At 47.3% G+C, this 121,896-nt stretch overlaps 1 protein-coding gene across 5 annotated transcripts; it reads right to left on the bottom strand.

Moving 5' to 3' along the window:
• Window positions 1–628: 628 nt before the first annotated feature.
• Window positions 629–88,874, bottom strand: LOC141097067 (general transcription factor IIH subunit 2). 5 transcript variants are annotated; one of them, XM_073584035.1, is made up of 16 exons: window positions 88,824–88,874; window positions 71,345–71,430; window positions 70,100–70,177; window positions 69,046–69,082; window positions 68,865–68,951; window positions 60,900–60,950; window positions 59,150–59,204; window positions 50,329–50,434; window positions 48,035–48,125; window positions 47,765–47,852; window positions 46,536–46,643; window positions 45,367–45,430; window positions 44,605–44,708; window positions 40,884–40,986; window positions 13,774–13,813; window positions 629–1,362 (listed from the first exon to the last, which is right to left on the bottom strand). In XM_073584035.1, exons 2-16 carry the CDS (start codon window positions 71,398–71,400, stop codon window positions 1,243–1,245), a joined length of 1,188 nt encoding a protein of 395 aa, XP_073440136.1. In that variant the 5' UTR covers window positions 71,401–71,430; window positions 88,824–88,874; the 3' UTR covers window positions 629–1,242. The 5 variants fall into 5 exon arrangements, with proteins under 5 accessions (XP_073440136.1, XP_073440135.1, XP_073440137.1 ...); XM_073584034.1 differs by lacking the exon at window positions 88,824–88,874 and adding an exon at window positions 88,567–88,634; XM_073584036.1 differs by lacking the exon at window positions 88,824–88,874 and adding an exon at window positions 85,220–85,340.
• Window positions 88,875–121,896: the final 33,022 nt, after the last annotated feature.

The raw sequence follows: 121,896 nt of genomic DNA, 5'->3' as shown, positions 1-121,896 counted from the left end.
CATCTACAGAGTGGAGGCTTGTTTCCCGCTCTGCTTTGTCGGCGGGGAGGGACTTCTGACATCATACTGATTGACAGCTGGATCCTCGTTGCCTAACTGGGGGAGCCGACTGTCAGTCAGAATGACGAAGGAAGTCACGGCCCGTTGCATCAGCGGAGGCACCTGAATCCCTGGTAGGAGGTCTGTGACCGCTCTGTGCCGGGGAAGAAGAGGGCAGGAAAGTTACAATTTCCTGCTTGTTATTGTTTAGGCACTTTTTTTGTTTTTCCATAAAGTCCCAGATATACCCTTTAATAGGAAAAATGTTTTTCCTATTTTCTGCTCTCTCAACCTCAGGTGCATTTTAAGGCAAGGTGCACCTAATATTTTTAAAAATATGGTAATTTGTTTTCTGCCCATCGCCACGTGCTACAGAAGCGATGCTTCTAGACTGTTGCTCTTCATCACCACCACAATCAATTGGCTGCAGCTATTACATGCGCTGTAGTTAACTAGTTATGACAACACTACTGCCAGAAAAGATCCGTTGAAGTGCCTGAGAAGCATAATCGGACCTGTAAAGGTGGATTTTGATTCTATTATTTTTCACACGCAGATAAGATGGGCAAAAAGAATAAACAAAGTCCGATTAACAGAATAAGCAGAATACACTCTAATCAGTAAAATGTTTGAACATAATTTAAAAATGTGCTAAACAGTAGTTCATTTTTATAGAAGCTCGCCTAAGAACTTAGACACATTATAAAGTGATAGGTGGTGATATTCATCAGTTACAGACTGGTCTTTGTCAAGACCATCATTAACAGGAATGAAAATTATAGAGACCCGCAAATACTCTGCAAAGTAGCATGAGAACATGTGAGCCTCCTCATTGGCACAGGGGCCAGGCTGATCCTAGGATCCACTTAACTGGCAGAGGATCGGACATTTATGGCATTAACTGATCTTCAGTGGAACATCTCATTTAATGTAATGTAATAAAATGCATTTAGCACAATCACTTGTTTGGTCCCATTGGCTGAATAATCAAACATTGCAGGTTATGTAATGGATGGATAGCTCCACATCTTCATTACTGTTTTCTGCTTCCATCTTATGAGCCAGTTCTTTGCCAGTGTCAGTCAATGGACAGACATAGCAGCTGCTGATTTCACAGAATTCATATTGGCTTGTGCATATCTGATAGATTCATCAGTTATGTGTTTTTCATTGATGAGACAGATCTAGTCACCAGAGTGGTCATCATGACACCAATGTGTCTGGCTGTGCATGAACACATCCAGGACAGCAATGTAGAGAATCGTGGATGAACAAGTCACACTCCACACAGAAGACGCAGTCACATACAGCACATACATAGACCTGCAAGAGAAAGCAAAAGACATATTATACTAAACATTAAACTGGAACATTGAGTAACTAGTCTTAAAGGAATGCCATCATCAGAAAACGACCTATTCTTTAAATCAGGTTTTTGGGATATGCAAAGCAAAATTCGTAATTCCTGTCCTTTGAGGAAGAGTTTACAGGTAACACCCACTATACATTGCTGATAACTCAGAATCCACCAATCACAATAGATGTCACAGCTCCCCTGCTCCCCCTCACTTCACAATGACCTTTGTACATGCTCATTGGATGCTTCAATACAAAACATGGGGTCGGGGGTCTGTTTATTGTGACTAATGTCCAGGTGTTGTTTCCTAAAACAAAAGGAAATAGGAGTCCCTGTGGCCAGTGTGAGAAAAGCAAGATGTCTTTTTTTTCTTTTTTTTTTTTCTTTTTCACATTGTGATATGGAAAAAATAAATACAGTTAATGCAAAATAATATATTTAACTAATAGGTCATTTTCTGATGAAAGCCTCCCTGTAAAGAAATGCTAAATCTAAAAATGAATAGTACACATAAACTGGCGCTAAATTAGTACAAATGGTTAGTTGATAAAAAATTTTTCAAGAGCTTGAATCAAACAATCCTTACAAAATCCTGCAGAAGGACAAATGTTAGTTTCCTGCAGATCTGTACTAATTTTGGCTGGTTGCTCGATCGGGTGTGGGGTGGGGGGCTTTACATTTGTTGTGCCTTACACTGCAGGAGCGGAACATGCCTAGTTTAGTGGAATTCACACAGAATACTTCTGTTTTTTATATTTCATAATCTCAATTGCGATATGAAGCAAAATAGGAAAAAAGGAGAAGTTTAAGGGAGCAACTGCTGATATTTGGCATTTTTACAATTGCCTGATATTCCCAGGCACAAAAAAAATATGAGTCAATAGAGATTAGGGCCGAGCAGGTAATCTTCCCAATTTGCAGATTCCCAGTAAACCAATCAAAAGGGTTCGACAGTCAGGCACCCCGGATGGTGCCACTTTCAAGGGGACCTGAGCTGTTGGTCAGCATCAGGATGTTATTTGTGGGGAGGGCCGCCACACAAACATGACAACTTTATGTGCTGCTTTGGACCTCTTCTTCACTTTTCCTCAATGTCTCCGGAGAGCTGGAAGTTAAGTCTTCAGTAAGAGAAACGCAATGGTTGAAGTGGTAAACCTAACATGATGTTTGAGCAGGGCGCTAAGAGGAGGCAGAAGAATCTGGCGATACCAGTCTGCAGTTGGCCTTCTGTATACCCACGGTAGATACACTGAGAAAGGAGAGGTCATGGAGCTTCTGAAGCGGCTACTTGTCTGTGTAATGAGCTGACAGCTGCTTTAGTGTAATACATTTTTCTTTATCACTTCATTGGGGGACACAGATAACCATGGGTGTATGCTGCTGACACTATGCAAAAGGAAAAAATAGCTCCTCCCTAGAAGAATACACCCACCGACAGGCACTAGGCTACTCAGTGTAAGCTTAGTGTCTGTAGGAGGCGGACCTGGATCTGATACCAGATCCGCATTTCTTTCCTTTTCAGATACATTCTTGTTTTTTATTAATGTCTCTCCTTTGTTTTTCACATTCCTCAGCATCAGGGTAACAGGGTGTAATATCTCACCCTGTTTTCCCTTACTCGTGCGACAGAGAGCAGTGTGGTGTCACCCACATCGCCCACTCTCAGATCCACAGGCAGGACCTTATCCCCTGTCACCTTTCATGGGTGTCTCAGGGTGATTTACGGTGGCCAGTCCATTGCCTTTCCACCTCCTCATCCCTCTCCTCGGAGAGGGCTGAGAGGAAGATGGTGGTCACCAGTGGTGGCCTCCCCCCTTTTTGTAAGGGGTTGATGCCATCTTCTGCACCATCAGAAGCAGTGCAGGGAGGAGGATCCCTGTTTACAGTAATCCTCCACTATACGAGGGTCCCTGACAAGATCTCATCCAAGAGGATCCTGGACATCACCACGGGGCTGGTATGTATGTCCTCCTCCTTGTTCCCCCGCTCCCCCCAGGCAAACTACAAACCACAGACAGCAGACCGCAGCAGCAGGCTATTTTTCCTTTTAAAAAAAAACGCCGGCTCAGCAGTCCAGTGCGGTTCAACGTTTATATTTGGCGCCATTTTTCTCTGCCACGCGCCATCTCCTTCTTCCTCCATGTCACGGAGCTCTTTGCGGTGGCACGCCCCCCCAGAAGGCCCTCAAATCGCAGAGGCACCTTCCCCCGTCCGGCCATCACATTTCCCGGGCTTGGCACGCCTCCAGCGGGTCAAGCCACTCATCTCCTTGCTTTCATTTTCATCAGCCGTCTCGTCCCCCCGGCCACGCCCCACTGTTTGCGCGTCGCCCATTAGCCTCTCAGGTCTCCATTTCAGGCAGGGTCATGCCTCCCGCCGTCAAATACGGCGCGCCAGCCAATTATAATCAGCCCTTCGCTTTCTCCCTGTAACGTGGCCACGCCCATCATCGTATCGTGGTCCACGGCCATCTTATCTCCTGAGCTTCTCCACTGCATCTCCTGCACCACACAGACGGTACACTGCAGTCGTCTGAAAGGGGGACACTGTTATCCATCGGTCTTCAGCTGCATCGTCACTGGCATCGGGTAGGGTCTGCCTAGCTCCCCTTCCCTGTTCCTCTTACGCTATAACTCTCCTCAGCAGTATAGCTCTAGCATTCTTTTCAAGCATAACTCTCATCAGCAGTATCACCAAACTCAACTTATGCCCAACTCTGCAGGGGCTTCTGGTCCTCCCTCTAAGCCCACTGTAAATCATTACGCCTGCGCTTGCTGTAAGAGAAAGTGGTCCTCAGGTCAGACATCCCCCCTCTGCCTGTCCTGCAGTCCTTCAACCATGTCTGCTCCGCAGGAGCACCCCGATACCCAAGATGAGAGCACCCCCCCCCCCCCTCTGGAGTGGGCTGTTGCCATGTCTCAGTCAGTCTCGGACCTGACAAAAATATCACAGTCCCTCGTCCAGGCCCTAGAACGTCTTCCGAATCTATCTGCTCCTAATGCCTCGCAGGGTGATTTGCACGCACTTGACTACGACGTTCGCAGGGACAGATCCGGAAAAGAATCTAGGAAGCGGACTCTCCCTAGCTCCTCATCCAGTTCCCCGGGCCACCTCTACTCTTTCTAGAGTGCCCCTTTCTCCCCATTCCCCCGCCTTGGAGGAGGCGTCTGGGTCTGAACTGGATTCCCAGTCTGGGTCTGACTCTGATTCAGACCAGACTTCCAAAATACAAGACATGGTTGATAGCCTTATTCTAGCTATCACTCAAACCCTTAAGCTAAAAGAGGACGAGGTCCCCACTCCAGATCATTCAGTCTCTTTCAAACAGGTAAAACGTCCTCCCCGTACCTTTCCAAATCACAAGGAGTTTGAGGCAACCATGGCCAGACATTTGGAGCACTCCAAAAAGCGCTTCCCTGGAAGGAGACAGTATACCTTCAGCCCTGACCTTACAGGTAAATGTGCAAAACAGAAGCCGCGGAGACACCATCACGTGTTTCTCAACGCAAGCAATGACCAGCCAGGTCTTTGTCCGGGAAGGAACAACCACGGGAAGGGCAGTCTCCAATGAAGGAAACCACCTATGCCAAAACATGGTATCCATCCACATACAGCTGTTTCGGGGTATTGCCCCTCATCAGTGTGGAGTAGGAAACTGGCTGGTAGGAGCAATGCCTAGTAAAAAGACTATGAAGAGGAGGATGAATGAACTCATGGAGATCAACATCCGACACTGCGGAGACACCATCACGTGTTTCTCAACGCAGTGATTCTAGAGCACTGCCCCCATCCCTTATGGGAAATATGCAAAACATGCAAAACAGAAGCCGCGGAGACACCATCACGTGTTTCTCAACGCAAGCAATGACCAGCCAGGTCTTTGTCCGGGAAGGAACAACCACGGGAAGGGCAGTCTCCAATGAAGGAAACCACCTATGCCAAAACATGGTATCCATCCACATACAGCTGTTTCGGGGTATTGCCCCTCATCAGTGTGGAGTAGGAAACTGGCTGGTAGGAGCAATGCCTAGTAAAAAGACTATGAAGAGGAGGATGAATGAACTCATGGAGATCAACATCCGACACTGCGGAGACACCATCACGTGTTTCTCAACGCAGTGATTCTAGAGCACTGCCCCCATCCCTTATGGGAAATATGCAAAACATGCAAAACAGAAGCCGCGGAGACACCATCACGTGTTTCTCAACGCAAGCAATGACCAGCCAGGTCTTTGTCCGGGAAGGAACAACCACGGGAAGGGCAGTCTCCAATGAAGGAAACCACCTATGCCAAAACATGGTATCCATCCACATACAGCTGTTTCGGGGTATTGCCCCTCATCAGTGTGGAGTAGGAAACTGGCTGGTAGGAGCAATGCCTAGTAAAAAGACTATGAAGAGGAGGATGAATGAACTCATGGAGATCAACATCCGACACTGCGGAGACACCATCACGTGTTTCTCAACGCAGTGATTCTAGAGCACTGCCCCCATCCCTTATGGGAAATATGCAAAACATGCAAAACAGAAGCCGCGGAGACACCATCACGTGTTTCTCAACGCAAGCAATGACCAGCCAGGTCTTTGTCCGGGAAGGAACAACCACGGGAAGGTCAGTCTCCAATGAAGGAAACCACCTATGCCAAAACATGGTATCCATCCACATACAGCTGTTTCGGGGTATTGCCCCTCATCAGTGTGGAGTAGGAAACTGGCTGGTAGGAGCAATGCCTAGTAAAAAGACTATGAAGAGGAGGATGAATGAACTCATGGAGATCAACATCCGACACTGCGGAGACACCATCACGTGTTTCTCAACGCAGTGATTCTAGAGCACTGCCCCCATCCCTTATGGGAAATATGCAAAACATGCAAAACAGAAGCCGCGGAGACACCATCACGTGTTTCTCAACGCAAGCAATGACCAGCCAGGTCTTTGTCCGGGAAGGAACAACCACGGGAAGGGCAGTCTCCAATGAAGGAAACCACCTATGCCAAAACATGGTATCCATCCACATACAGCTGTTTCGGGGTATTGCCCCTCATCAGTTTGCATGTTTTGCATATTTCCCATAAGGGATGGGGGCAGTGCTCTAGAATCACTGCGTTGAGAAACACGTGATGGTGTCTCCGCAGTGTCGGATGTTGATCTCCATGAGTTCATTCATCCTCCTCTTCATAGTCTTTTTACTAGGCATTGCTCCTACCAGCCAGTTTCCTACTCCACACTGATGAGGGGCAATACCCCGAAACAGCTGTATGTGGATGGATACCATGTTTTGGCATAGGTGGTTTCCTTCATTGGAGACTGCCCTTCCCGTGGTTGTTCCTTCCCGGACAAAGACCTGGCTGGTCATTGCTTGCGTTGAGAAACACGTGATGGTGTCTCCGCGGCTTCTGTTTTGCATGTTTTGCATATTTCCCATAAGGGATGGGGGCAGTGCTCTAGAATCACTGCGTTGAGAAACACGTGATGGTGTCTCCGCAGTGTCGGATGTTGATCTCCATGAGTTCATTCATCCTCCTCTTCATAGTCTTTTTACTAGGCATTGCTCCTACCAGCCAGTTTCCTACTCCACACTGATGAGGGGCAATACCCCGAAACAGCTGTATGTGGATGGATACCATGTTTTGGCATAGGTGGTTTCCTTCATTGGAGACTGCCCTTCCCGTGGTTGTTCCTTCCCGGACAAAGACCTGGCTGGTCATTGCTTGCGTTGAGAAACACGTGATGGTGTCTCCGCGGCTTCTGTTTTGCATGTTTTGCATATTTCCCATAAGGGATGGGGGCAGTGCTCTAGAATCACTGCGTTGAGAAACACGTGATGGTGTCTCCGCAGTGTCGGATGTTGATCTCCATGAGTTCATTCATCCTCCTCTTCATAGTCTTTTTACTAGGCATTGCTCCTACCAGCCAGTTTCCTACTCCACACTGATGAGGGGCAATACCCCGAAACAGCTGTATGTGGATGGATACCATGTTTTGGCATAGGTGGTTTCCTTCATTGGAGACTGCCCTTCCCGTGGTTGTTCCTTCCCGGACAAAGACCTGGCTGGTCATTGCTTGCGTTGAGAAACACGTGATGGTGTCTCCGCGGCTTCTGTTTTGCATGTTTTGCATATTTCCCATAAGGGATGGGGGCAGTGCTCTAGAATCACTGCGTTGAGAAACACGTGATGGTGTCTCCGCAGTGTCGGATGTTGATCTCCATGAGTTCATTCATCCTCCTCTTCATAGTCTTTTTACTAGGCATTGCTCCTACCAGCCAGCTTCCTACTCCACACTGATGAGGGGCAATACCCCGAAACAGCTGTATGTGGATGGATACCATGTTTTGGCATAGGTGGTTTCCTTCATTGGAGACTGCCCTTCCCGTGGTTGTTCCTTCCCGGACAAAGACCTGGCTGGTCATTGCTTGCGTTGAGAAACACGTGATGGTGTCTCCGCGGCTTCTGTTTTGCATGTTTTGCATATTTCCCATAAGGGATGGGGGCAGTGCTCTAGAATCACTGCGTTGAGAAACACGTGATGGTGTCTCCGCAGTGTCGGATGTTGATCTCCATGAGTTCATTCATCCTCCTCTTCATAGTCTTTTTACTAGGCATTGCTCCTACCAGCCAGTTTCCTACTCCACACTGATGAGGGGCAATACCCCGAAACAGCTGTATGTGGATGGATACCATGTTTTGGCATAGGTGGTTTCCTTCATTGGAGACTGCCCTTCCCGTGGTTGTTCCTTCCCGGACAAAGACCTGGCTGGTCATTGCTTGCGTTGAGAAACACGTGATGGTGTCTCCGCGGCTTCTGTTTTGCATGTTTTGCATATTTCCCATAAGGGATGGGGGCAGTGCTCTAGAATCACTGCGTTGAGAAACACGTGATGGTGTCTCCGCAGTGTCGGATGTTGATCTCCATGAGTTCATTCATCCTCCTCTTCATAGTCTTACAGGTAAATGGGCAGAGTCTCCAAAGGTGGACCCTCCGGTCTCTCGCCTGGCCTCAAAGACAGTTCTGTCCCATCCAAATAGTGCATCTCTCAAGGACGCCACGGACAGGCAGTTTGAATCTTTAGCCAAATCTGCCTTTGAGGAGACTGGTGCTTCCCTCTACCCCAGCTTCGCTTCCACCTAGGTGGCAAAGTCTTTTTCTGCCTGGGATAAGATCCTCCGCCAGGGCATTGTAGCTGCAGCTCCTCCGGAAGAACTCGCAGATTTGGCGGATCAGATAGCTCACGCCGGTAAAATATCTTCTTGCCGCTTCTTTGGACGCGGCCGGCTGTTCCGCCAGAACAAGCAGCAATATCATTGCCATACGCCGTATCCTCTGGTTAAAGGCGTGAAATGCAGATCCTACCTCTAAAAAATCTCTCACAAGCCTGGTATTTAATAGGTCCAGGCTCTTCGGGTCCAAATTTGACCAAATAATTTCAGACGCCACCGGGGGGAAAAGTACTTCCCTTCCTCAGTCTAAGCTCAAACGTTCCTTCAATAGGAAAGGGCCCCAGACCTTCCGCTCCTTTCGACCTCTCTCTTCTTCGGGGACTTCCTCCCAACAAGACTCCCTCTGTCCTTCCCAAGGGAAAGGAGAAAACCATCCTTCAAACCGGCTCCTCACTGGAGACGAAAGGGACGTCCCTCAAGGCCCTCTGAATCCTGCTCTCGCAGGTTTTCCTCTAAATGACGGGTCACCCCCACCTGGAAATTTTTCCAGGGTGGGAGCACGCCTTCTTTTCAGGGACAAATGGTTGTCAGTGGTCAGTGACGCCTGAGTCAGAGATAGTCACGTCGGGTTACAAGATCAACTTTTCTTCCCCCCAGGAAAACGCTTCTTTCTCTCGCGGCCATCAGGGCCAAGCTCCAGGGGTTCTTCAGGCAGTCTCTTCCCTTCTACACTCAGGCGTAATCATGTCCGTTCCTCCAAACAAGCGGTTTTCGGGGTTTTACCCCAATCTGTTCGTAGTCCCGATAAAAGACGGGTCCCAATTCTGCACCTCAAGCGGTTGAATCGCCACGTTCGGACCCACCAATTCAGGATGGAATCCTTAAGTTCAGTGATCGCCTCCATGGAACTGGAGGAGTTTCTTTGCTCTGTGGACATTCAGGATGCTTATCTGCACATTCCTGTTTGTGTGCAGCATCAGAGGTTCCTTCGGTTCACGATCCAGGAGGATCACTATCAGTTCACGGCTCTTCCTTTCGGCCTGGCGTCTGCCTCTAGGGTCTTCACGAAGGTGATGGCAGCGGTCATGGCCATCCTTCGCTCCAAACGGATTCTTATAATCCCTTACCTGGACGATCTCCTGATCAAAGGACCGTCACGCCAGGACTTCGACCACAGCCTTCAGATCACTCTGGACACTCTGGCCTGCCTAGGCTGGATTGTCAACAAGGAGAAATCCTCCCTTCTTCCAGCTCCTGGTGTTTCTGGGTATGGAGTTTGATACGGCTCATGTCCGTGTATTCCTCCCGAAGAAAAAGTGTGCGTCTCTACTTCAGGGAATTCATTCTCTAAGGAAACCATTCCCTCTCACCTTATGGTCTTGCATGAGGGTACTGGGGAAGATGGTTGTCGCTATGGAAGCCGTCCCTTATGCCCAGTTTCGCACCCGTCCTCTTCAGCAGGCTCTCTTGTCTGCTTGGGAAAAGACAACTGTATCCCTGGACTGAACGGTTCTTCTGCCTCCTGCCTCTCAAGGTGAGGCAATCTCAAACTTGGTGGATGCTATCCACCTCTTCTGCACAGGAGGTCCTTTCTCCCTCTCTGGTGGCAGGTCATCACCACTGATGCCAGTCTCCTCGGTTGGGGAGCAGTCTTCCTTCATTACACAGTGCAGGGTCGCTGGAACGCTCAGGAAACCCTTCTCCCCATCAATCTCCTAGAGATCAGGGCAATCCTTCTTGCCCTTCTCCTCTGGCAGTCTCTGATTGCGGGCAACCCGGTCCCCGCATTCAGTCGGACAACGCCACGGCCGTGGCGTACATAAACCACCAAGGCGGGACTCGCAGCAAACAGGCCATGTCAGAGGTGACAAAGATTCTGTGATGGGCGGAATGTCACGTCCCTGCCATATCAGCAGTTCCAATTCCGGGGGGTGGAAAATTGGGAGGCAGATTTTCTGAGCCGTCAAGGCTTCATGTCAGGCGAGTGGTCTCTCAACCCCGCTGTCTTCAACCAAATATGTCAGAGATGGGGCACCCGGGACGTCGACCTCATGGCGTCCCGAGCGAACCACAAAGTTCCTCTGCTCGTAGTCAGGTCCCAGGATCCGAGGGCCTTAGGCGGCGACACCCTGGTGATCCCGTGGTCTCAGTTTCAGCTCCCCTATCTCTTTCCGCCTCTCCCCTTGATTCCGAGAGTCATAAAAAAGATAAAGGCAGAAGGGGTTCCAGTTATTCTCATCGCTCCAGACTGGACGAGACAGGCCTGGTATGCGGAGCTCGTGAACATGCTCGTGGACGTTCCCTGGAAGCTTCCAGACCGTCCAGATCTTCTCTCGCAAGGCCCCCTCTTCCACCCGAGTTCTCGGTCGCTGAGTTTAACGGCATGGCCATTGAGGCCGCAGTTTTAAAAGAAGCTGGTTTCTCTACCAGGGTCATCCAGACCATGATTAAGGCAAGGAAACCAGCATCCTCACGCATCTACCACAGATGTTGGAAAGCCTTCTTTCGGTGGTGCGAGGAATACAGCTCGTCTCCGATGTCCTTTTCCCTTCCGTCCATCCTCGGCTTCCTTCAACCGGGCCTTGATTCACACTTATCGCTCAATACCCTTAAAGGTCCGGTATCCGCTGTCAGTCCTCTTCCAGAGAGATTTGGCTTCCTTTCCTCAGGTGGAGACTTTCATTCAGGGGGTCGCCCACTTGGAGCCACCTTACCGTCCTCCGGTAGATCCATGGGATCTTAATCTCGTTCTCGACGTTCTTTAGTGTGCTCCCTTTGAGCCCATCCAAGATATTTTGTTTTCTCTCATGTCTTGGAAAGTGGCCTTCCTCATCGCCATCACATCTATCAGAATAGTTTCTGAGCTAGTGGCACTGTCATGTCATTCTCCTTTCCTGGTTCTGCACCAGGACAAGGTAGTCCTCCGTCCTGTTTCTTCCTTTTTGCCCAAGGTGGTTTCTGCCTTTCACATCAATGAAGACATCGTCCTTCCCTCTCTATGTCCTTCTGTTCATCCACTGGAAAAATCCCTCCACAAACTGGATTTGGTCAGAGCATTTCGAGTCTACCTTTCTAGGACTGCTTCCTTTCGTCAGTCAGATTCTCTACTCGTCATCCCTGAAGGTCATCGAAAGGGGCTCCAGGCCTCTAAGTCCACGATTGCCCGTTGGATTCATTCGGGGATACTGGAAGCATACCGTGTTCCGGGCAAACAGCATTCTCTGGGGGTAAAGGCTCACTCCACCCGGGTGGTGGGAGCTTCCTGGGCCGTTCGTCACCAGGCTTCGGCTTTGCAGATCTGCGAGGCCGCAACCTGGTCATCTTTGCAATCCTTTGCTAGGTTCTACAAGGTTAATACACAACCCTCGGCTGATGCAGGCCTGGGTAGGAAGGTTCTGCAGGCGGCAGTTTCCCACCGGCCGACCTAGGTTCCTTTCTCTTGGGACTGCTTTTGGACGTCCCATGGTTATCTGTGTCCCCCAATGAAGCAATAAAGAGGGATTTTTGGCACTTACCATAAAATCTCCTTCTTGGAGCCTTCACTTGGGGGACACAGCACCCTCCCTGACTGTTTGTACAGTTGTTGGCCTACGTGCTGTTGTTTTGAGTTGTTACATATGTTGAGCTTCTACTTGCTTCTCCTACTGCTTTGACACCAACTGAGTAGCCTAGTGCCTGTCGGTGGGTGTATACCAGGGCTGTGGAGTAGGAGTCGGAGTCGTGGAGTCGGTGCTCATTTTGGTGGAGTCGGAGTTGGAGTCGGTATAAAATGGACCGACTCCGACTCCTAAAATATATAATAAATTGGGTACAGTAATTCAATGCAGGATGTGCTGAATATTTTTTTATAGGAGTTTGGGAAAGTTATGAAATGTCCTATAAATGACTGTTCTATTCCTGATCTAAGGCTACATTCACGCACAGCGTTTTTCCTGTGTTTTTTGAGGATACGTTTTTCAGCTGCAAAAGCTGATCATCTTTTTAAAAAACTGCATCACCTGAAAGGTTTTTGAGCTCATAGATAATGTTTTCAATAGCAAAAGCAGATTAGAAATCTGCTCTATCTATATATCCATTTATCCATATCTGTCTATCCATATCGTATCTGTACCAAAAAGAATGAAAACCGGGTAGTACACCAATATATATTCTGTTCTATCTAAATATCTTGATTATGGGATCATAAAAATGATTAAATGTCTGAGGTTCACTTTGTACTACAATAAATTTTTCACTTAAATATAAGCAATATGTGTGGGAGTCGGAGTCGGAGTTGGAGTCGGAGTCGGTGTAAGGGAAATTGAGGAGTCGGAGTCGCAGGTTTGGCTTACCGACTCCACAGCCCTGGTGTATACTGCTGGGGAGGAGTCATTTTTTCCTTTTGCATAGTGTCAGCGCCTCAGCATACACCCATGGTTATCTGTGTCTCCCAATGAAGGCTCCAAGAAAGAAATTTTACGGTAAGTACCAAAAATCCCTCTTTTTTCTTTTCTCTCTGCAACAGACTATGCCAAGAGATGAAGTCTGCCCTTCAAGAAATCCACTGCCGGATAAACTTTGTGCACCTGTCTCTCCCATGCTGAGCTCCACATACACATCTTGTTAGAAGGTAAGAAGCTTGAGATTGAAAGTCTGGTATTGGCTGAAAAGCAGCAGTAGGCAGCACCGAGATGTCCAAGTAACATTTTTGGGTGAGGTCATGCTATAGTCAGCACATTAATTTTATACACACACCTCTGCATAGTTTAGTTTACACATACGGGGTTGGGGGTGGCAAAGGTTTTGGGGCTAGCAGTCAAGTGTGAAAACTTTGTTTCAGGGCAGGTGAGGTTTGTGCACCAGGGCTGCTTTTTACGAAAACTAATGTGCAGAGGAATCAGAGCTCCTGCTTACAGGAATTAGTCAGATGTCATCTTTTATTACTTTCAAAGCTGGTTTTAAAATAATAGCTGATTATATTGTAAGGAACAGGACAATGTCATGATAACTTTCCATATTTTGTGCTCCGGTGGTTAGGCTTAAGACATCACAAGGACATTGTATGGCTCCAAATCACATTCCACTTCATTTAGGACATAGACATTGATTTTATGGCAATTTCAATTCCCGCAATGATGACAAGTAATTTTTTATATAATATTTTTATAAAGTCATGTACATGCCACATACCACTTCTAGAACTCCTAGTTGACCATATTTCAAAATAATATGCTTACTTGTTGATCCTTCAGTTCGCCATCACAGCCCCGACAATACCTTAGAAAATGGAAATTAGAATAAGTGATAAAAAACTTACTAAAAGTATTAAAAAGATAAACCACCTTCTTCATTGATATTTAACCCCTTAAGGACCAAGCCACTTTGTAGGTTAATGACGAGGCCTTAATTTTGAAATCTGACCACTGTCATTTTATGTTGTTATAACTCTGGAACACTTCAACGGATCCCATTGATTCTGAGACTGTTTTTCATGACATATTATACTTCATGTTAGTGGTAAAATTTCTTCGATATAACTTGCATTTATTTATGAAAAAACAGAAATATTACGAAAATGTCTAATATTTTGCAATTTTCAAACTTTTAATTTTTATGCCGCTAAATCAGAGAGATATGTCACACAAAATGCTTAATAAATAACATTTCCCATATGTCTACTATACATCAGCACAATTTTGGAAACAAAAATTTTTTTGTTAGGAAGTTATAAGGGTTAAAATTTGACCAGCGATTTCTAATTTTCTCAACAAAATTTACAAAACCCTTTTTTAGGGTCCACCTCACAAAGTCACTTTGAGGAGTCAATATGACAAAAAATACCCAAAAGTGACACCATTCTAAAAACTGCACCCCTCAAGGTGCTCAAAACCACAAAAAAAACAGTTTATTAACCCTTCAGGTGCTTCACAAGAATTGAAGTAATGTGGAAAGAAAAAATGAACATTTAACTTTTTTTCCCAAAAATTTTACTTCGGACACAATTTTTTTTATTTTATCGAGGGTATCAAGAGAAAATGAACCTCAATATTTGTTGTGCAATTTCTCCCGAGTACACCAATACCCCATGTAAGGAGGAAGACCACTCTTTAGGCGCATAGCAAAGCTAGGAAACGAAGGAGCGCCGTTTGATGTTTTCAACGCAACATTGGCTGGAATTGAGATCATACGCCATGTCGCGTTTGGAGAGCCCCTCATGTGCCTATACAGTGGAAACCCCCCACAAGTGACACCATTTTGGAAATCAGACCCCCCGAGGAACTAATCTAGATGTGTGGTGAGCACTTTGAACCCCCAAGTGCTTCACAGAAGTTTATAACATGAAAATAAAAAAAAATCATATTTTCCATAAAAATGATCTTTTTGCCCCCAATTTTTTTAATTTTCCCAAGGGTAACAGGAAAAATTGGACTCCAAAAGTTGTTGTGCAATTTGTCCTGAGTATGCTGATACCCAATATGTGAGGGGAACCACTGTTTGGGCGCATGGCAGAGCTCAGAAGGGAAGGAGCGCCGTTTGACTTTTCAATGCAAAATTGGCTGGAATTGAGATCAGACGCCATGTCATGTTTGGAGAGCCCCTGATGTGCCTAAACAGTGGAAACCCCCAATTCTAACTCCAACACACCCCCAACCCTAACCACAAACCTAACCCTAACACACCCCTAACCCTAACTCCAACCCTAATCCTAACTTTAGTCCCAACCCTAACTTTAGCCTCAACGCTAACCCAAACTTTAGCCCCAACGCTAACCCTAGCCCTAACTGGAAAATGGAAATAAATACATTTTTCTTTATTTTATTATTTTTCCCTAAATAAAGGGGTGATAAAGGGGGGTTTGATTTACTATTTATAGCTGGTTTTCATGTTTGGCAGCTGTCACACACTAAAAGACACGTTTTTTGCAAGAAGTTTTTGCACTGCTGTATTTTGAGAGCTATAATTTTTCCATATTTCGGCCGACAGTCATGTGAGGGCTTATTTTTTGCGGGAAAAGCTGACGTTTTTATTGGTACCATTTTCGGGGACATGAGGTTTTTTGATCGCTCTCAATTCTGATTTTTGTGGAGGCAGAATGAACAAAAATCAGCAATTCAGGAATTTTTTTGTTCTCAGTTTCGTGTGTGGTAAAATTGGTAAGGCAGCTTTATTCTTCGGGTGACTATGATTACAGTGATATCTCAGTTATATAGTTTTCTTAAGTTTTGGTGTTTTTACACAATAAAAACTTTTTTAGAAAAAATAGTTATTTTAGCATTGCTTTATTCTTAGAGCTATAACTTTTTTTATTTTTCCGCTGATGGAGTTGTTTGGCGGCTTGGCTTGTTTTTTGCGGAACGAGATGGCTCAGTGATACTATTTTTATTACCATTTGTTTTTTTTATCGCGTTTTATTACACTTTTTCCAAGCGGTATGATGATACCGCTTAAAAAAAGTATAATTTGTTACTTTTTTGTGTTTTTTTACGGCGTTCACTGAAGGGGTTAACTAGTGTGACACTTTTATAGATGTGATTTTTACGGACGCGGCGATACCAAACGTAGTTTTTTTGTTTAATTTTTTTACATAAAAATGTGTATTTATTAGTGGAATTTTTTATTATTTTTAAATATATTCTTTTACATATTTTTTTTTTTACATTTTTCTTTTTTTACCTAGTCCCTTTATGAGACTTTCACTTTTTTCACTTTGACTGCAGGTATAATGCATTGCAATTGCATTGCAAAACCGATCTGAAGGCAGAGGGAGCTCCCGTCCCTCTGTCTCCCCCTGAACACTGCGTTCATGCTCCATCACAGCAATTAGGGGGTTAACAGCCAGGGGCAGCGAGGACACCGCTCCTTTCTGTTAGTGCAGAAGCTCAGCCACTGCAGCGCTGAGCTCCTGCACTAACCGGGTGGGAGATGCTGATATTTCAGCATCTCCTGCGCGGACATGCTGTGATCGGTCAGTCAGATTGACTGACCGATCACAGCGATCAGGGTGCAGGGACCGATGACATGGGTCCCTGCACCCGTTGCCGTGCCTCTCAGCTGTCATAGACAGCTGTCGGCACTGAACTACCACTGCATGTTTACACGCAGTGGTAGTTTAAATGTATGACGGACACAGTCCATCATTGTGCGGGAACTTACAACCGGCCATGACAGATTATGTCAGTCAATGGACGTTAAGGGGTTAATACGATAATGCATATGCAGAACTTATGCTCTCTCTTTCCAAAATAAAGGTCCACAGAATGCATAAACTAAAGATATGGAAATAAGGCACTTCATCAATGTCCTAGTAAAAATGAATAACTCTGCAGCATTGGATCTGCAATACAAGCAGAGCCTGCGGTGTCAGAGCACCGAGTGTGCAGAAATATGGCCGGCAATATCTGCAAAGGACTATCAGTTATATCTAGAGAAGTTGCATAACAGGAGTAATGTACAATCTCACATAACCCGAGCCTTTTAGGCCCTTGTGCAAATCATATGAAGGAACTCAAAGAAATAAACTTTTACAAGTTTATTTCAAAATTGCAAAGTAAGATATGAAAAATGCACAACATTGTAATTACCGTATATACTCGTGTATAAGCCGAGATTTTCAGCCCATTTTTGGGGGCTGAAAGTCCCCCTCTCGGCTTATACACGAGTCATATACCGGGGGGATCAGCAGGGGAGGGGGAGCAGGGGTGTCAGATCATACTCACCCTTCTCTGCAGCTCCCCTGCTTGTTCTATTTTGTCGGCGCTGCTCTCTTCCTGCTTCAGCTGTCAAATGGTACCCGCTCATTAAATATCCGCATATTTAATGAGCGGGTACCACGTGACCGCTGAACCAGGAAGAGAGCAGCGCCGACAACATGGAACAACAAGCAGGGGAGCTGCAGAGACAAGCGCCAGGACCCGGTGAGTATGAACGCGGGGGGTTGGGAGGCATAGTCACCTGTCCCTGCGCTCTGCTGTCTTGCGTCCTCTGCAGTGACATTCAGGTCAGAAGGCGCTATCGCTCTCTGCCTGCACAGTCACTGCAGAGCGCAACGCTGATGAGCAGGGGGCAGCGACTGAGGTGAGCATACAGGTTTTTGGGTTTTTTTGCAAGGGAGGCAGCGGCAGCAGCAACATGATGGGGCCACTCACTGTGCAGAAAAGCTGGGGCCACTCACAGTGCAGCAAAGCTGGGGCCACTCACTGTGCAGCAAATCTGGGGCCACTCACTGTGCAGCAAAGCTGGGGCCACTCACTGTGCAGCAAAGCTGGGGCCACTCACTGTGCAGCAAAGCTGGGGCCACTCACTGTGCAGCAAAGCTGGGGCCACTCACTGTGCAGCAAAGCTGGGGCCACTCACTGTGCAGAAAAGCTGGGGCCACTCACTGTGCAGAAAAGCTGGGGCCACTCACTGTGCAGAAAAGCTGGGGCCACTCACTGTGCAGAAAAGCTGGGGCCACTCACTGTGCAGAAAAGCTGGGGCCACTCACTGTGCAGAAAAGCTGGGGCCACTCACTGTGCAGCAAAAGCTGGGGCCACTCACTGTGCAGCAAAAGCTGGGGCCACTCACTGTGCAGCAAAAGCTGGGGCCACTCACTGTGCAGCAAAAGCTGGGGCCACTCACTGTGCAGAAAAAGCTGGGGCCACTCACTGTGCAGAAAAAGCTGGGGCCACTCACTGTGCAGAAAAAGCTGGGGCCACTCACTGTGCAGCAAAGCTGGGGCCACTCACTGTGCAGCAAAAGCTGGGGCCACTCACTGTGCAGCAAAAGCTGGGGCCACTCACTGTGCAGAAAAAGCTGGGGCCACTCAAGGTGCAGAAAAAGCTGGGGCCACTCAAGGTGCAGAAAAAGCTGGGGCCACTCACTGTGCAGAAAAGCTGGGGCCACTCACTGTGCAGAAAAGCTGGGGCCACTCACTGTGCAGATAACTGGGGCCACTCACTGTGCAGCAAAGCTGGGGCCACTCACTGAGCATAACTGGGGCCACTCACTGTGCATAACTGGGGCCACTCACTGTGCAGAAAAACTGGGGCCACTCACTGTGCATCATAACTGGGGCCACTCACTGAGCATCATAACTGGGGCCACACACTGCAGATAACTGAGGCCACTCACTGTGCACCCTCGGCTTATACACGAGTCAATAAGTTTTCCCAGTTTTTTGTGGCAAAAATAGGGGGGTCGGCTTATACTCGGATCGGCTTATACTCGAGTATATACGGTATAATTATTTGCAAACCCACCTAGTATTATAAATTAATAAAGTAAATAAAGAGCCAACTGGCTATCAGGGTGGGTGCTGTGTCCCCCAATGAGCGTCTCGGAGAAAAGGATTATACGGTGAGTTTATCACAAAAATCCATGTTTCTTCTTCCCCTCATTGGGGGACACAGGTACTGTGGGACGTCCTAAAGCAGTCCCTGGGTGGGAAGTTGACTCACCGATCCAAGCTACATGCACCTCCTGTCTTAGAGGTGCTCCACCGCTGCTTGGAGAATCCTTCTACCCAGACTCGTATCTGCTGAAGCCTGAGTATGGATATTGTAGTGCTTTGCAAATGTGTGCAAGCTGGACCAGGTTGCAGCCTTGCAAACCTGTTCTGCCGATGCCTGGTGCCGAAAAGCCCAAGAGGCGCCCACTGCCCGAGTAGAGTGGGCTCTGATCCTTGCTAGAACTGGTGTGCCTCTAATGCGGTAAGACTCCTGAATAGTCAAGCAAATCCACCTGGCTATGGTCGTTTTCGAGGCAGCGAGTCCCTTCCTGCGCCCCTCGGGAAGCACGAACAGCGTGTCCGTCTGGCGAAAGGGTGCCATCCACGACACGTATCTCCTAAGAGCTCTCACCAGGTCCAACGTATGTATGGCCTTTTCCATACGGTGTATCGGTGCTGGACAAAAAGAGGGCAAGATAAGATCCTCATTAATGTGAAACGAGTAAACGACCTTCTGCAGAAAGGGAGGGGCTGGTCTGAGAACCACCTTATCCTTGTGGAAGACCAGAAACGGAGCTCGGCAGGATAGAGCTGCCAGCTCTGAGACCCGCCTGACTGACGTTATCACCACAAGAAATACTACCTTCCAGGAAAGGTAGGCTAAAGAGACCTCCTGTAATGGTTCAAATGGTGCCTCCTGTAGAACACTTAGGACCAGGTTAAGGTCCCAAGCTCAAGGGGCGCCTTATAAGGAGGTACCAAGTGAGCGACTCCCTGAATGAAAGTCTTTACCTGTAGATTGGTAGAAATCCTGCGCTGGAACAGAACGGATAAGGCCGATATTTGTCTCCTGAGGGAACTTGGGGCCAAGCCTGAGTCTAGGTCAGACTGGAGAAAAGCCAAGATGTTCGGAATAGAAAACCTCAGTGGAGGACAACCATGGTTCCGACACCATGTGAAAAAGACCTTCCAGGTGTGATGATAAATACGTGCTGAGGCCGGCTTCTGGGCGCTAACCATTGTAGCAACCACATTGCGGCCGAACCCAGCCTGGGCTAGAATCCAAGATTCAATGGCCAAGCCGTCAAACACAGGGCCTCTGAGTTCGGGTGGTAGATCAGGCCCTGGAATAGTAGGTCTGGGAGCTCTGGCAGGCGCCAAGGAACGTCGGCGACTAGCTGTACCAGATCTGCGTACCACGCTCGACGAGGCCAATCTTGGGCCAGCAGAATCACTGGAACCCCTTCTACCTTGATCTTCTTGATGACTCTCAGCAGTAGTGGCAGTGGGGGAAATAGGTATGGGAGGCGAAACTGGTTCCATGGCAGAACCAACGCATCTACAGCAATTACCTGTGGGTCCCGGGATCGAGCGACAAACGCTGGTACCTTGGCGTTCACTCTGGAAGCCATCAGGTCCACATCCGGCGTCCCCCTTCGTTGGCAAATCTGCCAGAAAATCTCGGGGTGTAGTGACCATTCCCCGGATGCGAGACCCTGCCGGCTGAGGAAGTCTGCTGCCCAGTTCTCTACGCCCGGGATGTGGACTGCCGATATCGCCGAGTGGTTTCTCTCGGCCCAATGAAGCACATGCCCTACCTCGCGCATGACTGCCCTGCTGCGGGTGCCCCCCTGATGATTTATGTAAGCCACAGCCGTGACTGTTGTGAGTTCATTCTCAGATTCCCCTTCTGAACTCCCTCTGGTGGTGTGGCTAGTTTGATCGGTGGAGATCTGCCACCTGAGGATGGGAATGATGATTGGATCTCGGGATTCTCAGATTGGATTTAAGACAGCCGACGCCCTATTCAGTTGCTGGTGATTCCTTCTGGCTTGTCAGCTTTTAGTTTTCAGCTCTGTTCCAGTCATCTAAAGCTAAGTTTTTCTGCTAATGTTCACACTTGATTTTGTTGGTCTATTCAGTTTTTTGTGTGGTCTGCCAGCCCCGGCTGGGGGCTGAGCTGAATTTCCACTCTTATTTATCAGTATTTTGCAAATTGGCTTTTTGTCCCTTACTAGTTCGGTCTCTTTTTGCTCTGTCTCAGAATATTCCAGAGTGCTGATATAGTGGGAGAAGTCTAGTGACTTCAGGGTTAATTTTGCTATCAGAAGTGTTAGACATTATTTTTGTAGGGTTTTTTGCAGGTTGCAGACAGTGACTTGCCTTTCCTTTCCTGTCTACAGTCATGGCCAAAAGTTTTGAGAATGACACAAATATTAATTTTTACAAAGTCTACTGCTTCATTTTTTCTAATGGCAATTTGCATATACTCCAGAATGTTATAAAGAGTGATCAGCTTAACAGCAATTACTTGCAAAGTCAATATTTGCCTAGAAAATGAACTTTATCCCCCAAAACACATTTCAACATCATTGCAGCCCTGCCTTACAAGGACCAGCTAACATCGTTTCAGTGATTGCTCCATTAACACAGGTGTGGGTGTTGATGAGGACAGGGCTGGAGACCAATCTGTCATGATTAAGTAAGAATGACACCACTGGACACTTTAAAAGGAGGCTGGTGCTTGGCATCATTGTTTCTCTTCTGTTAACAATGGTTATCTCTAAAGAAACACGTGCAGTCATCATTGCACTGCACAAAAATGGCCTAACAGGGAAGAGTATCACAGCTAGAAAGATTGCACCTCAGTCAACAATCTATTGCATCATCAAGAACTTCAAGGAGAGAGGTTCCCTTGTTGCCAAAAAGGCTCCAGGGCGCCCAAGAAAGACCAGCAAGCGCCAGGACCGTCTCTTAAAAGTGTTTCAACTGTGGGATCGGCTACCAGCAGTGCAGAGCTTGCTCAGGAATGGCAGCAGGCAGGTGTGAGTGCATCTGCACGCACTGTGTGGTGGAAACTCTTGGAGCAAGGCCTGGTCTCAAGGAGGGCAGCAAAGAAGCCACTTCTCTCCAGGAAAAACATCATGGACAGACTGATATTCTGCAAGAGGTACAGGGAGTGGACTGCTGAGGACTGGGGTAAGTCATTTTCTCTGATGAATCCACTTTTCGATTGTTTGGGACATCTGGAAAACGGCTTATTCGGAGAAGACCAGGTGAGCGCTACCACCAGTCTTGTCTCATGCCAACTGTCAAGCATCCTGAAACCATTCATGTGTGGGGTTGCTTCTCAGCCAGGGGAATGGGCTCTCTCTCAGTCTTGCCTAAAAACACAACCATGAATAAAGAATGGTATCAGAATGTCCTCCAAGAGTAACTTCTCCCAACCGTCCAAGAGCAGTTTGGCGATCAACAATGCCTTTTTCAACATGATGGAGCACCTTGCCATAAAGCAAAGGTGATAACTAAATGGCTCAGGGAACAAAACATAGAGATTTTGGGACCATGGCCTGGAAACTCCCCAGATCTTAATCCCATTGAGAACTTGTGGTCAATCATCAAGAGACGGGTGGATAAACAAAAACCTTCAAATTCAGACAAAATAAAAGCATTGATTTTGCAAGAATCGACTGCCATCAGTCAGGATTTGATCCAGAAGTTGATTGAGAGCATGCCAGGGAGAATTGCTGAGGTCCTGAAGAAGAAGAGTCAACACTGCAAATATTGACTTGCTGCATTAACTCATTCTAATTGTCAATATAACCTTTTGTTACTCATAATATGATTGCAATTATATTTCTGTATGTGATAAAAACATCTGACAAACACACATAAAAACCAGAGGCCAGCAGATCATGTGAAAATATAATATGTGTGTCATTCTCAAAACTTTTGGCCATGACAGTAGTTAGTTAGGGCCCCATCATTTGCTCAGCCTATTTTCCTGCCTGTGTTTGTGCCTTCATCTTGTTTCACCGTCAATACATGTGTGGGGGCTATCTATTCCTTTGTGGTCTGCTCTGGGGCAATTAGTTTTCCCTTTTCTTGCTTTAGGCTTATGTAGTCCTCCGGCCGTGACGAGGCGTCTAGGAGCATCGTAGGCACGCTCCACGGCTACTGCTAGTTGTGTGGTAAGATCAGGGATCTGCAATCTGCATAGTTACCAACTTCTCTGGTTTTCTGTGGCTTAGCTTGTCTTGTTTTTTTTCTCCTCGGTGACCCATTCATAACAGAATCACCAGCCATACCGCAGATTCTAGGGTACTCAAAAGCAGGAGAGAATTGTAAAAAAAAAAAAAAAATGTCAGAATTATATATATATATATATATATATATATATATATATATATATATATACACATACACACATATATACACACACTCACTGGCCACTTTATTAGGTACACCATGCTAGTAAGGGGTTGGACCCCCTTTTGCCTTCAGAACTGCCTCAATTCTTCGTGGCAGAGATTCAACAAGGTGCTGGAAGCATTCCTCAGAGATTTTGGACCATATTGACATGATGGCATCACACAGTTGGCGCAGATTTGTCGGCTGCACATCCCTGATGCGAATCTCCCGTTCCACCACATCCCAAAGATGCTCTATTGGATTGAGATCTGGTGACTGAGGAGGCCATTTGAGTACAGTAAACTCATTGTCATGTTCAAGAAACCAATCTGAGATGATTCGAGCTTTATGACATGGCGCATTATCCTGCTGAAAGTAGCCATCAGATGTTGGGTACATTGTGGTCATAAAGGGATGGACATGGTCAGCAACAATACTCAGGTAGGCTGTGGCGTTGCAACGATGCTCAATTGGTACCAAGGGGCCCAAAGAGTGCCCAGAAAAAATTCCCCACACCATGACACCACCACCACCAGCCTGAACCGTTGATACAAGGCAGGATGGATCCATGCTTTCATGTTGTTTACGCCAAATTCTGACCCTACCATCCGAATGTCGCAGCAGAAATCGAGACTCATCAGACCAGGCAACGTTTTTCCAATCTTCTACTGTCCAATTTCGATGAGCTTGTGCAAATTGTAGCCTCAGTTTCCTGTTCTTAGCTGAGAGGAGTGGTACCCAGTGTGGTCTTCTGCTGCTGTAGCCCATCTGCCTCAAAGTTCGACGCACTGTGCGTTCAGAGATGCTCTTCTGCCTACCTTGGTTGTAACGGGTGGCAATTTGAGTCACTGTTGCCTTTCTATCAGCTCGAACCAGTCTGCCCATTCTCCTCTGACCTCTGGCATCAACATGGCATTTCCGGCCACAGAACTGCCGCTCACTGGATTTTTTTTCTTTTTCGGACCATTCTCTGTAAACCCTAGAGATGGTTGTGCGTGAAAATCCCAGTAGATCAGCAGTTTCTGAAATTCTCAGACCAGCCCTTCTGGCACCAACAATCATGCCACGTTCAAAGGCACTCAAATCACCTTTCTTCCCCATACTGATGCTCGGTTTGAACTGCAGGAGATTGTCTTGACCATGTCTACATGCCTAAATGCACTGAGTTGCCGCCATGTGATTGGCTGATTAGAAATTAAGTCTTAACACACAGTTGGACAGGTGTACCTAATAAAGTGGCCAGTGAGTGTGTATATATATTTTCCTATTTTTCTCTGGGGCTGTAGGAGGATTTTTTTTTTTCTTCTTCTTAATGGAGATTAAGCAATGGTCTGATCGTGTGGAGCAGCCCACTGCTGAAGTGCGGGGAATTTCCGCCTATCTCGCTCATTCACATGCTGCTGAACCAAAGATCCCTACTCCTGATGTGTTTTTTGGGAATCGGTCTAAATTTTTGAATTTTAAGAATTGTAAATTATTTCTTGCCTTGAAGTCTAATTCATCGGGGAGCTCTGCGCAGGTTAAAATTGTCATCTCTTTGCTGCGTGGCGATCCCCAGGATTCGGCGTTTTCTTTGAAACCTGAAGATCCTATTCTGACTAATGTGGACGCATTTTTTCAAGCCTTGGGGTTGTTGTATGATGAACCTAATGCTATTGATCAAGATGAGAAAGCCCTATTGTCATTGAACCAGGGTCAGGATTTTGCAGAGTTATACTGTCAAAAATTCTGAAAGTGGGCGGTCCTTACTACCTGGAATGATGGTGCCTTGGCAGCTCTCTTTCGGAAGGATTTGTCAGAAACCGTAAAAGATACTATGGTGGGATTCCCTGTTCCCTCTGGTCTTGACGATGCTATGTCATTAGCCATTCAAATTGATCAGCGTTTACGTGAACGCAAAACTTCACGAGAGGCGCTGCCACCTTTTGGACAAATGTCTGAACCTATGCAATGTGATAGAGTTTTGTCTAGGGCGCAACGTCAGGAGTTTAGAAGGCGTAATAAGCTGGTTTTTCTGTGGAGACGTCTCTCATACTATTTTTGTCTGTCCAAAACGAGAGAAACGTTTTGCACACACATTTGCTGTGGGCAGTATACAACCTAAGTTTCTTTTGGCAATTACTCTAATCTGCTCCTTATCCACATTTTCCACGAAGGCTTTTGTGGATTCAGGAGCAGCATTGAATCGGATGGATTTGGACTTTGCTAAACGTTGTGGTTTTTCCATGACGCTTCTGCGGACGCCTATTCCTTTGAGGGGTATTGATGCTACTCCTCTGGCGGAGAATAAACATCAGTTTTGGACCCAGGTGACGATGCGGGTTGCCCCAGACCACCAAGAAAATTGTAAATTTCTGGTGCTGCATAATTTGCATGATACTATTGTTCTGGGTTTTCCTTGGCTGCAAACTCATAATCCAGTTTTGGATTGGAAATCAGGGTCTGTGGTGAGTTGGGGTTGTCAGTGTGTTCTTAGGGACGCTCCTGTTTTCTCCACCTCTCCTCAGTCTCATGATATTCCTGATTATCTATCTGATTTTTCTGATGTATTTAGTGAGAGCAAGTCTGCGTCTTTGTCTCCTCATAGAAGTTATGACTGTGCAATTGAGTTGATACCTGGGTGTAAATTTCCCAAGGGTCGGCTTTTCAACTTATCAGTACCCGAACATGATGCTATGCGATCCTATATTAAGGAGTCATTGGAGAAGGGTCATATTAGACCATACTCGTCACCTTTAGGTGCTGGGTTTTTTTTTGTGGCAAGAAAGACTGTTCATTAAGACCGTGTATTGATTATCGTTCCCTTAACAAGATGACGGTTAAATATCAGTACCCGTTACCTCTGATGCCTGATTTATTCTCCAGAGTTAAGAGTGCCCCTGCTGGTTTACGAAGCTTGACCTCAGGGGGGCGTATAATCTTATTCGCATCAAGCACGGGGATGAATGGAAGACAGCGTTTAATACTCCAGAGGAACATTTTGAGTACCTGGTGATGCCTTTTGGGCTCACTAATGCCCCTTCTGTCTTCCAGTCCTTTATGAACGATATTTTCCGTGACTTTGTGGATAAGTTTTTGATCATCTATCTGGATGATATTTTGATCTTTTCTAGTGATTAGGATTCTCATGTGGAACACGTCCGGACTGTGTTCCGCATTTTGAGGGAGAATTCCCTGTTTGTTAAGGGATCGAAATGCATCTTTGGTGTACAGAGGATTTCATTTTTGGGATTTATCTTATCTCCATCGACTATTGAAATGGACCCGGCCAAGGTACAGGCCATTTATGATTGTGTTCAGCCTACTTCTTTGAAGGCCCTCCAGAAGTTTTTGGGTTTTGCTAATTTCTATCGTAAATTTATAGGTAATTTTTCTGGTATTGTCAAACCATTGACTGATCTGACCAAGAAGGGTGCTGATGTGTTGAACTGGTCTCCTGAGGCTATCTCAGCATTTCAGGAGCTTAAGCAGAGATTTACTTCAGCTCCAGTTTTACGGCAACCTGATGTCTCACTTCCATTTCAGGTGGAGGTAGATGCTTCTGAGATTGGTGCAGGAGCTGTTTTGTCCCAAAAAGACCCTGTGACTTCTAAGATGAATCCCTGGGCCTTATTTTCTCGAAAGTTCTCCCCATCTGAACGCAACTATGACGTGGGGAATTGGGAATTGTTGGCCATGAAGTGGGCATTTGAGGAGTGGAGACATTGGTTGGAGGGAGCTAGACATCAAGTTGTGGTCCTCACCGATCACAAGAATTTGATTTATTTGGAGTCGGCCAAACGCTTGAATCCTAGACAGGGCCTTGTTTTTCACGCGTTTTAATTTTGTGGTCTCTTTTCTTCCGGGCACTAAGAATGTTAAGGCAGACGCCCTTTCTAGGAGTTTCTTTGCCGATTCTCTTAGTGTGACTGAGCCTACTACTATCCTAGGTGAGGGGGTAGTTCTTTCTGCCATTTCGCCCGATTTGAGACGTGCCATGGAGGAATTTCAGGAGGATAAACCTGAGCGATGCCCTATGGGAAAATTGTATGTTCCTGACCAGTGGAGAAAGAGAGTGATGTCTGAAATTCATTGCTCCGCATTGGCTGGTCATCCAGGTATTTTTGGTACCAGAGATTTGGTGAGTCGGTCCTTTTGGTGGCCTGCCTTATCTCGTGACGTCAAGAATTTTGTACAGTCCTGTGGGACTTGTTCTCGAGCTAAACCCTGTTCTCATTCTAGTGGGTTGCTGATGCCCTTGCTGGTGCCCAAGAGGCCATGGACCCATATCTCAATGGACTTTATTTTTGATCTTCCTGTCTCTCAGAGAATGACTTATCTGGGTGATTTGTGATAGATTTTCGAAGATGGTCCATCTTGTACCACTCCCAAAGTTGCCATCTTCCGCTGAGTTGGTGCCCTTGTTTTTACAACAGGTGGTTTGGTTACATGGGATTCCTGAGAACATTGTGTCCGACAGAGGAGTCCAGTTTGTTTCCAGATTCTGGAAAGCCTTTTGTTCCAATTTGGGTATTCAGTTATCCTTCTCCTCCGTGTTTCATCCCCAGACCAATGGACAGACTGAGCGAACAAACCAGACCTTGGAGTCTTATTTGAGATGTTTTATATCTGCTGATCAGGATGATTGGGTCTCATTTTTGCCCTTGGCCGAATTCGCACTGAACAATAGAGCTAGTTCTGCCACTTTGATGTCACCCTATTTCTGTAATTTTGGGTTTCATCCTCGATTCTCTTCAGGGCAAGTGGAACCTTCGTCCTGCCCAGGTGTGGACACTGTGGTTGAGAGAATGCAGCAGATATGGGACCAAGTGGTGGATAAGTTGTCACTCTCTCAGGAAAAGGCCCAGCGATTTTCCAACCGGCATAGGACCATTGGTCCCCGGTTTAAAGTGGGTGATATGGTTTGGTTGTCGTCTAAGAATATTCCTATGAAGGTTGCATCTCCTAAATTTAAGCCAAGATTTATTGGTCCTTATAAGATTTTGGAAATTCTTAATCCTGTTTCGTTTCGATTGGCTCTTCCAGTTACGTTCAAGATCCATAACGTATTTCACAAATCTCTGTTGAAGAGGTTTGTTGAGCCAGTGGTTCCTATGGCGGCACCTCCTGACCCTGTGTTGGTCGAAGGCAATGTGGAATATGAGGTAGAGAAAATATTGGATTCTCGTTTGGTTAGACGGAGACTCCAGTATTTGGTCAAATGGAAGGGTTATGGTCAGGAGGATAATTCTTGGGTCTCTGCCTCCGATATTCATGCCAATAGATTGGTTCGTGCTTTTCACCGGGCCCATCCTGATCGGCCTGGTGGCGTGGATGAGGGTTCGGTGACCCCTCCTCAAGAGGGGGGTACTGTTGTGAGTTAATTCTCAGGTTCCCCTTCTGAACTCCCTCTGGTGGTGTCGGGAGGTGGTGTGGCTGGTTTGATCGGTGGAGATCTGCCACCTGAGGATGGAGATGATGATTGGATCTCGGGATTCTCAGATTGGATTTAAGACAGCCGACGCCCTATTCAGTTGCTGGTGGTTCCATCTGGCTTGTCAGCTCTTGGTTTTCAGCTCTGTTCCAGTCATCTAAAGCTAAGTTTTTCTGCTAATGTTCACACTTGATTTTGTTGGTCTATTCAGTTTTTTGTGTGGTCTGCCAGCCCCGGCTGGGGGCTGAGCTGAATTTCCACTCTTATTTATCAGTATTTTGCCAATTGGCTTTTTGTCCCTTACTAGTTCGGTCTCTTTTTGCTCTGTCTCAGAATATTCCAGAGTGCTGATATAGTGGGAGAAGTCTAGTGACTTCAGGGTTAATTTTGCTATCAGAAGTGTTAGACATTATTTTTGTAGGGTGTTTTTGCAGGTTGCAGACAGTGACTTGCCTTTCCTGTCTAGTTAGTTTGGGCTCCATCATTTGCTCAGCCTATTTTCCTGCCTGTGTTTGTGCCTTATCTTGTTTCACCGTCAATACATGTGTGGGAGCTATCTATTCCTTTGGGGTCTCTGCTCTGCTCTGGGGCAGTTAGTTTTCCCTTTTCTTGCTTTAGGCTTATGTAGTCCTCCGGCCGTGACGAGGCGTCTACGAACATCGTAGGCACGCTCCACGGCTACTGCTAGTTGTGTGGTAAGATCAGGGATATGCAATCTGCATAGTTACAACCTCTCTGGTTTTCTGTGGCTTAGATTGTTTTGTTTTTTGTTTTTCTCCTCGGTGACCCATTCATAACACGTGACGTTGTCTGACTGAATCCGAACGGGCCGGCCTGCCAGAAGGTGATGAAACTGTCGCAGAGCTAGCCAGATTGCCCGTATTTTCAACAAGTTGATAGGGAGGTGTGCCTCCTGCGGCGACCACCGTCCCTGGGTCGTGTGGTGGCGAAAAACCGCTCCCCAGCCGGAGGCTGGCGTCTGTTGTGGCCACCAGCCACTGGTCTGGGGGAAAGGGCTTGCCCTGGAGAAGTGAGGCACTGGCTGTCCACCACCTGAGTACCTGTCTGACCCGCGTGGACAACCGGCACCGGCAATCGAGAGAGGATGGGCTTTTGTCCCAGGCTGATAAGAGGGCATGCTGCAGGGGTCGAAGATGGAGCTGGGCAAATGGAATTGCCTCCATTACTGCCACCATCTTTCCTAGGATCCTCATGCAGAAACGGATGGTATGAGGGACTGGTTGGCGCAGTTTCCGGACTCCCTGCCGGAGAGCTAGGGCCTTGTCCCGAGGGAGAATTACCAATCCTCGGGAAGTGTCGAAGATCATTCCCAAGAAGAAAATCCTCTGAGCTGGAACAGGGGATGACTTTTTCAGATTGACCAACCATTGTAAGCGGGAAAGAGTATCTAGCGTGATGCTGACACTCTTCTCGCATGCCCGAAATGAAGGGCCCTTGACCAAGAGGTCGTCTAAATAAGGAAAGACAACTATGCCCCGGAAGTGCAGGGAGGCCATGACGACCGCCATGACTTTTGTGAATACCCTGGGAGCGGTTGCCAACCCGAAGGGCAGTGCTGCAAACTGAAAATGTAGGCCGTTGATGGCGAAGCACAGAAACCTTTGGTGCGGGGGAAAAATGGGGATGTGTAAGTAGGCGTCTTGGATGTCGATAAAGGCCAAGTATTCTCCTCGCCCCATGCCAGATATGACTGAACGGAGAGACTCCATCCAGAAATGCCTGAACCTGATAAACTTGTTCAGGAGCTTTACGTCCAGAATGGGCCTGACGGCCCCATCTTTTTTGGGCACCGTGAACAGGTTGGAGTAGAACCCGATATTTTTCATTCTCCGGTACGGGGACAATGACTCCGTTGTGCTGGAGTAAATTTATGGCCTCGAGTAAGGCCCTTGCTCGGGCAATTACTTTGGAAGAACGGGAAAGAAAATCCATCTTGGGGGGTATTTGATGAATTCTATCTTGTACCCCGAGGACACCTTTTACCCATGTGTCGTGTGTGACAGAGCCAGGCGTGGCGAAACCAAAGCAGGTGGCTGCCTACCTTGCCGCAGTCGCCTTGAAATTGCCTCGAGTCATTTGGCTGAAAATCTCTGGGACCTAGGTCCTCTTGATCTAGGCTGGTGGGTACGCATTCTCCCCAACGGGTTGGTTTTATATGAAACCTGCCGAACCCTGTCTTGGCTGGGACGACCTGAAGCGGCGGGATTGGTCGCTGCAGCCCACCCGCGGTTGCGTAAGGACCAAAACTGTGTCTGAGGTTGGTGACGAAACGGCTGTTTGACCCTTTGCTGAGGGAGAAAATAGGTATTAGACTTACCGGTAATGATGTTTCCAGGAGTCCATCCTGACAGCACCATGAAGGATGTCCTCCTCCTCCTTACAGGGACAGGAAAGCACACGAGAGGTTAAAAGGTCCCGTCCCACCCCATTTCCCTCGGTGATTTAACAAGTAACACAGCGTGGATAATGCAAGTAACACTTTAATGATACAATCATATTACAGCATATGATATAACATAAACAGGGAGGGAACTACCCATGCTGTCAGGATGGACTCCTGGAAACATCATTACTGGTAGGTCTAATACCTATTTTCCAGGACGTCCACCTGACAGCACCATGGAGAGTACCAAAGCACCTCCTCAGGATGGGATTACCGCCTGGAGAACCTCTCCCCCAAATGCGGTCTGTTGACCAGATAGCACATCAAGCTTGTAGTCCTTGCAGAATGTATTAAGTCTGGCCCAGGTTGCTGCTCTACAGATTTGATCAACCGAGGCGCCCGCCCATTCGGCCCACGAGGCCGATACTGCCCTTGTCGAGTGGGCCTTTAAAGTATCTGGCGGGTTGGCGCCTTCTGCTTGGTAGGCATCTGAGATTACTGAAGTAATCCATCTTGCGATGGATGCTTTAGAGGCTTTTTTTCCCCTTATTTTTACCCCCAAAAAGGACAAACAGGTTTGGGTCAATACGCTAACTGCTGGTGGCCTCTAAATAGTCTATAACCACGCGTCTCACATCCAGTAAATGAAGACGCTGTTCCTTTCCATTACGGGGATTGTCACAGAAGGATGGTAACACTATCTCCTGATTTATATTTTGGCAAGAGGCTACTTTTGGAATAAATGCCGGATCTAATCTCAAGATTATACGATCTTCTCTGATCTGGAGATATGGTTCTCTGGTGGACAGGGCCTGGATTTCCCCTATTCTCTTGGCATTGGTAATGGCTACAAGGAAGGCCGTTCTGCGAGTGAGAGTTGAGATAGTCATCTCTTTACTGGGGACGTAGGGATCCCTACATAGAAATATGATCACCAGGCCAAGGTCCCAAGGCGGGGTGAGCTGCCTAATTGTGGGGCGAAGACGTTGCGTGGCCCTTACGAATCTTACTACCCAGGGATGAGAAGCTAATGGGTAATCAAAGAAGGAGCTCAAGGCCGAAATCTGGACCTTTAAAGTGCTGGGCTTAAGGCCTTTATTAAATCCTGACTGTAGAAAATTTAGGATACTAGGGAGGTCAGGGATACCCGCCACAAGATCGGACCTGCCACCGTCCAGACAGAATCTCTTCCATACTTTCCGGTAGATTGCAGACGTCACCGGTTTCCTGCTGGCCTGTAGGGTAGATATGACCTGATCTGATAAGCCTTTTGCCTTCAGGATGTCCCTTTCAGGATCCACGCCGAGAGGTGGAGTCTTGCTGGATTCGGATGGTGGATCGGGTCCTGGTGGATGACGTCTTTCTTCCGAGGTAACTCACCTGGGTTTTCCACTGCCATGGCTCCTAGTAGGGGAAACCAGCTTCTCCATGGCCAGTATGGAACGACCATTATCACCTTTGCGCGGTCCTCGCGGATCTGCCTGAGTACCGCCGGTATGCGCGCCAGTGGTGGGAACGCGTAAGAGAGGGGTTCTTCCCAGGCCTGGCTCAGGGCATCTACGCCTTCGGGGGGGTCTGCCGGGTTCAGGGAGTAGAATCTGGAGACCATTGGGTTCTTTAGGCTTGCGAACAGGTCTATACTGGGGGTCCCCCAACGATGACACAGTTGACAGAAAATCTCCTTGTCCAGTTCCCACTCCATCAGGCAGACCTGCTGTCTGCTTAGGTAATCTGCTACCACGTTCTGGGAACCTTGTAGGTGGATTGCCGTTACTGAGAGGACTGTTCCTTCTGCCCAGGCAAATATTCTTCCTGCTAGGGCTTGGAGTGGTCGGTGCCTGGGGTCTCCCTGGTGCTTCAGGAATGACACCGCAGTTACGTTGTCTGATAATATTCGGACATGTCGATTCTTGAGCACCAACCGGTTCCGCAGCATGGCCTCCCAGACCGCATAGAGTTCCCTAAAGTTGGAGGATCTGCTTCTGATGTCTACTGGCCATCTTCCCTGGAAGATCTTCCCTTTTACATGGGCTCCCCATCCCAACGAACTGGCATCCGTAGTGACTACCACGTATGGAGAGGTTGTCCATAGTACGCCCACCTGGAGGTTTCTGGGCTGTGTCCACCACCATAGTGACTTTTTCACCAGTCCTGGCAGCCTTATGGGTCTGTCGAGTGAAGCCTGACTTCTGTCCCATCTTGCGAGGATCTCCCTTTGTAATGGTCTCGAATGGAACTGGGCCCATCTGATGCACGGAATGCAAGCGGTCATCAGGCCCAGGACCTCCATTGCCCCTCTTATGGAGGAGCGATGCTTCAACAGGTCTCTGACTCTGTCCCAAATAGTCTTCTGCTTTTCTTTTGGTAGCAGGGATATTCTGTCCCCTGAGTCTAGGAGAACTCCGAGGAAGACCTTTCTGGACTCTGGTATGAGGTCTGACTTCTGCCAGTTGATCACCCAGCCGAGGAACTCCAATACTGTAATTGCTCGGTTCCTGTGTCGCATGAGCGTTTCTTCAGATCCTGCCACCAGGAGGAAATCGTCTAAGTATGGTATGATCACGATACCCTGACCTCTCAGGTAGGCCACTACTTCCGCCACCAGCTTTGTGAAGATTCGGGGGGCTGAAGCCAGCCCGAATGGAAGCCATTGGAACTGGAAGTGGCAGGTCCGAGTTGGTAATTTGACCGCAAATCTTAACAGACTCTGGGATGAAGGATGGATAGGGACCTGATAGTAAGCACTCTTCAGGTCGAGGGTGCACATGACCGCGTCCCTGTCTATTAGATGTATTGCGGACCGAATTGATTCCATCTGGAACCTCTTGTACCTGACCCAGGCATTTAGAGGTTTTAAGTTTATAATAGTTTGGGCCTCACCGGATGGTTTTGCAATAGAGAACAGGGAGGAGTAGTGTCCCTTTCCCCTTTCTGTCAGAGGAACCGGTACTATAACCTCTGAACTGATCATTTCCTGTAGGTCCGTCCACATGGCGGAGTCCGCTGGGACTACGGTGGGGGCAATATATCTGTCGGGGGGAGTGGAGTAAAGCTCTATGCTGTAACCCTCCGCAATGGTTCTGAGGACCCACTGATTGTGGGTAACTCAGGCCCAATTCACTGAGAAGTGGCGGAGTCTCCCCCCGATACCTATGACGTCATTGCCTTATAGATCTGGGGGTTGACGCAAAAAGGGAGCTTTTGCTTCTCCCATCTTGGATGTGGGAGCTCCTGTAGGAGACTCTGTTGGGCCTGGCTTGGCTCCTAAAGTCGGCCTGTCTCCTAGAGAAGAGGCCTCTCCGAAAGGACTGAGGCCGCTTAGGTTTTTCTTCTGGGAACCCTTTTTGTCGGACACTAGCTCTAAAATGTTATCTAGAGCCGGACCGAACACCCTTAGGCCTGAGAAGGGAATGGAGCATAACCTCGCCTTAGAAGCGTCATCCCCTGACCAGTATTTAAGCCAGACCGCTACACGAGCCGCATTAGACAGGGAGCTGTTTCTGGCTGCGAACCTTACTGATTCGGCTGACGTGTCCGACAGGAACACCGTGGCCGATTTCATGAGTGCAAGGGATGCCAGGATCTCGGATCTAGGGGTCTTGTTGGTTAGGTGTTCTTCCAACTGCCCTATTCACAGAAACATAGACCTGGCCACCGAGGTGGCTGCTATGTTAGCCCTAATGAGGGCCGCCGAAGTCTCCCATGTCCTTTTTAATAGAACGTCCGCCTTCCTGTCCATCGGGTCCCGGAGACTTGAGTCCTCGAACGGGATGACGGTTTTCTTGGTGACCTTGGCTACTGGAACATCGATTTTGGGGACTTCTTCCCATGCTCGTGTTTCCTCGGGGTCAAAAGGCAGACGACTTTTCAAGTCCTGGGATAGTACAAGCAAACGTTCTGCCTCTTTCCACTCCTCATGGACCATTGTCTTAATGTGTTCACTTACGGGGAACACCGTTTGTCTCCGGGCCACCAGACCTCCGAACATCAAGTCCTGTCTGGATTGTGGTTTAGGAACTTCCTCGATCTGCATAGTGTTCCTGACAGCCTGGACTAACTCGTCAGTGTCCTCCAGCCTGAACAGGAATTTCCTGCCTGGATCCGGTCTGTCCGCCAGGATCTCTCCTTCCTCCTCCGGATCCCGGTAGTCTGACTCCTCAATCGAGCTTGCTTCGGAAACTGGGTCTGCCTCCCACCTCGGATGCTTGCGGCTCGGCCCTGGACTGGGGAACTGCTGTCGTGCGAGGCTGGCTTTGGAGGCTTGGACTTTCTCCCGTATCAAGGATCTCATCTCGGAGAGGAGGGATGGCTGTTCGTCTCTTATGACCCTTGATGTGCAGGGTCCACAGAGGGTTTTGCTATGGATGTCTGGCAGCTTTACCCTGCATACAGGGCATCGGACCGACTTGGATGTGGCCTTGGCAGGTTCCTTAGTCACTGACGGGGGGCTGCTAGGGTTCCCTTATCCTATCAACATAAGATGTCAGTCGTCCTGGGCTGCGGGGATGGGTGTGGGGCGGGTGATCTGCACCAGGCGCACTTACCCCACCATTCTCCGGAGCCTCTGCATCCATCCTGCAGTGATCTGTGCTGTGCTTCCACAGAGACGGTCAGCCCCTGGAGCACGCGCTGCGATTCACACCGGCGTGTGACGTCACCGGCAGTGACGCGCCTGCTCTTGCGATAGGCCGGGTCCTGTAGCTTCCGCTTCTTCCCGGACTCTAGCCCCTCCTGCGCCTCTGACGGCGCTTTCCTCGTGACACCGGCACCCGCCCGGCCAGCTGCCTGCGGGGGACCGACCTTCGCCTGCCATGGCGGCCACCGACTGGAGCCAAGGGTCTCCCATCGGGAGGAGCGGCTCCCTCCAGGAGCGTCGTCCTGCTCCTGGGCCTTTGGGGCAGATGGACTCCCCCACAGGGAAGTTTCAGCCCAGGCGTCTTGACAGGGGGAAGGTTTGGACTGGCCGCCCGATCCCCCTGGGCCCCCCAGTAAGCTCTGCAGCTCCTCTCGCGTGTCCCTCCATGCAAGGACAGAAAAAACACTGAGGGAAATGGGGTGGGACGGGACCTTTTAACCTCTCGTGTGCTTTCCTGTCCCTGTAAGGAGGAGGACGACGTCCTCCATGGTGCTGTCAGGTGGACGTCCTGGAAAACTGCTCTTTCCACCCGTGGAATCAGAAATAAGATGATCCAACTTCTCCCTGAACAGACGCCTGCTCTGAAAAGGCAAGGAAGTCAGGGATTTCTTGGAAGTTGTGTCTGCCCGCCATGTACTCAACTATAAAGCCCTCCTAATGGCGATAGCATTTGTCGCGAGTGCCGCGCAGCTGGCCGCATCCAAAGATGCTTTGATTAGGTAGTCCCCGGCCAAAGTGATTTGATTTGCGATCTCTGATACCTCTCTGCTGGTAGGTCCATACCCTGCAGGGCTCTGTTCAATGATTCTGACCAAGCCATCATGGCCTTCGCTACCCAAGTTGCGATAGCAAACGAGGGGGAGAGTGCTGAACCTGATGCCTCAAACACTGAGCGAGCCAGGCTCTCTAGGAGACGGTCAGTGGGATCCTTGATAGAGGACCCACTAGGTATGGATAACAGGGTTTTAGAGGCCAAGTGTGACACGGGTGGATCTAACGTTGGGGACTCTGCCCATTTCTTGCGGAGATCAGGGGCGAATGGATACCTAGCCTCGAGTGCCTTTTGCCCTGAGAAACGCTTGTCGGGCCGCTCCCTGTGCTGTTGCACTATGCCCTCAAACTCGGGGTGAGAGCCAAATACTCTATGTAGCCGCTTTGCTCACATAAATGAGACCTTGTGACCAGAGGCCAAGGTGGAATCATCTTCAATCCCAAGGGTCTGGTTGACTGCCTCAAGAGACTGTCAATTGTTTCCCGGTACTCTGGAGTACCCGAATCAAGTGGCTCATCCAAGTCGTAATCTGAGCTCCCGTTAACGACCCTTGGTGAACGTGAGCGAGAAGCCGAGCTTATGGATGCCGAAGCACAGGATGGACCAGGAGACGCTGTGTGGGTTAGTTTCCCCCGCGTCTGCCTAGAGTGAGAGCGGCCCCTGCAGGCCGGAGACTCCTGTGAGGTGGAGGACCCCTCTAACACAGGCGAGCCGCAATCCCTGCCCCTATCTGGGGCTCGAAGGGACTCGATTGCTCTCGTAAGCGATGCCATGGACTGCGACAGAGACAGAGCCCATTCCGTGGGGCTCGGTACACTGGGCTCGGTCGCAGGGGAGGGCTCCTGGGCACGTTCGGAATCGCAGGCTTCACAAATCTGTTTGGTTTGCGCATGTGGGAAGGCGGACTGACAGGAGGTGCACCCAACGTACAAGAACGTGTGTGCCTTAGCTTTTCTGGACATGATGGCTGCTAAGTGATACGCCAAGGGCAAAAAGCTGCTTAGCCTCTGGAAAACACAGAGGGTGGCCTTCCTCCAGGGGTAGCACTTACCCCAGTCCTGTGTCCCCCGTCCTGGATCCTGTCAGGCGTCCAGCCAGCCGCTCTTTTTTTAAAATAAATAAATAAATAAAGCGCACCTCGGCGTGTGGGCGGGCCTTCGGACGAAGAGGCAGCCGCCGGGACGTCATGGGGCGGAACTTCCGTCTGCGGCCTAGCTCTGGCAGAAGCCGGGGACTAAATTTTTGACGTCCGCCTGAGGCCCCGGGGGCGGGTCCGCCGGAAGTGGCCGAGTCACAAGGGGCAGGACTTCCGCCCGCGGCCTAGCTCCGGCAAAAGCCGGGGGCTAAATTTTCGGGGTGTGCCCGAACCCGGGGCGGGACCGCCAGAAACCGGGCCTGGACAGGAAAAACATGAGCCGATGGCTACCACGCTATGTGGTGCACTCCAAGGAAGCCCAGGGATGTCTGAAAACGGCGCCACTCCTTCCAGCCCACCTCCTTCCATGCCTCACCCCACCCCTAGACGTCCATCTTGATCCTCAGGTTAGGGGGGATGCAAAAAAGCTTAAGGAAGGTGCAGGCACCCTAACTCCATCTTCCCTATAGGGGATCAGGAGAGGGACCGTCCACCACCTTCCATCACCGCTGTCTGGCATTGGTGATGCAGTGGGGGCCGCACGGAATGTTAGTAGGCCTCTGTACAGCCTAGGGTTTCACTACCTTAGGGTGGTCAGGACTCAGTCCGGCAACATGTCCCACGTAGCGGGAAAGGATACGTGGAGGCGACACTCGCACGTACTCGCCCGTTGTTGGTTTGGGGAAATCGGACCCTTTCAATAGGGTCCGTTGCCCCTGTCTTATCTTCATGGGAAAAATGACAGAGTCTGGAAAAAAAAAAAACAGACGTGTGCCTCCAATGGACACTAAGCAAGAACTGGTTTCGCCTGCAACCGAGGCGAGGGTGTATACTGCGGAGGAGGCGCTAACCTTTTTTTGTCATTCACTTAGTGTCAGCCTCCAGGCGGAAGTAGCATACACCCACAGTACCTGTGTCCCCCAGTGAGGTGAAGGAGAAAAGTAAGGATACGCATTCTAGGGTTAATGGGTCGTATATGGTATAATCACACAGTGTGAGGTAGCGCTGTCATTTACTTGGGGAATTCTTGCTTGGCAACGAACAAAACACATCCCGCACGGGTTTTCCATCAAACATAGCAGTCCATGCGGTTTATTATGCAGCATAAACCGATAGAAGCAATCAACAAAACTTCACATAAACAGCAGAGCGTCCATTATAGCTTCCCTCTGTAAACCCAGTGTTCACACAGATTGCTCAATGTCCAGCACACAGGCTCTCTTAGCCTCATTTATCTCACCCACGTCAGGGTTTCCATATGGTTCCGTCACTCATGCTTCAGACGTCCATATCCCTCCAGGGAACTTTCAGGCTCTGGCAGCCATTACACACAGCCACCCACAGGCTGTTCGCCAGGAGACAATCCTGCGCACGGGATCTTCCGCTCTGGACCAACCAGGCCCCTGCATTCACCACATGTGACCTACCCTGGCCACACTATATGGTCTATAGCCAAGCCCACCGGGTCACGTGACTATGACCTCATCACAGGTCCTTCACACACTCACATAGCCTTTTACTACAGGCATTTTCAGACACACCCCTGGGTGGGTTTGTAGGTAACCAGAACCCGCCCATCTCTCTAGTTACCTGAAGACTTCTCCCTTACACTTAGAAACAACAACTCAGCAATGATATTGCTGATCACACATACACAAGTCTCCATCTCAAAGCCACCTACTTTGAGATACATAACCATCCTTCAGAATTCTGCCACTCATCCGTTCTCTTGGGACATCCACACAGCGCCCCCTAGTGGCCACAGTGGTTACTACACCACAACAGTTATCATGTGTCCCCTGGTGCCATGTGGCTGTATTAGGGTAGCAGTGACAAGACATCTACCAGGCTATTTAGATGAGCCCAACCACGCAATATCCTTCACTTTTCTAGTACATAATTCTGTCTGCTCTGGGAAAAAAGCATGCTCTTATTATCTAGTATAAAAATTACTATGTTAAATACAGATGACAGGATTTAAAGCAGGGGTGGTGAACCTCTGGCCCCAGGGCAGATTCCAGGGGACCGCAGTGCTCAGGCCAGCAGTGTTTTGACGAATGATATCTATATCACAGCCCCATGTCTCCTGTGAGGTCTATATCGCAGCCCCATGTCTCCTGTGAGGTCTATATCGCAGCCCCATGTCTCCTGTGAGGTCTATATCGCAGTCCCATGTCTCCTGTGATGTCTATATCGCAGCCCCATGTCTCCTGTGATGTCTATATCGCAGCCCCATGTCTCCTGTGATGTCTATATCGCAGCCCCATGTCTCCTGTGATGTCTATATCGCAGCCCCATGTCTCCTGTGATGTCTATATCGCAGTCCCATGTCTCCTGTGATGTCTATATCGCAGCCCCATGTCTCCTGTGATGTCTATATCGCAGCCCCATGTCTCCTGTGATGTCTATGTCGCAGCCCCATGTCTCCTGTGATGTATATACCGCGGCTTCATGTCCACTGTAATGTCTATATCGCAGCCCCATGTCTCCTGTGATGTCTATATCGCAGTCCCATGTCTCCTGTGATGTCTATATCGCAGCCCCATGTCTCCTGTGAGGTCTATATCGCAGCCCCATGTCTCCTGTGATGTCTATATCGCAGCCCCATGTCTCCTGTGATGTCTATATCGCAGCCCCATGTCTCCTGTGATGTCTATATCGCAGCCCCATGTCTCCTGTGATGTCTATATCGCAGTCCCATGTCTCCTGTGATGTCTATATCGCAGCCCCATGTCTCCTGTGAGGTCTATATCGCAGCCCCATGTCTCCTGTGATGTCTATGTCGCAGCCCCATGTCTCCTGTGATGTATATACCGCGGCTTCATGTCCACTGTAATGTCTATACCAGCCGTCACATTAGGGTCGAGTTAATGAAATGTTTGACCAACTATAACAAGGTCAGTTTAAAGTTGATATTTTTATTCGTCCCGCATCGATAGTATAAATATCCAAATTATCCTTATGCAGTAAAAAGGTTCCCCACCTGATTTGAAGGGTTGTCCTGGATTAAAAAACAAAAATGTCCAAGAACTATAAATGTAGTAACATAATAAAATATTACCTAGTTAATACCCCACCCATGGTTGTCATGAACCATACATGCAAATTAATGTCCAAGTGATTGGCTATAGTTGTCATATGAATGATGGATGCGACATCGTCGCTGCAGGTGCAGGATCAGTGGGAACCAGCAGAGAACCGCTGGTGGGAGATTGAATAGGCAAGTTATGTTATGGTTATTTTATTATGTCATCACATTTACACCTTTAAGACATAATGATTTCCGCTGTTGTAAAGCTGTACCACCAGCTTCCCTTTAATAAATAACAAACATAGATGACCTTGCTGATTAAAAAAATAAAAAAATTACCTCTCCCCTTCATATTCTGTAAGAGCCATTTCTTTAAAGGCATCTAAAGGAAACAAGTGATGGTAGGAACGAGCTAAATGAGGAGCAGACACTAACGTAAGGCCTACAAAAAGAAAAATGCAATAAAATAAATTAAAATCCACAGTCCTATTTGCTTAAAATGAAGACGCTAGGCAGAAAATACAATAAAAATCAAAGCTAATTCCAAGAAAATACTGCTACAATTAATTTACCTCTGGAATGCATTTATTGCGAGATTTCAAACTCAAACTTTACCTACCACTTTCTTTGCCTCCTTATTTACTATGAGTTGCAGTAAGGTGCAATGAGAACATAAATGAAGGAACGAGAAAAGATCTGTATAGCACGCCGCCAATAGAGAAACAGGACTAAATAAATAGGAAGATAAACCTAGTACTCCCTGTATTAAAGAGGCTGTCCACTACTTTAGCATTGATGACCTATCCTCACGATAGGTCATCAATGTCTGATCGTTCAGGGTCCAACACCCGGCACCCCGGCCGATTATATCAGTGTCAGCCGCCGGAAGTACTCACTTATGGAGAGGGCTGTCTTCTGATAGTGGCAGAGGCTTGATACTACACATCCGCATCCTATTCAAATCAATAGGAGGCGGATGTGCAGTACCCAGCCGCGGCCACTATGAGAAGACAAGCAGCTCCGCAAGTGAGTACTTCCGGCCGGCGGGAAGAACGGCTCATTGGCGGGGGTGCCGGGTGTCTTACCCCGACTGATTAGATATTGATAACCTATCCCAAGGATGTCATCAATGCTAAAGTAGTGGACAGCCTCTTTAAATATATGTTAATGATGGAGGACTGCTCATGATATAGTTAGGGGCCATCTGTTAAAAAGGATTTTCAGAGTGGCTTGTGCAGCAAAAGTTCATAGCAAAGACCAGTACAACATACTTGTATGGTATGAGGTTTTTCGAAACCCCCTTATTATTATTATTATATTATTATTATTATGCATTTATATAGAGCCATTTATTCTATGGCGCTTTACATGTGAAAAGGGGAAATATAGACAAGTATAATAAACATGTGTTAGACAAGGGACACACAAGTACATAAGGAGAGAGGACCCTGCCCGCGAGGGCTCACAGTCTACAGGGATGGGTGAGGATACACTAGGAGAGGGTAGAGCAGGTCGTGTGGTTGTTCAGTAGACCGAGGATCATTGCAGGCTGTAGGCTTGTCGGAACAGGTGGGTCTTCAGGTTCTTCTTGAAGGTTTCCGTTGATGGTGAGAGTCTGATGTGTTGTGGCAGAGAGTTCCAGAGAATGCGGTTGTGGGAAGAAGAGATAAGGGGGGAGTAGAGAAGATCTTGAGATGATTGAAGGTTGCGTGCGGGTAGGTACCTAGAGACCATGTCACAGATGTATGGAGAAGACAGGTTGTGGATGGCTTTGTATGTCATGGTTAGGGTTTTGTATTGGAGCCACTGGGAAATCGGAAGCCAGTGAAGGGCCTGGCATAGGGGGGAGGCTGGGGAATAGCGGGGAGACAGGTGGATTAGTAGGGCAGCAGAGTGTAGGATGGACTGGAGCGGTGCCAGAGTGCTAGAGGGGAGGCCAGAGAGTAGGAGGTTGCAGTAGTCGAGGCGGGAGATGATAAGAGCATGCACTAGTGTTTTTGTGGTTTCGTGATTGAGGAATGAGCGGATCCCGGAAATATTTTTGAGTTTGAGGCGGCAGGGGGAGGCTGTCATGGTTTGAATAGGGTTCTTGCCTTGCACTCACAGGGTTAAGTGTACGTGGCCTCTTTCTGGATCTGGGAGAGGTATTTATACTCACTCTTTACCAGGGTTCTCTGTCAGCTATACTGTTGTTCTGGCTGTGTGTCTGACCCCCCTGGTGTGCGTGTATACTGCATTGCTTGTTTGCTTCCCATGTATGACCCGGTCTGTCCCCTCACTCTGTACTCCGTCTCTCGTTTTGGTACTATTGTCTTCTCCGGTTCTGACCTCCTGGCTTGGCTATCGTTACTCCGTTACAGTTTGTCCCTATTGTACCGTCTATTGCCCTTTCTGGTTTCTGATCTATTGCTACGTCCTGACTATCCATTCTGTCTAACCCTTTGGTACTGTCGTGCTTTGACCTCGGCTTGATCTGGTTTCTGTCTCTGTCTGTGCCCCTTGGTAACACTGTCCAGTAGTTACCCTTTTATTAGTTTACCTCAGCTCCTAGCTCTCTGGAGTTTAGACCACGCCCTCAGCAGTCACATGCTTCAGGTCCTGTGAGCCTGGAGCATGCATCGTCACCACTGCTGCCCCGCTCCACAGGTATCTTTGTGCACAGTTTTTGTACTCAGGACAGACGCACTGGCTCAGTGAGCAAGTGCAGTGCGGTGTTCCTGACAGAGGCGAGGGCTTGGATATGTAGTTTGAAAGAGAGCGCAAAGTCGAGGATCACCCCAAGGCACTGAGCGTGCGGGACTGGGGATAGAGAGCAGCCATTGACATTAATGGATAGGTCTGGTGGAGGGGTAGAGTGAGATGGGGGAAAGATGATGAATTCTGTTTTGTCCATGTTCAGTTTGAGAAGCGAGCAGAGAAGAAGGCTGAGATAGCACAGACATTGTGGGATTTCAGTCAGTAAGGAGGCGAGGTTGGGTCCAAATAGGTAGATCTGCGTGTCATCGGCATAGAGGTGATACTGCAAACCGTGGGATTCTATGAGCTGTCCCAAGCCGAAGGTGTAGATGGAGAATAGTAGGGGTCCTAGGACAGAGCCTTGAGGAACACCGACAGACAGGGGGCGAGGTGAGGAGGTGGTGTGTGAGAGGGAGACACTAAATGTTCGGTCTGTTAGGTATGATGAGATCCAGGATAGGGCCAAGTCTGTGATGCCAAGAGATGACAGAGTCTGTAGCAGGAGGGAATGGTCTACGGTGTCGAAGGCAGAGGACAGGTCCAGGAGAAGGAGGACAGAGTAGTGTCGCTTGCTCTTAGCGGTTAGTAAGTCGTTAGTGACTTTAGTTAGGGCAGTTTCACATTCACATGTATCAGATTTTTCCACTACTGATTTGCAGCAACAGCAGAAAAGTTTCCACCAATTCTGAACTTACATTTAGATGGAATCGGATTAATGCTGACCAAACAATGGGCTGCATGAATCAAGAGCGCTTCAGAGAAAAATATACCTGGCTGCAATTGTCTCTCAAGCTCTGGCACTGGAGAGAAAATATAGTCTGAAGAGCCCGGGACAGATCCTGGTGATTGCTATGTCTCTCCCATGTATATTCTTCTTATTGAGAGATTTGTAAGTCATCTAAAGCGGCGCTGGGAGAAGCTGGACTAGTCCTTCAAACTCTCAATCTTCAAACTATATTTTCTCTGAAACAACAGAGCGTTTTGGAGAAATATATACCTGGGTTCAATAATGCAGCTGAGCTTTGACTCCTACAGCTTTTGGTTTGGGCGGTATGAGTTGTGTGACAGGCTCCCTTTAAAGTGTAGTTATTAGAGATCTGTGTTGCAATGTGCCATGCAGCCTGTCCATCATATGACCAGGTCAGATTTCCAGCCTTTGGACGTAAACCATGTAGGTTCCTATTAAATAATTAATGTATACCTCCTTACCGTCCAAGGAAGTCAAATCAAGCATGTAAAATAATTAAACGGATACAGGTCGCTCTTGGTTTGTGTCTCCCCTCTGACAGAAGTACAATAAGAATTATGAAAAATATATACTCACGGCAAACTTTGCATTCCACAGGCAGTTCTGAGTATTTCGCTTTGCATTGTGGACAGAAATAGCCACCAAGCATAAGGCCTGGTTCACTGTTACTATCCAAGTGCCTAAAATAAAAAAAACAATCAAAAATTAAAATGAATGCAGATGACAAATACCAAACATCAAAAATACATTGTACACAGGTTTTGGCAATCCTTAATCTAACTATAAGAAACATTTTCAGGCTTTGGCTCAACTCTCAAAAAAAAAAAAAAGCCCACAAACCACTTAGCTGACAGAAATAAAAAGGTTGTGGGTCTCACAATATAATGACCAGATAATATTAAAAAAAGGTATTTATTGTGCAAAAGTAATAAATAACAACTTATTTGTATCACCAGCCATGTTATACTACAGCTTGAATGCCCTAACAGCAGCAATAATAAAAACAAAAAAAAACACAAATGTTACTTTTTCAAATCCCACATTACAAAATGTTAATGGAAGTTTAGTTAGGTGTACATCAAAATAGTAGAGGCTAAAAAATAAATTTCACTCTGCAATAAAATATACCCTAATATAGGTACATAGATAAGAAAAAGAAAAGTCCCCAATTTGCCAAGTAAACAACACATGTTATGGCGTGCTCATATAAACTGCTTGTGTTGGGTTTTGGCCACTCGGACATAGGTTACATGCTTCGTAAAAATTCTTTGCACACATTGTAGGTGTTAAACACTGAAAAACATCAATTTCCCTTAAATTGTTTTGCTAAATACTTACGCCATGCTAAATGATGGTTTTGCATCTTGGTCAGAGATTGAACCCATTGTATGCTGAGGAAAGCCTGATATGGAAATTGAAGGATAAAAAATAATGATGCATGGTCAGGATTGTTTAGTATTAAAGCCTCACCCCACACATCAGATAGCTGTCAGATGAACGACTCCCCCACATACAAGGACACGTGTTTTATATGAGCGATTCGCTGCCACAATCCTACAGCAGCAGCTTTTCTCCTGGATGAACAAAAGGATCGTCTGTTCACATTCAACAGGTTGAATTCTCCTTTTCCCCCTCAACATCGATGGAGAGTGGGGAAGCCCTCATACACATTAGATGGTAAGCTGAGCAGCGGATTTGGACAACTTTTATATAATGTATATGGGAGCCTGTAAGGAACCAGTGCAGGGGTAAACTAAGGAGAGACACAGAAGGCATAAAGCTAGGACTGACCATCGTTACCTCCAAAGACTAGAATGCAGTGATGCTAGGAAAGCACAGTGCCACTTCGCCTCATAATATATATCTGTTGGGGATGGTTGGCTATTCACTACAACAGGGCGACCATGGGGCCTCCAGAGAAAGCCAAAGACCACCAAAAGTGGATAAGCCAGCACTGCAGCCTTGAAGATCGGACACTGATGGCAAATCCTAATAAGCCATCAATACCGGTCCTAAAACAACATGTAAACTTACCATGAGAATTGCTTGGTGTATGTGTCAGATTGTAAGTCCCAACATAATGCCACTGAATATGGATACAGTAGCATATGTTATCCATTGACTGGCATGCGATAAAACAAAAATTACCAAGCAGCCCATTTTTTCTTAATGGAGGCCTCTGCATAGAAAAGCATTGACTACAATATTCTACACCGTAAGACAAAAGATATATCAAAGTGTATCAACCCAATGGAGACCAAAAGGCCTTTGCTTAGGTTTGCCATATATGCTGGTAGCTATTCCTAGTGTGTATACCAAACATAGAGTTCGGACATGATGTGAACAGGGCCTTAGCTGTAAAGAACGTATGTGTCTTGATGCTTACCATAAGTGTAAAAGTCAATACTCTTTATGGGCTGAAGGGCGAATAAGTTGAATGCTGGTTTATTTCATGAGCGATTTCACGTCACCGATTTATTACAATGGAAGCATTAGTAGACACATACCCATGCGTATAAGAGAGCACTCAGAACTGGTACTTGCTGGAGGAGGACAGACATGGTGCAGCAGGAGTTCTTTATAGTGACTCTCATCCAAAATGACATGATAGGCTCCTGGTAAACAAACCATAAAAAAAAACCTTATAAAAGGTGCAGATCACCCCTAATATTATCCACAGTGTAAGCACTGTAAGGGCACCTGTACACATTCAGTATTTGGTAAATTTTTTACCTCAGTATTTGTAAGCCAAAACCAGGAGTGGGTGATAAATCCAGAAGTGGTGACGTGTTTCTATTATACTTTTCCTTTGACCGTTCCACTCCTGGTTTTGGCTTATAAATACTGAGGTAAAAAATTCACCAAATACTCAATGTGTGCATGTGGCCTAAAAAATTATATCACATCACTACAAATTGTAAGAAAAAAAGTTAAAAAATGTAATTTTATTATGGCGCACAAATTTCAACAGTCCTCCCTATGCTTCGTTAATTATGGTACCCCTTATTCCCTCTTGGTTCCATATGATCTCTTGCTTTATGAATAGGTTTCATGAATACATCTATTGCTCATTTGGTACTATGTGCCTGACTGTTCATAGTTCTATGCTGTACAAGTCTTATCTAGTTTCATATTGACCCCCTTAAAAATTGTTTTATTTTTTTTTTCTGTGTGTTTCTTCCTTTTTTCTACTATACATTTATAGGTCACAGTCTAAGCGACCACGGTTATATTAGTTATAATTTGATAATGGTGGGGGTTGGGTTGTGTATAAGAGGTATGTCTTAAATCTGTATGTTAAAACTGTGTGTGCCTTGTCTCAATTTTGTAAGTTAAAACTGTTTAATAAAAATAATCTGATTTAAAAAACAAATTTCAACAGTCCAGTACAATTCTCACATGTCTAATATATGACAATTTCCGATTAAGTCAGTTCTGCAAGGGAATTAACTGAGAACCTGGTTGTCCGGTATCTGTACAAAATAACTTTTTGGGAACTTATGCAGATAATAACTGATGAATCAACTATGGTGATTTTCACTCTGGCTAAAATACACTGTCGGTTCTCTCAGGATTGGCATGTGGTGTGGGTAGCCTAAACAAACCCTTGCTTATGCTTTTAGTTTTTGCTTACATTATTGGCATATCTTAATATATACTAGACCAGTTCCAAAAATAACTTCAAGAATAAAGTCCATAACAATAAGAAAAAAAAAAAAGAAAAATCATCTCTCACCTCCCGTTTCCCGAGTGAGCACTGTACAGACCCGCACCTCTGCAGAAAGCCCTATTACAGACACCCTGATTTTGCTAGCTTTCAGGGACTGCCAGGAAAAAAAAAAAATGTAAAATTTGACTTGCATTGTATCTAACGATCTCTTTTGCTCTAGAAATTATCAAAATTAAAAATTGGTCACCATTTCTTTGTGGTTTCCAAAGCAGAATTAAGTAGATTGTATTAAGCATAGAACACAAATATCATTATGATACAACTCACATCACTTACCTTTATAAGATCATATATATTGGAGGGGTCACACGTTGTCAGACTGCTAAAAATCACCAAGATTTCACGGCTCGTGTGTCCCGGCATGTGTCTGCATAAGGATATTTTTCAGAATTATCACCATTGAATATTTCTACTTGTGTACAACTTCAATAGTTATCACCATAGGCATGAAATGTAACACAAAATCAGTTTTAGCCTCCAATAGTCAATTTATCCAGTTCATATATTTAAAAAACAACATTTGCTTCCTTTTTTCATGACACATTGAGCCAAATTTTTATGTTGTTAAATACTTTTTTCTTTTTCCTCATATTGGGGGAATATGTAAAGAAGAAAAAAAAAAAGAAATCTGTCTATTTTACATATCTGATTTTTTTTTTTTTTAAAGCGAACCTGTCATTTGTTTTGGCCACTGCCTTTCAGTGCTTATCTACAGTATTCTATAATGCTGTAGATAGGCCCCCGGTCCGACCTGCAAGATAAGAAAAATAAGTTTTATTATACTCACCCCTGGGGGGCGGTCCGATGCGGTCCAGTCCGATGGGTGTCACAGGTCTGGGTCCGGCACCTCCCATCTTCTTGCGACGCCGTCCTCCTGCTTGCTTCATCGCTCCTGCATCGCACTTCTGCGCAGACGTACTTCTCTGACCTGTTGAGGGCAGAGCAAAGTACTGAAGTGCGCAGGGCCTCTCTGACCTTTCCCGGCGCCTGCGCACTGCAGTACTTTGCTCTGCCCTCAAAAGGGCAGAGAAGTACGTCTGCGCAGAAATGCGATGCTGGGAGCAAAGAAGCAAGCCGAAGGGCAGTGCCGCAAGAAGATGGGAGGCACCAGACCCGGACCTGCGACACCCATCGGATCGGACTGATTATGTAGATAAGCCCTGAAATGGGATGGCCACATCTTATAACGGCCAAAACAGGTGAGAGGTTCCCTTTAACAACCACCAGAGAAACATTTTAAATTGCGTTCTCTTTTCTGTGAGAAGTATTGGACATACGTTTTATTGCACAGAGGGCAGAGCAAAAAACAATCATTCAGACTGTAAGTAGCTTTTTTTTTTATTGATTTCTTTTTTCATTAATTTCAGATATTAGGCCACCATTAAGTCATAAAAAACATTTAGGAACCATTTCAACATTTAACTTAATTGTTATATTGACGATTTCCCCCATGACTGGGGCGGATACATTAGCCCCAGTTACAGAGCCAATTCAGCTTCCTGGCTGCACAGTAGAGCTGATCTGGGTCTGTGAGTAACCAGCAGCTCCTGCGTCTTACAGACACCCAGTAATCATACGATCGTTAAGGGCCTGTCACACTAAGCGATATCGCTAGCAATATCGCTATAACGTCACTGGTTTTTGTGACGTAGCAGCGATATTGCTAGCGATATCGCTATGTGTGACACTTACCTCCGAGCGCTCCCCCGCTGGTTATCGCTGATCGTGCGAGAACGTCCTGGACCGTTTCTCGTCGTCAACTTCCTGCTGGGCTTCCTGCTGTGACGACGAGCGACGCGTGGAAGCGGGCGGGAAGACATCAGGATCGCCTCGTCTGACAGGTAAGTAGCGACCCCCGTCCCCTGTGATGTCGCTAGTGAGATCTGCCTGTGTGGCAGCTCACTAGTGACCACTTAGCGATGTACCAGCGATCCTGACCGCGTCATATCGTTGGTCGGGATCGCTGGTACATCGCTAAGTGTGACAGTACCTTTAGGAAGGGAGAAGTGCTATCAGGGCTTCTCATATTGTTTACATAGTGCTTATTCAGCGTTGTGTATACAGTGATCAAAAAGGCAGATATGGTAAACTCGCTCTGAAATCTCTAAGGGGAGTCTGGCTGTGGCTGACAGCCGGCTCCCCACTTCTGTATGTGTATGATCTTGTGATGCTTCTTACTTTGCAGTGTTGTTTTACAGTAATGCGTGGTTAAAATAAGATGCGTGAGTATATACCATTGTAGTTCAGTGCGCTCAGTTTTTAATTTGTTTTATTTACTATATTATGAAAAGAAGATATCAGACAATGAAAACCACAGACAGGACTAAACAAAAAAGTCTAATAAAAACATTTAACTGACCATTTTTGCTATAATTGAACTTATAATAGTCTCTTGAACCCAATAAAGTTCATCTACCTGCGGTGGACTATTTCATATAGAAGTATAGCTCCAATGAAAAAAGTTTGGCAGTAAGGAACATTAGATTGTCAACGTAAAGAATTATTCCTACAGATTTGTTGCTGATGTTACAGTACGTAAACGCAAAACTGATCCCCAAACAGGTACTGACTTTAGTGTCTGCAGCGCAAGGTTGAGAGAATTGTAGAGAGAAGGCTCTCCACTGCAGGTCATGTCTACTGCCTTTTTCAACGCCGTTATGTGCTGCCTAGGGTTACCTGGAGAAATAAAAAGATTATTATTATGAAGTGCTTTCAGTAAGTCCACTGTCTGAATATAATCTGCAAGTGTAAAGTGCGGATAATAGGGGGAAGATAACAACTCATAGTTACAGCAATGAGAAAATGTCCATCCAGTTCGGTCTTTAATCCTACTGTCCTCTAATGTTGATTCCAAAAGGTACAATAAAAACCCTATGAATCAAAATTCAATTTTCCTCATCTTAGGACAAAAAAAAAAAAAAACTCTTCCAAACTCCATAAATGGCAATGAGAATAAATCTCTGGAACAACCAGCTACAGCCAATAATCTAGCAACTTAAATATATATAAAAAAAAGCCTTGAACTCTTACAGAATTTGCCAAAGAACCCCCTCTATGTTGTTGTAGAAATTATACTCTTTATTCTCATCCATCTCAAGGTAACCACCCTTCAGACTTCGTCAGACGCCTGCAAGGTCACCACTTTTGTGGCCTTACACGTTTGTGGGGACACTGGCACTCCACTGTGACAATAGCCATTGGGGATTGTTGACAAAAATGGCATCTGAAGTGAGGTATACTACTGGGAGTGCACTGTGTGTCCTCACTCAATAAGGTGGAGGACACCAAAAATAAAGCAAAAAATGGAAAAACTGTGCAGAAGACCTGATATAGGTCGTGTTTGCCTCCTATGGACACTAGGCTAAAACGGAGTTGCCTTGTGTCTGAAAAAAGGACATAAACCACCAGGCAGAGCTAATAGGTTTGCTCTACCTAGTGTCGAGCCTCTTAGTGGCAGGGCATATATATATTTATGTCCCCTAATGCTACTAAGTTGTTGAGACACCCCATCTGTAATGTGCATTGAAACTTGGCTGCAAGTGTTTACAGTAGCTGCAGCGAGTGTGTAGCCAGTTGTCAATTTAATCATTAATTTTCGTTTCTGTTGAATTTCTTTTCATTACTTTTTCTAACATAAAATGATAAGACATACAGTAGGGTAATGTAGTAGTTACATACAGTAGGGTACTGTAGCAGTTACATCAAGTACAAACATGTAGTTCAAGGGCTACTACTGGCCAACCTGTGCTAAATCAGTACAGAACAGCAGCACCAACAGTGCAGGAATGGTGCAGCTGGAGGAGGTGTTTAGTAACTGTTTTTATTGTATATGGGGGTCTGAAGTGATTAAGCAAGGGTCATCCAGTAGGGGACAACCCTTTAAACCTGCTATTCACAGAGTGCTTATTATAGGAGGTGAAATGAAAATTACTGTCAATTATATAGCGATTTTTGTGTACTCACCGTAAAATCCTTTTCTCCAAGCCAATCATTGGGGGACACAGAGACCGTGGGTGTTATGCTGCTGGCCACTAGGAGGACACTAAGTAAACCAGAAAAAAATTAGCTCCTACCCTGCGGTATACACCCTCTCGCTGGCTGAGATTCTCCAGTTCGGTGAAAAAAGCAGTAGGAGCATAAACAGTTAACAATAACATAACAATATCAACACCTAAGAATGCTACAGTGAGCCAATAGGCTAAAAAGGGTGGGTGCTGTGTCCCCCAATGATTGGCTCAGAGAAAAGGATTTTACGGTGAGTACACAAAAATCCCTATTTCTCCTACGCCTCATTGGGGGACACAGAGACCGTGAGATGTCCTAAAGCAGTCCCTGGGTGGGGAGCATACATATGCTAATACCCCATGTACCACTGAGTGAATACCGTGGTACTGCCAATTGCAGGCAGCGTCTGCTGAGAGCTGCATCCGCAGAAGCCTGAGAATGAATAAGGCAATGTTTGTAAAGGTACGTAACCTGGACCAAGTCGCAGCCTTGTGGAGAGGTCTGAGAATGAATTTGGTAACCTTTTGGAAAAGTATGCAGACTGGACAAAGTCGCAGCCTTGCAGACCTGTTCTGCCGAGGCCTGGTGCCAAAAGATCGAAGAGGTTCTCACTGACCGGGTAGAGCACGCCTTAATCCCCGCTGGGACAGGCGCGTTCCTGACACGGTAGGATACCTGAATCAACCTGGCTAGAGCCTTCCTATGTCCGTCTGGAGGTATGAACAGGGCATCTGACTTGTGGAAAAGAGCCATCTGCGAGATGTACCGTCTCAGCGCCCTAACCACATCCAGGGTGTGGAGGGCCTTCTCAATGTGATGGACTGGCGCCGGAACAAAGGGAAGGCAAAACAATTTCCCCGTTGAGATGGCAAGAGGAGAGGACCTTGTCCAGGAAGGAGTGGAGCGTCCTGAGAACTACCTTTTCCTGATGAAAATTCAGAAACGGAGAACGGCAGGAAAGGGCTGCCAATTCCGAAACTCGTCTGATTGACGTAGAGAGAGACCACCTTCCAAGAGAGGATGGTCAGTGACACGTCCTGCAGCAGTTCGAAAAGGAACTGAAAGGCCCCGAGAACCGGGTTAAGGCTCCATGAGTCAAATGGTCTTCTATAAGGAGACGCCACATGGGAAACTCCCTGAATGAACGTCTTGAGCTGAAGCTTGGTGGTAATTTGTGTTGGAAAAACACTGACAAGGCCGAAATTTTGCCGTTGAGCAAGCTAAGCGCAAGGCCTGATATTAATCCGGATTGAAGGATTTCCAATATGGCCAGAATGGAAAATACTAGAGGTGATCGACCATGAACCTTGCACCACAAATAAAGGAAGATTGTCTAGGTGCAGTGATAGATGCACATGGTCACAGGCTTCCTGGTACTAATCATGGTGGAAATCACATCGTGAGGGAAACCAGCCTGAGCTAAAAACCAGGATTCAATGGCCACGCCGTCAAAGACAGGACCCCGGAGTTCTGGTGGTAAATCGGGCCCTGTGAGACTAGATCCATATGATATGAAAATCGCCAGGAGACGTCGGCGACTAGTTGTATTAGTTCTGCATACCATGCTCGGCGTGGCCAGTCTGGCGCGACTAGGATCACTGGCACTACCTCCGCTCTGATCCTCTTGATGACCCTCGGAAACAAGGGAAGAGGGGGGGGGGGGGGGGGGAGATGTACAGGAGCCGGAACCGGAGCTATGGCGGAACTAGAGAGTCCGCTTCAACAACCTTGTTGTTTAGTCTTGAGGCCATGAGATCCACATCCGGAGTCCTCCAACGATGACAAATCTGCTGAAAGAGTTCCGGATGAAGAGACCACCTCCCTGAGGCAATGCCTTGGTGACCGAGAAAATCTATCTTCCAATTTTCCAAGCCCGGGATGTGGCTTGCTGAGATGGACGAATGGTTGGTCTTGCCCCGAAAACCTCCCTGACGGTTGATATACGCTACAGCCGTTGCGTTGTTGGATTGAGACCTGATGGGGAGACCTGCGAAGAGATGGTGGAAACTCCTTAGAGCTAATCTGATTGTTCTTATCTCCCAAAGTTAATGGGGAGATGTGACTCTCGGGTTGACCAATGACCTTGTGCCGTGAGGTGACGAGGGACCGCACCCCAACTGAGGAGACTTGTGTCGGAGGTTACTACCAACCATCTTACTGTGGGTAAAGACCTCCCTTGATTCAGGGAGGACCACGGTGTCTACTCCCTGAGGGCTTGCCGACGGTCCAGGGAAATCGGGTTCTCGTCCCAAGCTAACAGCAATGCATGTTGTAAGGGACGGAGGTGGAACTGTGCAAATAGAACTGCTTCCATTGCTGCCACCATCCTTCCGAGAACTCTCATGCTGAAACGAATGGAGAGAGAAACTGGTCGAGAAAGAGGCCGCTCTGCTTGTTGTAAGGCTTGGGTCTCTCCAGGAGGGAGAGTGGTGAATCCGCGGGAAGTGTGAGCCGGTCCTGGGAGAAACTTTTCGCAGTCTATCTTCCGCCCTAGGCGGGAAAGAGTATTTACTATTATCCACAGATTCCATGCAGACTGGAAGGGACGGACCCTTGATGAGCAGGTCGTCCAGGTACGGTAACAGTACCACTCCCCGAGGGTGAAGAATGGGCATGACAGCCGCCATGACCTTGGAAAAGACCCTGGGAGCAGTGGCGAGTCTGAAGGGCAAGGCCACGACCTGGAAGTGTTCCTCATGAGTTGCAAAACGCATGAACTACTGGAGGGACGGGCAGATCGGAATGTGAAGGCAAGCGTTCTTGACATCGATGGATGCTAGGAACTGTCCCTTTTCCATGGAAGCGACAACCGATTGGAGAGTTTCCATTTGGAATTGCGTACCGTGACAAGGTGATTAACAATTGAGATTCAGAGATGGGTCGCATGGACCTGTCCTCTTTTAGAACCACAAAAGAAGGACTGAATAAAATCTCCTGAACCCTTCGTGAAGGGGAACCGGAATGATGACTCCGTCCCTTAGAAGAGCCTGAACAACCCGAAGGAAGGCTTGTCTTTCTCTTGGAGGAAGAGGAAAGGAAAACTCAAGTTGGAGGGGGGGGGGGGGGGGGGGGGGTGAAGAAATTGTATATTATATCCGAAGAATACCAGCTTCCTGACCCATTTGTCGTCATTAGGTAGATCTATGAGATCTGGCTCCCCTAGATCCAGAAGCCCTAGGCCTGGGTTTCCAAGAACGGTTAGATCTGTATGAGATCTGGGAGCCTCTGTCTCCGCGCGGGGACAGACCTGATCCGAAAGAGAAGGTAGAGGAGGACCAACTGGAATTGTTGCGAGAAAATCGAAACATGTCGGCTGTTGGAGCGAAAACGGCTGAACAGCCCTTTGTTGAGGAAGAAATTCACTTGTCTTCTCCCCCGGTAGTATCAGAAATGAGCTGGTCCAATCTCTCTCCAAAAAGAAGACCCGCTTGAAAAGGGGGGAGAAGTCAACAAACTTTTAGATGTGGCATCCGCCCACCAGCCGCGGAGCCCTGGGGCTCTTCTAATGGAGATCGCATTAGCGGCAGTATGAGCCGTGCAATTGGCGGCCTGAAAAGAAGTGTCTACTACAAAGTTCGCTGCGTGAATCATCTGGCTGGCGACAGAGGTTGTCTCTGGAGGAGGATTGGTGCCCTGGAAGGCAGTGATCAGGACTTCTGCCCAAGCGACCATGCCTTAGGCTAGTTTCACACTTGCTTTTTTTTGCAGCGCGTTTTTCCCGCAAAAAAACGCATTGAAAAAACGCATACAAAAGCATACAACTGCTGCGTTTTTTTCAAGCATTTTTATGAGCATGCATGAAAAAAACGCAGCGTTTTTATGCGTTTGTAGTGCGTTTTTACCGCGTTTGCGTTTTTTTCCAACATAAGGGTGGCCCCTCACACTAACCCAAACCATGACTTTACTAACCCTAACCCTGACCCTAACCCTAACCCTGACCCTAACCCTTAACCAAATCATACTTAACCCTAACCCAAACCCTAACTAACCCTAACCCTGACCCTAACCCTAACCCTAACCCTGACCCTGACCCTAACCCTAAACCCCCTTAACTAACCCTAACTCTAACCCAAACCCCTAAATTCCATGGTTAAAAAAAAAAAAACGCTGGTGCAAAAAAACGCATACATAAGCATGCCAATGCGCACATATGCGCACCCATAGGCTATAATGGCCATTTTTAGCGCAAAACGTGCGCATATGTGCGCATGCGCTTTTTTGCAGGGCCAAAAAATGCAACATGCTGCGTCTGGAAAATACCAACGCATACCCCAAAAAAACGCAGCGCATGAAAATCGCATACATGCGCATGGCAGCGCGCAGGTATGCGCACCCATGTTAAATATAGGGGAAAAAACGCATGCGCAGGTTAGCGTTTTTTTCCAGCGCTAAAAAACGCAAATGTGAAACCAGCCTTAGTGACCTAAACTGTGGCGAAGGATGGAACAAACGCCGCTCCTGAAGCTTCCAAAAAATTGAACAGGCAAGGTAGTCAATTAGATGATCGGAGGGGTTTCTGACCGAGGAACCCTCAGAAACAGATAGGAGCGTTGTGAAAGCAAGACGCGGTACAGGAGGGTCCACCGGAGGGACTCTGTAATCGATCCTTCATTAGGTCTGGATCAAAAGGGTATTTAACCAGAGTAAACTTTTGCCTAGTGAACCACTTATGGCTGATCCCTATGATACTGGACGGCTGGTAAATAACCAGCGCACACGCTTATCCCTTAAATGAGGAGTGCTGGAGCGGGAATATTTTCCTCATTCAACCTCAGAATCCTGTTGGCTGATTCTATAAGAGAATCAAGTGACTCTTGATCAGTTGGGGGATTCTGAGGGGCTAACGTGACAGATACAAAATCAGAGTTATGCTCGCTGTGAACCTCAGGAGAGGGCGAGCGAGACACAGGAGTCGCTGAGGCACGAACGAGACTAGGGGACGTGCCATGAGCCCGCTTTGGCAGAGACAGTCCTCCCGGAGGGGGAAAATAGCCTTGGTCAGAGACTCCACCGACTGTGACAGGGGTGCAGCCCACTTGGGGGTACCAGACGCAGGAGGCCCGTCAGCAGCGGCTGCGAGGGGCGTTGGAGCGCAGGTCGGGGCGCGGTTCGGGCGCAGGCCAGGTTGCGGTCCGTGCATAACGGATTAGCTTGAGCACTGGCGCTGTGGTAAGGCTGACTTGCAGGTAGTACACATGGTAGAAAAGCGCAGTGTGCTTCTTAACGGCCCGTTTAGGCTCCTGTGAGTGAGGCATAGCGCTCCAGAAAGGGTTAACAGCAGAGTCTGACTGCAGCTGCAGGGAATGTGCCGGGAAGGGGTTAAGCTTTAATCTGAGGGCAGATGCAGCTTACCCACGGTCCTGTGTTATGTCCCCGGGAGGAAAACTGTGGCGTCACCCGGAATTCGGCTGCTTCTGAAAGGGATAACTGCAGCAGAGGTAACAGACATGGCCCCTGAGATTAGAATTGAGCGTCTCGTTTGGAATGAGAGGCGCCAAGAGGAGGGAGCGGTGACGATAGCGCGGGCGGCGCTATTCAAATTGCGGCCTAGTAGGCCGGAAAAGCCGGGGACTAAATTTTTGGCCTACCCGCGGTAGGCGCCGCTATTTAAATTGTGGCCTAGCAGGCCGAAAAAGCCGCGGGCTAAATTTCTGGCCTCCCCGCGGTAAGCGCCGGGCGGGGGGGGCCGCGACCGGGCGCCAGTGTACCGCCGCTGACGCTAAGTCAGCGCTTCTCCCGGGGACAAGGACCCGACCCCATACCTCCACTCCTGTGCTCAGTCAGCTCGTTGCTGTTCAGGGTCTTTCAGTCTCATTCTCCAGGCAATGTAGCAGAGCTGGAGGAGGTTTTACAGGGGGGCATTGCTCAATCGATCCACCCTCTGGGTAGGGGGACGGAGAGCTCTGGGGCTGATTCAGGGCATCTGAAAAAGCGCTGTTCATGCTCCATGCACTCCTGTGCTACGTCCTGTTGCGCTTGCCCTGGTATCCGTGGACTACCGACCATAAGGGAACCATTGTCAGAAGAATCAGCCCCATTCGTAGCAGGAAAGTGTACGTGAAGGGTTACTCCACATGCTTGCCTGTTGTTGGTTCGGGGGAGAGCGGGCCGTAGAAAGGAACAGTCGCCCCCTTCACTCCGTTAATTAAAAAATAAAAATTTACAGAAAATTCAAAAATAAAATAAAAACGGTGGGGTCTGAAACCAGACTCAAGTGCCTCCTATAGACACGAAGTAAGAACTGGAGAATCTCAGCCAGCGAGAGGGTGTATACTGCAGGGGAGGAGCTAACTTTTTTTCTGGTTTACTTAGTGTCCTCCTAGTGGCCAGCAGCATAACACCCACTGTCTGTGTCCACCAATGAGGCGTAGGAGAAAATTACATTTATAATAATAATAATAATAATAATAATAATAATAATAAGGGACTCCAAGTACAGGACATCTGACGTGAAGATTATAGATAACATAACGTTCTACTGAAGGGAAAACTGTACACCTGTACATGGGTGCGAGTAGGGTGGGATCAGTAGGAGGGTGGGTAGATGACTATCACCATTTAGAATAAAGTAGAAATGAAATGTTGTAGATGTAAAAGGCATAAAGATCACATCAGCAGAAGAAGTGGCTGCTGTTGATGTTCAATTCTCCATTTCTTCAGGAAGGGAAACTTTGCTGTCATGAGAAGATGAGTGGGCTCTTGAAGTGCAGAGTCGAGCGATAATGGCAACTGGCTTGTTTGATAATCACTGGTGGAGCCTGATCTTCTAAAGAGCCAAGGGCTCCAAATGTGCAGGTGCTTATTATGTGATCTCTGTTTCCAATGGGACAGCTCTGGAGAGCTGATCTACTATACTGATCCAGTGGTGAAATGAAAGAAATGTTTCAAAATTTGCAATGCAGCAGAATTTGGGAACATTCAGCACCATGACGTGGTAGCAGGATCACAACAAGTTGGTTCAAAGTATTGAAGGGAACTAGCAAGCAGGGCTGTGGAGTCTGTAAGCCAAACCTCCGACTCCACAAATATGACTCGGACTTCACAGCACTGCCTCACCACTGAGCATGTACATAAAGAGCAGCACAGATTCATCTCCACTAAAACCGAGATCCTTAGATCAGGAGCAGAACAGACGTTTATAGGACATTTCATACCTTTCCCAAATTCTTACAGCACATCCATCATTGTACTACCGTACTCATTTTATTATATATATTTTAGGAGTCGGTCCACTTTATACCGACTCCACCAAAATGGACACCGACTCAGACTCCACAGCCCTGCTAGCAAGAGAGAGGGCCTTTTGGGGTAAGCAGAGGAGTGTTGAGCTAACAGGCATAACAAAACGCATTCTAATAATCCAACAGGATAAAACACAGATCTTACCAGCAAGCTCTGTCAGCTTCTCAGCCCTTTTATTTCTTGTGATAAGGAGCCCAATCTAAATTAAAGTGTAAAAAGATAAAACACAACTTAATGTGCATACAGCTCACACAGCTTTTACCACATATTACTTTCCATTTTCATCGTGGATTAAGCTGGCTGTCATAGAACCATTGTTAATATCAATTAATAAATTAAAAAAAGTGAAGTATTGACCTGTAACAAAATGCTGGATGAAAGACAATACTGAATAGAAAACATCATAGTAAATATGATATTGGAGACAAGATCCACAAGCATAATACAAGAGAAAGGTAAAGCACACAGAAAATGCAGAAGACTGCTCTGCTGTACCAGCAAATTAAAAAAGCACTCCTCCCATCAAAGTTTTTATCCTCTAAATATATTACATCATATTGTAAAGAACTGTGTACTTACAATTGCTCATTTTGCCTTTCTACCCAGTAAATTCTTCTTTTCTTTGTTCTATGTGGATACAAAGTGTCTTGTCCCTGCAAAAATCATTCCTCTCTTCACCTCCTGACTCAGCTGCTCAGCCCCTCCACCTACAATTGACCTTTGCAGAGACACGTGACTCAAACAGGGAAAATGGACCTTCTGTTTCTACATAGAGCTTAGAAGGATTCAGCTACTCAGTTTTTCAATCATGTGAGGTCATAGACTTAATAGAAAAAAAGAATTAGCTGGGTAGAAGGGCAAAATGAGCAATTGTGAGTACACAGTGCTATATAATACGATGATTGCAATATATTAAGAGGATACAAATTTTCATGGTAGGGAGAGTGCTTCTTTAATGAGGGATTCTCAAGTTCTCTCGAGCAGCTCACGACACTGTAGTCTCCTTGCTTCCTGATTTCTGGCAGGGCGGGTTCTCTTCCTTGAGCGACAGCTCTGGTAACTAGCAGAGCTATAGAATTAGTATACCTATAAAGCACACAATTCAAGACAGCAAGAGCCGATCCGTAATGCTGGAAGTCGAGGAATTTGGATGGGCTGTGAGATTCAGGTTTGAAAAGCACATTCTCATCAGGAGCTCAGAGGAAGGGGAGAGGAGGTGAGCATATAACTGGTGTATAAAATCAATGGGATGGGGAGAGCTGACTGGTATGTTAAGAGTTAACCCTCTCCTAGGATTTAACTCCTGCGCACTCTCAATCAGGCATTAGTCGCTGAGCTCCATAAAAAAAAATGCACGCTATGAAAGATAGAAGCTGAAGAATGACAGCAGACAGAAAATAAAGACAATTGCAAACTTGCTAATTTCCCTGATGTCTAATTTAAACAATGTAAAGCACCACGCCAGCGTTTGTTTTATTGCAGCGCTGAAGTGTTGCTACTAACGTACGGCCCCTGCACTTAGTCTTATACTTACCATCCACAGTCTGCTATCAGAACCGCTCCAGTCGGTCTCCTGCAGTCTGTGACCTGCTAGTGAGAGAGCCGGAGGTCATTTTTCAATCTAAGTCTATGAGAGCCTCATTCTAGCTATTCATATACTTGCATTGTGCTTGTGATTGTATCTTATGACTTTGAGCCAATCAGAAGTTACTTTTCAAAAGACGGCAGTGGCTGAAGTCGGCGGGCAGTGAGTATATTAGGAGCACGGATCTTACGTTAGTAGCACCAGTACTGCAATAAAAAAAAATTGCTGGAGTGGTTCTTTCAGAACTTCAGAAGGCTTCTGACAAAGATGCAAGTAACAAATTGTAAAACAACATTGTAAATGCTGTACCTGACTGATAGGGTTTTGATCAAAGTATTCATCCACAAAATACTCCAGCAACTAAAAACATAGAAAAAGAAAAATGTGATCACTTGTAATTAATGAATGTTAAACAAACTAATACAATTAAGTTTGCACACTTTGAATAATAAGTTTATAAACAAGGAAAAAGTAAAGGTAATCTATAAGCAAAAACAGGATTTTTTGGGTTGCTTACCGTAAAATCTGTTTCTCGGAGCAATCATTGGGGGACACAGACCATGGGTGTATGCTGCTGCCACTAGGAGGCTGCCACTATGCACAAAAAAAGGATAGCTCCTCCTCTGCAGTGTACACCCCACCGACCGGCAGGGAATTCCTCAGTTAGTGAAAAAGCAGTAGGAGAAGTAACAGAATAGATTGAAAACAGAACAGACAACTCAACTGTAAACAACCAACAAACATAATAACAGGAGTTGTAGAACATGGGAGGGTGCTGTGTCCCCCAATGAAGGCTCCGAGAAACAGATTTTACGGTAAGCAACCCAAAAAATCCTGTTTTCTCATTCGCCTTATTGGGGGACACAGAGATCATGGGACGTCCCAAAGCAGTCCCTGGGGTGGGAAAACAAACTTCCATCAGGCCAGCGGACTCACCACCGCAGCCTGCAGAATCCTCCTACCTAGGCTGGCGTCCGCCAAAGCGTAGGTGTGGACTCGTGTGAACCGAAGACCAGGTTGCAGCTTTGCAAAGCTGCAGCGTGGAAGCCCTGTGGAGTACCGCCCAGGAGGCGCCCACTGCCCGGGTAGAGTGCGCTCTGATCCCTGGAGGAGCCACTCGATGCTTAACTCGGTAGGCCTCCAAAATTGCCGATCTGATCCAGCGAGCAATAGTGGCCTTTGAAGCTGGGTGACCTTTCCGCTCCCCATCTGGAATGATGAAAAGAGAGACTGTCTTTCGCAAGGAAGTCGTCCTAGATAGATAGACTCATCGCCCTGACCACATCCAGCTTGTTCAAGGACAGCTCCCGAGGATGAGTTGGACTCGGACAGAAGAACAATATCCTCATTGAGGTGGAAAGAGGACACCACCTTAGGCAGGAAAGAGGGCGGAAGCCGCAGAACTACCTTAATCTGGTGGAGTACCAAAAAAGGGGAACGGCAAGAAAGAGCCGCCAATTCCGACACGCGCCGGATGGAAGTGATGGCCACCAGAAAGGCTACTTTCCAAGAAAGGAGAGAAAGGGAAACATCCGTGAGAGGTTCAAAAGGAGGACCTTGCAGAACCTCGAGAACCAGATTAAGATCCCATGGATCTACAGGCGCTCTGAATGGAGGAGCCGTGTGAGCCACGCCTTGAAGAAAGGTTTTGACCTGAGGACGGGAGGCCAACGTCTTCTGAAATAAAATGGACAGCGCCGAAACTTGACCCTTCAAAGAGCTGAGGGCAAGCCCCGCATCCAGCCCTGCCTGAAGAAACGCCAGAACCGAAGGGAGCGAAAAGCACATGGGCGCGATGTCATTGGCCTCGCACCAAGTGAAATAGGCCTTCCAGACACGGTAATAAATTTTGGAAGATGATGGCTTTCTGGCTCGGATCATGGTATGAATTACTCGATCGGAAAATCCTGCCCGTTTCAAAACCTCGGTCTCAACAGCCACGCCGTTAAATTGAGCGACCAAGAATTGGGGTGGCAAATCGGGCCTTGAGACAGCAGATCTGCCCTGTCTGGAAGCTTCCAGGGGGCGCCCGCGAGAAGATTGACAATGTCCGTGAACCAAGACCTTCTGGGCCAATTCGGGGAGATGAGAATGACTGGGATTCCTTCTGCTTTGATCTTCTTCAACAGTTTGGGAAGAAGGGGCAGGGAAGGAAACAGGTAGGGGAGTTCGAACTGCGACCAAGGAACGGCCAGAGCGTCGGCGCCCACTGCCATAGGGTCTCGAGACCTGGATACAAACTGTGGGACTTTCCTGTTGAGGCGAGACACCAGCAGGTCTACGTCCGGGGTTCCCCATCGACGGCAGAGCAGATGAAACACCTCCGGATGTAGGGACCACTCTCCCGCCGCGAGACCCTCGCGGCTGAGAAAATCGGCGGCCCAGTTGTCTTCGCCGGGAATGTGTACCGCGGAAATTGTCGGCACGGAAACCTCTGCCCAATGAAGAATCTTGGACACTTCTGCTAGGGCTGAGACACTCCATGTCCCTCCTTGGCGGTTGACATATGCCACCGCTGTGGCATTGTCTGTCTGAATCTGGATAAGCAGGCCCCTGAGAAGCCTCTCCCAGTGAACGAGAGCCAGATGAATCGCTCGTATCTCTACGACGTTGATCGGCAGAGCTGATTCCTGAGACGACAATCGACCCTGAACAGTGTGATTGCGGAACACTGCCCCCCAGCCGAGGAGGCTGGCATCCGTTGTTACAATCTGCCAGTGAATGGGAAGAAATGACCGTCCCAAGGAAATGAGAGGTGACGTCAACCACCAGTTGAGTGACCGTTTGATCCGGCGTGAAAGACGAACAGGACGATCCAGGAACAGAGCCGACCTGTTCCACCTCGACAGGATGGCGTGTTGGAGAGGTCTGGCGTGAAATAGAGGCAGTTCCCTTTGCCCAATCGCCGCCACCATCTTTCCCAGGACCCTCATGGTTGTTCGGAGGGACGGAAATCGTGTGATCTGAAGCGATCGTACATCCTGCTGCAGGGAAAGAATCTTCTCTTGTGAGAGAAAGACCCTTGCCCGACGAGTGTCGAACAGTAGGCCCAGAAACACAAGACGCTGAGTAGGAACCAGACAGGACTTTTTCCTGTTGACGAGCCATCCAAAATTGGAAAGGGTGTCTAAGATGATCGTCAGACTTAGGCGAGCCTGTTGAAAAGAGAAAGCTTTGATCAGAATGTCGTCGAGATACGGAGAAAGGACGAGACCTCTGATCCTCAACAAGGTCATCAACGCAGCCATGATCTTCGTGAATACTTTGGGTGCGGTGGCGAGACCGAAGAGCAGCGCGATTAACTGGTAATGTTCCTGGCGAATCGTAAAACGCAGGAACTTCTGATGTCCGGAGAATATGGGAACATGTAGATAGGCATCTTGGATGTCTATTGAACACATGAATTCCTGCTCCTCCATGGAAGCGATTACCGAACGAATCGACTCCATCCGGAAGTGGTGGAGGCGGACTCTTTTGTTGAGTAGCTTGAGATTCAAGATGGGTCGGACCGCCCCATCTTTTTTCGGCACCACAAATAGGTTCGAATAAAACCCTGTGAAACGCTCCGCCTCGGGAACGGGCACATTCACCCCGGAACTGAGGAGAGAGGCGATGGCTGTAAAGAACTCCGGGATCAAGGCTGGATCTTTTGGAGGGCGGGATTCGAAGAAACGATCTTGCGGACGAGAAACGAACTCTATCTTGTATCCTGACGATACAACCTCCCTGACCCAAGCGTCCTCCACTGAGGCCAGCCAGATGTCCCTGAAGAAGAGGAGTCAACCTCCCAATTGGAAGGGACCCTCGGAAATCCGACGATAGTCATGCTGATGTGGACCGTCCAGATCTGGATCTGGATGGTCTGCCCTGGGATGAGTGTGATCGCCAGGAGGGGGTGGGTCTGAAGGAAACTTTCTATCCTGGCGTGCCTGCGGTCTTTGTTGTTTGGAAGGGTTCTCCTCCGTATTGAAACGGCGGAAAGCCCGAAAGGGACGAAACTGACGCCTTAGTGGGAGTCTGTGAGGCTTCAACTGAGGGAGGAAGGAACTCGTGCCTCCGGTGGCGTCCTTAATAATCTGATCCAATTGGGATCCAAAGAGGCGCACTCCCTGAAAAGACAGATTAGTAAGAGACTTCTTAGAAGACAAGTCCGCCTGCCAGGCCTTGAGCCAAATCGTACGTCGGATTGCCACTACGTTGCTTGATGCCTGAACTGCGCAGGATGCGGCATCCAAAGAAGCAGAAAGCAGATAATCCCCCGTATGGGAGATCTGATTGGCGATATCGGCCAATCGCTCTGGTTGTGCTTTATCTAGGATGCCCTTACGAAGATCCTCTGCCCAAGTAGCTATGGCCTTTGCTGCCCAAGATGAAGCAAAGATTGGACATACCGCCGCTGAAGCCGCTTCGAATGCAGACTTTGCTAGGGATTCTATAATCCTATCATTAGAATCCTTTAAAGACGCCACACCTGAAAGCGGGAGAACCGTGTTATTAGAAAGTCTGGACACGGTTGGGTCCACCGAGGGAGAAGCAGACCAGTTGTCCGTGAGCTCTTTGGCAAACGGGTACAGCACGCCGAGACGCTTTCCTCTTTGAAAGCGTCTTGTCGGATCTTCTCTTTCCTTGGTAAAAATCTTTCCAAACTCGGAATGGAAAGGAAATACCCTGGAGGGTGTTTCCTCCCGTCTGAACGAAACCTCCTGATCTGAGGATTTCGCAGGGGAGTCAGCAATGTCGAAGGTATGGTGAATTGCTGCAATGAGGTCCTGCACCGTAACACTCATATTCGCATCCTGGTCCGAATCCAGCTCTAAAAGCCCCTCAGATGACCTGTCCAAGAACGCTTCACCTGACTCGGGAGAGGAGGCCCGGGAAGGAGGCTGCTGAGAAGGACTATGTGGTGAGATGGGACAAGGAGAGGATTCCGGCTGGAGATCCTGCCTGGGTCTTTTGCGACTAACACTGGCTGGCTCAAATGGAATCTCTTGAGACCTGCTGGACCCTGCAGAAGTGTCCAGGGGCAACTTATCGAGAACGGCTACTAGGGACTGAGACACCCTGGTGAGGTCTGCCACTGATTGTGATAGAGACAAAGCCTAGCCAGGCATGGGGGGGTTCACTCTCACATGGGGCCATAGATGGCTCCTGAGCGGCGTCAGGCTGAATTGGATTGCTGCAGTCTAGGCAGAGGGGAGTGGACTGACCTGAGTGAAGTTTGCGATTGCAAGAAGAACATGCAAAGAACTTGACTAGCGTGCAGGAGGGAGCCGTAGGGCTTGAACGATCAGATTTAGAGTTAGACATAGTGAGTAACTGAGGTAGTGCTGGGAGGTTGGGGGACAGAAGGCAGAGAAGGGTGTCAGTCTGCAGATGCAGAGCTACTCACGGTCCGGTGACCCCAGAGACGATGCTATCCGACTTGTCTGCAGATGCAGGTCATAGCAAAATCCGGCTGACAGGCCAAGAGAGCGATATCCGGCTGACAGGCCAAGAGAATGGTGTCCGGCTGACAGGCTGAGAAGATGGCGACCGCCTGAGAGGAACGGAGAAGACGCGCGCTTCCAGGGGAAGAAGGGCGGCGCTAACCGCCGGGCTGAAATAGGCACCGCCCACTGGCCAAGAACAGGCTGGGGTGCAAGAGAGAGAGGCGGTGGGAGGACCTGGAACGGGCGGGAGAGAAGCCCGCTTAGTAGAAAGGGGCGGGAGGCGTGGTCGCGACGCTGAAGTAGGCCCGATTTGAAGCCGGGGCCTAAATTAATAGCGGCGGCCGCCTGTCAGCACGGGGTCGGCGCGGAGGTGCCGCAGCATGAGCACTGCCGCAAAAAAAAAAACTGCCTGGGGAGAAGGGAACGGCTGTAAGAGAGAGCGGAGGCTGCCTGTAGGCGCAGGATGGCCGCAGGTGTCCGCAGCGCTACCGCATCCCTGCTCCAAGGGGAACGCTGCAACCGTGCCGACTGAGGGGGAGGCGAGTGGGCCCCAATACTTACCCGTCCCGGGCCCGGATTCCTGTCGAATAAAGGTACCTTGTTCCTGAAGAATGTCTGTGTCTCGTCCAACCGACAGGCTCTGGTAGGCGAGTGGGTGGGAGACGGACGACAAGGACCCTTTGAATCGCTGACACGTCTTCGTGTTGGCGTCCGCCAGGAAGGCTGCTGGTCCTGCCGCGGAGAGCTGCGAGGATACGGGGTGGCAGTACACGCCGTACTCACAGACTCCTTGTGGGAGTACAGATGTGACTATTCACTCTGTATCCCTCCGGAAAAAACCTGAAAAGAAACGACGCACAACGAGTTAGATATGGGTCTAATCAAAGACCCGTGTCCACCTCCTACTGACACTAAGCTAAACTGAGGAATTCCCTGCCGGTCGGTGGGGTGTATACTGCCGAAGAGGAGCTAACCTTTTTTTGTGCATAGTGTCAGCCTCCTAGTGGCAGCAGCATACACCCATGGTCTCTGTGTCCCCCAATAAGGCGAACGAGAAAAGAAGATTTGGGGTGCTCACCGTAAAATCTCTTTTTCAAAGCCATCACAGGAAACCATGGGTGTATGCTATTGCCACTAGGAGGCTGACACTAGGCAGAAAAAAAGGCTAACTCCTCCTCAGCAGGCTTTACCCACCAATCGGCAAAGAGCTGATCAGTAAGGGTACCGTTACACTAAGCGATGCACCAGCGATCCCAACAACGATATGGATCGCTGGTGCATCGCTAAGTGGTCGCTAGTGAGCTGCCACACAGGCAGATCTCACCAACGACATAGCAGAGGTCGGGGGTCACTACTTACCTGTCAGACGCGGCGATCCTGACGTCCTCCACCCGCGTCCACGCGTCGCTCGTCGGCGCCACAGCAAGCCCAGCAGGAAGCGCCCGACGAGAAATGGTCCAGGACGTTCTCGCGCGATCAGCGACAGACAGCGGGGGAGCCGGTTGGAGGTAAGTATCACACATAGCGATATCGCTAGCAATATCGCTGCTGCATCACAAAACCAGTGACATTACAGCGATATTGCTAGCGATATCGCTATGTGTAACGGGCCCTTTAGAGTGAAAGCAGTAGAAAAGGAGATAAAAGAAATTACCCTAATTGAACCAACAAGGGCGGGTGCTGTGTCCCCCCAACGAAGGCTCCGAGAAAGATATTTTACGGCGAGTACCCCAAATCTTTTTTTCTTGATCACTTCAAAAATAGAGTTTAAAGGACGGTCCAAAACATGGCACATCGATGTGAAAGCCCTGTGGATGCTTGCCCTCTGCAAGGGTCTGACATATAGCACAGTGGTCATTGTCAAAACAGCTGGTACAACAGACAGCTCTGAACCAGATGTTTAATGCCATAGATGCCACTATCAAGTGACCAAAGCATTTCAGCTGAAGCCCTTCACGGTCTGCCCATCAATCTTCCCCACTGCTACAAAAAAAACTAAGCAGAAATCTGTCATTGTCATTTTTGTACTGACTCACAGAATAAAGATATTATTTATACGACACAGAGACCTGGAAAAATTAAACCAAAACATTACGGTTTACCACATTTACCACAAAATGGTGCAAAAAAGAAAAAAAACTTTCATGGACACAAAGTTAAAAAAATAGGGAAAAAAAATTGTCATGTCATTATGTGCACATTCAAACCTCACATCTGTCTGTATATAACCCCACACTGAAAAAGAGCTATATGGTAACTGAGCCCCTCTCTTATACTGCCCACAGGGGTGTATGGAAAATCTGACACACCCATGCTACTATGATTACCCACGTGTCTCCCAGCAGACAGTAGGACGTGTGCGCTTTATGTGCAGCTGTAACCAATAGGACACAATGGGAGAATAGCAGACAACAGTATCATTGTCTACAGGGAAGTATGAGCACTGCCATAACCCTGAATGATGAGGGGATGTGTTTATACTATCCTTCCTCTGCAACAAAGTGCTCTGCGGTTGATGATGTATCATATGGATGATGGATTTCTTTGATGGCATCCTGCCAGCTCGTCTGTAGCAGCACAAAAGACCAGTCACACCGTCAGTAGTAGGTGAGGCTGTAATGCCTATGTGATAACTCCCTTGGTAATGCCTGCAGAGCGGAGAATAGAAGCATACAAGAATGTATTTTTCTAATGATTTTTGTAGAAAATAAAAGAAAAAAATCACATTTTTCCATACAAATTTGGTTTAAAATATGACTTTCCCAGGAAACGGACTGGTTAAAAAATATGTTTTCATTTTATGCAAAAAACAAAACAGTAAACAACAGATGGAGTAATTGCTTACTTTCAAGGTGCAAGTTAGTCGGTTGGGTTTCAGGTCTTGATCTTCCATTGTTCTGGATCCATCAATTATTACAAACATGTGACGCATCTAGAAAAAGTTGTGCCATATTATTTATGTAAAGCTCATGACAATAGGTTTTTGATGTGAACGCCTGGAAATAAAGTCCACAGCTCTAACTTACCATTCCCAAACGAACTTGTCCATGATGTTCAAACACTCTGTGAAATTACACACAAATAACATTATAAATTAAATAAGAAAAAAAAAAAAAAGTAAAACTGCACTTAGTAACTCCTTAAAGTATTACTACATAAATTGACACACAGGAATAGAAATCTCTTGCATGCTGGTTATACAGGCAATTTATCATAACTATTGTCCTTGTAGCCAATCACTAACCTATAACAGGACACTAAGGACAAATCTGCCCGATGGATCACTAGTTGACTCTCTGCAAGGAGATTCGGTAAGTTCCAAGAACAGGTACGATAGTCATGTCCAGGCTGGAGCACAGTGGACCAGGTGGATCCCCCCGGTTGGCCCTGCTGCAGCAGTGTGCCCCCTGCCTGTCAGTATACACTGTAGTTGGCACAATGCACTTGATTCACTATATTATTCATGTAACAGATTACCTAGTGTATTAATTATAGAAGCAGAGGTAAATCTGTGACTGCAGTAATGTAATATTTGGCCCCCTGAAGAAGCCAAAGCGAAACGCGTGTTGGTGCTGCTATCGTAGTGTCTCTCTGAGGAATTATTTGACTTATGGATGTGTATAGCATGTGGTGCATTGTCATTATTACATAATCTATAGACCCCAAATTGGCAGGTGGTACATGCCAACTCTGAGAGTGCCCATATGCCATTGTAAGCACTAGCACTTTTGAAAGTATTTGAACATATATATCTTATGATTGCGCGCCCCCCCATCCCTTTACATGATACAGACAGAGAGACCCATTTTTCTGTTCATCCATCCCTCATTATGCTGCTTATCTTGATACAATTTTTAATTTCATGTTAATGTACCTTTATATTTAATAAAATTGTTAAATGTTTGCACGAAGATCATTGGCCTGTACTACATGTCTTTTTGTATTTATTGGTAATGTAATAGATACACTTGGCACCCCAATCCAATACTGGTCATGTCACATATAGGACCCATGGATAGTGGTTATATAACAGACAACACACGCATCTTGTGTTATGTGACGAGTTTAATTTACCTTTACCTTTTCCTTTTATCTTTGAACAGGATCTCATCAATTGTAGCCTTCAGGGACCCGGATTCATCTTCTTTGAGAACCTCCCTTGAGCAGACAAATAACTACTTTGTAACAAACTGATAAAGCAGATCAATAAAACCCAACTATGCAATTAAAATATTTAAAACAAATAAAAAGGGTAACAAATTGTTGTTGCTGATTTATGAACATAGGCAGAAATTGAAGTATGGAAGTAACACGTTTATTCAGGATAAAACAGGCCTCGCATTTCAACTCTGGACCACCGCCTTCCTCATCAGGAATTTATATACACATGATAAGGGAATTTCTATAATGGGGTTGGGTCAAAGGTCAGAAAAATACACATTTCTACAAAAACCTTAGGTTAAATTAGAACCTGATATTCAACATTAAGAATGTAGTGATGCTATACCCTAGCTATTACCATCATGCATCATTTGTTCAAATACATAAAAAAAGAGAAACGTCTAAATGCCAGAACTGAGTTTCTTTTATTTGCTGCAACGCTGACAAAAAAGTGCTGTAAGACATTATCAACATCTGTCCCAAGGTTGTAGCACTAAAAACGCACCCCACAAGAAACAGGCCCTCACACAGCTCCATCGACTGAAAAATGAAGACGGCAACACAATCAGAAATTGCAGATTTCTTTTCCACCACCAAAATAATAATAAACTGGATAAATTTGGAATCGATATGTGGCAAACATAATGAGGTTATTTAACATTAACACTGATTCCACAGAAAACAAGCCCCCATGTGTCTCTGTAATCTTTTTTTTTTTTTTCCGTCCACAAATTATGGATCTTAAAAGAGAGGGAAAAAAAAAACGAAAATGCAAAAAATGGAAATTGATCATGTTGGCAACGTGTTAATGTAGAATTCGGAGTCTTAATCCAACCCAAGTTTTTTTATTATTTATTTTTCTATGGTGTAATGATCTTTGACCCAACCCCATGATGTCATGTCCTTCTCCTGTCTTATGCAGTATATCAATTCCTGATGTTTGTTACTGTAATATGGCCGGTGGAAGGCGCTGGTCCAGGTGCTGACTTGCCTACTTTGGACTTGAAACCGTACTGTGCTTGGCAGTAGCACACTCTTATAATGTGAGCATACTACCACCCGCCTTTGAGAATTTTCCGTTACCATTCATTTGACAAGGACGTCTGCACTATAAAGCGCCCGGGATTTCTATTTCATTAGGTATCGATCATCTCATGGTCTTACCATGTTCTCTCATAACCGCCTTCCCAACGTTTGGTTCTTTCTGGTTCTTCATCCATTTCTGAACTAAGAAATCACTGATGACTTCACTAGGAGAAGAACATTGGTACATTGTTATAATATATTGCACCTTCATTCTGTGTAGTAAGGTGCTAAGGCAGAGTAAAAATGGTGATAGTCAAAGAGAAATTACTACAGGTTATCAATGGGGAGAGCAGTAATCCAGGGCTCAGTCCACACTGCACCAGGACCCATTGCCCAGTTGTGACTTATTACATGTTTTTTTTTATCTTGGAATGTTTAATACTTACCTTTTTATTGGTGATCCTTACTATTAGCCTACTGCTTTCTCTTATCTACTAGAAATAGGCCAAATGCTATCGCATCGGGAGTGCGCAGTAACAGCCGTGTCGTTACCGTGCATGTGCGGGTAGAGCGCGCAGTTGTGGCTGTTACTGCGCCTGCGTGGGAATAGTGGACACATGTATGTCACTTGCGCAGGCGCAGCGCCACTGCCGCAGTGCCTTATGGGATTTGGGGACAGCGGCCGTAAGTCCCAACTGGCGATTATATATATAGATGTATACTCTCAGGAGGCCTGTGTTTGATGGTGTGCAGTCAGAATGGGTGCCGAGTAGTGATGAGAGAGCATGCTCGTACCCTAATCGAGTATTTACGGTGTGCTAGAAAAAAAATGCTTGAGTCCCAATGGCTGCATGACTAGCGGCTGTTTGACAGCTGCAATACATGCAGGGAATGCAGGTTTGTTAGGCAATTCCTGCATGTGTTGCAGCTGTCGAACAGCCGCTAGTCATGCAGCCGCTGCAACTCGAGCATTTTTTCGAGCATACCGAAAATACTTGATCGGACAACACCTTATCTGAGCACGCTCGCTCATCACTAGTCCCGAGTCTTTCATCCACAGTTGGCACCTACTGTAATGTATACTGTGTGGTCTATGCTTCTTTGCAGTGACCCTCTGTAGGAAAGCGCAGATTGTTGCTCCTTCCTATACAGTGAAGGCTTAGTGCATCTAGCCTACAATAAATGTATGGCGCTTTTCATAACATTTACCGTAACGCCACCTCGGACGCCAATCACCAAAGGTTGGAAATCTGTTTTTCTTTCCAATCTCTGTTTCTCCGATATGACTGCGCCCCATTAGTTTAACTGCAAAGGTGTTTTCTCATGTAAAGTGCCACTACAAGAAACGTATACCACGAGTTCTAGATTTCCTTACAGTGGGCCCTAAGTTGGACAGCTGCCTCATCATCCAATCCGACAATGCACAGTGACAGGCACACGGCTCCTGAGCGTATGCGCCCAACAGTGGATGCAGCGTGGACCAAACCTAAGCAAATCATATACAGGTGAATGTGGCCGGTTCAAGGCTAAAAGAGCACACTGCCAGTCTTCTGGGGAATGATCGCCTATGGTGACATTACAGTACAGCTACCAAATGTATACAGCAGGCAAGGTGCAGACACACTGTGCACTGACACTAACCTGTTCACCTAGAAATGTGGGTAATGTACCATGGCCCCTTCCTACACTGACCCGGCAGGCGGCGCTGTCATGTAGAGTGACACACACCTCATGACAGTCCTGCAGTCTTTCGGCTTCCATTTGCAGCCACCATGTAAAGAATCTGTCCTGCACATGAATTTCATCTCTCTTTCAATCCTGGTTCGGGCCGACCACCACCGAGTGGAGAGATGGAGGCGCAGACAAGGTCCTCTCCATTCATTGCAGAGCAGTTACGAGTGCAAACGCTCCCGGCTGTATTCAGAACTGCCATAGCAATGAGTGGAGAGGAATGGCGCCTGCAGCGCTGCTTCTGCACGCACCGGGGGTCGGATGCTGGCGGACCACCATTCTAGGGATAGAGGCAGGTTTGCTGCCGATCATTTATTAACAGACTAACGAAAAACTGCAGAAATCCAGCAAACATGGTTTCTCTGCCCCGTAGAGGCCAGCACACTGCGCAGGACATCCCTGCAGGTACCTACCTAACACACACACAGGACACCGGCGCAACCGCAGGACGGGACAGGATAAAGGACCTCTGCTGACGTCATGCCCATGTGACGCCTGTCACCGGAAGAGGCGGGGCCTCCTCATTCATTCATTGCAATCAGATGATACCAGGAAGCTGCTGCTCAGTAGGCTCCTTCAGTAGCTCCGCTCTAGATGGCTCACTGCTGAGGTAGAATGGAGCGGCTGTAGTGAGGAGCTCACCGGAGCCTCCATTCCAGACAGCTCAGTGCTGAGGCGACCGGAGTGGCGGTGATAACAGGAGCTCTTCATAGACACGTCATTATACTCACCTCCTCTCAGAACGGGCTGGAGGGGAGTTTCTGCAGTGAGGGGGTAATGAGGCCCAGGAATATGGACATTACAAGAGTTGCTGCAGTGAAGGGGTAATGACATTACAGGAGTTGCTGCAGTGAAGGGGTAATGGCATTACAGGAGTTGCAGCAGTGAAGGGGGTAATCAGGCCCAGGAATACGGACATTACAGGAGTTGCTGCAGTGAAGGGGTAATGACATTACAGGAGTTGCAGCAGTGAAGGGAGTAATGAGGCCCAGGAATACGGACATTACAGGAGTTGCTGCAGTGAAGGGGTAATGACATTACAGGAGTTGCAGCAGTGAAGGGAGTAATGAGGCCCAGGAATACGGACATTACAGGAGTTGCTGCAGTGAAGGGGTAATGACATTACAGGAGTTGCAGCAGTGAAGGGAGTAATGAGGCCCAGGAATACGGACATTACAGGAGTTGCTGCAGTGAAGGGGGTAATGACATTACAGGAGTTGCTGCAGTGAAGGGGGTAATGACATTACAGGAGTTGCTGCTGTGAAGGGGTAATGGCATTACAGGAGTTGCTGCAGTGAAGGGGGTAATGACATTACAGGAGTTGCAGCAGTGAAGGGGGTAATGAGGCCCAGGAATACGGAAATTACAGGAGTTGCTGCAGTGAAGGGGTAATGGCATTACAGGAGTTGCAGCAGTGAAGGGGGTAATGAGGCCCAGGAATACGGAAATTACAGGAGTTGCTGCAGTGAAGGGGATAATGACATTACAGGAGTTGCTGCAGTGAAGGGGTAATGACATTACAGGAGTTGCTGCAGTGAAGGGGGTAATGACATGACAGGAGTTGCTGCAGTGAAGGGGTAATGACATGACAGGAGTTGCAGCAGTGAAGGGGTAATAACATTACAGGAGTTGCTGCAGTGAAGGGGTAATGACATTACAGGAGTTGCTGCAGTGAAGGGGTAATGACATTACAGGAGTTGCTGCAGTGAAGGGGTAATGGCATTACAGGAGTTGCAGCAGTGAAGGGGGTAATCAGGCCCAGGAATACGGACATTACAGGAGTTGCTGCAGTGAAGGGGTAATGACATTACAGGAGTTGCAGCAGTGAAGGGGGTAATCAGGCCCAGGAATACGGACATTACAGGAGTTGCTGCAGTGAAGGGGTAATGACATTACAGGAGTTGCAGCAGTGAAGGGAGTAATGAGGCCCAGGAATACGGACATTACAGGAGTTGCTGCAGTGAAGGGGGTAATGACATTACAGGAGTTGCTGCTGTGAAGGGGTAATGGCATTACAGGAGTTGCTGCAGTGAAGGGGGTAATGACATTACAGGAGTTGCAGCAGTGAAGGGGGTAATGAGGCCCAGGAATACGGAAATTACAGGAGTTGCTGCAGTGAAGGGGTAATGGCATTACAGGAGTTGCAGCAGTGAAGGGGGTAATGAGGCCCAGGAATACGGAAATTACAGGAGTTGCTGCAGTGAAGGGGATAATGACATTACAGGAGTTGCTGCAGTGAAGGGGTAATGACATTACAGGAGTTGCTGCAGTGAAGGGGGTAATGACATGACAGGAGTTGCTGCAGTGAAGGGGTAATGACATGACAGGAGTTGCAGCAGTGAAGGGGTAATAACATTACAGGAGTTGCTGCAGTGAGTGGGGTAATGACATGACAGGAGTTGCTGCAGTGAAGGGGGTAATGACATGACAGGAGTTGCAGCAGTGAAGGGGGTAATGACATGACAGGAGTTGCTGCAGTGTTGGGGGTAATGAGACCCAGGAATACGGACATTACAGGAGTTGCTGCAGTGAAGGGGGTAATGGCATTACAGCAGTTGCTGCAGTGTTGGGGGTAATGAGGCCCAGGAATACGGACATTATAGGAGTTGCTGCTGTGAGGGGGTAACGAGGGCCAGGATTACAGACATTACAGGAGTTGCTGCAGTGAGTGGGGTAATGATATTACAGGAGTTGCTGCAGTGAGTGGGGTAATGACATTACAGGAGTTGCTGCAGTGAGTGGGGTAATGACATTACAGGAGTTGCTGCAGTGAAGGGGGTTATGACATTACAGGAGTTGCAGCAGTGAAGGGGGTAATGACATGACAGGAGTTGCTGCAGTGTTGGGGGTAATGAGGCCCAGGAATACGGACATTACAGGAGTTGCTGCAGTGAAGGGGGTAATGGCATTACAGCAGTTGCTGCAGTGTTGGGGGTAATGAGGCCCAGGAATACGGACATTATAAGAGTTGCTGCTGTGAGGGGGTAACGAGGGCCAGGATTACAGACATTACAGGAGTTGCTGCAGTGAGTGGGGTAATGATATTACAGGAGTTGCTGCAGTGAGTGGGGTAATGACATTACAGGAGTTGCTGCAGTGAGTGGGGTAATGACATTACAGGAGTTGCTGCAGTGAAGGGGGTTATGACATTACAGGAGTTGCAGCAGTGAAGGGGGTAATGACAGGAGTTGCTGCAGTGTTGGGGGTAATGAGGCCCAGGAATACGGACATTACAGGAGTTGCTGAAGTGAAGGGGGTAATGGCATTACAGGAGTTGCTGCAGTGTTGGGGGTAATGAGGCCCAGGAATACGGACATTATAGGAGTTGCTGCTGTGAGGGGGAAACGAGGGCCAGGATTACAGACATTACAGGAGTTGCTGCAATGAGTGGGGGTAATGATATTACAGGAGTTGCTGCAGTGATGGGGGGTAATGAGGCCCAGGAATGACATTACAGGAGTTGCTGCTGTGAGGGGGGGTAATGAAGCCCAGGAATGACATTACAGGAGTTGCTGCTGTGAGGGGGGGTAATGAAGCCCAGGAATGACATTACAGGAGTTGCTGCAGTGAGGGGGGGTAATGACATATCAGGAATTGCTGCAGTGAAGGGGGTAATGGCATTACAAGAATTGCAGTGAGGGGGGGGAATGAAATTACAGGAATTGCTGCAGTGATGAGTGGGGGGTAATGAGGCCCAGGAATGACATTACAGGAGTTGCTGCAGTGATGGGGGTAATGACATTACAGGAGTTGCTGCAGTGAAGGGGGTAATGACATTACAGGAGTTGCTGCAGTGAAGGGGGTAATGACATTACAGGAGTTGCAGCAGTGAAGGGGGTAATGAGGCCCAGGAATATGGACATTACAAGAGTTGCTGCAGTGAAGGGGGTAATGACATTACAGGAGTTGCTGCAGTGAAGGGCGTAATGGCATTACAGGAGTTGCTGCAGTGAAGGGGTAATGACATTACAGGAGTTGCAGCAGTGAGGGGGGTAATGACATTACAGGAGTTGCTGCAGTGAGTGGGGTAATGACATTACAGGAGTTGCAGCAGTGAAGGGGTAATGACATTACAGGAGTTGCAGCAGTGAAGGGGGTAATCAGGCCCAGGAATACGGACATTACAGGAGTTGCTGCAGTGAAGGGGGTAATGACATTACAGGAGTTGCAGCAGTGAGGGGGGTAATGACATTACAGGAGTTGCTGCAGTGAGTGGGGTAATGACATTGCAGGAGTTGCAGCAGTGAAGGGGTAATGACATTACAGGAGTTGCAGCAGTGAAGGGGTAATGACATTACAGGAGTTGCAGCAGTGAAGGGGGTAATGAGGCCCAGGAATACGGACATTACAGGAGTTGCTTCAGTGAAGGGGGTAATATCATTACAGGAGTTGCTGCAGTGAAGGGGTAATGACATTACAGGAGTTGCTGCAGTGAAGGGGGTAATGATATGACAGGAGTTGCTGCAGTGAAGGGGTAATGACATTACAGGAGTTGCAGCAGTGAAGGGGTAATGACATTACAGGAGTTGCTGCAGTGAAGGGGGTAATGACATTACAGGAGTTGCTGCAGTGAAGGGGTAATGACATTACAGGAGTTGCAGCAGTGAGGGGGTAATGACATGACAGGAATTGCAGTGAAGGGATAATGACATTACAGGAGTTGCAGCAGTGAAGGGGTAATGACATTACAGGAGTTGCTGCAGTGAAGGGGGTAATGACATTACAGGAGTTGCTGCAGTGAAGGGGTAATGACATTACAGGAGTTGCTGCAGTGAAGGGGGTAATGACATTACAGGAGTTGCAGCAGTGAGGGGGGTAATGACATGACAGGAATTGCTGCAGTGAAGGGGTAATGACATTACAGGAGTTACTGCAGTGAAGGGGGTAATGACATTACAGGAGTTGCTGCAGTCAAGGGGGTAATGACATTACAAGAGTTGCTGCAGTGAAGGGGTAATGACATTACAGGAGTTGCAGCAGTGAGGGGGGTAATGACATTACAGGAGTTGCAGCAGTGAAGGGGTAATGACATTACAGGAGTTACTGCAGTGAAGGGGGTAATGACATTACAGGAGTTGCTGCAGTCAAGGGGGTAATGACATTACAAGAGTTGCTGCAGTGAAGGGGTAATGACATTACAGGAGTTGCAGCAGTGAAGGGAGTAATGAGGCTCAGGAATACGGACATTACAGGAGTTGCTGCAGTGAAGGGGGTAATGACATTACAGGAGTTGCTGCAGTGAAGGAGTAATGACATTACAGGAGTTGCAGCAGTGAAGGGGGTAATGAGGCCCAGGAATACGGACATTACAGGAGTTGCTGCAGTGAAGGGGATAATGACATTACAGGAGTTGCTGCTGTGAAGGGGTAATGACATTACAGGAGTTGCTGCAGTGAAGGGGGTAATGACATGACAGGAGTTGCAGCAGTGAGTGGGGTAATGACATTACAGGAGTTGCTGCAGTGAGTGGGGTAATGATATTACAGGAGTTGCTGCAGTGAGTGGGGTAATGATATTACAGGAGTTGCTGCAGTGAGTGGGGTAATGACATTACAGGAGTTGCTGCAGTGAAGGGGGTAATGATATTACAGGAGTTGCTGCAGTGAGTGGGGTAATGATATTACAGGAGTTGCTGCAGTGAGTGGGGTAATGACATTACAGGAGTTGCTGCAGTGAGTGGGGTAATGACATTACAGGAGTTGCTGCAGTGAAGGGGGTAATGACATGACAGGAGTTGCTGCAGTGAAGGGGTAATGACATGACAGGAGTTGCTGCAGTGAGTGGGGTAATGACATGACAGGAGCTTTTTTTTTTTCTTGAATAGGATACAAGTTATATATAGCTATACATACAAATACCAGTTTTATATGGTATGGATTTCATGGTTTTTAATGTTTCTCGGGGGAATTGCTCAAGTTTTTAGTGTAAACAATAAGTGTAAGTTATTTTTTATACTTTTGTTATTTTACATATTTTTATGTGGTCAAATAAAAAAAAAATTGTTTTTGTGATTAATAAAACTTACGTTGATCTAATCATTCACTGTAACATAAAACACTGCACTCAGCGCTGATTGCTCGGCTTTGCCGTATGTTCACCAGTCTCCGCACCAACAATTTGTATAGTATGCGGAGCGTCATGGGGAGAAGTGTAACGGAGCGCAGCCGACAGAATCATAATTTACAACACATTATGACAGAAATGTAGGGGACGATTCTGCTGTAATTTACGCCGTTTTGTGATGTATATGATGAGTCTGTTGTGCGCGGTCATAGTCACGCCCCTCCCTGCAAAACTCCACCCACTCTTCAAAATGGTAGCGCTGATGAAGACTTGTGTAAATAGAGGAAAAGTTGAATTTTATCAAAACTGAACAATCAGCGCTGTGTATAGCGAAAACTGATAAAATGCAAATTTAATTAATTGCAAAGAAAAAAAAATTTGCACTAAGTACCACAGCTTTCTCCATCTAACCCTTCTTTAGGACTGGCGTGTAAAATGCCAGTGTTTAGTTATCAGGGCTGTAATCTTCGGTAATGGCCCAGAAATAAAAACTCCCTGCAGCAACTCTGTTTTACTACACAGATGACTAGATCAGAGTTGCTGCACCGAGGCTCATGTTTCTGTGCACACAGTACTGTCTCTTAGGGCTCATTCAGATGTCCATGCACTTGGGTCCAATCTCGGACTGGCTGCCGGTCTTACGACCGGACCATGATGGCTTCATATGGGTCTAGGAGACCATCACGGTCTGGTTGTGAGAGCCTTGGCTAGTTCATGCATTGTCATCCGAGATTGCACTGATTGGAATGGCAGGCTGAATATCTGACCATTGCTCCACGCAATCTATGTGGCTGCCAGACAAACAAAGCATAGCTTGACAGCCCCATAGGGAAAGAATGGAGCTCAGACTTGGCGTGTGCACCGCTGCTCAATTCTACCAGAGATAAATGTGCCGAATAGCATAGGTGGATCAGGGCCGCACGTTGCAGGATAGCATAGGTGGATCAGGGCTGCATGGCGCCAGATAGCATAAGAGGATCAGGGCCGCACGTTGCAGGATAGCATAGGTGGATCAGGGCCGCACGTTGCAGGATAGCATAGGTGGATCAGGGCCGCATGGCACCGGATAGCATAAGTGGATCAGGGCCGCACGTTGCAGGATAGCATAGGTGGATCAGGGCCGCATGGCACCGGATAGCATAAGTGGATCAGGGCCGCACGTTGCAGGATAGCATAGGTGGATCAGGGCCGCATGGCACCGGATAGCATAAGTGGATCAGGGCCGCATGGCGCCGGATAGCATAAGTGGATCAGGGCCGCATGGCCCCGGATAGCATAGGTGGATCAGGACCGCACGTTGCAGGATAGCATAGGTGGATCAGGACCGCACGTTGCAGGATAGCATAGGTGGATCAGGACCGCACGTTGCAGGATAGCATAGGTGGATCAGGACCGCACGTTGCAGGATAGCATAGGTGGATCAGGACCGCACGTTGCAGGATAGCATAGGTGGATCAGGACCGCACGTTGCAGGATAGCATAGGTGGATCAGGGCTGCATGGCGCCGGATACCATAGGTGGCTCAGGGCCGTATGGCACCAGAGAGCATAGGTGGATCAGGGCCGCACATTGCAGGATAGCATAGGTGGATCTGTGCCACACGTTGCAGGATAGCATAGGTGGTTCAGGGCCGCACGTTGCAGGATAGCATAGGTGGATCAGGGCCGCACGTTGCAGGATAGCATAGGTGGATCAGGGCCGCATGGCGCTGGATAGCATAAGTGGATCAGGGTCGCATGGCGCCGGATAGCATAGGTGGATCAGGGCCGCATGGCGCCGGATAGCATAGGTGGATCAGGGCCGCATGGCGCCGGATAGCATAGGTGGTTCAGGGCCGCATGGCGCCGGATAGCATAGGTGGATCAGGGCCGCATGGCGCCGGATAGCATAGGTGGATCAGGGCCGCGTGGCGCCGGATAGCATAGGTGGATCAGGGCCGCACGTTGCAGGATAGCATAGGTGGATCAGGGCCGCACGTTGCAGGATAGCATAGGTGGATCAGGGCCGCATGGCACCGGATAGCATAAGTGGATCAGGGCCGCACGTTGCAGGATAGCATAGGTGGATCAGGGCCGCATGGCACCGGATAGCATAAGTGGATCAGGGCCGCATGGCGCCGGATAGCATAGGTGGATCAGGACCGCACGTTGCAGGATAGCATAGGTGGATCAGGACCGCACGTTGCAGGATAGCATAGGTGGATCAGGACCGCACGTTGCAGGATAGCATAGGTGGATCAGGACCGCACGTTGCAGGATAGCATAGGTGGATCAGGACCGCACGTTGCAGGATAGCATAGGTGGATCAGGACCGCACGTTGCAGGATAGCATAGGTGGATCAGGGCTGCATGGCGCCGGATACCATAGGTGGCTCAGGGCCGTATGGCACCAGAGAGCATAGGTGGATCAGGGCCGCACATTGCAGGATAGCATAGGTGGATCAGTGCCACACGTTGCAGGATAGCATAGGTGGTTCAGGGCCGCACGTTGCAGGATAGCATAGGTGGATCAGGGCCGCACGTTGCAGGATAGCATAGGTGGATCAGGGCCGCATGGCGCTGGATAGCATAAGTGGATCAGGGTCGCATGGCGCCGGATAGCATAGGTGGATCAGGGCCGCATGGCGCCGGATAGCATAGGTGGATCAGGGCCGCATGGCGCCGGATAGCATAGGTGGATCAGGGCCGCATGGCGCCGGATAGCATAGGTGGATCAGGGCCGCGTGGCGCCGGATAGCATAGGTGGATCAGGGCCGCACGTTGCAGGATAGCATAGGTGGATCAGGACCGCACGTTGCAGGATAGCATAGGTGGATCAGGGCCGCATGGCCCGGATAGCATAAGTGGATCAGGGTCGCATGGCGCCGGATAGCATAGGTGGATCAGGGCCGCATGGCGCCGGATAGCATAGGTGGATCAGGGCCGCATGGCGCCGGATAGCATAGGTGGTTCAGGGCCGCATGGCGCTGGATAGAATAGGTGGATCAGGGCCGCATGGCGCCGGATAGCATAGGTGGATCAGGGCCGCATGGAGCCGGATAGCATAGGTGGATCAGGGCCGCACGTTGCAGGATAGCATAGGTGGATCAGGACCGCACGTTGCAGGATAGCATAGGTGGATCAGGGCCGCATGGCGCCGGATAGCATAGGTGGATCAGGGCCGCACGTTGCAGGATAGCATAGGTGGATCAGGGCCGCACGTTGCAGGATAGCATAGGTGGATCAGGGCCGCACGTTGCAGGATAGCATAGGTGGATCAGGGCCGCACGTTGCAGGATAGCATAGGTGGATCAGAGCTGCACGTTGCAGGATAGCATAGGTGGATCAGGACCGCACGTTGCAGGATAGCATAGGTGGATCAGGACCGCACGTTGCAGGATAGCATAGGTGGATCAGGACCGCACGTTGCAGGATAGCATAGGTGGATCAGGGCTGCATGGCGCCGGATACCATAGGTGGCTCAGGGCCGTATGGCACCAGAGAGCATAGGTGGATCAGGGCCGCACATTGCAGGATAGCATAGGTGGATCTGTGCCACACGTTGCAGGATAGCATAGGTGGTTCAGGGCCGCACGTTGCAGGATAGCATAGGTGGATCAGGGCCGCACGTTGCAGGATAGCATAGGTGGATCAGGGCCGCATGGCGCTGGATAGCATAAGTGGATCAGGGTCGCATGGCGCCGGATAGCATAGGTGGATCAGGGCCGCATGGCGCCGGATAGCATAGGTGGATCAGGGCCGCATGGCGCCGGATAGCATAGGTGGTTCAGGGCCGCATGGCGCCGGATAGCATAGGTGGATCAGGGCCGCATGGCGCCGGATAGCATAGGTGGATCAGGGCCGCGTGGCGCCGGATAGCATAGGTGGATCAGGGCCGCACGTTGCAGGATAGCATAGGTGGATCAGGGCCGCACGTTGCAGGATAGCATAGGTGGATCAGGGCCGCATGGCACCGGATAGCATAAGTGGATCAGGGCCGCACGTTGCAGGATAGCATAGGTGGATCAGGGCCGCATGGCACCGGATAGCATAAGTGGATCAGGGCCGCATGGCGCCGGATAGCATAGGTGGATCAGGACCGCACGTTGCAGGATAGCATAGGTGGATCAGGACCGCACGTTGCAGGATAGCATAGGTGGATCAGGACCGCACGTTGCAGGATAGCATAGGTGGATCAGGACCGCACGTTGCAGGATAGCATAGGTGGATCAGGACCGCACGTTGCAGGATAGCATAGGTGGATCAGGACCGCACGTTGCAGGATAGCATAGGTGGATCAGGGCTGCATGGCGCCGGATACCATAGGTGGCTCAGGGCCGTATGGCACCAGAGAGCATAGGTGGATCAGGGCCGCACATTGCAGGATAGCATAGGTGGATCAGTGCCACACGTTGCAGGATAGCATAGGTGGTTCAGGGCCGCACGTTGCAGGATAGCATAGGTGGATCAGGGCCGCACGTTGCAGGATAGCATAGGTGGATCAGGGCCGCATGGCGCTGGATAGCATAAGTGGATCAGGGTCGCATGGCGCCGGATAGCATAGGTGGATCAGGGCCGCATGGCGCCGGATAGCATAGGTGGATCAGGGCCGCATGGCGCCGGATAGCATAGGTGGATCAGGGCCGCATGGCGCCGGATAGCATAGGTGGATCAGGGCCGCGTGGCGCCGGATAGCATAGGTGGATCAGGGCCGCACGTTGCAGGATAGCATAGGTGGATCAGGACCGCACGTTGCAGGATAGCATAGGTGGATCAGGGCCGCATGGCCCGGATAGCATAAGTGGATCAGGGTCGCATGGCGCCGGATAGCATAGGTGGATCAGGGCCGCATGGCGCCGGATAGCATAGGTGGATCAGGGCCGCATGGCGCCGGATAGCATAGGTGGTTCAGGGCCGCATGGCGCTGGATAGAATAGGTGGATCAGGGCCGCATGGCGCCGGATAGCATAGGTGGATCAGGGCCGCATGGAGCCGGATAGCATAGGTGGATCAGGGCCGCACGTTGCAGGATAGCATAGGTGGATCAGGACCGCACGTTGCAGGATAGCATAGGTGGATCAGGGCCGCATGGCGCCGGATAGCATAGGTGGATCAGGGCCGCACGTTGCAGGATAGCATAGGTGGATCAGGGCCGCACGTTGCAGGATAGCATAGGTGGATCAGGGCCGCACGTTGCAGGATAGCATAGGTGGATCAGGGCCGCACGTTGCAGGATAGCATAGGTGGATCAGGGCCGCACGTTGCAGGATAGCATAGGTGGATCAGAGCTGCACGTTGCAGGATAGCATAGGTGGATCAGGGCCGCATGGCGCCGGATAGCATAAGTGGATCAGGGCCGCACGTTGCAGGATAGCATAGGTGGATCAGGACCGCACGTTACAGGATAGCATAGGTGGATCAGGGCCTCACGTTGCAGGATAGCATAGGTGGATCAGGGCCGCACGTTGCAGGATAGCATAGGTGGATCAGGGCCGCATGGCGCCAGATAGCATAGGTGGATCAGGGCCGCATGGCGCCAGATAGCATAGGTGGATCAGGGCCGCATGGCGCCGGATAGCATAGGTGGATCAGGGCGTTGTCCGGTGAAAAATTCTCTCTATTCAAGCTTCACATCATTGGTATAAGATAGTTTCCTCCCATCAATAGTACCAGGGCTGCCACTAGGAATTTTGGGGCCCCATACTGGCAAAATTTATGGGGCCCCCCTTGAGACTCTGCCCAGGCTCCACCCCCAGCTCCGCCTCCACCCTAGCTCCTCCTCCACCATGCGAACCTTCCAAAATCCCTCCGCCCTTTCTTGGAAAAACTTCACTTCTACACCACACCCTCACCAATCTCACATCAACACCATATCACATACATAGCCATCAGCTTTAGTTTTGACCAAAAGATTTTTTAAGCGTGCCACCATGACAAGGTAGACTCTATTGACAGGGCCCTACTCTACTCTAACCTATTAAACATTTGGTAACTTTTTTTTAACCATTATTGTGCATCCATCTTCAGACAATGACCAGATGATACTGAGTCAGTGCCCATCTAACTCTAACATACTCCAGCAAGGTGGCAAAGGCAGTACCTTATATTAGGTTGGTCACATATTAAGTCAATGTAATTGGACCCCCAGATTCTGTTCCCTCTCCCGTCATGGCTCTTTGGGCACCGCCACCATGCCACCGGAGACGGAGACATCAGAGAGAGTCAGAGACAGTCTACTCACCCTGCTCGCTCGCCGCCTCGTGACTGGTCTGCCAGTGCCTACCGTCTGCGCCTCGCCATCCACCGTCCCGCTGCCGTCCACGGTCACCATCTTCTGCTCCCAGCCTGGTCCCACCACGTGGCGCGCTGGCACAGCCTATGGGTGATGGTCACACAAAATCCCTCATGCTCCATTCAAACATGGCTTTAGGACCCCAACTTCTCAGAAAAGGGCTTTTGGCTGCCAGCTATGTAAGGTGTATGTGCACCCCAAAACATGAGATCACAGATATCAGCACTTCAGACCAGACATGCTTCTGTAGACACGGACTGTGCTAACAAATCGCCAGTGATCAGCACTGACACTGGTATCCGAGGTCCCAGCAGTCAAAGATGACAAGATGAGAATGGAGGGGCTGCCATGTCCCTGACTAATATGTCCCCACTGCTACAGATCTGATAGTGAACTGCCAATCAGATCAATTTACCTGAATGACATTGACATAGGGGAACTGGAAAATCCCCAATGTTCAGCACTAGACCTGTAGTGAGGGTCAGCCCTAAGAGTAAGCGCACGAGCAGCACATTCAATGTGGACTTTCCTCAACAAAATCATGTGGCACGTGTGGATCTTGTCACATACAAGTGACACACTGTGGATTTTAAAATGCACATTTGAGTGGGAATCTCCCACTCATTTGTATTTCCTCACACATTTCCTGGAGGAATAGAAATGCATATTTATAAGTATCTAATGGTCCCAGGACTGCGCTTTATGTTACATTACCATCACAAATCTGTTCTGTCAAAACCCTGCAAAAGAGCCCTGACCCTAAAAATGGCACAGAGTGGACTGAGAACCAGTGGGACTATAAAGCCCCCAGTCAATTTTACACTGCAGACTTCTCCGCTGCCTTGCACATTGTGAGAATAGAGCAGGTGACTTTATAAGAGTTGTCAAAAGGTGACCCCAAAAAATCCCTGAGGTAAGAAAAGACTAGATAATATTACCCCCTCCCCTATGTCTGACTCTGAACCCTTCAGCTAGTGCAGGGGAGGGAGAGGACTGGGGGGCTTTATTTACTGTATTGGGAGTCATCTGGGGACAAGTGAAAGACCCCTAGAAGATGACATCTCATGCACATAGGGCAACCTGAAACAGTAGGGTAAGTGGGAAGAAGCCGGCTCTGCAGCAGAGAATATAGGGCAGGTGGGTGGGAGTCTGCCCCTGTGGGGTACAACACGGGGATGTACCCTAAGGCTCCCAACCCCACAATGGCACTGCAGCCCCTCAGGGGGAGACAGGTTTATTGAGCTGGACGGAACCGCTGCCCCACAGAGCCTTGCTCTCCCAGCATGAGAGCCGCAGTCATATCGCAGCTGCTGCAGAACTCCTATCTGAAGCGCGGTTTCCCTTATCCCCTTCACACGGCCATAAGCGCCCACCGCCGACGTTGCATAATAACTTTCTAATGGGCCCCCCAATGCCAAAATGCACAAGCGGCTCTGTACACCTCGTACACACGGCTCCGCTCCGTACACCTCGCACACACGCGGCTCCGCTCCGTACACCTCGTACACACGGCTCCGCTCCGTACACCTCGTACAGACACGGCTCCGCTCTGTACACCTCGTACACACACAGCTCCGCTCCGTACACCTCGTACACACGGCTCCTCTCCGCTCACCTCGTACACGCGATGCTCCGCTCCGTACACCTCGTACACACGGCTCCGCTCCGTACACCTCGTACACGCACGGCTCCTCTCCGTACTCGTCGTACACGCACGGCTCCTCTACATACTCGTCGTACACGCACGGCTCCTCTCCGCACAACTCATACACACGGCTCCGCTCCGTACTCCTCGTACACACGGCTCCGCTCCGTACACCTCGTACACACGGCTCCTCTCCGCTCACCTCGTACACGCGATGCTCCGCTCCGTACACCTCGTACACACGGCTCCGCTCCGTACACCTCGTACACGCACGGCTCCTCTACATACTCGTCGTACACGCACGGCTCCTCTACATACTCGTCGTACACGCACGGCTCCTCTCCGCACAACTCATACACACGGCTCCGCTCCGTACTCCTTGTACACACGGCTCCGCTCTGTACATCTCGTACACACGGCTCCGCTCTGTACATCTCGTACACACGGCTCCGCTCCTTACTCCTCGTACACACACGGCTCCTCTCCGTACACCTCGTACACGCTCGGCTCTTCTCCGTACTCGTCGTACACGCACGGGTCCTCTCCGTACTCATCGTACACACACGGCTCCTCTCCGTACACCTCGTACACGCTCGGCTCTTCTCCGTACTCGTCGTACACGCATGGCTCCTCTCTGTACTCGTCATACACGAACGGCTCCTCTCTGTACTCGTCTTACACGCACGGCTCCTCTCCGTACTCGTTGTACACGCACGGCTCCTCTCCGTACTCGTCGTACACGCGCGGCTCCTCTCCGTACTCGTCGTACACGCACGGCTCCTCTACATACTCGTCGTACACGCACGGCTCCTCTCCGCACAACTCATACACACGGCTCCGCTCCGTACTCCTTGTACACACGGCTCCGCTCCGTACACCTCGTACACACGGCTCCTCTCCGCTCACCTCGTACACGCGATGCTCCGCTCCGTACACCTCGTACACACGGCTCCGCTCCGTACACCTCGTACACGCACGGCTCCTCTCCGTACTCGTCGTACACGCACGGCTCCTCTACATACTCGTCGTACACGCACGGCTCCTCTCCGCACAACTCATACACACGGCTCCGCTCCGTACTCCTTGTACACACGGCTCCGCTCCGTACATCTCGTACACACGGCTCCGCTCCTTACTCCTCGTACACACACGGCTCCTCTCCGTACACCTCGTACACGCTCGGCTTTTCTCCGTACTCGTCGTACACGCACGGGTCCTCTCCGTACTCGTCGTACACACACGGCTCCTCTCCGTACACCTCGTACACGCTCGGCTCTTCTCCGTACACCTCGTACACGCATGGCTCCTCTCTGTACTCGTCATACACGAACGGCTCCTCTCTGTACTCGTCTTACACGCACGGCTCCTCTCCGTACTCGTTGTACACGCACGGCTCCTCTCCGTACTCGTCGTACACGCACGGCTCCTCTCCGTACTCGTCGTACACGCACGGCTCCTCTCCGCACAACTTATACACACGGCTCCGCTCCGTACTCCTCGCACACACGGCTCCGCTCCGTACACCTCGTACACACACGGCTCCGCTCCGTACACCTCGTACACACACGGCTCCGCTCCGTACACCTCGTACACACACGGCTCCGCTCCGTACACCCTGTAAACCCCTCCTGAACCCACACAGAAACTTTACCTCATCCAGCAGTACACCATGACAACCAGCACAGCAGAGTCCTGCAGACATGAGGCCCCTGATCATGTGACCCCTGACTCCACCCCTCCTGTGACCTCATCACAGGTCCTGTGCGCACACAGCAGACGGAGCTGGAGGAGCCTGAACAAAATGTAGGGGGGCCCGGGGCCGAGCATGGACCGGGCTGCCATTGTTCTCAGGCGCCGGGCGGGCACCGGGCCCCCCTAATCACCGGGGTCCCCGCACAGAAACTTTACCTCATCCAGCAGTACACGACAACAAGCACAGCAGAGTCCTGAAAGTCCAGGGCCCTGATCATGTGACACCGGACTCCTCCCATTTTGTGACCTCATCACAGGTCCTGTGCGCACACAGCAGACAGAGCTCGGGCTGCCAGTGTGCTCGAGCGCCGGGCGGGCCCCCCCTAATCACTGGGGCCCCATACACTTGTAAGGGCTGTCATGCCCTGATGGCGGCCATGATCGCCTATATGTAGCAGATTTACTGCATTGCTATGAGCCACGACCAGCAGGTGGCACTCATAGCAATCTGCCGGCCACAACCATAGAGGTGTCAATGAGACCTCTGGTTGTCAAGGCAATGCGTCGCTGACCCCCGATCACGTAACGGGTCGGCAATGAGCTCATTTCTGGCCGCGTGCTGGTAGTACTAATTGAATGCCTGCTCCGGCGGCGAGCCCACCTCAAAGCAGGGGATACTTACTGCTGACATACTATTGCGTCAGCGGTAAGTAAGAGGTTAAAGAGGGACTGTGTCGGATCAGGGTGTATACTGAACTAAAAACTATGTAAAACTGTTGTTTTATTTCATTAAAATACTTATTCTTAACGTGTGTTTTTTGACTCTTTATTACTATAAGATTAATAATGGATAGTCGGCTTATTGACGCCTCTCCATTCATAACCGAGCTTAATGTCACCTGACAATAGCAAGGTGACATTAACCCCTTATTACCCCATATGCTATACAGCAGTGAGAAGAGAAGGGCTAAGTGCCAGAGTTGGCGCATCGTACAGATGCAACATTTCTGGGGAGGCTGCGGGCTGGTGTTTGTAGCCAGGGCGGGCCCAATATCCATGTCTCCTTCCTAGGCTATGAATAACAGCCCACAGCTGTCTGCGTAGCCTTTCTGGTTATGAATTATATGGGGACCCCACATCATTTTTTTGGGGGGTCCCCCCAACTAGACTAGCCAGTAAAGGCTAAATATACAGCAGCGGGCAGATATTCATAGCCTGGAAGATCCATGGGTATTAACCCCTTCCCCAGCTACAAATCTCAGCCCCGGCCAACGGCTTTCCCTCTCTAGCGAAGAAAATTGTGCGGGAGCCCACGCAATTTTTTCGCTTGTAGGCTGGAACTTGTGCAGTCAAGAAATAGACTTCCACATTATTTATACATGATTTTCTGGGCCGGAATCCATTATACGTCCATTTTGCAAGCCGGCGAGAAAATCTCGCCATACGGATGTTTCGCATTGCACACGGATGACATACGGATCACTGTTCTGGGAACATTTCTGCGATTCTCTTTAAACCCTTTCGCTACATGTAGCTGCCCACTGATATATGTGGGACTCACTTCAAGGGAATTGAGAGTTAGGGTAAGGGAGCACGTGTGGAGCATTGGTGCAGCCAGGGTGGTGGTTGAAACATCTGAACTAAAATCTATCCCAAGACATTTTTAGATTGGTCCATAACTGCGACCCAAAAGGGTTTCAAGTGAAAGGGATAGATTTGGTTCACACTGACATAAGAGGAGGAGGGGGGACATCAGACGACTCCTGGCCAGGTATGAACTTTAATGGATAGTGACATTGGGAACGGTTAAACCAGATGGCTTGAATGAATCCTTGAATTTTGCCACATCCTCTAAAACTACAAACAATGGATATTCCCCTCCATGTAGTGTTTTCAGTTTTTAACTTCACTTTTATATTTCAGAGCTACTTGCGTCTTATTGGGCTCTAACAGATATACCTCTTGAACTCTTCTCCTTCATGGTGGCAGTTGATGACTATGTTGCACGATTGGAAATATGAAGATTCATTACCATGGCTGAAATTCTGTGCGCACATAGATGAACATATACTTTATGGATGATTTATATATGCTGCCATTTACATGCTCAGCTTATTTCTATATATTTTGACATTTGTCTGGATGTTCATGCATTACCATGAGTTAATGCTGTTGATAATCTGATATGTTGGTTTGACTGTTGTGCACATGCGCCCGCTTGCCTCCCGCTTCCGCCCCTCGTGGCCCGGCCGCCTGGTATCGTCAGCATTTGACTGAGCTATGGTAACCCTGTGCTCCTGCTCGTATCGCTGTAGGACCTGGCCAGGTCACATGGCTGTGGGGTGGTGGGCCGCGGGATCTTGCGCTGCTTCAACACAGCCAATCATCGCCCGGTCACAAGACGGACACGTGCCAGGGAATTCTTGTGATAAAAGGTCCTGTTGGGAAGTCCGTTATACAATTCCCCTTAAGAAAGCATGGTTCCGAAATAAGCGGCAACACGCATGTCGGGGTTATGCACTACATCGGTGGTGGGCTACAGTACTGGGCAAGAGGACCCTGGGTCATCCATTAGGTATATTTTGAGCACAATTGTATATGCATTATGCAGTAGGTGTAGCTGAATATCTTGACCTGATAACCTTTCTTTGGCAAAAAGAGAGACATTAGAAAAAATTGATACTTGCATTTTGTAATTACATGATAATAACTGTGAACTTTTGATAAAAAATGGTGTTTTGATGGTTCGACGGTCCGAATTCCAAGTATAAAGTGTCCTTTTCCATGTCATTTAGATATACTAGCACGTGATTTTTTGTGATTGATATAGTACTAGATGCCACCTATTGGTGTCATTATCCTGCACTTTAAATGTATGTCTTTTTTAGTCTCTAATAAAGATTGCTTATGTAGATTTAAAACACTCCTTTTATCCTCCTTTTTGAACATGTCATTTTTGGAGTTTATGAGTTGCCAAGTGTAGGTCTCTTGACCAATCTATTTATATAATTGTCTTGTAATGTTTTCATTTCCTATTCTGTCCAGATGTCACCGTATCCCAGAATGCCAAGCGGAGGATTTTCACCCACTGCCATATTGGGACACCCAAGTGATGGGTGTCTTAATATGGAAAATGCTGCTGGTACCAACCTATTGCACGATACTACCAGCATAACACTGTACGCACCACACACACTCTATACGCCGTACACACACTCTCACACACACTCACAGCCTCTTGCGCGGTACCACCAGCGGAACACCATCGCACTGCGCCTGCACGAATTCCGCGCAGGTGCAGTGAATCATTCGGCTGATCGCGGCAGTAGATGCGTGACGTGTCTGCAGGCAGAGGAAGCCGGTCACATTAAAGGGGTTTTCCCACGATCGAAAGTTCATTTTAAAAATTGCCTGTGTCTTACTGTGTATGGAGCATACCACGTCTCCTGGGCAGGGGAGGAAGCAACAGACAATACTGACCTTACGTGAAAAATGAGGATGAATGACCTCATGGAGATCAACATCCAACACTGCGGAGACACCATCACATGTTTCTCAACGCAGTGATTCTAGAGCAATGCCCCCATCCCTTATGGGAAATATGTAAAAACATACTTTCCTTGTAGGTTAATTCTACATGAAGGAAAACAACTAGGAATAATGTGGAATGTATTGGGGGAGGTGGAGGAGACATTAAAGACATAGAGGTTTAGCCCAATCAAATGGAATAGCAGGAATTATTTTTTTTTAAAGACGTTCGGAGTTACAAAGATATTGACTATGTTAAGCTTTTTTATATTTTGTCAGATATTTATGTTTCACTACTTCCATGCTCTTCACCTTCTTTTTTACTTCTCTCACACTTTCTCCTTCATCATCCTGTGGTGCTAATAAAAATATGGATATTTTATAGCCTACATATTGTAATATATTGCTTATATGCTTTGATATAGTGTGGTCATTAGACCAAGGGTAGAAAGTATTGCAAATATGAAATATGGTTGTTTGAATCCAAACACTATATTGCAATATACTAGGGTGTAATGTCATTAATGCTGGACTTTGATACTGAGACACAAAGCGTTTGCTCTGTGTCAATACCGTAAGACAAGGAATTGTTCTGTGGTCTTTGAAGCTCTGTGTTTCAAAGATTCATTATCCTGATTTGCACACAAGTGACCCCTGTTGACAAACAGTGATAGATACTGAATATTTCACTTGGGGGGTGGTTGATGGGAATTCTACAAGGAGCTTTCCAACTAATTCTGTGTGGTATTGTAATATAAGAGTTGTGTGGTATATTCTTACATATAAGCTAGGACAATAGGAATAACAACTGTATAGATAATGAATATTTATGCTGCTTGAACAAGGAAGTCTTGTGCTTAATAATAGTATGATTCTCGAAGACAAGAGAGACCGAAATGTTATGGTCTCATGTAGCAATGATCGTGCATGACATCCATAATCGAGGACCGATTGTGATACATATCTTGACATGTCTGAGTGTGTGTCTGAGTTACGATAGGTATCCAGTTTTCAGAATAGGTGATTATGGAAGTCATGCTGCCCATATGCTACCATCTTAGAGTGTTATGCTATGAGCATGAAGAGTTAACTTTGTAACAAGCAACATATGTTGAACTTTGAACAGTTAGGCTACTTTCACACATCAGGTTTTCGGCGTCAGGCGCGATCCGGCGTCGTGCCGGAATGCCGGATCCGGCAAATGTTTTGTAAAACCTGAAGTGCCGGATCCGGTTTTCTGCCGGATCCGTCTTGTTCTTGACAGACAAAACCGGATCCGTCTCATCCGGTTCATCCGTTTTTCTATCCGTTTTTCTATCCGTTTTTCGACGGATTACGCCGGATCCGGTTTTTAAAATTGACCCTTGTGGCCTTCCGAACGGGATTGGCTACTGGAAAACTAGATATAGCATGTTCCTACAGCCCTTCTTTGACAGGTTGTAGAGAAGAAAGTGCAGGTTGGAGAGAAGAGCAAGTTACTGGCGAAGATGGATGTTGTCATTGGAAATATTACCACTAGAAGTTCTGTGACGGTTTCAGGGACAATTTTCCACTATACTTTATGTCACCTCAAGGCAGAGTACACTGGGATGACAGAGTGTGAGAGATTTTTGCCCTAAACTTGTGTACCTTCTGGACCAACAGTATATACCTTTGCCAACCAAAGTTGGCTATCTTGTCATGGTCTTACTATTTTTACCTTTAGGCCACAGGTGTGTACCTGGTTGTGTTTTATGCAAAGTATTTCACCTTTTAACAAAAGTTGTGTACATTGGTAGGAAATCACCAACAATAAACACAACTTTTTAAGTGAAATACTTTGCTTCAAACACAACCAGGAACACAACTGTGGCAAAAAGCTAAAATTTACCCACAGTTATACCTGGTTTTGAATACCTTTTTACCTTTGAAATACCCTGTATTTAACCTTTTTTTAAAACATAGTTCGCCGCAGAAAGAAATGACAGACAACCATTGTGAAACGATAATTTAACTTTTATTTAAATTTTTTTTTTTTTTGTAAAATGTTTTTAAAGTGCAAAAAAACTTTTTTAGAAAGGTTTTAAACCCAATGGGCATTTTTATTACAAAAAACACACATTACAATTCTGTGTACTGTGGGGTGGAAATACTGCTGGAGGGGCTGCGGGTCACTTCGACACTGGGTGTGTGGAGAGAGGACTGGGATCTTGGTGGGGAAGGAACAGTTAGAGGTGAAGGTGTGGAAAAAGCTACAGAATGGGTGGACATGTGGGAAGCAGAAGAGGTGGTGGGTGGTGGAGTGGAGGGTTGGGCAGGGACTGTAGGAGCAGATGATGTTGATGGAAAGTTGTATGGGGAAGGAGTTTGGTACGGGGAAGGAGTTTGGTACGGGGAAGGAGTTTGGTACGGGGCAGGTTGCTGGAAGTGGGGAGATGACTGGTACTGGGGAGGTTGCTGGTACTGGGCAGGTTGCTGGTATGTAGTAGGAGGGGGAGGATGAAAAGTGGCTGGAGGGGGTGCAGATGTAATAGGAGGGGGAGGATGTAAAGTGGCTGGAGGGGGTGCAGGTGGAGGAACTACAGTGGTGGGAGGTGGAGGTTGGGAGGTAACCTGCTGTAGAGCACCGTGGCACGAATGCATTACATGCATCTGCTGGGTAGGAGATAGTGTTGCCATGCGCTCCACAACAGACCTGAAAAAGGTGTGGTTTGGCGAAGATCTTGCTTCTGAATGCATGGTTTGCAGAAGTGTCTTCACCTCCAGAATGCTGGAGTTGATCTGCTGAAAGCCTGCGGAGATTTGCTCTGACAAGACTCTGAGACAGTTCTGGAAAGATGCATTCAGATGCAATAACTCTTGCGCATAACTCTTTTCCTGACCCCTCTGCCGCTGCCGCCCAGTACCCGCAGGTGTACTAGAGGTGGCAGGGGCAGAAGGGTGGGGTAAAGGGAAAGCGATCTCCTCACCAGCAGCTTCATGTAATGTAGGCGGCCACGATGCTCCTGTGCTGGTGGATGGGACAGATGGGTCGAATGTGTGGGAAGGCAGGGAAGGTGCAGATGTACCGGGGCGGTCGAAGTGTCCCTCGATGCCGGTCTCCTCAGGGATCGCCTCAGAAGGGTCCAATCGTGCAGGCTCCCGAGTGCTGCTCACCGTGCTGTGGAATAAAGAGAAAAAAAAACAATTAAAATACTGACATGGTATGGCCCTGGCTGAAAAAAAAAAGTTACATCTAACATTTTTTTCACATGTGGTGTGTAATATTTACCTTCTGGTGAGCATTGTTTCCCGGAGGAACGACAGGGCTTGTGCGTACTTGTACTTGCTCCTGCGTCCTCCAGATCCACTCGGGGCCCGCATCTCTTTATTGAACTCCTTCTTGAAACGATCCCTCACAGACCGCCACCGATTCACAATTCTGTTCCCTGAAACGAGAAAGGAGTGGTTAGTATACAACATCAGTGTTTCACAAACTCCAGTCCTCATGGTCCCCAGGGGTCATGTTTTCAGGATTTCAATAGTAAATAGAAATCCTGAACACATGATCCGTGGGGACCACGAGGACTGGAGTTCGGGAAACACTGGTTTACATCAAGCAACCGTTACTGTATATACTTACGCTCTTTAATCTGGTCCCGAGCTTCGAGGTCCTCCCAGCGGCCCACAAGGAGAGAACAGATTTCCTCCCAGAGTCGTCGGGTAATGATCAGGTCAGCGTGGCGGCGGTCAGCCATATTCCAGAGCGGCTCCCTTTCTCTGACGAGATCGATGAGGCGGTCCACATCAATCCCTCCATCCTCACCGTCAGAGTCGGGAGCACGCTGTGAAGGCTGTTAAAGAAAAAGACAAAAATAACATAATTAGCCTCCACAAAAGAAATGAAATAAAAAGTGCAAAAAAACAAAGCAAAAATATTTATACTTACACGCTGGTGACCGCCGCGTTGCTGTCGCCGACGACCCTGGGAGGCACTGCGAGGACCTCTTGGCCGAGCACCAGATTGGGAAGACTAGAGAAGAAAACAAAAAATGTTATGAGTTTGGATGTAGGCATTTGTTTGCTGAGTGTGGTCTGCAGAACATTGTTTTCTATGTGTTGTGTGTAGTGTGATGTTGTGTTTCTGCGTTTGATGCAAAAAACTTACGAATTGTGAGCCCACTCCAAGCGTCTGTCCACCCCTTCCTTCTTCTTCTGGGAGCTCCTCTTCATCTTGTGATTCCTGTTTTGAAATAAAAGGCAATGAATAGACATATATTACAGAGATGATGGATTTTGGAAATAAAAACTTACCGTCAAACGCTGACGATGCGAGGGAGGGCTCCCAGAAGAAGATGTGCTGTCCTGTTGATGGCCAGACTCCATGGCTGTGGGTATTGCTGCTGCCAGTGATGCCATTTCTGCTGCTGCTGCTGCTGCTGCATCTCTTTGGCGGCTGTTGAATAAAGAGAAACAAAGGGCCAATGAATATCTTGATATTCCATGGCCCTAGTTTGGAGGAATGGGGGATTTGATAATTACCGTCTCTCATCTGCTTCTGGACTCCCCTCCCGTTCAGCATGCTGCTCCATTTGGGGTGGTGCTGATGGTGCTGCTGCTGCAGATGTCTGCTGCCTTCTCCTGCTCCTGGTTCTTGGCTTGGATGGCATGTTGGGTGTGGCTGAGGGTCCCATTGTCTTGCTTTTATATATCTCCTGTGGGCAGAGCTACTGAGCATGCTCAGACCAAAAAAACCGGATCCGGCCACCGGATCCGGCTTTCGCCGGATCCGGCGCATTGCGGCGCTCATAGGCTTTCATTGTGTGAAAAAGCCGGACGCGCCGGATCCGGCGGGTACGGCTTTTTCGCCGGAGACAAAAAACGTTACAGTAGACATTTTTTCCAGACGCCGGATCGCGACACATTGCGACACATTGCCGGATCCGGCGAAAACCGGATGAAACGCATGGCCATCCGGCGCGATCCGGCGCAAATGCAAGTCAATGGGGGGGAAACCGGATCCGGCATTGCATTTCACCGGATCCGGTTTCTGTCAAAAGCGCCGGATCGCGCCTGAAGGCGAAAACCTGATGTGTGAAAGAGGCCTAATAGACAACTTTGACAAGTTGACCAGAGGCAAACAGAGTCTAGGTTGACTTACTATTGGCAAACAAATCTCTGGTTGGTGCAAACACACTAAGAGGCTATAGCAAACAGACCTTGAAGTCTTGTGCAGTTTCAAGATTCTGATGACTCAGCATACTGCACAGAGGGAATGTGGGAATTTTGTGTATAAAAAGGTGGACCTGTTTCAGTGAGGCAGGGACATTTCCAGAAGCTATCGTGGGTGCACGGTTTCTGTGATGACAAGACCAGAGCATTTCCTTCTCATTTGACACTGTGGTCCCTCCAGTGGAGAAGTGATGTTGCAATACTGCTTGGTAATGTATAGTATGGATACTTATTTCTCTATGTATTATAATTCATAATTGTATGATTCACATGAAATTAACAAGACAGGGTAATATTATATCTGCCATTCCATTAATTTGGTGTGTTATAGCCATTGTATAATAAAATTGTGTTATATCCAAATAGTAGCCTTCTTTAAAGCCATATCCGAACCTTACTGCTAAACAGTTGGCAATACACATCCTCAGCAGCAGCATCTTTTTCATCAACTTCTTCTTCACCTTATTCATCTTCTTCTTCACCTTCTTCCTATTATTCTTTTTTTACATTCTTCATATTCTTCTTATTCAACTATTATTCTTCATATTCTACTTCTTCATCTTTTTCATAGCATTCTTCATCATATTCTTATTTGTGACAGTCATTCCTGTAGTTGTTATCTATTAAAGTTTGAAGATTACACCTTCTGTTCTGCCTGTCACAAAAGATTTACAACAGGATTTGTCCGCATTCAGTTTTTCCTGCAGCAGCAGGTATTTTACAGGGGCACCATGAGGAGGAACGGACTCACCCCCATACACTTCTTAGTCTTCTTCTGCTTATAATTTAGATAATATCTTTTGCTCTGATTTTTAGTCTTATGCTTAATGTTCTTCTGCTTTTTGTTCTGCAGCTTCTTGTTCTTCTGTTTCTTGGTCTTCTGTCTCTTGTTCTTCTGTATCTTGGTGGTTGTCTTCTTGTTCTTTGTCCTCTTGGTCATCTTCTTCAGGGTCATCTTCTTGGTCTTCTTCGGGGTGGTCTTCAGGGTCGTCATCTTCGGGGTCGTCGTCTTCTTCGGGGTGGTCTTCAGGGTCGTCGTCTTTAGGGTCGTCGTCAGGGAGATCCAGAGTGATTACCAAAAACCATTTCAAAAAGCTTGAACTTGGAAATGTAGCAGAAGGTACAAGAAGGCTGAGGAACTGCTGAGAACCAGCTGACGGTACTGGAACCTGGAAGGGTAGCCGAAGGTACAAGAGCCAATGGAACTACCGAGGACCAGCTGATGGTACTGGAACCCGGTTCCTAAGCAGGAGGTACCTGTGCCAGAAAGCACTACCAAGGACCAGCAGACGATGGTGGAACTCGGATACCGAGAAGGAGTCACCTAAGCCAAAGGCTCTGGCTGGAACCATCTGACGTTACTGGAACACAGGGGGACATATTCAAGATTGACTTCCAAAGAACCAGCTAATGGTACTGGAACTCAGATAGGCAGCAGAAGGTACACATGAAAAAAAAGTTGCAAGGCCGCGAGCCGGCCGGAGTTACCGAAACCCACAGTCCTACAGGGGGAGCTTGTCCTATTGGCACTACGGAACCAGCCTTCATTGCCAGATCCCGCAGCCCACATAGGAAGCACCTAAACTGCAGGCACCATAGAGTCGGCTAACCCGACCGCAACACGACAGTACAACGTATTGGACGCAAAGTGACGTTGACACTACCCGGAAACAGCTGGCGTGCTGGAACCAGGCTGGGTAGGAGGGAGTACCCGTGCCAAAGACACTTCTGAGCAGCAACTGGCGGTGTTGGAGCCCAGGGATTACAGTAGAAACAGTGTAGCTAGAGGCCTAATTGGAGCAAGTTTAATATCTGTAGTAGTGTGAATGTGGACAGAGCAGGCGAAATTGCTGGACACACAGCAGGGGATCAGCTGACATTACTGAACCCCAATAACACAGGAGCAAGTGTTGACTGTGCAGATGGCACTTCTGAGCAGCAACTGGCGGTGTTGGAGCCCAGGGATTACAGTTCAGTTGGTAGAAACATGAACACAACAGGAGACCTGGATACTGTTGCCAACCAATTATTTAATCTGGAAGAGGACTGGCAAACTCCAGATTCGCTGGCACAAACCACACGTCGCTCTCCTGCTTGATGGCATTCCAGAGCTCCTGCGTTGTGTGGCTTCAATTCCCCAAAGAAATTAATTTCGGTACGGCCTGTTGACATTTGGCCACGGCTGTGCTCTTATCGGTCGTAACAGGCTCCTGCAGCACTGATTCTGAGGAACTGGAGTATGAGGAGGAGTCAATGTGTACAGACTGGATTCCTGCAATCCTTGGAGTTGGCAGAACACGTACAGCGCCACTCTCAAGATCTGTACCTGGCTCCACAACATTGACCCAATGGGCAGTGAGGGAAAGGTATCGTCCCTGTCCATGGTTACTGGTCCACGCATCAGTGGTCAGGTGGACCTTGCTACTGACGGCGTTTAGTAGCGCATGTTTAATTTTTCCCTCCACATGCGGCTGGGCACGGTGTATTGTGGGACTGCCAATGCCATGAAGTTCCGGAAGGTGTTAGTCTCCACCAACCTGAATGAGAGCATTTCAAGGGCCAGTAGTTTGGCAATGCAGGCATTCAGAGCCTGTGCTCGGGGATGGTTTGCCGAGTATGGCCGCCTTTTCTCCCATGCCTGTGCTACCGATGGCTGTAGAGTGGCCTGCGAGTGTGAGGATGAACGGGAACGTGGTGCTGTGGGTGGAATGTCACTGGGTCTCTGGACAACAGTGCCAGAGGTTCTTCCATGGCGATCCTGTGAGGAAGCCAAACCAGCTGTGTGTGAGCTGGAGGAAGAGGCTACAACACGAGCTGAAGAGGTTGTAGGTAGTGCTGTAGGTTGGCCTACGTCTTCAGTGTGTCTTTGTAACTCCACCACATGCTTCCACATATTTGTGGTATTGAGGTTGCTGACACTTTTCCCTCTTTTGACTTTCTGGTGACACAGCTTGCATTTGACAAAGCAAATGTCATCTGCAACTGTGTCAAAAAAGGACCACGCAATGCAAGTCTTGGGAGCGCCCGTTTTGGCTTTTGGAAGAGGAATGCTCCTAACGGGTGCCGAAGTGGAGGCTACAGGCAACCAAGTCTGCCCCCTCCCTCTCCCTCCTGTTTGGCCGTTCGGGGAATCTCTTCCTCAGAGCTGCTCCCACCACCTTCCTGTTCCTTACGCCATGATGGGTCAAGGACCTCATCATCTACACTCCCCTCGTCAAACACCTGCTTCTCCTGGGTAGTCTCGCCAGCACCGTACGCACCAGAAAGTGGCACCTTAGTCTCATCATCTGATGCGTACTGATGTGTGCTGACCATAGGCACTGGCCCACCCACCTCTTCAGATTCAGAGGGACAAAGCAGTTGCGCATCACTGCATACTTCCTCTTCTTCACATTCTTGAATGCTGCTTGGCTGGCCCCCTCTTTCCAAGCCAACAGATTCAGAGAACAGAAGTAGAGACTGAGATGGCTCCTGTACAGGGCTCTCTGACTGCCTGGGCAATTTGGCAGGTGGTGAAGAGACAGATGGTTGCTCTTCAGTGCTCTGGCCCTGAGAGGATGTGGAAGTCATTGAAGTCGATGCGTTAGCTGCCATCCATCTGACAACGGCTTCAATTTGTTCGTCCCGCAGCAGTGGGGTACGGCGAGCTCCTACAAAGCTGTGCATAAAGGACTGTTGCCTGGTAAAAGTGGGGGATGCTAACTCACTGGTGCCCGCAGCAGGCACAGAATCCCCACGTCCTCTCCCTGCTGAATCCCCACGTCCTTTCCCTGCAGCAACTCCACGCCCACGACCACGTGCCTTACTCCCTGCCTTCTTCATCTTGGTAGACTGATAAAGATAGGCAGAAAAGTACAAAGGGGGAGATTAGTGTGCTTATTCCTGAACAGCTGCTAACAGGTATAAGAAACACTAATTTTATAAAGTGTGTGGACTACACTTTAATATGAGCTAATGTGGCCTACACAACTGTCAAGTGGAGTGTTTGGTGAACTTTATTTTGTTTGTTTTTTTCAAAAAAACAAAAAGGATGTGACCAAAGATGTGAAAGAGATAGTATCACAAACTTTTTGGAGCTATTACAATGCAGGAAGGTAACCTACAATGCAATAGATGAGGCTCCAAAAAAAAGGGTAATACTAATCTGGCTGTGGCTGCAGGGCACAAGCCAGATAAAAAGCTCCTCTATCTACTCCTATATAGTGTTTGCAACCAACCAATGTATATGGATACGGATGGATGCACACTAATGGGAGAATTAATGAAAAATGAGCTGCAATAAAAGAAAAATATGTGTGAGGCAGTGACGCACGCCGAGCGCCCTACAACCAGACATAGCTGCAGGACACACTACAGCGTGAGCTGCACTCACACACAGAGACCTCTCAGACAGCCGTGAACAGTGCAGATAACTGGGCACTAGCACTGAAAGGCTGCAGAAAGGCTCCGCTGTCTACTATAGTGTTTGCAACCAATGTATATGGATACGGATGGATGCACACTAATAGAATTAATGAAAAATGAGCAGCAATAAAAGAAAAATATGTATGAGGCAGTGACGCACGCTGAGCGGCCTACAACCAGACGTGGCTGCAGGACACACCACACAGCGTGAGATGCACTCACACCGACCTTGCAGACCGCTGTGAACAGCGCTGCAAGGCAAAAGAAAGCTACAGTGATTGATTATGTAGCCTGGGTAAAGCACAATATTATTTTGAAAATTGCTATCTCTAACTGTCCCTCAGAGTCTTGAACAGCAGCCTGTCCCTAACTGAATTCACAGCAGAGTGAACCTGAAAAGGCGGCGGCTTTTATAGTGCATCATGACGTCATTTCAGCAGCCAATCACAGCCATGCCATTAGTTAACATGCCTACATGCCTAACAGGATGTGCCCACACTTCTGAGGATTGTCATTGGCTGTATCAAATCAAACTGGCTCATAGCATTATGGGAACTTCCGATTCCGGTATGCGATATGCAAAAAGTATCGGAACTCAGTATCGGAATTCCGATACTGCGAATATAGGCCGATACCCGATATTTGCAGTATCGGAATACTCAACACTACTCGTGTAGTGTCGAAACATGTTGTCCAAAAGGGATTGACTATATGCAAAATTATTGAAGAAACATGGAACAACAAGATGCAGGGTCCTTCAGAGGTTTGCAGCGGTGTGTAAGCCATCCTGTCGACCACCTCTATCCACTGCACACAAGCAGAAACAGCTCCAATGGGCCAAACGATACATGAAGACTGACTTCCAAACTGTTTTGTTCACCAATGAGTGCTGTGCAACGCTCGATGGTCCAGATGGATGGAGTGGAGGATGGCTGGTTGATGGACACCTCATGAAAACACGGCTAAGGCGCCAACAAGGAGGAGGTGGAGTAATGTTTTGGGCTGGAATCATGGGGAGAGAGATTGTCGGCCCCTTTAGGATCCCTGAAGGGGTAAAGATGAACTCCATAATCTATGTGGAGTTTCTAAAACAGCACTTCCGGCCATGGTTCAAGAGGAAGAACCATGGTTTCCGCAGCAAGATCATTTTCATGCATGATAATGCACCGTCTCATGCTGCAAATAACACATCTGTATCTCTGGCTGCTATGGGCATAAAAGAGGACAAACTTATGGTGTGGCCACCATCTTCCCCTGACCTCAACCCCATTGAGAGCCTCTGGAGCATCATCAAAAGGAGTGTCTATGATAGCGGGAGGCAGTTCACATCTAAGCAACAGCTCTGGGAGGGTATTCTGTCCACATGCAAAACAATTGAAGCACAAACCATCCAAAAACTGACAAATTCAATGGACGAGAGAGTTCAGAAGCTTCTTTCGAACAAGGGGTCCTATGTACAAATGTAACATCACCTAGAATAAAGTTTTGACTTGAAAACTGTTTGATTTCATTTTGTAATAAGCTGATAATGCTTATAATTTCACAATTGACCATTTTTTTGTTCAAAATAAAAATAAAAAGGTTGAAAACTCTGCTGTGCATAATAATTTGGAACATGCATTTTGAGTGTTTATTATTTTTCAAAATATACTGTTTTCATAGGCAGTTTGTTCAAAAACATTGCAATTATACTAGAATAGTAGATAACTGGAAAATAACAATGACTGCAATTCATATAGGTAATTTAGAGAAAATATGAGGAAATATTTTTTGCATAATAATTTGCCACTCAGTGTATATATATAGCATGATGGCCCTAGTTCCCCCATATATACAATATGATGGCCCCAGATCTCCCCATATACAGTACAGTATATAGTAAGATTTCCCCAGTTCCTCCCATATATATAGTAAGTTGTCCCCAGTTTCTCCCACATATATAGTATGATGATCCCAGTTTCCCTCATATACCATCTTATATAGTCATCATACTATATACCCAGTTCCCTCCTTCATAAATTAATCAGAATGTGTCTGACCATGTCACACAACATATGCCCAAATGAGGTAGTAAAATAAAAAAAATAATTTACTGGTGACTAGTGTTGAGCATTCCGATACCGCAAGTATCGGGTATCGGCCGATACTTGCTGTATCGGAATTCCGATACCGACTTCCGATATTTTTTCAATATCGGAAGTCGGCATCGGAATCGGAAGTTCAAAGTTGATTGACAGCCGAAATGACGTCATCATGATGCGCGGTGTGTGCGCATCATGATGCGCCGTCATTTCGGGCCTTCCGGGGGTCTCTGCCGGCCTGCCGGGGGGCTGTGTGGACTGCCCGGGGTCTGTACCGGCCTGCCGGGGGGCTGTGCCGGCCTGCCGGTGGTCTGTGCACGCTGTGGGGGTCTGTACCGGCCTGCCGGGGGGCTGTGCCGGCCGGCCGGGGGGCTGTGCTGATGTCCGGGGGTCTGTGCAAGCATCGTCCGATGGGACTATAAGTCCCATCTGGCGATGCCTGCTACCATGACAGTGATTGACACATTAGCAAATGATGGGACAGTAGTAGTCCCATCATCCGGCTAATGTGTTAAATGTTAAAAAAAAAAAAATACTACATACATACTACATACATACTACATGCATGCTACATACATACTACATGCTACATACATACTACATATATACTACATGCATGCTACATACATACTACATGCTACATACATACTACATATATACTACATGCATGCTACATACATACTGCATGCTACATACATACTACATACATACTACATACATACCACATATATACTACATACATACTACATGCATGCTACATACATACTACATACATACTACATACATACTACATACATACCACATATATACTACATACATACTACATACATACTACATGCATGCTACATACATAACACATATATACTACATGCATGCTACATACATACTACATGCTACATACATACTACATATATACTACATACATACTACATACATACTACATGCATGCTACATACATACTACATGCTACATACATACTACATATATACTACATGCATGCTACATACATACTACATGCTACATACATACTACATATATACTACATACATACTACATACATACTACATGCATGCTACATACATACTACATATATACTACATGCATGCTACATACATACTACATGCTACATACATACTACATATATACTACATACATACTACATGCATACTACATACATGCTACATACATACTGCATGCTACATACATACTACATACATACTACATACATACTACATACATACCACATATATACTACATACATACTACATGCATGCTACATACATACCACATACATACTACATACATACTACATACATACTACATGCATGCTACATACATAACACATATATACTACATGCATGCTACATACATACTACATGCTACATACATACCACATACATACTACATACATACTACATGCATGCTACATACATACTACATGCTTCATACATACTACATATATACTACATGCATGCTACATACATACTACATGCTACATACATACTACATATATACTACATACATACTACATACATACTACATGCATGCTACATACATACTACATGCTACATACACACCACATACATACTACATGCATACTACATGCTACATGCTACATACATACTACATATATACTACATGCATGCTACATACATACTGCATGCTACATGCATGCTACATACATACTACATACATACTACATACAATACATTCATACAATACATACATAGACATACAGTACATATAACATAGAGTAACATACTTACCAATACTTGTCACATTGTTCCCCGAAGCCATTGTCTTTTACGGAATAAATATTAACATAACAAACCACAAAAATACTCACCCACGATCCGAAGCAGTCCACGAGTGTGTCCCATGACGATCTTGGGTAGAGAACTGCAGCATCAGCTGATGCTGCTGTTCTCTACGGGCTGCAGGAATCCAATGACGGAAGGTAGGTATCCTTCCGCACTGTAGTCCTCCGCCACTTAAAAAAAAAAAAAAGTCCCTAGTCTCACTTTATGCCATTGCTGCGTGGGTATGTATGTATGCATGTAGTATGTATGTAGCATGCATGTAGTATATATGTAGTATGTATGTGGTATGTATGTAGCATGTAGTGTGTATGTAGCATGCATGTAGTATGTATGTAGTATGTATGTAGCATGCATGTAGTATATATGTAGTATGTATGTAGCATGTAGTATGTATGTAGCATGCATGTAGTATATATGTAGTATGTATGTAGCATGTAGTATGTATGTAGCATGCATGTAGTATGTATGTAGTATGTATGTAGTATGTATGTGGTATGTATGTAGCATGTAGTATGTATGTAGTATGTATGTAGTATGTATGTAGTATGTATGTAGCATGTAGTATGTATGTAGTATGTATGTGGTATGTATGTGGTATGTATGTAGCATGTAGTATGTATGTAGCATGCATGTAGTATATATGTGTTATGTATGTAGCATGTAGCATGCATGTAGCATGCATGTAGTATGTATGTATGTAGTATGTATGTGGTATGTATGTAGCATGTAGCATGCATGTAGTATGTATGTAGTATATATGTGGTATGTATGTAGCATGTAGTATGTATGTAGCATGCAGTATGTATGTAGCATGCATGTAGTATATATGTAGTATGTATGTAGCATATATGTAGTATGCATGTAGCATGTAGTATGTATGTAGCATGCAGTATGTATGTAGCATGCATGTAGTATATATGTAGTATGTATGTAGCATATATGTAGTATGTATGTAGCATGTAGTATATATGTAGTATGCATGTTGCATGCATGTAGTATATATGTAGCATGTATGTTGCATGTAGTATATATGTAGTATGCATGTTGCATGCATGTAGTATATATGTAGTATGTATGTTGCATGTAGTATATATGTAGCATGAATGTAGCATGTATGTAGTATGTAGTATGAATGTAGCATGTATGTAGTATGCATGTTGTATGTATGTAGCATGTATGTAGCATGTAATTTTTTTTTTTTTTACATTCAACACATTAGCCAGATGATGGGACTACTACTGTCCCATCATTGGCTAATGTGTCAATCACTGTCATGGTAGCAGGCATCGCCCGATGGGACTTGTAGTCCCATCGGACGATGCCTGCACAGACCCCCGAAGCCTGCACAGACCACCGGCAGGCCGGCACAGCCCCCCGGCAGGCCGGCACAGCCCACCGGAGCCTGCACAGACCACCGGCAGGCCGGCACAGCCCCCCGGCAGGCCGGCACAGCCCACCGGAGCCTGCACAGACCACCGGCAGGCCGGCACAGCCCCCCGGCAGGCCGGCACAGACCACCGGAGCCTGCACAGACCCCCGGAGCCTGCACAGACCCCCTGGCAGGCCGGCACAGCCCCCCGAAAGGCCCGTACAGACCCCAGAGAGGCTGTACAAGGCAAAAACAGGGTTTTTCTTATTCCGATACCGGAAGTCCCATAGACTTGAATGGGACTTCCGGTATCGGAATCGGCGATACCGATACTTTTTTTAAGATCGGCCGATCCATTCCGATCCGATACTTTGAAGTATCGGACGGTATCGCTCAACTCTACTGGTGACTACTGATGGGTGTAGTTTTATTTCTCTCTCTACTATGTAAAGGCAGAAATAAATCCATCTACTGTATCACAGGAGACTGGGAGACCCGGTGAGAGATGGCATGGCTATTAAGGGGTGGAGGAGGCATTTCTTTTCTATCTTTTTACTTTTGGCTTATACACAAGTCATTATATAGGAAATAATCTTTCTAAACATTTTGTCCTGGAAAATCCATTTTATCTTCGATTTTGCATGTTTTATTCTCAGTCTGTAAAAGTTGCAACATTGATTCCAGCAGCGACCAGGAAGTCAGAGATGCATCCACGTATCTTATCCATGCTGTTCCCATTCCATTTGAAAACTGCTTCCATTCATTCCAGCCATTTTCTTGTTCCCTCTACCCCAGTCCTCCGGGCAGGTTCTTAAAAAAAAATGTGAGTTACCCATTGACTTCCATTATACTCGTTACTAGAATTGACCCGTCCGAGCTTCCATCCTGCTCGACTCAAATACTGAGCACATGAGCATTTTAGCGCTCGATCATCACTAAAGACTATGTGTACTGCATTAAGAAAACTTGTAAAAATCTAGGAATGTTGGTTGTACACTCCAGGAATTGCTTCTGTGGGCTTACTCAGGATTACTATAGCAGATCGACTACTTCTATCGGTAACACTCTGAAAATTATGAAGAACTTGCAGTCCTCATTGGCCCCTATCTCCTCACTCTCATGTCCTGATTCTGCATTGAAGCATTACAATGAAACACTTCAAAGTGCCCTGGATGAATTTGCACCCCCTATAAATAGAGCACCACAACACAGACGGCGACAACCCTGGCACAAGGTGCAAACACGTTTCCTGCAGCAGTGCTCCAGGTGCGCCGAACGTCTGTGGAGAAAATCCAATCTACATAAAGATTTCATCCATTTTAAGTTTATGCTTAGAACATACAACACTGCCCTTCACCTCTCCAAACAAGCCTATTTCAACACCCTCATCACCTCACTGTCCAATAACCCGAAACGTCTCTTTGACACTTTTCATTCTCTACTCAATCCAAGAGTACAGGCCCCAAACACGGAGCTCCGAGCTGATGATCTGGCCAATTACTTCAAAGAAAAAATTGACCAGATATGACAGGAAATTATCTCCCCCACTGCATCTAGCTCACTCTCTGATTTTGAACCAGTCACAGAAGAAGTAATCAGGCTCCTTGCATCTTCTCACCCAACCACTTGCACCAGTAACCCATTTCCGTCACGTCTCCTCCAGTCCCTTTCCCCTGCTGTCACCCCTCACCTAACTAAAATATTTAACCTCTATCTCTCTTATGGTATCTTTCCCTCCTCATTTAAGCATGCCATCATACATCCACTACTTAAAAAACCATCCCTTGACCAAAACTGTGCCGCTAACTATAGACCTGTCTCTAATCTTCCCTTCATCTCTAAACTCCTGGAACGCCTGGTCCACTCCCGTCTTATCCGCTCTCTCTTTGATAATTCTCGACCCTCTCCAATCCGGTTTCCGCTCTTTACGCTCTACTGAAACTGCCCTCACTAAAGTCTCTAATGATCTACTAACAGCTAAATCAAATGGTCATTACTCCATGCTAATTCGCTTGGATCTCTCTGCAGCATTCAACACTGTGGATCATCAGCTTCTCCTCACTATGCTCCATTCCATTGGCCTCAAGGACACCATTCTCTCATGGTTCTCCTCCTATCTCTCTGACCGCTCCTTTACTGTATCTTTTGCCGGTTCCTCCTCCTCTCACCTTCCCCTTACTGTTGGGGTTCCTCAAGGATCGGTTCTAGGCCCCCTCCTCTTCTCCTTGTACACTGCCCCTATTGGTCAAACAATCAGTAGATTTGGTTTCCAGTACCATCTCTATGCTGATGACACCCAATTATACACTTCTTCTCCTGACATCACGCCAGCCTTTCTAGAAAACACCGGCGATTGTCTAAACGCTGTGTCTAACATCATGTCCTCACTATATCTGAAACTGAACCTGTCAAAGACTGAACTCCTGGTGTTTCCTCCCTCTACTAATGTACCTATACCAGACATTGCCATTTCTGTGTGTGGTTCCACTATTACTCCCCAGCAACAGGCCCGCTGTCTTGGGGTCATACTTGATTCCAAGCTTTCCTTTGCCCCCCACATTCGATCACTGGCTCGCTCTTGTCATCTGCGCCTCAAAAACATTTCTAGAATTCGACCTTTTCTTACTTTTGACTCTGCAAAAGCTCTTACTGTTTCTCTTATTCATTCTCGTCTCGACTATTGTAACTCTTCTCTAATCGGTCTCCCTCCTACCAAACTCTCCCCTCTCCAATCTGTCTTGAATGCTGCAGCCAGGATCATATTCCTCACCAATCGTTACACCGATGCCTCTACCTTGTGCCAGTCATTACACTGGCTACCCATCCACTCCAGAATTCAGTATGAACTTATTACCCTCACCCACAAAGCCCTCCATGGCTCAGCACCACCCTACATCTCCTCCCTTGTTTCAGTATACCACCCTACCCGCGCCCTCTGTTCTGCTGATGACCTGAGGTTAGCATCCTCAATAGTCAGAACCTCCCACTCCCGTCTCTAAGACTACACGTGCTGCGCCAATTCTTTGGAATGCACTTCTCAGGTCAATACGATTAGTCCCCAATCCCCACAATTTTAAGCATGCCCTAAAAACGCATTTATTCAGACTGGCCTAGCGCCTCAACACATTAACCTAATCTATCCCTGTGTGGCACAGCCAAAAGTTTTACCATAACCAGATTCCCCGCATCATGTTCCCACATGCTTTATGCATCCATTAGCCCTCTGTGTTTGTACTGTTACACACTTAACATTATGGCTGGTCCATACAATCAGGGCAATTGTTACCACCCACCTTTCGTGTCTACCTCTTTCCTCATAGACTGCAAGCTTGCGAGCAGGGCCCTCTTTCCTCTTGGTATCTGTTATAATCTATGTGATTATTGTTATGCTGTAATGTCTATTGTCTGTACAAATCCCCTCTGAAATGTAAAGTGCTGCGGAATATGTCGGCGCTATAGAAATAAAATGTATTCTTATTATTATTATAACACAATCTCATGACAGAGATGGTGGTTTTCTCATGGACAATATGTATATATGTGTTGGGAAAAATATAATCATTTTAATACCTTGCCTCCATGTAAAATAACATTTGTTCGAACACCCGACCTTTCCATGACATTCTTTTATTTATTTTGTCATTGGACATTCTATACATGTACCTTACGACATGTTCGTTTATGGAAATCATTTATGTACAATTTGGGGTTTGTTTCTTATTGTAATGTACTTTACTATTGTTTTGTTTCAAAATGTAAACAATCTGAGATTGGTAATATGCTTTTCACAATAAAAAAAAACATTTGATTTAAAGAATATTAGTTTTATTGAAAAATTTCTAATTATTATACAAACAGATATTCTATTTCTAATAAATGTACAAAGAGATAGAATCATAGAATCGTCGAGTTGGAAGGGACCTCCTGGGCCATCTGGTCCAACCCCCTGCTCAAAGCAGGATTCGCTAAATCATCCCAGTCAGATGTCTGTCCAGCCTCTGTTTGAAGACTTCCATTGAAGGAGAACTCACCACTTCTCGTGGCAGCCTGTTCCACTCATTGATCACTCTAACTGTCAAAAAGTTTTTTCTAATATCTAATCTGTGTCTCTTCCCATTCAGTTTCATCCCATTGCTTCTAGTCTTTCCTTGTGCAAATGAGAATAAAGTTGATCCTTCTACAATGTGACAGCCCTTTAGATATTTGTAGACAGCTATTAAGTCTCCTCTCAGTCTTCTCTTTTGCAAACTAAACATTCCCAAATCCTGCAACCTTTCCTCATAAGACAGGGTTTGCAGACCGGTCACCATTCTGGTCGCTCTTTTCTGAACTTGCTCCAGCTTGTTGATGTCTTTTTTAAAATGTGGTGCCCAAAACTGGACACAATATTCCAGATGAGGTCTGACCAAAGAGGAGTAGAGGGAAATAATGACTTCACGTGATCTAGACTGTATGCTTCTGTTAATACATCCTAGAATTGCATTTGCCTTTTTTGCTGCTGCATCACACTGTTGACTCATATTCAGTCTGTGATCTATTAGTATACCCAAGTCTTTTTCACATGTGCTGTCACTTAGCCCTATTCCTCCCATTCTATATATGCTTTTTTCATTTTTATTGCCCAGATGTAGTACTTTGCATTTCTCCCTGTTAAAAACCATTCTGTTAGTTGCTGCCCACTTCTCCAGTTTATTTAAATCTTTTTGAATCCTCTCTCTCTCTTCTCTAGTATTAGCTATCCCTCCTAGCTTTGTGTCATCAGCAAATTTAATCAGTTTACCCTCAATTCCTTCATCTAAATCGTTGATAAAGATGTTGAACAATACAGGGCCCAGGACAGAGCCCTGTGGTACCCCACTTGAGACATTCTTCCAACTGGATGTGCAGCCATTTACGACCACTCTTTGGGTCCGATCACTAAGCCAGTTATGAATCCACCTAACAGTTGCCTTGTCCATTCCATACTTAGTCATTTTATCAATAAGGATTGTATGAGAGACTTTGTCAAATGCTTTGCTGAAGTCAAGATATACTATATCTACAGCATTTCCTTGATCCACCCAATCAGTGATACCGTCATAGAAGGAAATTAAGTTAGTCTGACATGACTTATTAGTTAGAAACCCATGCTGACTCTGTTTAATCACTTCATTCTTATCCAGGTATTGACATACATGTTGTTTAATAATTTGTTCAAAGATCTTTCCTGGTATAGAAGTCAGACTCACCGGCCTATAGTTGCCTGGGTCCACCTTCTTCCCCTTTTTGAAGATAGGAACAACATTTGCTCTTCTCCAGTCTTCTGGCACTTCTCCTGTTCTCCAAGAATTTTCAAAGATTATGGAGAGGGGTTCAAAAATTTCTTCTGCTATCTCCTTCAGTACTCTGGGGTGTAATTCATCTGGACCTGGAGATTTGAATTCATTTAGGTTAGCTAAGTGTTTCCTCACTATCTTTCTGTTTATAGATATCCTGGATTCTTCTATTCCCTTAATAGGACAGTGAATAACAGTTGATGTTGCATTTCCTTTCTGAGAGAAAACAGATGCAAAATAGGAATTTAAAAGTTCAGCCTTCTCAACATCCTGTCTTACCATTTCATCATTTTCATCCTGTAAAAATCCTATAGCATCTTTGACTTTTCTTTTACTTTTGACATATCCCCAAAATCCTTTATTATTGCTTTTGACATCTCTTGCAAGCCTCAGTTCATTTTCAGCTTTAGCTAATCTGATTTGTGCCCTGCAGGTTCTGCAGACAGCATTATATTCTTCTTTAGATATGCCTCCCTCTTTCCATTTTATAAACATTTTTTTCTTCCTTTTTAGCATGTGCTTAAGTTCTGTGTTCATCCATCCTGGTTTCCTTAAATGCTTCCTATTCTTCCCTCTTTTCGGAATTGTTAACAACTGTGCTTTGAGAATTTCATTTTTCAAGATTTCCCATCCTTCCTGGACATTTTTGTCTTTAAGGATATCCAGCCATTGGATCCCTCCAATTCTCTTTCTGAATCCCTTAAAATCTGCCTTTCTGAAATCTAACCTTGATGTCTGAGTCTTCACAGGTCTTCCACCTCTAGTAATCCAAAATTCTAAAATAGCATGGTCGCTACCTCCTAGGGTCCCAGCCACTTTTACCTCCTCAACCATTTCCTCCCTGTTTATAAGGATTAGATCCAAGGTAGCAGTTCCCCTTGTTTTCTCCCTTACCTTTTGGAAGATAAAGTTGTCAGCAAGAGAGGATAAGAATTTCCTTGACCTGTTAGTTTTGCCCGAGAGAGATTCCCAACAAATGTCTGGATAGTTGAAATCTCCCATGACAACTAAGTCATATTTTTTGGAGAACTTGGCCATCTGATGCATAAAGAGTTCATCTATATCTTCGGCTTGCACAGGCGGCCTGTAGTAAATGCCTACAATGGTGTCCTTTCCATTGTTCTGTCCTTGTATTCTTACCCAAACAGTTTCCACAGAACTCCCAGTCTCTGAAGCTTCAATCTCTGTGCAGATATACGCGTTTCGAACATACAATGCGACACCCCCTCCTCGTTTATCAAGTCTGTTTCTTGCAAATAAGTTGTATCCTTCTAGTCTTGTATTCCAATCATGTGTATTGTCCCACCAAGTTTCAGTGATTCCAATTACATCATATTTCTGTTCCTGTGTTAGTAGTTCCAATTCTCCTTGTTTGTTGCCCATGCTTTGTGCATTAGTATAGAAACATTTTAGTTTGTGATTGGTTTCTCTTTCTCCAATATTTTTATTAATTAGATTCTTTCGTCTTTGTTCTTCCTTTCCACTTCTAATAGCAGAGTTCTCAATAGCATTTGTCAGGTGTATGGCTTTTTCTGGTCTTTTGCTTCCCTTCCCATGTTGTTCTAGTTTAAAGCTCTCCTTACAAGTGTAGCAAGGCGACTTCCAAATACATGCTTTCCAGTCTTCGTAAGGTGCACCCCATCTCTAGCAAGTAGTCCATCGTATAAGTAGTTCACTCCGTGATCCAGAAATCCAAATCGTTGCTGACGGCACCATCGACGTAGCCAGTTGTTCACCTGCAGAATCTTATTCCACCTCCTTGTTCCATGGCCATCCACTGGGAGGATGGAAGAGAAGACCACCTGCGCTCCCAGTTCTTTCACTTTCTTGCCTAAGTCTTCAAAGTCTCTGCAGATGGTTTCCAGGTCGTTTCTTGCGGTGTCATTTGTCCCCACATGTAGTAGCAGGAATGGGTAGTCATCTGTAGGTCTGAAGAGTCCTGATATCCTGTCAGACACATCTTTAATTTTTGCACCTGGAAGACAGCACATTTCTCTTGTAGTTATATCCAGTCTGCAGATAGCGGCCTCTGTTCCTCTCAGCAGGGAATCCCCCATGACCACCACTCTCCGTTTCTTCTTCACAACATTTTTCTTTCTCCATCCAGGAGGACTCTGAGGGCGTACAAGGTTGTTGTTTGTGGGTAAAGTCTTATCCTGATGTATTTCTTCATCGTTTTCCTGCGTGAGAGCCTGGTACTGGTTTCTGAGCAGTATGGGTGCTGACTGCCTCCTGATCCTCCTGCTTCTCTGGGTCACATGTCTCCATTCCTCTGTTTCTTCAGGTGCACTTCGAATTTCTTCTCTTTCTGTAACATGAAGAGATAATTCTGCTCTGTCCAAGAACTCTTCACCTTCCTTAATGATCTTCAACGTAGCTAACCTCTCTTCGAGATTTTGCAACTTTTCCTCCAACAGGGACACAAGCTTGCATTTGTGGCATGTGAAGTTTGGCTTTTCCACTGGTAAATCTGTGAACATGTAGCAAGAAATGCAGCTCACCAAATGGCTCCTGGCCTCTTCCATATTGAGATTTCTTAAAAACGATGAAAGATGAGCCAAATTTCCGGTTTTTCCGATTTCCTCTTTTCAGCTGCAACCGCCAAAACCCAGTGATCGTTGAGCTCGCGGAGACTCTTCACTTATCCCAGAAGGCACTGGGAATATGCAAATGATCTCCTCAAGACTCTTCCCCTGGTTTTCCGATTTCCTCTTTTCAGCTGCAACCGCCAAAACCCAGTGATCGTTGAGCTCACGGAGACTCTTCACTTATCCCAGAAGGCACTGGGAATATGCAAATGATCTCCTCAAGACTCTTCCCCTGGTTTTCCGATTTCCTCTTTTCAGCTGCAACCGCCAAAACCCAGTGATCGTTGAGCTCGCGGAGACTCTTCACTTATCCCAGAAGGCACTGGGAATATGCAAATGATCTCCTCAAGACTCTTCCCCTGGTTTTCCGATTTCCTCTTTTCAGCTGCAACCGCCAAAACCCAGTGATCGTTGAGCTCACGGAGACTCTTCACTTATCCCAGAAGGCACTGGGAATATGCAAATGATCTCCTCAAGACTCTTCCCCTGGTTTTCCGATTTCCTCTTTTCAGCTGCAACCGCCAAAACCCAGTGATCGTTGAGCTCGCGGAGACTCTTCACTTATCCCAGAAGGCACTGGGAATATGCAAATGATCTCCTCAAGACTCTTCCCCTGGTTTTCCGATTTCCTCTTTTCAGCTGCAACCGCCAAAACCCAGTGATCGTTGAGCTCGCGGAGACTCTTCACTTATCCCAGAAGGCACTGGGAATATGCAAATGATCTCCTCAAGACTCTTCCCCTGGTTTTCCGATTTCCTCTTTTCAGCTGCAACCGCCAAAACCCAGTGATCGTTGAGCTCGCGGAGACTCTTCACTTATCCCAGAAGGCACTGGGAATATGCAAATGATCTCCTCAAGACTCTTCCCCTGGTTTTCCGATTTCCTCTTTTCAGCTGCAACCGCCAAAACCCAGTGATCGTTGAGCTCGCGGAGACTCTTCACTTATCCCAGAAGGCACTGGGAATATGCAAATGATCTCCTCAAGACTCTTCCCCTGGTTTTCCGATTTCCTCTTTTCAGCTGCAACCGCCAAAACCCAGTGATCGTTGAGCTCGCGGAGACTCTTCACTTATCCCAGAAGGCACTGGGAATATGCAAATGATCTCCTCAAGACTCTTCCCCTGGTTTTCCGATTTCCTCTTTTCAGCTGCAACCGCCAAAACCCAGTGATCGTTGAGCTCGCGGAGACTCTTCACTTATCCCAGAAGGCACTGGGAATATGCAAATGATCTCCTCAAGACTCTTCCCCTGGTTTTTATATTGATATTTTTATATTGATATTTTTATATTGATATTAAGATCAAGCGAAAGACAAAGGAATTATATTCCACAGTATCCCACCCTTTTGATAATTTCATTATTACACATTATGTAAGCTAGCTATGCTCCTGCCTATAGTGAAGTGACCTCTGTTGACAGCCCATACTACATGAAGTATACAGCTAGTCGGCATAGATCATGGGATGTCAGACATCCATTCCTGGCTGCCTTATAGATGCCACTTCATCTAAGCATTCCTTATACTTTATTAAAGTACACACACAAATATATTCAGTTTTACCTATCTAAGAGGATGAAGACAGCTGTCCAGACCTGCATCCCACCACAAGGACCACTCCGGAGTAATCCCTGAAGAATGAAATCATCCTCAGTCACAAAGTGAGGGAAAATCATCCTCAGTGACAAAGTGGTCTCAGGGAATTGACTCTTTCTTAGAGTACTGCTCAAACTGTTGGGGTGCAGCTGTGGGACCCTAATTTCAGAGATGATGTCCTCCACCCAACTCTCAAAAAGCTGAAAGGGTCTTCAGGAGAGATGGATAGTCGAGCTAGGCTATCAGACGGTCACCTCTGTAGCTGTAATGTCATCCTTCCTATGGTTCTATTCAGGGGCGGACATATCATTGGTGCAACTTCTGTGGTAGCACGGGGGCCCAAGAGGTAAGGGTGCCCATTTGCATCTCCAGTGCAGTTGGAATTGTGTATTTTGATGTGCCATCGTGCTGCAAAGGGCGCATATATTGTTCTTGCACAGGGGCCTCTTTATTTTGATAATTTCATTATTACACATTATGTCAGCTAGCTATACTCCTGGCTATCGTGAAATGACCCCTGTTAACAGCCCATACTTCATGAAGTATACAGCTAGTCTGCGTAGATCATGGGATGTCAGACATCCATTCCTGGCTGCCTTATAGTTGCCACTTCATCTAAGCATTCCCTACAATTTATTAAAGTATACACACAAATACATTCAATTTTACCTATCTAAAAGGATGACGACAGCTGTCCAGACCTGCATCCCACCACAAGGACCACTCCGGAGTAATCCCTGAAGAATGAAATCATCCTCAGTCACAAAGTGAGGGAAAATCATCCTCAGTGACAAAGTGGTCTCAGGGCATTGACTCTTTCTTAGAGTGCTGCTCAAACTGTTGGGGTGCAGCTGTGGGACCCTAATTTCAGAGATGATGTCCTCCACCCAACTCTCAAAAAGCTGAAAGGGTCTTCAGGAGAGATGGATAGTCGAGCTAGGCTATCAGACGGTCACCTCTGTAGCTGTAATGTCATCCTTCCTATGGTTCTATTCAGGGGCGGACATATCATTGGTGCAATTTCTGTGGTAGCAGAGGGGCCCAAAAGGTAATGGGGCCCATTTGCATCTCCAGTGCAGTTGAATTGTGTATTTTGATGTGCCATCGTGCTGCAAAGGGCGCATATATTGTTCTTGCACAGGGGCCTCTTTATTTTGATAATTTCATTATTACACATTATGTCAGCTAGCTATACTCCTGGCTATCGTGAAGTGACCCCTGTTAACAGCCCATACTTCATGAAGTATACAGCTAGTCTGTGTAGATCATGGGATGTCAGACATCCATTCCTGGCTGCCTTATAGTTGCCACTTCATCTAAGCATTCCCTACAATTTATTAAAGTATACACACAAATACATTCAATTTTACCTATCTAAAAGGATGACGACAGCTGTCCAGACCTGCATCCCACCACAAGGACCACTCCGGAGTAATCCCTGAAGAATGAAATCATCCTCAGTCACAAAGTGAGGGAAAATCATCCTCAGTGACAAAGTGGTCTCAGGGCATTGACTCTTTCTTAGAGTGCTGCTCAAACTGTTGGGGTGCAGCTGTGGGACCCTAATTTCAGAGATGATGTCCTCCACCCAACTCTCAAAAAGCTGAAAGGGTCTTCAGGAGAGATGGATAGTCGAGCTAGGCTATCAGACGGTCACCTCTGTAGCTGTAATGTCATCCTTCCTATGGTTCTATTCAGGGGCGGACATATCATTGGTGCAATTTCTGTGGTAGCAGAGGGGCCCAAAAGGTAATGGGGCCCATTTGCATCTCCAGTGCAGTTGAATTGTGTATTTTGATGTGCCATCGTGCTGCAAAGGGCGCATATATTGTTCTTGCACAGGGGCCTCTTTATTTTGATAATTTCATTATTACACATTATGTCAGCTAGCTATACTCCTGGCTATCGTGAAGTGACCCCTGTTAACAGCCCATACTTCATGAAGTATACAGCTAGTCTGTGTAGATCATGGGATGTCAGACATCCATTCCTGGCTGCCTTATAGTTGCCACTTCATCTAAGCATTCCCTACAATTTATTAAAGTATACACACAAATACATTCAATTTTACCTATCTAAAAGGATGACGACAGCTGTCCAGACCTGCATCCCACCACAAGGACCACTCCGGAGTAATCCCTGAAGAATGAAATCATCCTCAGTCACAAAGTGAGGGAAAATCATCCTCAGTGACAAAGTGGTCTCAGGGCATTGACTCTTTCTTAGAGTGCTGCTCAAACTGTTGGGGTGCAGCTGTGGGACCCTAATTTCAGAGATGATGTCCTCCACCCAACTCTCAAAAAGCTGAAAGGGTCTTCAGGAGAGATGGATAGTCGAGCTAGGCTATCAGACGGTCACCTCTGTAGCTGTAATGTCATCCTTCCTATGGTTCTATTCAGGGGCGGACATATCATTGGTGCAATTTCTGTGGTAGCAGAGGGGCCCAAAAGGTAATGGGGCCCATTTGCATCTCCAGTGCAGTTGAATTGTGTATTTTGATGTGCCATCGTGCTGCAAAGGGCGCATATATTGTTCTTGCACAGGGGCCTCTTTATTTTGATAATTTCATTATTACACATTATGTCAGCTAGCTATACTCCTGGCTATCGTGAAGTGACCCCTGTTAACAGCCCATACTTCATGAAGTATACAGCTAGTCTGTGTAGATCATGGGATGTCAGACATCCATTCCTGGCTGCCTTATAGTTGCCACTTCATCTAAGCATTCCCTACAATTTATTAAAGTATACACACAAATACATTCAATTTTACCTATCTAAAAGGATGACGACAGCTGTCCAGACCTGCATCCCACCACAAGGACCACTCCGGAGTAATCCCTGAAGAATGAAATCATCCTCAGTCACAAAGTGAGGGAAAATCATCCTCAGTGACAAAGTGGTCTCAGGGCATTGACTCTTTCTTAGAGTGCTGCTCAAACTGTTGGGGTGCAGCTGTGGGACCCTAATTTCAGAGATGATGTCCTCCACCCAACTCTCAAAAAGCTGAAAGGGTCTTCAGGAGAGATGGATAGTCGAGCTAGGCTATCAGACGGTCACCTCTGTAGCTGTAATGTCATCCTTCCTATGGTTCTATTCAGGGGCGGACATATCATTGGTGCAATTTCTGTGGTAGCAGAGGGGCCCAAAAGATAATGGGGCCCATTTGCATCTCCAGTGCAGTTGAATTGTGTATTTTGATGTGCCATCATGCTGCAAAGGGCGCATATATTGTTCTTGCACAGGGGCCTCTTTATTTTGATAATTTCATTATTACACATTATGTCAGCTAGCTATACTCCTGGCTATCGTGAAGTGACCCCTGTTAACAGCCCATACTTCATGAAGTATACAGCTAGTCTGTGTAGATCATGGGATGTCAGACATCCATTCCTGGCTGCCTTATAGTTGCCACTTCATCTAAGCATTCCCTACAATTTATTAAAGTATACACACAAATACATTCAATTTTACCTATCTAAAAGGATGACGACAGCTGTCCAGACCTGCATCCCACCACAAGGACCACTCCGGAGTAATCCCTGAAGAATGAAATCATCCTCAGTCACAAAGTGAGGGAAGATCATCCTCAGTGACAAAGTGGTATCAGGGCATTGACTCTTTCTTAGAGTGCTGCTCAAACTGTTGGGATGCAGCTGTGGGACCCTAATTTCAGAGATGATGTCCTCCACCCAACTCTCAAAAAGCTGAAAGGGTCTTCAGGAGAGATGGATAGTCGAGCTAGGCTATCAGACGGTCACCTCTGTAGCTGTAATGTCATCCTTCCTATGGTTCTATTTAGGGGCGGACATATAATTGGTGCAACTTCTGTGGTAGCACAGGGGCACAAGAGGTAATGGGGACAATTTGCATCTCCAGTGCAGTTGGAATTGTGTATTTTGATGTGCCATCGTGCTGCAAAGGGCGCATATATTGTTCTTGCACAGGGGCCTCTTTATTTTGATAATTTCATTATTACACATTATGTCAGCTAGCTATACTCCTGGCTATCGTGAAGTGACCCCTGTTAACAGCCCATACTTCATGAAGTATACAGCTAGTCTGCATAGATCATGGGATGTCAGACATCCATTCCTGGCTGCCTTATAGTTGCCACTTCATCTAAGCATTCCCTACAATTTATTAAAGTATACACACAAATACATTCAATTTTACCTATCTAAAAGGATGACGACAGCTGTCCAGACCTGCATCCCACCACAAGGACCACTCCGGAGTAATCCCTGAAGAATGAAATCATCCTCAGTCACAAAGTGAGGGAAGATCATCCTCAGTGACAAAGTGGTCTCAGGGCATTGACTCTTTCTTAGAGTGCTGCTCAAACTGTTGGGATGCAGCTGTGGAACCCTAATTTCAGAGATGATGTCCTCCACCCAACTCTCAAAAAGCTGAAAGGGTCTTCAGGAGAGATGGATAGTCGAGCTAGGCTATCAGACGGTCACCTCTGTAGCTGTAATGTCATCCTTCCTATGGTTCTATTCAGGGGCGGACATATCATTGGTGCAACTTCTGTGGTGGCACAGGGGCCCAAGAGGTAATGGGGTCAATTTGCATCTCCAGTGCAGTTGGAATTGTGTATTTTGATGTGCCATCGTGCTGCAAAGGGCGCATATATTGTTCTTGCACAGGGGCCTCCTTATTTTGAAAATTTCATTATTACACATTATGTAAGCTAGCTATACTCCTGGCTACAGTGAAGTGACCCCTGTTAACAGCCCATACTTCATGAAGTATACAGCTAGTCTGCATAGATCATGGGATGTCAGACATCCATTCCTGGCTGCCTTATAGTTGCCACTTCATCTAAGCATTCCCTACAATTTATTAAAGTATACACACAAATACATTCAATTTTACCTTTCTAAAAGGATGACGACAGCTGTCCAGACCTGCATCCCACCACAAGGACCACTCCGGAGTAATCCCTGAAGAATGAAATCATCCTCAGTCACAAAGTGAGGGAAAATCATCCTCAGTGACAAAGTGGTCTCAGGGCATTGACTCTTTCTTAGAGTGCTGCTCAAACTGTTGGGGTGCAGCTGTGGGACCCTAATTTCAGAGATGATGTCCTCCACCCAACTCTCAAAAAGCTGAAAGGGTCTTCAGGAGAGATGGATAGTCGAGCTAGGCTATCAGACGGTCACCTCTGTAGCTGTAATGTCACCCTTCCTATGGTTCAATTCAGGGGTGGACATATCATTGGTGCAACTTCTGCGGTAGCAGAGGAGCCCAAGAGTTAAGGGGGCCCATTTGCACCTCCAATGCAGTTGAAATTTGTATTTTGATGTGCCATCATGCCGCAAGTGGCCCATATATTGTTTTTGCACAGAGGCCATCTTCTATCTGTGTCCGCCAGTGGTTCCATTGTATAATTAATTTC

Source organism: Dendrobates tinctorius, unplaced genomic scaffold (assembly GCF_039654945.1).
Source record: "Dendrobates tinctorius isolate UK_male_01 unplaced genomic scaffold, ASM3965494v1 ptg000083l, whole genome shotgun sequence".
Taxonomy (NCBI): domain Eukaryota; kingdom Metazoa; phylum Chordata; class Amphibia; order Anura; family Dendrobatidae; genus Dendrobates; species Dendrobates tinctorius.
The sequence above is the reverse complement of the archived record's forward strand: the minus strand, read 5'-3'. Positions and strand labels throughout refer to the sequence as shown.

What these genes read in the sequence shown, in the direction of transcription:
- LOC141097067 (XM_073584035.1), bottom strand. Translation starts at nt 71,400, where the DNA reads ATGGATGAAGAACCAGAAAGAACCAAACGTTGGGAAGGCGGTTATGAG. An exon ending in TGTGGAATGCAAAGTTTGCC is followed by an intron (nt 40,987 to 44,604) that starts GTGAGTATATAT and finishes TTCTTTTTGTAG; the next exon opens with GCCTTACGTTAGTGTCTGCT. An exon ending in ACAGAATATGAAGGGGAGAG is followed by an intron (nt 13,814 to 40,883) that starts GTAATTTTTTTA and finishes CCATTTTCTAAG; the next exon opens with GTATTGTCGGGGCTGTGATG.